The sequence below is a fragment of the Ziziphus jujuba genome, chromosome 2 (assembly GCF_031755915.1).
Source record: "Ziziphus jujuba cultivar Dongzao chromosome 2, ASM3175591v1".
NCBI lineage: Eukaryota > Viridiplantae > Streptophyta > Magnoliopsida > Rosales > Rhamnaceae > Ziziphus > Ziziphus jujuba.
In genome coordinates this window covers 33,419,913-33,562,963 of record NC_083380.1, presented here as the reverse complement: position 1 = coordinate 33,562,963, position 143,051 = coordinate 33,419,913, and the positions used below count along the sequence as shown (strand labels likewise).

Genomic DNA, 143,051 nt, shown 5'->3' with positions numbered 1-143,051 from the left:
TTTTTTTTTTTTGAAGAATAATAATAAGTAAATTAAGGATAAACCTTGAAGATGAGTGAGTGGCACAAGCCCTTGAAAAAAAAGGTAAAAAAATTGAAGCACTTAAATAATTGTCCCTCTAAAAGAATGCATAAATTTAGAAGCACCTGAATAATGAATAGTCCTAAAGATGAGAAAATAGTTTATTATTATTTTTATCATTACGACGATTATTCTTATTCTTATTATTATTGAGCAAGAAGAGAAAATAGTCGGTTCGGGAAAAAAAAAGGAGGTGACATGTGAATGGTATACAGCTACTTGTCCACCCACCAGGCCGGCTTAAGCCATATGCCAGTAAGGTCTATGGCTAGGGTCCCATTTTATTAGGGTTCCAAAAAATATTTTTTCTATATATTATATAATATATATAGGAGGATGTTATTGTGTGGACGGTTCACATGCGTATCAGAATCAAAATCGATACTTTTTAAAAAAGGCATCTGCTTTAGTGTATAGGCAGTGTACATATCAAAGTCGATATATTTTTTAAAAAGTATCTTTGATACTGATCTGTATATGGCCCATTCGCATTGTAAATATAATTATTAATTTATTTTGGAAACATAAAAAATTGATTTTACTTAGAATTTTAAATTATTTTTAATTGATCATTTATTACTATAATTATTTTTGACTATTGTTGTTTTTAAAAAAGAGTGCCAATCGAGTCTAATTGAGGAGAACCAGATGTTAAATACTCTTTTTGTTTATGCTTCAGTTTATGCATTTTTTCTGTTGCTCACTTTCTTTCTTCTTTTCTCATCCACTTATCTTTTATATTTGTTTAATCTTTGATACTTAACTTATATATTTTACAACTTTAACCTAGGGCGCTCCAAAATAAAAGGTAAACTGGTTTTTATTTGTTTCAATAAATTTACATTCATTCTCCTAATATGTATATATTATTTTATATATATTCATGATGTAGTTATTTACTAATTATTCTTATTATTCATATATATATATATACACCTCATGTTTCTCTAGTTTGTGTTTTTATTTTTCTTTATATCTTTTATTCAACTAAATTTATTAGATTTTAATCCTTACATGGTTTTTTTTTTTTTTTTTAATTTGGACCAATTATTCATCTAGACACTCATTCTAATTAATCTAAATAAAAGTTAATATTTGTTTATTCTTTTATCATATTTGTGCATATAATAGTGTTAAACTTTAAAGTATCATCAAATTGAAAATACTAGATATAGACCAGGTTTTATTATTTTTTTAATTTTAAGCACTTGTATTTTGATAAAATATTAGGAACCTATATTTTCTATAAAGTATTAGGGACCTATATTTTCTATTATTTGAGTATAAATATTTGCTAGAAAATATGATTTTGGATATGCAAAACTAATGCCAAAAAAAAAAAAAAAGAAAAAAAGAAAAATAGAAGAATTTATTCAATCCTATAAAGGTGTACTTGATAGATTTGTTACTAATACAAAAAATCAAAACTTAGAAAAACCAATTGAAAATTTAAATGAAAAAGCAATTGAATTTCGCTAGAAGATGATACTTTATTAGGACAAAAAGAAATCTGTCAAGAACTTTCTGGTGATCACAAATTCAATTCACCAAATATTAATATTATTGGAGAAGATAATAGTAATTTAGAAGAAGATGAATTAATTGATTAGGAAGATAAAAATTTAAATGATATTGATGAAACTATTGTTAAAAATATATATGATCCAACACAAGGGAAGAACATAAATACAAATTTAATAGATTTATTAGTTGAAAAATGTCCAATTAGCAATAGAGAAAAACATGATAGGAGATGGCTAGCATATTCAAAAGAATTAGATAAAATATTTTGCTTTTGTTGTAAAGTATTTAGTCAAAAATCAATTATAATTCAATTAGCAAATGAAGGATGTGGAGATTGGAAAAATTTTATGCTAAGCATAAAAGTCATGAAACAAGCAGTAAACATATTATAATATGAATATTTGGTTTGATGTTGAAATGAGATTACTTAAAAAATAAAACCCTTGATCAAAATTTACAAGATCATGAAACAAGAAGTAAGCATATTATAATATGAATATTTGGTTTGATGTTGAAATGAGATTACTTAAAAATAAAACCCTTGATCAAAATTTACAAGAAAAGATAACAACAAGGAAAAAGGGCATTGGAGGAATGGATTAATAAGATTTATTGTGGTAGTAAAAAATCTTGCAAAAAATAATATGGCATTTTGTGGTATAAATGAGAAGATATATCAACACAACAATGGAAATTTTTTTAGATTTCATTTAAATGATTGTAGAATTTGATCCTCTAATACAAGAATATCTTAAACATATTCAAAATGGTGAAATTCATAATCATTATCTTGGTCAAAATATACAAAATGAGTTAATAAATATATTAGGATTAGAAATAAAAAGTATTATAATTAAAAAAATAAATGAAGTTAAATACTTTTGCAGTTATATTTGATTGTACCCCACATAAAAATCATCAGAAACAAATGTCTCTTATATTAAAATGTGTAGATATTTTAACAAGTCCAATCAAAATAAGAAAAGTGTTTTATAGAATTTTTAAAAGTAGATGATACATCAAGGGAAAAATCTTTTTGGTATGCTTACTAGTACAATTAAAAAATTTGAACTTGGTATAAATGATATAAGATGACAAGGATATGATAATGGATCTAGTATGAAAGGTAAATAATGTAGCTTTTTATATACCATGTAGTTGTCATAGTCTTAATTTAGTACTTTGTGATATGGCTAATTCTTGTGCTGGTGTTATTAACATTTTCTGGTGTGACACAACACATATACTCATTATTTTCTTCTTCTACAAAAAGATGAAAATTTTGTAAGATCATGTTTCTAATTTAATTCTTAAGCCAATATTACAAACACATTGGGAAAGTTGTTTTGAAAGTGTTAAAGCAATAAAATATCAAGTTCTACAAATAAGAGATGCTTTATATCAGCTTGCAGAATCTAGTGATGATCCTAAAATAAAAAGTGAAGTAATTTCTTGAGCAATAGATGATATTGAAAATTTTAAATTTTTATTAGATATGATTATTTAGTATGATATATTGTTTGCAGTTAGTAAATTTTTACAACATAAAAATAGGGGCATTGCTGTTGATTTATAAAAGTCTTGTTTCCATTTTTAATGATTATAGAGAAAATGGATTTACATCAGCAATGATTTATGGTAAAGAAATTGCAAATGAAATGAATGTAGAATCAAAATTTCATAAAAGACATGCAATTAGAAGAAATGAGAATGAAACTAATAGGGTGAGACTTGCAGCCGATGAATCTTTTAAAATGAATTATTTCGATTATATAGTTGATATGCCATTTTTTCACTTCAAAATAGTTTTGAACAGTTTAAAATATATAAAGATGATTTCCGTTTTTTTATATTATGTAGAAAAATTAAAATTGCTTGATAATGATTTTCTAAAAGAAAAATGTTTGAATTAAATTTTTTTTTTTAAACGTGACATGTTAACTATTATTGGTGGTTTATATTTATTTTTAGAATTAAAAATTTAAAAAGAAATAGTAAATTCGGAATTAAAAACAGTATTTGAGATACTAAATTTTATAATTGATTTTTTTTTTCCAATATATAGATAGCTTATAGAATAATTGATAATGCCTGTTAGTATAGCTTCAGCACAAAAAAAAAATTTCAAAACTAAAATTAATAAAATCTTATTTATATTCAATAATATCTCAAAAAATATTAAATAATTCAATAATTTTAGCAATTGAAAAAATATATTATCAAAATTTAAATATAAAAATTTAATTAATAACCTTGCAACTCAGAAAGTCAAAAAGATTTTTTTAAACTAATATTTAATTTTTTTTAAAAAAAAATTAAGGTCTTAAATATTTTTTTGGGTTAAGATGGCTCTGCTGAAGCAAGTTTGAGGCTCAACCATGTTTTTAGGCACTAGACCCAAAAAAATATTTAAGGCCTTAATATATTTTGTTCAATCTCGAAAATGTGTACTTGATATATTTGTTACTAATATTAAAAATCAAAACTTAAAAAAACCAATTGAAAAGTTAAATTAAAAAGTAATTGAATTTTTGCTAGAAGATGATACTTTATTAGGACAAAAAGAAATCTGTCAAGAATTTTCTGATCACAAATTTAATTCACCAAATATTAATATTATTGAAAAGATAATAGTAATTTAGAAGAAGATGAATTAATTGATTAGGAAGATAAAAATTTCATGATATTGATGAAACTATTGTTAAAAATATATATGATCCAACACAAGGGAAAAACATAAATATAAATTTAATAGATTTATTAGTTAAAAAAGGTCCAATTTGAGAAACCACCTGATGTTTTCCAAATGACAAAAATTCTAAAATTTTTTCTACAGTTTATTAATTTGAAAATTAACACTAGAGAAAAACATGATAGGAGATGGCTAGCATATTCAAAAGAATTAGATAAAGTATTTTGCTTTTATTGTAAAGTATTTAGTCAAAAATCAATTACAATTCAATTAGCAAATGAAGGATGTAGAGATTGGAAAACCCTTAGTGCCAAGCTTAAAAGTCATGAAACAAGCAGTAAACATATTATAATATGAATATTTGGTTTGATGTTGAAATGAGATTACTTAAAAATAAAACCATTGATAAAAATTTACAAGAAAAGATAAACAAGGAAAAAGGGCATTGGAGGAACGGATTAATAAGATTTATTGTGGTAGTAAAAAATCTTGCAAAAAATAATTTGGCATTTTGTGGTATAAATGAGAAGATATATCAAGACAACAATGGAAATTTTTTAGATTTAATTTAAATGACTCTAGAATTTGATCCTATAATACAAGAACACCTTAAACATATTCAAAATGGTGAAATTCATAATCATTCTCTTAGCCATAATATACAAAATGAGTTAATAAATATATTAGTATTAGAAATAAAATGTATTATAATTAAAAAAATAAATGAAGTAAAATACTTTTGCAATTATATTTGATTGTACCCCAGATATAAGTCATCAAAAACAAATGTCTCTTATATTAAAATGTGTAGATATTTCAACAAGTCTAGTCAAAATAGAAAAGTATTTTATAGAATTTTTAAAAGTAGATGATACATCAAGGGAAAGATCTTTTTGGTATGCTTACTAGTACAATAAAAAATTTTGAACTTGATATAAATGATATAAAAGGACAAGGATATGATAATGGATCTAATATGAAAGGTAAATAATATAGCATACAGAAGAGATTGTTAGATATAAATTTTAGAGCTTTTTATATATCATGTAGTTGTCATAGTCTTAATTTAGTATTTTGTGATATGGCTAATTCTTGTGCTGGTGCTATTAACATTTTCTGGTGTGACACAACACATATTCTCATTATTTTCTTCTTTTACAAAAAGATGAAAATTTAAGATCATGATTCTAATTTAACTCTTAAGCCAATGTTACACACACATTAGGAAAGTTGTTTTGAAAGTGTTAAAACAATAAAATATCAAGTTCTACAAATAAAAGATGCTTTATATCAACTTGCAAAATCTAGTTATGATCCTAAAATAAAAAGTGAAGTAATTTCTTTAGCAATATATGATATTGAAAATTTTAAATTTTTATTAGATATGATTAATTAGTATGATATATTGTTTGTAGTTAGTTAATTTTTTACAACATAAAGATATGGGCATTGCTATTGATTTATGAAGGTCTTGTTTCTATATTTAATGACTATAGAGAAAACGGATTTACATGTGAAATAATTTCTGCTAAAGAGATTGCAAATGAAATGAATGTAGAATCAAAATTTCATAAAAGACATGCAATTAGACGAAACAAACAATTTGATGAGAATGAAACTAATAAGGTGAGACTTGCAGCTGATGAATTTTTTAAAATTAATTATTTCAATTATAGAGTTGATATGTCATTTTTTCATTTCAAAATAGTTTTGAACAGTTTAAGATATATAAAGATGATTTTGGATTTTTTTATATGATATAGAAAAATTAAAATTGCTTGATGATGATTTTCTAAAAGAAAAATGTTTGAATTTTAAAAAAATTTTAAAATATGACATGTTATCTGATAATGGTGGTTTAGATTTATTTTCAGAATAAAAAATTTTTAAAAAAATAATAAATTTGGAATGAAAAACAGTATTTGAGATATTAAATTTTGTAATTAATTTTTTTTCAATATATAGGTAGCTTATAGAATACTTGCTTGTTAGTATAGCTTCAGTAGAAAAAAAAATCCAAAACTAAAATGAACAAAATCTTATTTATACTCAATAATATCTTACAAAACATTAAATAATTCAATAATTTTAGCAATTTAAAAAATATATTATCAAAATTTAAATATAAAACTTTAATTAACAACTTGCAACACAAAAAGTCGTAAAGATTTTTTAAAACTAATATTTAATTTTTTTAAAAAAAATTAAGGTCTTAAATAGTTTTTTGGGTTAAGTCGGCTCTGCTGAAGCAGATTTGAGGCTCAACCATTTTTTTAGACTAGCCCAAAAAAGTATTTAGGACCTTAATATAGCTTTTAAAAGAGTTAAATAGTAAAAAAAAGGGGCCTAGGCCATACGCCATAGTGGCCTATGGCTTAAGCCGGCCCTGAGTGGCGGGGGAAGAGGAGGGGCCCATAGCTGTAGGAGTGGTAGTGCCATTGTTGTTGTCATTGGAGAGCTGAGGGAGTACTTCGACCTGCAGTTTCAGGCCCCTTCTACAATGATATTGCTTGCCGCATATGAAGAACCTGGGTCCTGGTTGAGTCAGTTTGATCACCGTCAATCCGTTGTCGTGTGTACTGATAGGGTGAGCGGCGTTACAGTTACGGTAATCCAAGAGGTGCACTTCCAATACATTGTGGACCGGCTTGTACTGGAACTCTGCCAAAATTGTACAACAGACAATCTTGTATATTATTATTATTATTATTGGTATATTGTAAATTTCAATGAACCGATTCGAGCAATTAATAGCCAATTTAATTCTTTCTTTCCAAGTAAATTGGTTATGCTAGCTGGAACAAAAATTTGATCATTCAAACGGTTATAATGAAATTGAAGTGAAGCCCGAGAGAAGGAAAGGGAATTCGATTTTACAAAACAAAAAGCCAATTCAGTCATTCCAAATTAGCAGAATGGCTGTAAGGAGGTTATGATGAATGAAAGTTAGTTCTCCATCCCGCTACTTCTCAACTTCTCTTTTCTACCTCTCAATCTCACTCTACTCTGTTTTGCTCTGTTTCTCACTATCCAAAACAGGCATTTATCATTTACTCAAATAGAGGCACACATCAATAACTAATTCCAACGCTCAAAGATTAATCAAAAGGACAATAAATAAGACGTAATTAGCTGAAAATACTCGGACCAAAAAAAAAAAAAAAAAAAAATACCGAGAAGGCTAGAGGGAAGATCGATTTGTAAAGAATTTGAGGAAGATGAATTGTTAAGAATGGAGTGCAAAAAAGCAGTCAATGAAAGAGTACCAAGGAAGTCCCCCACTGCGAAAATTGTTTCAGCAGTCCAGCCTTCGATATCGGAATTGAGATTCCAGCCTGACGGTCCACCAACAGGATGAGTCACAGCACACACACTTCCGAAGAACATCAATGTGGTCACCACGATCGGTTTCAATGCCACCATTTTTCCTCTTCTGAAATTCCTAAAACTAACAAATTCCTTCAGCATCGATCAAAAAGAACCAAATCAACGCAGAAAAATAAAAAGTAATAATAAAAAAAATTCCTCAAAGATCGAGTGGAATTGAAATTCTAGTACCGCAAGGAGATCTCCTTAGAGCTTTAGCAAGGTTTCTACTTCTTGATCTTGATTTTATGGAGTACAATCTGCAAGAAGTTTAATTGTTAGAAAGGGAGACGGAAGAAGATGGTGGAGATGGCTTCCTCCACAGCGTAGTAAACAGACTAGAAACGAAGTGATATGTTTGTAAGAGATGTGTTTCTGTGACATGGTTGTAGGAGACGGCAAGTTGGCGCAGAGACGTGACGAACTAGAAGACTTACAAGCTCGTTCCCATATGTTGAAAGTGGGTCACAGCTCACAAAAGAATGTTCATTTTTGCTATTTAAAAAAAAAAAGATGTTAAAAAAAAATATAAATATAATGAAATTCTATAAATAAATTCATTCTTCACCAGCAACTTAAAATGGCAAAGAGTGTTCACACACATCTCAATCACCTTAACTCTTACCATCGCTTCAGAGTTTAATTATCATGACATATATTTATTATATATTTTAAAAGTATGCTTTCAATAAACCAAAAGCATTTTTAGTATGACAATCCATGGCTTCTTCTTCTTCTTCTTTTTTTTTTTGCCCTCTCTTCCTCCCTAGCTATTTGTTTTTACTTCCGGGTGTTACTTGTTTACCCTCCGGAAAAGCTGCTGCCTCTTGAATACAAGGATCTTCTTTCATTTTGCTTCCCTGGAGGTCTAGAGGTTTGGTGTTTACTTGATGGGTTTTTTGCCAAGAATTTATCACTTAAACCTCAAAGAAATTTAAGTTTTAAATTTAATATCACAATCTAGTATTAAGATATTAAATATTAGGTTCTCAAGCTATTGAAAAGTATCCATTTTACTTCTTGCAGTCCTCCTATACCCTTCAAAATAATAATATATAACAATATTTATTAAATAAGATATGTAAAAACATTAATATAATTATATTATACGTCATAAAATATTATCTCAATATTATATAAATTTTTAAACAGTTGAAAATTATTGATCTTTTTCTCATTTTTATTTTAAGATATAAAATATAAAAAATAATTATTAAAAATTGTATATTTTTGATAATTTTACATGTAATTGATAATATGCTAACTGTATGAATATTGTATTAAAAGTGATTATCTTTATTGATAATTATTTTATGATATTGGTTGATTGTAAACAAATATTTTTTTTTTTTTTTTATGGTTGAGTTTGAAACAGTATCCAAAGGTTATTACGAAATGACATTTTATAAATTTATTTAACTACGTTAGTAGAGAATATATTTCTTATATGTCTTTATAATATTTATTTACTTTATAGTATTTATTATTTATTTCACATGCATTTTATATATCTGTCAATAATATAATTTATATAATTTTATAATATTTATATAAATATTAAATTTACTATGGTAAAAAAAAAAAAGATAAACAGTTAAACATCAATAATATTTATAAATTTTTGATAAAAATATAAAAAATAAATTTAATAGAAATTTTCATAGAAAATTCAAAAATTTCATAGAAATTTCATAAGCTTCTATGAAAATTATAGATTTTTTTGACAAAATTATAAAAAAAAAATATGAATATTTGATGAAAATTTCGATGAAAATTTTATTCATTTTCACTTGAGACCAAAATTTTTTATAAATTTTTTGAAAATATGAAAATTTTGACCAAATATGCACAAAAATTTTGATTTTTTAAACCTTCTATATAACATTCCTTTAAAACATCATATAAGCATGTTATATAATAAATGATAAAAAAAAAACATCTTTAAAATTTTGGAAAAAGAATTTAATATTTTTATAAGATTTAGTATCTCAAATGTTATTTTTAATTCTAAATTTATTATTTTTTTAAATTTTTAATAATAAAAATAAATCTAAACCAACAAATATCTGATAATATATCATATTTTAAAAATATTTGTAAGATTTAAACATTTTTACGTTAGAAAATCATCACCAAATAATTTTAATTAATATTAACTACATCACAAATATATAATTAAAAATTAAAACTATGAAAACTACGTTAAGGTAGTAGAATTGATTCCAACCCTTGTTGCTGACCTTGAAGGTCGTAGGATTGTGTCTTGTCCTATTGTATTGTACTAGTACTTGCAAAGGCTTCCGCGGCTACTTTTAGCTTGGTGACGAAAAGGCACTACACCGTTTGCTCTTGGTAACTAAAATATTTTTTTCACACCTCAAAAATTTTTACATTTTACATAAAATTGGTAATAATAATTCCTAAAAATATGTAATATAATTCTTAAATAAATTTTGTCCAAGGATATTTTGAACATTGCGGCTTCAGAGATGGTTAGCATCAGTCTGGCTATGTAATCCTCCTTTACCGGATGCTTTTGTATGTTTCGCAATGAATTAATTATTTACTTATCAAGAAAGAGACAGACCACACACCAAGGTCGATAAACACTTTATGAATAAAGTGTAAATAAAATATTTAAAACGTAATGAAAATATAATAAAATATATTAAAATTAAAATATATAGTTATAATAAAATATATATTTAAAAAAATACAATGTAACAATCCAAAGTTTTAAATACTAAATAAAAAATTTATAATAATATACACATAATAAAATTATATATTTATATTTATTTATTTAATAATTAAATAAATTAAAAAATTAAAAAAATTAATTAAATAAATATATAAATCGTATCGGATTTGGAATGGAGATTTTATTCTCCATCCCTGTTTCGATTCCGATTCTGGACATAAAATTTTGTTTTAAACCCATTCTATAATCCTAATTTATTGGAAAAAAAATTAATTTTTTTTAGACGGTGCACCGTAATTCTCAGATTATATAAGACAAATTACCATTCATATATATTTTCTTCCTATTACTGTAAGCTTTTTAATACATTGAATAAGAAAAGTCCAACATGTCAGTCTCAATTAGAATGGAGATGCATTACCCAAAAAAAGAAAGAAGAAAAAATCAGTTGGAGCTCAAGGCTCTTTCTCTGTCTCTCTGTCTCTCTCTCTCTCTCCACAAAGACAACGACTTTCCAACTTATAAAAGCACACATTTTTATGTAGCTACCAGTACCCCCCACCCATATTCTAAAATCCAGCAACTTTCCTAGATATCCCATTTTTTCTCCGTGAAAAGAGACGGGAAAAATTTATGATGGGTCAAGGCCAGAGGAGAATGAGGTGTAAACATCATTAAATTATAAAATATATATTTTTTTGCTTAAACATTAAATTATAAAATATTATTCACACATCTATAAGCATGTTATATATTTTATGATTTATTATAATCTATATTATTATAAAATCAGTTGCATTAAAAATATTCCAAAAAAGGTACCCAAAAAAAAAAAAAAAAAAGGGAATATATATGATAAGGTTGTCAAATGTTCAGTACCCTATGCCAAAACCTTGCCCTTCTTCATCGTCCCACTTCTACTCCTATATATATATATTTTATTTTTTTTAATATTTTTTTTCTTTCTTATTATACATGTTATTCTCTTTCCAAAACTTATTTTTTTTATTAAATAAATTGCATACTCTGGTAGTAAAAGACAGTTTTTATCAATTCCTCTAAGAACCGAATGGAGGAAAAGGAACTAGACAACTACATATGCTAATGGACTATTTTTTTATTTTTTATTTTAAAAGCTGAAACATATGTAATCAACTATGTATATTAGAAAATTGCTCATGTATATATATATATATATGTAAAGCACTACAACATGAAAAAAAAAAAAAAAATTCTTACATTAGAAATAGATATCAAATTCAAAATTATTATTTCAATAAATAATGGCAAAAGTCACTTTAGGGACAAAAAAGGCGAGCCAAATTAGTAAGGGGATTAATAACGTATATCTAATTCATAACCAACTCATTTTTTTTGGCTTGAAAATTCATAACCAACTCATGGTGATTTCTATACAATTATTTTCATATTTAAAATAAAAAAAATTTAAATGTCAGATTCTTGTTTGATAGCAATAACGTCATCCCTAAGTCACCACCGTTAATTATTTATTATATTATTAATATTTATTTGAAAATGTTCACATTGGATTTAATGGCTAAAAGCCAAACTACAGTTCAGAAGACTTACGAGATCCGAACGAATTAACAATCATCATTCCTTGTACTGTTAAAGACAGCCACAATTTATTAATTTATTTTGTGCCGTTTAATGCAAATATACTTACCAAAGCGAAAAAAAGAAGCCCCAATTTATTAGGTTTTTTCATTTTCTCTTTTTTTTTTTTTAAAAACATTATTAGTTAGTTATTTTTAATTATAAAATTTACAATCAAGTTGGATAGCAAAAATATATTTATATATATGTCATAAAATAACAAATGTACTCAAGCAAAATAAATAAATAAATAAACAACAAATGTAGACTAGCCCGAGATCCATTTCTGGAGGCAGAGTCCACATGAACCATCCATGAGCATTCGCAAGTCCAACCACCTTGTTTTAATTCATTTATGTAATTTTTTTTGGGTGATTTTACAATATTTTTAAAAATATATATATATATATATATATATTCGTATCAATGATAAACGAAGACATTAAATTAGAAAATCTAGTCAAGTCAACTGTATATATATATAGTCTTCAATAATAGATGGTATGTTTGACTTGATTTAGACATTAAATTTGCCATTGATAATCAAAATATTAGTTTGGATTCAGAGAAAATATAATGATTAAATTTGCCATTGATAATCAAAATATGTGTTTGGATTAAGAGAAAATATAATGCATGCGTAACAACTTTCTCCGAGCACCAAATTATATATTCCAATTTTACCAAACAAAAGCACTTATGCGAACATTGAACATCTTTGCAGATGACGTTGTGGACTGGTAGTGGTCTGCTGGCTTATATTTTAGTATATATATACTATATATAAAGTCTTTCTATGGTTGGGTCGGACCTAACCAATATGGTGTGATCCAAAAATATAGAAAAAAAAAAAAATTCAGCTATTAGATTTCAACTTATCATACGTACGATTTAAATTATTTTTTGTCACATGTGAGAAAAAAATTGCTTGACAAAAAATACTTTTTTAACCTTCCTGCTATTCATTTTTTTCTAGCTCGCACTATCATTCACACAAAAGGTTTCAAAATTTCCAAATCCACCATCTTCTGCCTGCACCACCGTTCCAGCCCACTGTGAGGACCGACTTTAGTATTTCAATGATACTTGTAAAAGTATAGAAAAAAATTACAAAAGATTTTAAAAAAATTATAAAAAAATAAAAAAAATACAAAAGCTAACGCTTTTGTTGTAAAGGCATTGGCTTTGGCCTCTTAATATTTTTTTTAAGTTAACTTTCAATTTTGTAATTTCCAATCACGTTTGTAAAAGTATTAAAAAAATTATAAAAGAATTTAAAAATCAACTTTGGCCCCCGATATATCTTTTTCGTTAATTTTCAATTTTGTAATTTTCAATGATGCTTGTAAAAATACACAAAAATTAGAAAAAAGAATTACAAAAGAATTTAAAAAATTACAAAAAAAAGAAACTAAAAAATTTACAAAAAATTAAAAAAAATAAAAAATGTACAAAAGCCGACGGTTTTGTTGTAAAAGCTTTGGCTTTGGCCCCCCCTCCCTTTTTTTAGTTAAATTTCAATTTTGTAATTTTCAATTATATTTGTAAAAGTACAAAAAAAAAATTAGAAAAAGAATTACAAAAGAATTACAAAAATTACAAAATTACAAAATTACAAAATGTTCAAAAGCCGATGCTTTTGTTGTAAAATCGTCATCTTTGACCCCCAGAATTTTTTTTTATTAAGTTTCAATTTTGTAATTTTCAATGCTACTTGTAAAAGTACAAAAAACGAAAAAATTAGAAGAAAGAATTAAAAAAATTACAAAAAAATTAAAAAATGTACAAAAGCCGACACTTTTGTTGTAAAAGCGTCAGTTTTGGCCCCCAATTTTTTTTGGTTAACTTTCAGTTTTGTAATTTTCAATTATTCTTGTAAAAGTAAAAAAAAAAAAAAAATCAAAAGAATTAAAAAAATTACAAAAAAGTAAAAAATAAAAAAATTTACAAAATGATAGGAAAAAACAAGTTCTTAGCGATGGTTTTTCAAAAAACCATGGCCAAAAGGAAAAAAAGTTGATGCTTTTTGTAAAAATGTCAGCTATTATAAACATTTTTAGCGATGCTTGTTTAAAAAAATATCGCGAAAAACCTATACAATGGTCTACGTTTTTTTGTAAAAGCGTTGCCTTTTCTCTCTTTTGACGATTATTTTTCAAAAATCAGTTGCTAAAAAACGTATTTTTTAATTTTTTATTTGTTGAACACTTACAATTCATCGGGTTAGACGATTTTTCATCATGCAACCTCGTCATTCAAAACTAGACCTTATATGTGGGTTCCATTTATTGATACGAGGAAGATGTCTATCTATGATTACCGACTAATTTTGTTCCCGTGGATATGTTAATGGTTCTCCAGAATTGCCCAACTGTCTATATCATCATCTCTTTTTTTCTTTTTAATTAAGAAAACATCTTGAGCTTAGCATGGGTTAGATTTTGTTTGGAAGTTTATCTAACTTAAGAAGTTGTGGTGGTTGATTTGGTTCAGATTTGGTAAGGACTTTGACATCACATCTCAAAGAATAGCAGCTTCAAACCCTCTGCTTAAGGATGCATTCATCAAAGCATTGTAGGAGTCAAAATGAGACAGATTCGACCAATATGTGAGAACTGGAAAGTATAATTTATTTTAATATATGATCTAGTTTTAGGTACCTTGTTCATGCTGAGAGGAATTCCGTGGTGTTCTTGCTGTTGGCTGTGAAGTTCTCTTTTTTTTTTTTTTTTTTTTTTGTTCTGGGGTTCTTGCTGCCAAAAGCAAGAAATGAACTTTACTGTTATATTATTATTATTATTATTATGATTATTATGATTATTATTATTATTATTATTTGTTCTTGTTGTTAAAAGTGCTTCAATTATTGCTGAGCTGAAGCTGTGGTGTCGAGCGGGAAGGGAATTTGGCAATTTTTTCTCACGTGAGAAAATTTTAAATATGAGCCATCCGTGTTTATGGTTTTGAATTCAATGACTACAATTTTTAACATGTTTTTGGACCATACTATTTTGATCAAGTCGGACCTGATAATAGAAGGACTTATTATATATATGTACTCTATGATCCAATCCCATAAAGCTTCTGGACCATTTCTATACATGTATATATTTACTTTTCTTGCTTGTTTTCAGCAACACCCATGTAGAATGATCGACATATACATCAATGGTTAACCATTTTATTATAGTCTTATTTCCAATAATGCTTACTTGATGAAAATTGACTTCCCCTACTCTATGGACTCAACTAAAAACTTATTTTTGTTTTTGGGTTTTTATCATCAGTGACCGTCTATAGGAGAGTGAATCCTTTTAAAAATTATAAAACAATCGTAAAAAAATGTTTAGAAATAATCTATAATAAAATTTATTTTATTAAATTAATACATAATATTTAGGGAGAAATAAGATTTGCAAAATTTGAATTTAAAATTATTAGATCACTACTAGAATCCTATTGATAAATGACATAATAAATACGTCGCATAAAATAAATAATGACGTATCATATGGCATCGCCCAACGTTCTGTCACTATATCCATAAGGCAACAAGCGACGCAGTATGAGAGTCGCCTATTTTTTAGTTTTTAGCGACGCATATTAACTTTTAGCGACGCATTTTATCAATCCACTTATAGCGACGTATTATTTAGCAACGCTTCATAATAATATTGCTAAAAATATATTAGCGACTGTTTCATATAGCGTTGCTAAATATATTAGTTGCTAATGAGTTTTCTATTTAGAATGAGTCTTCTATTTAGCGGCGCATTAATAGAGTTGACTATTTAACGACGCATTAATTCGCCTATTTAGCGATGCATTAATAGAGTCGCCTATTTAGCGACGCATTAATAGAGTCACCTATTTAGCGACGCATTGACACTTTTAGCGACGGATTATTTGTTAATGCGTCGCCCCTTCTTTTTTTTTTTTTTAAATTTTGTGAAAAGTGATTAAAATAGTAAAAATATAAAATAATTAAAATACAAAAAAATGAAAACTAGCTTTATCCAAAATAATTAGAATAGAAAAATTTAAAATAAATATTTTGTCATAACAAATTAATTATCAAATAAATTAAATATCATCTCATTGATATATTTTTACATAATTTGTAAGCTATTGTATTTTTCATAACAAATTTAATATTAATTAAACTTCCATGAATGCATACTCATTGAGATGGAAGTTGACGTCCTCTTGTTGATGATATTACACTCTCATACTGCATATGGAAAAATTAAAAAAGTTATTAACACTTATACAAAATAAATAAAATATTAATCATTATTAAATTTATAATTTAGTAAATGAAAATTTAAAGAATATTACCATTTTTTTTAAGATTTGACGAGGCACATTTCTCCCCTCACAGTCATTACAAACATAGTCACTCTCATATTCATCCTCATTATCATTTTCATCGATACGTGGCAATTATATGACAAATGGATTGTGAGCCATCATAGTATCTCCAAGAATATCTTTTTCAACAAAAGTACAATGTTATGGTGAAGTTAAAACAATAGACCATCTTGAATCAAGTTGATCTTCAACATAAAATACTTGTTGAACTTAGTAAAACAATGTCAAGCAATATCACAAACAAAATTTCTATAAAAACAAGATTAATAAAACCCAACAAACCTAACCTGCAGTTAAAATGAAAAAAAACCAACCCACCTCATGTCTCTGCCAACCACAAAGAAAAAAGAAACTAACCTAAATGATGGAGACAAAGAAAGAAGAAACCCAGAAAATCACGAGGGTGACACAGAGAAATCCAATTTCCCCGCCGACGACAGCGTAGGCAAATGAAAAATGAAACCCGAAATATCTCACTCTTCAAGTCTCCTTTAGATTGCTTCCAAATCTAATATCTATTAGGTAGTGTATTTGATATAGTTTTTTAAAAAAAAAAGGAAAAGGAGCGCGTAATAATTTTAAAACGCACAAAAAATTTTCAAAAAATAGCAAAAACGAGCCTTTTCTCCCAATTGCATTTTTTTTTGATTAATTTTTTATTTTTCATCTACAAATAAAAACTGAAAATATTTCTTAAAAATGCGAAGCAACATATCGAAGATTACTGTTTATTTTTCTGTTTTTCAAGTACACCTTTATTCTTTATAAAATTTGCATGTCTTTCAAAATTTTTGCTTTTTTTAATTGAGAGAATCGGCGATGCATTCTCTTCAAGAAGGGTCACCTGTTCGTGAATTTTGGGATCAAGCGACGCATTATGGTTAAAAAGCGTTGCCTGTTTCATTTTTTATATTTTCTTTATAATCTTTAAATAATATTTTAATTGTTCATCTACAAATATATTCATGTAGTAATCCAATGAACATAAATTCCATTGATCTAAAAATAGAAAATAGTTTTATCAGTGCTCTTCTCAGTTATTCATATATATGTGTATAGACGAGATACAAAATATTTCAAGACCTAATTTGAGATAGGGTACCGAATATAGAATTCTAATTCAATAAGCATTTATTGACCAATTTATCTACATAAGTATGTTAAATGAGCTTAACTTTCATGTGTTTGTGGTCAATGATAGTTTACATGTTTTTAAAAATTGAAAGTCTATTAAATTGCTTTTTAAAAAAAAATAAAAAAAAATTGAAAGGATAGGCGACGCAATTCCATTAAAACGCGTCACCTATTCCATGTTTTTTTTTTTTCAATCTTTAATTAGTTTTGTTGATTGCTCATCTACAAATTAAAAAAAAAAAGCATATTTGCAAAATTAAAAAATTACTAAAAACAACTTTCAAATTGAAAAAGAAGTTAAAAATTTGTTGGGTGAAACGGTGAGGCTGTTGTTAACAAATGCATCGCCTTTTTCGTCTATTTAGCAACTCTTTCTTAAAAGACTATGTTGCCTAAAACTATATTAGCTAGTTCTTGTTGTATTATTACATCCAAGTGATTTGGCCTCGTGGTGTGATGAATTTTTGAGAGTGTAGAAGGTCCTGGGTTTAATTTTTGTTATGATTCTATTTTTTTTTTTATGGGTTTCTAAATGTTTAAATAAAAAAATTGGAAAAAAGAAAAAGAAAAGGCGACGTATTTGTTGAAGAATGCGTCGTCTGTTCATCTATTTGGTGACGCATTGTTTAAATAATGCATCGCCTAATACTATATTAGATTGTTTTTATTGTACTATTACGTTCAAATCATTTGTTCTGGTGGTGTGGTGATTTCCTGAGTGTTCAGGAGGTCCTGGGTTCAATTTTTATCATGGTCCTATTTTGGTTTTATGTTTTTTTTATGGGTTTCAAAATGTTTAAACAAAAAAATTAAATCCTGGGTTCAATTTTTATCATGGTCCTATTTTGGTTTTATTTTTTTTATGGGTTTCATAATGTTTAAACAAAAAAATTAAAAAAAAAGGAAAAAAAAAAAAAAGGAGACACATTTGTTGAGTAATGTGTCGCCTTTTCATCGATTTGGCAACGCAGTCTTTAAATAATGCGTCGCTTAATACTATATTAGCTAGTTTTTATTGTATTAGTACATACAAGTCATTTAGCCTTGTGGTGTGATAATTTTTTTAGAGTGTAGGAGGTCCTGGGTTCAATTCTTATTATTACTCTATTTTGATTTTATTTTTTTCATGGGTTTCTAAATGTTTAAACAAAAAAATTGAAAAAAGAAAAGAAAAGGTGACTCATTTGTTGAAGAATGCATCGTTTGTTCATCTATTTGGCGACACATTCTTTAAATAATGCGTCCTCTAACACTATATTAGATAGTTTTTGTTGTATTATTACATCCAAATCATTTGGTCTGGTGGTGTGGTGATTTTTTAAGTGTGTAGTAGGTCCTAGGTTCAATTCTTGTCATGGTCCTATTTTGATTTTTTTTTTTATGGATTTCTAAATGTTTAAACAAAAAATTAGAAAAAAAAAAGACGACGCATTTGTTGAGTAATGCATCGCCTTTTCATTTATTTGGCTACACATTATTTAAATAATGCGTCGCCTAACACTATATTAGCTAGTTTTTGTTATATTAGTACATACAAGTCATTTGGCCTGGTGGTATCGTAATTTCTTGAGAGTGTAGGAGAGAACAGGGTGACGCAAATTCTAAATAGTGTGTCGCCTGTTAATTATATAAAAAAAAAAAGAACTAAAAAAAAAAGGTGAAGAGAGAACAGGGCGACACAAATTCTAAATAGTGTGTCGCCTATTAATTATATATAAAAAAAAAAGAACTAAAAAAGACAAAAAAAAAGAAGCTCAAGTTTGGCTCTCTAATATTTTTACTGGTTATTTGTTGTTGGAATAAAAAAAAAAGTGAGGAGAGAATAGTGAAAAAAAAGTGAGGAGAGAATAGGCGCCGCACAATCTAAATAGTGCGTTGCCTATTAACTATATAAAGAAAAAAAAAACTCAGTTTTGGCGCTCTAATATTTTTACTAGTTATTTGTTGTTGAAATAAAATTAAATTTATTAAAAGAACTAAAAAAAAAAAAAGATGAGGAAAGAACAGGCGACGCACAATCTAAATAGTGCATTGCCTGTTAACTATATATATATATATATATATAAAAGAGCTCAGTTTTAGCGCACTAATAATTTTATTAGTTATTTATTATTGAAATAAAGTTAGATTGATTAAAGATCTTAAAAAAAAAAATGAAGAGAGAACAGGTGACGCACAATTTTATTGGTGCATCGCCTGTTAACTATATATTAAAAAAAAAATAGCTCAATTTTGGTACACTAATATTTTTACTGGTTATTTATTATTGAAATAAAATTAGATTGATTAAAAGATCTAAAAAAAAAAAAAGTGAAGAGAGAACAGGCGACACACAATCTTATTGGTGCGTCGCCTGTTACACATATAACCAAAAAAAAAAAAAAAAAAAACAGCTCAGTTATGTTGCTCTAATATTTTTATGGGTTATTTGTTGTTGAATTAAAATTAGATTAATTAAAAGAACTAAAAAAAGAAAAGAAAAAAGAGAACAGGCGACACATAGTCTATATAGTGCGTCGCCTGTTAACTATCTATATATATATATATATATATAAAAGCTCATTTTTGTCGGTCTAATATTTTTACTGGTTATTTGTTATTGAAATAAAATTAGATTGTTCAAAAAAACTAAAAAAAATTAGAATGTAAAGGGAAGAGAACAGGTGTTGCGTAATCTACTTAGTGCGTCGCCTACAACATATATAATAAAAAAAAAAAACAGCTTGGTTATATTACTCTAATATTTTTACTGCTTATTTGTTATTGAAATAAAATTATATTAATTAAAAAAACTAAAAAAAAAAGGTAGGAGTGAACAGGTGACGCACAATCTAAATAGTGCATCGCCTGTTAACTATATATTAAAAAAAGAAATCTTAGTTTTGTTACTCTAATATTTTTACTGGTTATTTATTGTTGAAATAAGATTAGATTGTTTAAAAGAATTAAAAAAAAATTAAAAAAGTAAAAGCAAGGTAACAGGCGACACACAATCTAAATAGGGCGTCGCCTGTTACCTCTATTAAAAAAAAAAACAAAAAAAAAAAAACCAGCTCAGTTATGTTGCTTTAATATTTTTATTGGTTATTTGTAGTTGAAATAAAAGAATATTATTTAAGAGATTTGCAAGAATAAGCCATACAAGAAAAATTTTATAATTGAACAACAACCTTATGTAATTAAATTTTATTATTATGTAAACATAGATTAGTGGCTGGTATTAATTTTTCATGAGTAGCATTTAAACGTACAATACAATTCAGATAAAATATACACGCAGTATTAATGGCGACTCTGGTCAGCCCCACATCAGCTACCCGTAACGGATGTGTGGTGTGTTTTTTATTTTTAGCGACCTTTTGAGGTCGAGAGTTTTTGGATACGTCGTATATTTATTGAATTTTTACTGATGCATTAACTTCAAAGTTGCGGTTTTGTTTTTTCAGATGCGGTTGTTTCGTAGTATTGCTAAATGAGTGTCTCTAGATATCAATTTTCGCATAATGGGTTTAAGTAAACCTAATAATTGCCATAGTGGGTTTAAGTAAACCTAATAATTGCCAACACCAGGTAATTGAAAATCACCATCAAAGTAGACATACTACGGAGATAATGTAATCGTAACCATTCAATGTGAAAGAACCTTTCACTTTCCCTTTTTGGATGTATATACATACCACTAAACAAATGAAGTCCGATCCCGACATTCGGTTTTCTAAATAGGCTTGTTGTGACACATGAGATAGAATTTGATTTTCCATAATAGATAGCTTTCAGAATTTGATTTTCCATTAATAGATAGCTTTTCTTTAATTTTCTTTTTTCTACTTCATGAGCAAAGAGCACACAAGTATCAAGTTTTAGAGTCAAATTTATGTAAGTTATGTTCAATATGAAAAATCAAAGAAAATAACCAAAACATGTATATATCTATTCCCAACCAAAACTTCAAAATTCACCCAAAAAACTAACAAATTCCTTCAGCATCGATCAAAAAAGAACCAAATCAACGCAGAAAAATAAAAAATAATAAAGAAATTTCCTCACTTTGTCAAGAAAACAACAAAGAATTATCAGAAAGATCGAGTGGAATTGAAATTCTAGTACCTCAATGAGATCTCCTTAGAGCTTTAGCAAGGTTTCTACCCGTTCTTGATCTTGACTTTATGGAGTACTATCAGCAAGAAGTTTAATTGAGACTTTTTTTTTTTTTTTTCTTTTTCTTGAGTTGAGAAGAGAAAAAGGGAATAAAAAAGCGATATGGGTTTTAATTGTTAGTGGTTATCTGTACCTGCCTCCAACCTTTGTCATCATGGAATAAAAAAGCGACATGGTTTTTAAGCACTCAGATTTACATGAACGTGAGGAAAACGGTAGAGATGACGTCAACGACATGTAGAAAGTCAAAAAGATTATAATATGGACAAAAAGGGTCCAAATATGAGGCGGATAAGAGTAATGAGATACGGGAACATTCCGTTTTGCCATTAAAAGAAAAACGAAAAACAAACAGACACATGCCCTATTTTTGGGTGAATCTCAACCGCCAAATCATTGTTGCTATCACTGACTTTGACCGCACAAAGAGAGAGAGAGAGAGAGAGAGAGAGAGAGAGAGAGAGAGAGAGAGAGAGAGAGGTCTTTGTACCATGACATATATTTATTTTCTTCCTCTTTAAGCTTTTAATACATCCAATAAGAAATCAGTCTCAAATATATTTTAGAGCTTGTATCTTTCAAGGTCAATATTAGATAATCATTAGAATATCAAGTTTAGTTTTATATAATTGATTTAGAACAAAATTATAATTTATATATTATACTGTTTAATGCATGCACTATTTCATTCCTTTTAATAATTAATTAATTCGTCAATGTTGACATGGCAATCAATAATTGGTTACTTCAGATCCAACTTCTTAAATCTTAACGAAGGATAACCATCCTATGATTCCAACCAATCACTATTATTGAAAAATAATAATGCAAGACCTCTCTCCTATACTTTTCTTTGGTCCCACTTTGCGGGTTAAAATTTGTCAATACAGCTATCATTTTTTATTTTTCTCCAGGCAGTCCAACTACTTAATTTTTCTATCTATATTAAATTTTTTTAATATAATATAATTTAATTATATTTTATTATTATTATTAATTTTTTTTTTCTACAAACACATTTTTAATTTATAAGATAATTTATTTATGAAATTTAAATTAAAAAATATTTATCTATTTATTTTTTTCATTTATAAAATTTAAATTTAAATTGAAATGTAATTATATAATTTAATTCGAATTTAAATACATTTATATAATAGTTTCTATCTATAAAATTCAAATTTAAATGTATTATTTGATTCATTGCAAATAATAATTTTTTTATATTAAATCTTTATAATATAATATAATTATTGTTTATTGTTATTATTGTTATTATTATAACTTAATTAACAATAATTTTTTAAAAAAACTATATATATATATATATATATATACAATTTCACTACTATATATGTCGATCTGTACATTATAATATAAATTGGTATCAAACTATATATAATTTATTTCAAGATTATATATAATTTGATTATAATCTACATTTAATTTGCATATCAATGTTTATTATAGCAAAATTTTCAATATATATGACTTTCCAACTTACTAAAACACCCATTTTTATTTAGCTACCAATACTTCCCAACCCATATTCTAAAATCCAGCAACTTTCCCAGATATCCCATTTTTTCTCTGTGAAAAGAGGCGAAAAAAATTTATAAAGGGTCAAGACCAGAGGGAGAAAGAGGTGGGAAATGGTTGAAAATCTTGAAAATTTTATGAATACTGATGTTAATTGATGCGAATTTTGAAAATTTTTTCTATGTTGATGCGAATTTTCAAAGATATAACTTTCCAACTTACACCCATTTTTATTTAGCTACCGATACTCCCCAACCCATATTCTAAAATCCAGCAACTTTCCCCGATGTCCCTTTTTTCTCTGTGAAAAGAGGCGGAAAAAATTTATAAAGGGTCAAGATCAGAGGGAGTAGCAGGTGGGAAATGGTTGAAAATCTTGAAAATTTTATGAATATTGATGTTAATTAATGCGAATTTTCAGACATATACAGAATTTGCTTTGGGAGAATGATTATTAGAAAATAAAATCATCCAAAATATTCAACAAAAACAATTGAGTTTAATTGCTATATGTACTAAAATGTCTATCAAATTTATTTACAAATAATATCTATTAAAATATTATTAATTAATACATTCATATAATTTAAATAATAAAAAAAATAAAATTTTAAATAGATAAATATATTAAAAAATCCAATTAAATACTATCACATGTATAAAATTTGATAAACATTTAAATAAACCTGGCATTATTGTTAATGGCCAACATCAGGTAACTGGAAAACCCGATCAAAGTCAAAGAAATTTAGAGATAAGGTAACCGTGAGCATTTAATAAATGTGAAAGAATCTTATATAATATATATTAAAAAGAACCTTATATTTCAAAGTATGTCTATTTTATCGTACGTCACTTTCCCTTTCTGGATGCATACATACTACCAAACAAATGAAGTCCGATCCAGACGTTCTGTCTTGTAAACAAGACTGCCGTGGATCAAACACCTGTTAAACCATGTAGCATTCTGATATACATAGAAACCACTAGATGGTCTTTCTAATGAAATTACAGTAACCATGATCATTGGGAAATTAATTTGGAGATTTTATAAGAGAAAAACTATTACTTAAATAAAAAGAACAAGTATAGATCTAATTAAAATTATCAAGTACTTTCAACCTTTGAATAAGGATTGAGCCAAAAATTAAAAAAATAAAAAAGGTTGGAAGAGAGATTGGTTGGATCAAATTCGATCATAAGTTACCAACCACCCACATGACATAACGATGGATTAGCAACAATCCAAAACAGGGGTCCAGGTCTATTAACATACCACATATGAATAGGGTGACTTAAAAAGGGCTTTGCAACCCTTTTCGTCTAACTTATACAGTCCAAATTTCTTAAGTCGGTTGCTTACCGATCCACAAGTATTCATCCTGGATGTATATTGAATTTTCTAGTCATTTTAAAGAATTTTGAACCCAAAACAACACTGTTGATCCCGTTTTGGTTAAAAGGGGAATTCGATCTCCCAAATTCTATACATTTTCCAACTTTTCCCCTTGTATACATAAACATGTTTCGGTCTATCGGGTTTGCTATCGTCAAAAGCTTTAATCACAGGTAAAACGTCCTCCAATGATTCCACCAAGTAGTAATCATCTGGTTTTCTATTTTCAGGAATTTTTTTTTATTTTTTTAATATGATCCTTGTATTTAAGGAAGCAACTTTAATAGGAAAAGTTGTATTTTCAAATTCCCAAACTTCAATTGAGCCTTCATTGGACAATGCATAGAGCTTAACATTATGCCATAATATACTCTTGCACAATGCTAGATAGCCAAATTCAGTCCATTTAGTACTAGTATACTAGTGTTTCCATGCTTGCAGATTGCAAAACTACTTGAGCATGTATTAGAAACTACAACACTCCAGCTTGCTGTACGAGAAGGATCGGACTAGAGGAAGGCTTCACAATAACAAATTGGGTATTTTTATCTGCAGGGACAAAATTTTTGACGGAAGGGAGTAAAAATTCAACTTTTTAACAAGGGTTGAAGAGAATTAGGTTGAATCTAATTCGATCAAAAGTTACCAACCTACCACATGACGATATTTTGACGATACAATTAATAGCCAGCTCATTTTCAAAGCATTTTAGGAGCCAGGAAATAAATTATGTGATCCTGGTTCCTCCCTTACCATTTATAATTAACTCTTATCTGAACCTATATGTGAGATCTAAAGATGCGGCTCAAAAGACAGAAATGCACCCCACTTGACCATGTGCAGGAATCCAACCCAAAAGAGGTACAACCCATACATTGAGGTCCAAAGATGAAGGAAGTTGTTAAAAGTATATAAACTATCATTTTCTAGCTTTCTACTACTAGCTTGAACATTTAGGAATGGTGGTTTTTTAGCAGAAATTTTAGCATGCACCCATCAAAAGTGCAGACTGAATACCAAACATACCGCAAAGATAGTAGAAGCATTAAAAGTGCATCTAAGACCTATGAGTTAGGAAAGGACATTGAAAAAGTAGCAGTACCAGTTTCAGAAAAAATTTAATCTACTCACAGAATGAGGAAAATGTTATCACCTGAGTATTGTGACTTTTTAAACCCACAACTGGAGCTACTATACCCTGAGAACTTTGGGCATCAACAGTGGCAGTTCTAGGAACCAAATGACCAAATGAATCGTATGTCAAAAATGCTGCCCAGAAGTTACCCTCCGATATCCTATAAATAGGATACCATGCCACTGCATGCCTGAAAATAAGACTGCCTCAAAAATTAGTACTACAAATTAAATTAACTGAATTTACTAAGGAAAATTGCTCTGAGAGACATATGGAATAATACTCTTGATTTATGGGGTAAAACATGTACTCTTGATTTTTGGGGTAAAACATGTACTTCATTTAAAGATTCTGAAATATGTGTCTACTAACCAGGATCTAGGGTGCAGATCATTTTGTTTTGTGTAGTCTCGATTAATTGGATCTCCATAGACGTTAGAGTCTGACGGTTCTTCACCTCTTACCAGCTCCTTTATCCTGAGAAAAATAAAGATCAATATTATGGCCCACCCAATGAAAGAGCAAAACAATAAGTTACCATCATCCAACAATGGGAAAGAAAGCAGCCATTAAGCAGCATGAATTCAATAAAATATACCAACCACATAAATACTTGTAACAAAAACTAAAACAAAACAAACAAAAAATAGAAAAAAGAAAAATAAAACTTAGGACTGATTGCTTTCTGGAAGTGCATATCCCCTCTTTTAGAAGTTGTATATTATAGGATTTTATTTTTATTTTTATTTTTATTTTTCCATATGTGCAAATATGGAAAGACACACATTATCTGTCATCAACCACATATAGAAATGAGTAATTGCAACTTGCAATGTTCTGGGGCTAAAAAAAAAAACAAAGAAAAAAGAAAAAAAAAAAAAAGCCATACTTCTCAAATAAAAGTCGTCTAAGCTGAGGTTGTTCAGATTCAAAATATTCAAAAATCAGTTCTACATGGCGACCAATGCTTGTTGTTCCAATAGGTTGAAGTTCTGGAGAAGCTGAAGAAAGGTCTGAATTACACACTTCATCTATAAGAGGTGGAGTGCTTTCCACTTACAAGGTTGAGGAAAAAGTAACAAAAATATAGGAAGGCGGCCAGCAGTAGGTGATTTGCCAGATTTCTCACCTAACATCTCAGAAGGATAAACCTTGTTACTCGTATATACAATATGATTCTTTCAGTTCCTGAAAAGCTGAACCGCTGACAGAAAAGGGACAAAGTAAGGACAATATAAGGAGCAACTGGCACCCAATCTTTTGAATTAACATGATCCTCTGTCTTTATTTCCTTCGCATAGTTACCAAGCTTCTCATACCACTGCCACACTTCTCTTAAAGAAATATCAGGTGTCTCATGTCTACACAATGACACACCACAGACATGGTCCTCCGAGCAAGAATGACAACTTATTAAACTTCGAGAGCTGCAAATAACAGGAGATGTATGATGAGGTAATTAGAAACTTCAAATAATAAAGCAGCAGTGATGAGGAAGAGAATGTCTCATCCTACAAACAACCAATCTGAATTGTAAATCTGAAATTCTTTTAAATGAAAATGGAATATAGAACCTTCCTTTAAGAAACAAATACCCAACAGCTGAAATCCTAATCATCAACTGACAAGGACATTAGCCATAGAGTGAAAAGATTCATCCACGGAAGCTGACATTGTGGTAAATTTGCATGAGAAACCATGTTGCAAGCCCAAAGTTAAATGGTCATTTCACAATAAATCCTTTGGCCAATGAAATCAAACGCATGCACTTATTTAGAATGAGGCTGTACAATCACTTAAAATATTTTTTTTTAACCATGGGCATCTAACGCCTGTGATTAAGAAGTTGTTCTTGAATGCACTCTTCATTACCATGTGAGACAATAATGCTACGCAGATATAGATAACCATAATCCTTTCCCATATGCAGTCAAGATATACTTAATACAAATTGTTTTCCTTTACTCATGGGAATATTAGTTTAATATTGTCATAGACTAAACCACATAGTTGGCCATATGATTACCTGACACCAGGTACGATCTTTGAGATATTTACTTACGTGCGTCATTTACTACCCTGTATTCCATACCGGAAGAGTCACATTATTACTAATAAGAAGCTGGCACTATCCCCAAGCACAAAGCATAAGTTGTATCATTTTCCATTCATCATCCCATTTAAGAGCTATATATATTATCAACTGTTTTTCAGATCTAAACCATTACACAAAGTCACAGAAAGCTTTTGCAAAGGCATAGTTAAATTTTTCAGATGTATTTTGAATTAATAATAGAGGAGAGGCTACTTGATCTCTTAATAATGCAAAAGAAAAGGTAACTTACCTTCTCAATCACTCTTCATTCATGCAAATCCTTCAAGTGCAGATAACAATCGACTATTTTCTACTTCAATCCAACAGGATCCTGGCATTTTTTGTACATCTCTAATCTCGATCAGTTCTCTCAGCATTCCTGCACCATCCCAATTACTAATACCAGCATGCATATTTCATAAAAAACGTATGTTGATGGGTCCTTTCGATCTAGTTCTAATGCATGCTCTGCCGCATGTTTCCCAGTTTCTGTAACCCCATGAACCTGACAAGCACCAAGTAAAGTTTGTCAAACCAACATACCCAGTTGAAAAGGCATTTTCAAGATTAATTCCTCTGTTTCTTTTGTACGTCCAGCTTAACCTAGAAGATTTACCATGCATGCATAATGATCTTCTCCGGGAGACATTCCATTGTTACAAGTCATGGAAGAGAAATATTTCCATCCTTCATCAACAAACCCTCCTTGGCTACATGCATAAAGTACACAAGTCAAGGTGATGTCATTTGGTTCAACTCCTTCCATCCTCATCCTCTCAAAAATCTCAAGAGCTTCTCTAGCTTGGCCATTCTGTGCACACCCCATGATCATCGTCATCCAAGAGATGACAGAACGATAATTCATTGATCGAAAATCATCCCATGCATCCACATTTTGCATACATATCTATCAGTGCATTATCAACACAAACATCAACCGTTTGTATGCGGACTTCGAGCCTTATTGCATTTGGCATAGGAAGGAAGATACTGACACTCTTGATGTTCATGTAAATGGTAAACTTTTCTACATAATATATATATATATAGAGAAATTCCACGATGCGGATGGTGCATATGCAGATCGTATCTAAAACTGACACTTCTTTAATGCAAGTGTTGGCTTTGATGTGTACAGTAAATAGCAAAGCCGATGCTTGCATCCAAAAAACATCGGCTTTGGATGCATCCACATATGGACCGTCTGCATGGTAAAAAGACTTATTCAATTCCTATTATTTTAAAAGTTCGCCAGTTGTAACTTAATTTATATATATATATATATATCATATTCAATTCCTATTATTTTAAAAGTTCGCCAATTGTAACTTAATTTATATATATATAGCCTTTTATCTAGGATTTTTAAAATTTATTAATATTCAAGATTATAATATTAACTATTAAATTTCATCAACAGTCAAGATCTGATCATGTTTTAAAATATCACATGAAGTTTGTTTTAAAGAAAAGATGGAAAAGGGTTAAGGTGGAGTGAGAGGAAGGAAAACAAACCCCATGGGATATTTTAAAATCCAATCAAATCTTAACCATTGATGAAATCCAACTATCAATATTATAACTTTGAATGTTAACAAAATTCAAAAATTCTAGATAAGAACTTCTCGGCATGTATATATATATAGATTGGATCCCAGACTGACAGTGGAACGATAGGTAGGTGACACGCCAATTTTTCATCGACTCGTTCTTTATTTGCAAGTTTTTAATTTGCACATAGACGTCATACTAAATAAGAAATGTTAGCCTCATGAAAAAAAAAAGCCTCAACATAAGGAAGACTAGTCAGACGAAAAACAAAAGCTACTTCACCGAGTTTAATACTAATCTGCTCCTTTTCTTTTTCTTTTTCTTTCGGTTTTTGCTACTCAGAATCTTTCAACTCCCTTTTGTGAAAGAACCAAATTATGGATCTAGCAGTTGTGGGTGGACCTATTATTTCAACATTCCTTTAGGTGTTCTTTGATAGGATTACTTCACGGAAGTTCACTAGCTACTTCACAATAAAGGAGCTTGATGCTGAGCAGTTCAAGGAGATGAAGATGAAGTACTTGTTAGATGATCTAGTTCTCAATGATGCTGAACAGAAGCAATTCAGCGACCTTAGGGTGAAGAAGTGGCTTGATGACCTCCACGAAGTGATCTATGATTCATAGGACTTGATGGATCAGATCGACCTATATATTGCATAGAACTCAATGGGTAAGATCAACCTCCAATTCAAAGGTAGATCTGCATCACAACTTAATGAGGTAACTGACTAACTTCTCTACTCTCTCTACCATGTCTCCTGTTATATTATATGTTGGAAGATGGTAAATTTATGATCACCTTTCCTCAAACAATGATAACAATATTTAACTAATCCTAACTTAGTAGCCCAAAATCATATTATGTATTTCAAATAAAACAAATAAATAAGCATATATCATTAATATAAATATTATTTATATATATGTACTAATAGCCTAATACCATAGCCTAACATTACAGGAGATAAGGAAGATCCTCATCAAATTAGAGCATATTGTTAACTAAAAAATTATCTTCATTTGAAAGATGGTGTTCGAAACACAAGACTGCTTGCAACTTCATTGGTAGAAGAATCTAATGTTTATGGCAAGGATGCTGACAAAGAAGCCATTATCGAGTTGTTGCTGTCACATTAAATGAGTGGCAACGAGCTGTCTTTTATTCCCATTATAGGTATGGGTGGGATTAGGAAGACCACTCTCGCTCAACTTATTTACAATGATAGTGTCATGGAGCTACATTTTGACTTTAAAGTATGGGTTTGTGTTACAAATGACTTTGACATTTTCAATGTAACAAAAACAATTGCTAAGAAAGTGATCACTTCCCAAAGATTTGACAATGATGACTTGAAGAGAGACTTCACTTCCTTGACATTTGACAATGAAGACTTGGATTTTCTTCAAGTTAAATTGAAGGAGGCTTTGAAAGGAAGAAAGCTTTTGCTTGTGTTGGATGATATTTGGATTGAAAATTATTCTCTTTAGAGTGGGTTAAAGAAGCCTTTTGACCATGGAGAATGTGAAAGTAAAGATCATTGTGACAACGCAAAATCAAAAAGTTGCTTATTATGATGTGTAATCTTCCATCTTATCACTTAAAGACTATGCTTGACGATTATTGATGGAAATTATTTGAAAAACATGCCTTCAACAGTTCAAATATACCAAATGCCCCTTCAAAGCTAGAAAAAATTGGCAAAGAAATTGTTAGAAAGTGCAAAGGCTTTCCTTTGGCAATAAAGTTGTTCGGTACAATCAACTAAATTCCACGGAATGGGAGAGCATTCTAGATAGTGAAATATGGTTTTCCAAAATGAAAGGCAATATTATCCATAGTTTATTGTTGAGTTTTCATTATTTACCTTCACATCTTAAGTGGTGTTTTGCTTACTGCTCAATATTTCCAAAAAATCGTCAAATTGATAAAGAAGATTTAATCAAGCTTTGGATGGCTGAAGACCTTTTGCAACCCCAAAATATGAAGAGGATAGAAGAAGTTGGAAAAGAGTACTTTGAGAACTTATTATCAAGGTCGCTATTTAAACACTCAATAAGTACGAATAAATCATTTACGATGCATGACCTTGTAAATGATTTAGCTAGTTATATAATTGGAGGCTTTTGTTTGAGGTCGGATTGCAGCAGCTTGATTAAGTACTCTTCAAGCAAGATTCGTTATTGGTCACATCTTGAAGGTTGAGATAACAGTTTGGAGAAGTTGGAGGGTTTGGTGGAAGCTAAGCATTTATGAACTTCACTTTTCGCATCGAGAAATTATTCAAGTCAAATTTGTAGTTGAAGAAGTTTGCAAAGCTATTGCCATCCTTAACATGCTTAAGAGTGTTATCTTTATATGGCTCTTCTATCTTAGAGTTGCTTGATTCAGTTGGGGATTTGAAGCTTCTAAAATACCTAAATTTATCTAAAACTAATATAAGAAAAATTCCCAATGCAGTTTGTACATTATACAATTTGCAGACGTTACTTTTGTAATTATGTACAGAGCTTGAGTCTTTACTTGATGACATGAATAACCTAATAACCTGCGGCATCTAGATATTAAAAACACACGTACAGAAAAAATGCCAACAAAAATGGGTAGTTTGAAAGATTTGCAAACATTATCTGTTTTTGTCCTGGGCAAAGATAATGCTGGATCCACTGTTAAGGAGTTGCAAAATCTTCAAGATTTAGGTGGAAGTCTTCATATTTTGGGGTTTGAAAATGTGGTGAACGTAGAAGATGTCCTGGCAGCCAAGCTAAGGAATATGAAGTATCTTACTGAGTTGGAGTTTAGTTGGGGCTTCAAGTCTGATTGTCCTAAAAAACATTAAGAGATACTTTTTGGGCTGCAACCTCACTCGTATATCAAGTTTCTCAGGATCAATCTATGGGAGGTGAAAACCAATTGGATTGGAGATCATAAGTTCAGTAATTTAGAATAGATTCATATTAGAGTTGGTGATCCAAATTCTTATTGACCCGACCCGAAAAGCTCCCAATGCGATCTGTTTGGTGAAATATATTTTGAGGGAAAAAATGGAGGTCTGTGGTGGTAGCGGTCCATTACAATCGGGATTGGTTTTCAACATATGAAATTGTATCTAGGGTGCTGTGTTGATGGGAAATAATGCATCTTGTAAGATCGCAGGTGTTGGAACAGTCAGGATTAAGATGTTTAATGGAGTTTTCAGGACACTGGGGGCTGTGAAACACATCCCAGATTTGAAAAGGAATCTCATCTCATTGAGTACTCTTGACTCAAAAGGGTACAAGTATACTGGTGAAGGTGGAGTTCTAAAGGTTAGCAAAGGTGCTCTCATTGTAATGAAACGGCAAAGAAAATATGCCAAGTTATATCTCTTGTAGGGCTCTACTATTAAAGGTGATGCAGCTGTTGCTATGCGCTCTTTGTCAGATTCTGATGTCAGTAGACTTTGGCATATGAGTCTTGGTCAGATGAGTGGGAGTGGTATGGCTGAGTTGAGCAGAAGAGGACTTCTTGGCACTCAGAGTATTAGTAAATTAGAGTTTTGTGAGCACTGTGTCTTTGGGAAGTAGAAGAGAGTCAGATTCACAAAAGGCATGCACAACACCAACGGGATACTTGATTATATACATTCTGATCCATGGGGACCATCTAGAGTGCTTTTTAAAAGAAGTGCTAGTTATATATTGACCATTATTGATGATTTCTCTAAGAGACTTTGGGTGTTCTTTTTGAAATAAAAGAGTGAAGTCTTTGCTACATTTAAGGATTGAAAGACATGATAGAGAAGCAAATAGGGAAGTAGATAAAACATCTGTGCACTGACCATGGCTTGGAGTTTTGTTCTAACGAGTATAATGCACTATACAAGTCATAAGGAATTATGAGACACCATACGGTTCGTAAAACTCCACAACAAAATGGCATAGCAGAGTGGATGAATCGGACTATAGTGGAGAAAGTACGATGTATGCTTTCTAATGCTGGTTTACCAAAGTCGTTTTGGGCTAAAGTAGCTTCTATAGCTTGTTTTCTCATTAATCGCTCTCCTTCAACTGCTATTGACAAAAAGACTCCTCTAGAGGTATGGTATGGTACTCCTGTTGATTATTCTAATTTGAAGATTTTTGGATGTCCTGCATATGCTCATGGTCTGGTGCTCCTGTTGATTATTCTAATTTGAAGATTTTTGGATGTCTTGTGTATGCTCATGTTGATAATGGAAAACTAGAACCCAAATATGTTAAGTGTGTCTTTTTAGATTATAAGTCTGGTGTTAATGGATATAAATTGTGGTGTTTTGAAACTGGTAAGATCATAATTAGTAGAGATGTTGTTTTTGATGAAAGTGCTATGCTGCTAGATTTGCCTTCTAGTGTTTTTTCTGATACAAGTCAGCAGAAATCAAGTACACAGGTTAAGTTTCAGATTGGGTCAGGATCTACATCAGAGTTGACACCTCAGCCTAGTCAGAGACACATGGTGGTGCTATCTCAACACCACCACCTTCAGCACCACAGTATTCGATCACTAAGGATAGGCTTAGAAGAGATGTTAGACCTCCATAGAGGTATGCTGAGGCTGATTTGGTTGCCTATGCCCTGAATATAGCAAAGAGTATTGATTCAAGTGAAGAACCTTCTACTTATTCAGAGGCAATTAGTTGTGATGATTCTGGCAGGTGGATGATTGCTATGCAGGAAGAGATAGAGTCTTTACATAAGAATAGCACATGGGAGTTGGTAAGATTGCCCAAGGGTAAGAAAGCTGTTCATTGCAAATGGGTGTTCAAAAGAAAGGAAGGGATACTTGGAGTTGAGGAAGACAGATATAAGACAAGACTAGTTACAAAAGGTTATAGTTAAGTTCCAGGTGTTGACTTTACAGATGTGTTTTCACAAGTTGTAAAGCATAGTTCAATTATAGTTTTGCTAGGTATTGTGGCTTTGCATGATTTTGAGCTTGAGCAGTTAGATGTGAAGACAACATTTTTACATGGTGAACTTGAGGAGGACATCTACATACAACAACCAAAGGGCTTTGTAGTTTCAGGTAAAGAGAACTATGTGTGCCTGTTGAAAATGTCCCTTTATGGTTTGAAATAGTCTCCCAGGCTATGGTACAAGAGGTTTGATTCATTTATGATCTCTAATGGTTTTAAGAGATGCATTTATGATAGTTGTGTTTATTTCAAGAGGAGTAATGATGGGTTGTTTGTTTACTTACTCTTGTATGTGGATGACATGTTGATAGCAGCCAAGGATAAGAGAGAGATAAAAAATGTTAAAACCCAACTTAGTATAGAGTTTGAGATGAAAGATTTAGGAGTTGCGAAGAAGATTCTTGGAATGGAGATTCTTAGAGATAGACAGGCAGGTAAATTTTATTTAAGTCAGAAAGGCTATATTCAGAAAGTTCTTAGTAGGTTCAATATGCAGAATGCCAAACCTGTTAGTACACCATTAGCAGCTCATTTCAAGCTTTCATCTGCTTTATCTCCACAATTAGATGATGATGTTGACTATTTGTCTCTAGTTCCATATTCTAGTGCAGTGGGATCTCTCATGTATGCTATGGTTTGTTCACGTCCAGATTTGGGATATGCAGTTTGTGCAGTTTGTAGATACATGGCAAACCCTGGTAAAGAACATTGGAAAGCAATTCAGTGGATTTTCAGATACTTGCGTGGCTCTTTTGATGTTTGTTTGTAGTTTAGGAGGACTAGAGATGGAGTCATTGGGTATGTAGATTCTGATTTTGCTAGAGACTTGGATAAAAGAAGATCTCTCACTAGGTATGTGTTTACTATTGGTGGCTGTGCTATTAGTTGGAAAGCTACTTTGAAGAATACAATTGCGTTCTCAACTACTGAGGCAGAGTATATGGCTACTATTGAGGCTTGTAAGGAAGCTATTTGGTTGAAAGGATTATTTAGTGAGCTTAGTGATGATTTACAGATTACCACAGTCTTTTGCGATTGTCAGAGTGCAATCTTTCTCATGAAAGGTCAGATGTTTCATGAGAGGACAAAGCATATAGATGTTCGGTATCATTTTGTGTGTGATGTTATTGCTTGTGGTGATATTGTTGTTAGCAAGGTGAGTACTCATGATAATCCTGCTAACATGATGACGAAGACACTTCCAGTAGCCAAGGTTAAGCATTGCTTGGACTTGGTTGGTGTTCGTAGCTAAGTTTTGGCTTTTTCGGAAAAGGATGGAAACTTTTATCGAAGATTGGAGTTTTGTGTCTTTTATTCCTTGTATGGAATTCGTGTCAAGGTGGAGATTGTTAGAGTTGGTGACCCGAATTCTTATTGAGAGAAAAAATTAGGCTCAATGATGGGGCTACGGTCTCGGCCGGCGGGTACGAGGGCAGCGCCCCCACGGTATGGACCTTTTCAATTTTTAAGTTTATTTCGTCCATACAATATATATATATATATATTTGGGGTTTTTTTTGGATGTATTGAATTTTTTGCCACTCTATTTGCTCATCTTTTATACCAATCTTGATCAATAAAAGTTTGCCTTTCTTTGCCCATGGTTTTTTTTCTGTCAAGGATTTTCTACGTAAATCTGTGTGTTCTGATTTTATTCTTCTATTGCTATTGTTTTGTTATTGGGATGTAAGAATTGTAGCTCGTTACCACCACTTGCGTAGCTTCCATTTCTCAAACACCTTGTAATTTGGCAATTTAACAGGGTGTTGAAAATAGGTGATGAGTTTTATTATGGTGGTTATTCAGAGGCTATGCCCTTTAGATGCTTGGATCACCTACAAATTTCTCATACGCCAGAGTGCCAAGAGTGGTCATTTGTTAGAGGAGATTTCAGACATTCATTCCCTCAACTTACGTAAGTTGTTTTCAAAGCTTGTCCAAAAATTAACTGGAGAACTCTGCTTACCTAAGACCATGGAAACTATAGAAATTATTGGATGCCAAAAATTAGATTTGAAGTTCGTAGAAAGCCATCCGTATAAATCACTTACAAAGTTGCATATATTTGGTAGCTGCAGTTCTATGAAATGCATTTGCTTAGACTACTTCCTGAAGCTTAATGAACTTCATCTGGAATGTGAGAATTTGGAGTCGTTTGTCTATTCAGAGCAATATTACCCTACTCTTCCCTTTTTGAGGTACCTCAAGCTGACAAAATGACCAAAACTTGAAAGGTTTCCCTGAGGAGGATTGCATGCCACCAACTTGGAAGATTTTCACATCCACTCTTGCAACAACTTGAAGTTACTACCTGAACAGTTTGCCTCTCTTATTTCATCTTTACAAACTCTGTTTATATATGAATGTCCTTAAATGGAGTCATTTTCAGACCAAGGATTGCCCTCAATGTTAAAAAAGCTTTCAATTAGTTGCTGCAAGATGCTCTTTGCAAGCCGCTTGCTGTGGAATCTTCAAGGACTTATCTCTCTGACAAACTTATGCATCTCCAACATAGATGAAAATTTGGATTCATTTCCAGAGGAAGGGCTACTTCTGACAACTCTCATTGTTCTCCGCATTGAATGGTTTTCTAAACTTAGTGCACTAAATGGCAATGCCTCTCAAGTCCTCACCTCCCTTGAAACTCTGTTAGTTCTTACTGTCGTAGACTGCAATCCTTACTCGATGAAAGGCTGCCTGACTCTCTTGAAAAGTTGGATATTCCTATATCTAAAAAGCTAGAAAAATGATGCCAGAGTGACATAGGGGAAGATTGGCATAAGGTTTCTCACATCCAAAGCCTAGTAATGAATCCGCTATTGTAGTTGCCATTATGAGAACTGATCTGTGCCAAAAAATTTCTCATTTCTCTATACTTCTCCTTGAATTTTCACTTAGTATTGGTAATTGTTATTTCTCTGCACTATTTCATGTCCTTACTTTTCCATTTTCGACTGTGTATTTTAGTTTATTTGTGTTTTTCTTGATCAGTTTGAGAAATGGCCTCGCAAACATACAACTAGCATGGAAAGTGGTGAGGAGCAGAGTAGATTCCGGATATATTTATTTGTGCTTGAAGTTTCTATGCCTACAGAGCTGCAGTTTCCTTTTGGCTGAGTTCTTATACAAACTGTTAAAGAACTAAGGAAATTTAATAAAATCTGTCATGTAGAGAAGACTTATTATGCACTACTCATGTTTGAAAAAGATTGAGCAGAACATATCGCTTGGATATGCATAGTGATATCCATGAAATTTAGTTTGTATTTCATATATTATATATCTTCTTGTTTTTCATTCATGTCCAACTTGCTTGGGAAAATTAATCTTCATAGATTTGGTTGTTGCATAAAGACCCACATTATTTGAAACAAGTTAAATAATTATCATCTTTAATTGAATTGAGCCCTTTTTAATTTGCATTTGCATGTTCCAATAGTTACACCTCTTCATGAGTTTGAAGGTCTCTGGTTGATCATTTGCCTCAAAAAATTTGGCTATGGTTGAAGCATCTTGATTTTGCCAACTGAGTTATTTTTAAGCTTGCCTTAGTTACTTAATTATATTTTTTGCTGTTTCAGTTGAATTTTACTCATGCATGTGACTTCTTTCAATAATTTTATCCCTATTGACAGTGCAGATTGGGGTTTCATGGTGTCACTGTAGATAAACATAGATCATTTGGATGAGTTATTTAGATTGAAGAAGGAAAAAATTACAGGAAAATATTTAGTAAAAGAATCGAAGTTAGCGTTGGACAAAACTTCTAAATCAAACTTTTCATACAAGGTTTTGAATATGAGAGAACAGAGAGTTACCAAGCATTAAATCTTACCAAAATTACTCTCTCATAAAAAAATTTCAATTAAGCTTTATATTTAATTTATAAGATGAAATATTAAGGAGAAGAATTTTAATATCCATATCATAATGTTTGTAAAGCAACAGTTTCTTTCCACGCATTCCTTAAAAGAAACAGTTTCTTTCCATATATGTAATGTAGGCCTTCGAGTAGTAAATTGTTTACTTTCTCATAATTTTTTCCATGTATCACCTTTTTCATTTTTGGGATTAGGGGTAGGGAAATTCAAACTTGGATCATTGCTCGAGGAAGTAGTGGCTATTATTTTAAATAATGGAAATAATATTGAACTAAAATGTCAGTCCAATGAGAATTCTTTATCATGCTCCTCTTTTTTCTCCGTTTTATGCTATACATATGTAATTATCTATGTTTGCAATGTTGCAAAACTTTCTCACTATCTTCATCACTAATGGAAGAGAGCTAGAGAAGGAAAATTGCAAGGAATTAAGTGGAAGTTAGTCATATGGTCTGTTAAATTTTTTAGGTGGAAGTCACCTTTACTTGTGATTTGATGCCAGATGTTTATGTATATTTTGATGTTAGATGTTTATGTATATGGTATAGGTGTAGTTGGGATGGATGAGAAGGGGGATAACATGTTCTATGCTGGGATATTTTGATATACTTGCTCTGGATTTTTGTGAAAGTCTGACATATTTCTCTTTGTAAATAAAGTTATTAAGCTGCAATTGATTGTACATAAGGGTATCATCCAAGCATGTGCTATAATTGTTGAACTCCATGTATAAAGGTTGGAGATGACGTTGTAAACAAAGATGTTTTTCAAAAATCCTATTGTTCTATATACATGTTACTTAAAGTGCATAATTCACACCTATTAGGGCAGATATTAATCACTGGTGAAAAATAGAAACTCACACTTTTTGCAAGTTGTTGCTAAATAGATGAGAGCCATGGTGAGAAATTTTCTGTGATTCGAATAGTGGGCATGGTTGGGATTGGAAAGCCACTCTTGCTCAACTTGTTTACAATGATGAAGGGTGAAGAGTTGTTTTGGTTTCAAAGCTTGGGTTTCTATGTCAAATAAATTTGACATTTTCAAAATAACCAAAATAATAAGAGAGAGATTAACTTCCCAAGCATTTAATAATAGTCATGACATAGACTTACTTAAAGTGAGACTCCAGGAGGCTTTGGAAGGCAAAAAGTTTCTTCCTATTTTGGACGATATTTGGAGCAAGGATTACTCTTAACAGGAAGAACTCAAAGAAGCCTTTTGAAAGTGGAGTATGTGGACGTAAAGCTATTGAGACAACATAGAATGAAAGTGTTGCATCAGTGATACATCATAATATCACATCTTATCAGATACGAACAATGTATGATGAGAATTGCGGGAAATTATTTGTAAAGCATGCTTAAAAAATGTTGATCCATGTTGCCATCCAAAACTAGAAGAAATTGGACAACAAATTGTCTAAAAATGCAAAGGTCTTCCATTAGTAGTAAAATCACTTGGTAGCATTTCAAGATATCAGCTAAATTTGGAGGAATGGGAGACTATACTAAAAATGACATGTGGGCCTTTCCCAAAAAGAAAAACAACATTCTTTCAGCTTTATGGTTGAGTTATCACTATCTTCCTTCATATCTCAAACGATGCTTTGCTTATTGTTTTGTGTTCCCAAAAAATTATGAAATCAATATAGATGATTTAATCAAGTTATGCACAAGATCATTTGGAACCCCAAAACAACAAGAGGAAAGAAAAAGGTTGGGGAAGAGTACATTGATGAATTATTGTCAAGACCATTATTTCAAAAATCAAGAAAATGGTTGGGTGTTTCTTATACCATGCATGATCTTGTCCACAACTTGGCCATATTTGTGGCAAGTGATTTTCACTTATGCTTGAATGACAATAACTTGGATAAACTTCTAAGCAAGGTTCGTCATCTTTCACACTTTGAAGAACAAATACACGGTTTGGAGAAGTATGAGGATCTATTTAAAGCTAAATGTCTATGGTAAGATACAAATGCAATTGACAAACTTAGAAGCAATGTAAGTTGTGGTCAAAACTAACTTGCTTAAGAAGTCTATCTTTGTTGGTGTTCTAATGTAAAGTTGTCTCCTTCAATTGGGAATTTGAAACTTCTAAGTTATTTAAATTTATTGGAGACTATGGTTACTGAGATGAATAATAGAGTTTGTAGTTTGTTCAATTTGTAAACACTGATTTTGTCTCATTGTTTTAAACTTAAGCTGTTGCCAACTAAAATTGGAAGACTTATCAACTTGCACCATCTTGACATAGCATCCACAGATTTAGAAAAGATGCCACTAGAGATGTGCAATTTGAAAGATTTACAAATGCTGCCTTATTTTGTTGCAGGTAAATATAGCGGGTATACCATTCGGTTGCTAAAAGATATTAATCATTTGCATGGAAAACTTAGTTTTAGAGGACCAGAAAATGTTGTGAAAGTTCAAGATGTTTTGGAGGCCAATTTGAAGGAAAAGAAGTACCTTACAGAAATAGAGTACTATTGGAGGTCCAATGATTACGGTACACGTAATGTTTGCAACTTTTTATTATTATTTTATTTTGAATGATTTTCCATAATGGACTTTAATGGGCATTTATGAGCTTTATATGTGACCTTTTAACTTTCCAAACGTGGGTTTTGATTTATGGATGGATTTTTAACAAAAAATGAGTTTTGAAAAAAGAATTCCATACCGTGAGCATCAATTGGAAAAAGAAAAAGAAAAATATATTTTTTTTTCTGCATATTTCGCATTATGAGTGTGGTAAAGTTTAGGTGCACTGAATTTTAAAATGGAAAGCTTCGGAGGTCCTGTGTCCGAGAGTTTTCGAATCCATTGTATCCTGAAAGACAACTGTCGAAAAAACATCTGCATCGGTGGGACAGAAATTGTCTTAAGATTGTAATAAAAATATTATGGGAATATAATATATGTGTATATACATGTGGATCTACAAATGTAAATAACCATTTACATAATTAATAAAATAAAATTGAGAACTTAAATGTCGTTAGCTTTAATCTGCTGGTTGAAAAAATGGTTCGAGGCCTGTGTGGTACCACAGTTTCTGCACACATGTGGCGGGTTGCCTCTGTATCTATATCCACCACTCTCTTGGGTTAGAACCCACTAGGTTCACCTCGTAGACAACATAGGCAACATAGGCAAATGGGGAGAAGTTTTTCATGGGTAACTCTGCCTATTCAGAAATCCAAGGGGAGAGCAAGATTGTCCTGAAGATGATCTCTGGGAAGGATCTGACTCTTAATAATGTACTGTATGTTCCCGATATTAGTAAAAATTTGATGTTTGGATCATTGCTAAGCAAATATGGTTTTTACTTAGTGTTTGAGTCAGACATGGTTATTTTGTCCAGGTATGGGATGTTTGTGGGAAGGGGCTATGTAGTCAATGGTATATTCAAATTGAATGTAATGATTGTAATGCCAAAGAATATTAATAATAAAGCTAGTACTTCTTCCGTTTACTTGCTTGAGTCTTCCATTATGTGGTATGGTAGACTAGGTTATGTTAATTATAATTCTTTGTGGAGGTTAATTAACTTGAATCATATTCCCACGTTTGATATTGATACCAAACATAAGTGTGAAACTTGTATAGAAGTAAAATTAACGAGGTTATCAAATCAAACAATTGAAAGAAATAATGAACCATTGGATTTAATATATAGAGATGTATGTGATTTAAAGTTCGCAAAGTATTTATCACTTTTATTGACGATAGCACGAAATATTGCTATGTATACTTGCTAAAGAGCAAGGATGAAGCTATAGAGAAATTTATTTTCTATAAAACGGAAGTTGAGAATCAACTCACCCGAAAAATTAAAGTGATCAGAAGTGATCGTGGTGGAGAGTATATGACTCCATTTGGAGAGTATTGTGCTCAACATGGCATAATACATGAAGTTACTCCACCATATTCACCGCAATCGAATGGTGTGGCTGAACAGAAAAATAAAACATTAAAAGAAATGATGAATGCAATGTTGATAAGTACTGGAGTATCGCAGAACTTGTGGGGGGAATCTGTTTTGTTGGCGAACGATTTTTTAAATAAGGTGCCCCGAAATGACCAAGTAAAGACACCCTATGAATTATGGAAATATAGACAACCTTCCTATAATTACTTAAGAGTGTGGGATTGTTTAGCCAAAGTTGTGGTACCAAATCCAAAGAGAGTGAAGATAGATCCTAAAACTGTTGATTGCATCTTCATAGGATATGCACAAAATAGTAGTGCATATCGGTTTCTCGTGTATAGGTAAAAAATCTTAATATACATAAGAATATGACAATAAAATCGAGAAATGCATCATTTTTCAAACATATTTTTCTGTATAAAGTGGAAGAAGGACCGAGTTTGTCTAAACGAACTTATGATACTATCAGTGAAGATAATCATGATAGTGATCAAGAACAAGAAACTGATGCTGAGACTGAGGTTGAGCTTAGACGTAGCAAGAGACTAAGAACGAAAAAATCCTATGGTCCGGATTTTCTTACGTATATGCTAGAAAGTGAACCTTAAAGCTTCCAAGAGGCTATAAATTCTCCTGAAGGGAATTTATAGAAAGAAGCTGTGAAAAGTGATATAGATTCTATCTTGCAGAATCACACTTGGGAGTTAGTATATCTTCCTTCAGGTTGTAAACCTTTAGCTTGCTAATGGATTTTTAAAAGGAAAATGAAAGTATATGGAGTTATAGACAAATATAAGACAAGGCTTTTAATTAAAAGATACAAGCAACAAGAAGACCTTGGTTATTTTGATACTTATTCTCCGGTGATGGGAATAAATTCCATGAGAATAGTACTGGTGATCTCTGCATTGCGGGATCTTGAGGTACATCAAATGGATGTGAAAATAGCCTTTCTTAATGGAGATCTCGATGAAGAGATCTACATGGAGTAACCCGAGGGTTTTTCGGCTCCAGGATAAGAAAAGAAAGTCTGTAGATTGGTGAAGTCCTTGTATGGACTGAAACAAGCTCTGAAGTAATGGCATCAAAAATTTAATAGTGCCATGCTTAGTGATGGATTTAAAATAAATGAGTATGACAAATGTATCTACATAAAAGATACAAAGAATGGATATGTCATTCTTTGTTTGTATGTAGATGACATATTCATAGTAGGTAGTGACGACAATATGATCCGAACTATGAAAGTAATGTTGAAATCCAAATTTGATATGAAAGATATGACGCTTGCTGATATGATTTTAGGAATGAAAATCACAAGGACTTCGAATGGAATCATTCTTAGTCAAACGCACTATGGGGATAAAATATTGGCTAATTTTAGTAAAGATGATACTAATACAACCAGAACACCTATAGATGTAAGTTTACATTTATCCAAGAATAAAGGAGAGTGTGTATCTCAAGTAGAATACGCAAGTGTGATTGGAAGTCTGATGTACCTAATGAATTGTACAAGACCAGACTTAGCCTACGATATAAGTAGATTTAGTAGATACACGAGTAATCCGAATGATGATCATTGAAAAGTAATCGTGAGAGTATTAAGATACTTATGATATACTCATGAATATGGACTGCACTAAATGAGATATTCAGCTGTATTAGAAGGATATAGTGATGCTAACTGGATATCGAATATCAAGAATTCAAAATCCATTAGTGGCTATGTATTTACATTAGCGGATGAAGTCGTGACATGAAAGTCCTCAAAACAAATAGTAATAGCTCGATCCATGATGGAATCTGAGTTTATCGAATTAGATAAATGCGGTGAAGATGCTGAATGGCTACGCCAATTTTTGGAGGACATTCCGAGGTGGCTTAAGCCTGTGCTAGCAATAAGTATACATTGTGATAGTCAATTTGCGATTGGCAGGGCACAGAATGTTATGTATAATGGAAAGTCTAGACATATACGTCAAAGACACAATTCTATTAGACAACTAATCTCAACTGGAGTTATCTTGATAGACTATGTAAAGTCAAAAGATAACGTTGCGGATCCGCTAACCAAATGGTGAAATAGAGAATTAGTTAAGAAATCATCAAGAGGAATGGGATTAAAGCCCATGTGTAAAGTCGATACCATGGAAACCCAACCTAGTTGACTAAAGATCCCAAGATCTAGGTTCAATGGGACAACGTAATTGTAAAAACTGGAATGGATCACTGTGGGGGTTAATTTTTTGCCCATTCCTATAATGAAACAGTGATAGAAAGAGGTTAAGCATAAAGTATGCTCTTCATGATTCCTATAAGTGTGTGGCTAGTAATCTTTGCATAATGATGTTGATTACATTGGAAAAAGGAATCACCTATGTGAGAGAGAAGAGTGGCTGCTTCAAGGAGAATTGTTAACGGTGCAATTCTTTATAAACTCTCGCAGCACCAGGTAGGTATTCAAGGCCAAAATGAACACAACAGTGAGAATTGAAGTGTACTAGGAAGGAATCTGTGTGAACTATGTTATCATTTACACAAACGATGAAATGGTTCAAAGATATTGCTTCTACCATTAGTCAGTAAAGAAGATGTAGTCTCATAAAGAGAGGTTCAAAGAGTAACATCTACCTATCCTATGCAAGTTCCAACTGCAGAGCATTACCACCGGAGTCTAGCATAGTCCCTAGTAGTCAAACCATTCATGTGGGGGATTGTAACGTTTGCAACGTTATTTTTTATTTTATTTTGAATGGTTTTCCATAATGGACTTTAATGGGCCTTTATGAGCTTTATTTGTGGCCTTTTAACTTTCCAAACGTGGGTTTTGATTATGGATGGATTTTTAGTAAAAAAACAAAGTTTTGAAAAAAGAATTACCTACCGTGAGCATCAATTGGAAAAAGAAAAAGAAAAATAAAAGAATTCCCTACCATGAGCATCAATTGGAAAAAGAAAAAGAAAAATATAGTTTTTTTTGCATATTTTGCATTATGAGTGTGGTAAAGTTCAGGTGCACTGAAAGTTTGAAGGGAAAGCTTCGGAGTGCTGTGTCCGAGAGTTTTCGAATCCATCGTATTTTGGGAGACAATCGTCGAAAAAACATCTGTACCGGTGGAACGGAAATTTTCTTAAGGAAACTGTGGTACCACATAGGTCTCGAACCATTTTTTCAACCGGCGGATTAAAGCTAAGGACATTCAGGTTCTCAATTTTAATTTACATTTGTAGATCCACATGTATATACAGATATAGTATATTCCCATAATATTTTTATTACAGTACACTGATATATAAAGAGGTACTTAGTGGGTTGGAACCTCACACATGCTTAAGGATCTCATTATAAAAAGGTATGGAGGTGAACATTTTCCAAAGTAGGTAGGACATCCTTATTTTTGTAATTTAGAAAATATACATCTTCAAAGATGTAGGGAGTGTACGATGTTGTTGCCACTTGGCCTGCTACCATTTCTGAAGAAGCTTACAATTTCAGGATTTGATGAAGTGGTGAAAGTAAGCAATGAGTTTTATTGTGATGGTTGTTCAGTGCCGACTAGGCCATTTAGATGTTTAGAATCGTTATATATTTATGGTATGAAGGAGTGTGAGGAGTGGTCCTTTTTTAAAGAGGATGGAGAGTATTTTGTTTGGTCAAGTAACTTGGAGCGCATGAGCTGAAAAGGACAGGATGGTGAAAATAAGTACTAAAATTCCAGCATTATTATTTTTAAGTATATTGAATTGATATTTACTGCTCATAATGTTTTCCCGAAGATACAAAGTAGAAACATGAATAGCCTATAAGTTCTAACAGCCAGACTTCCAGTAAGCTTAAAGTAGAAATGTTAAGCAGAATGAGGCAGAGGATTAGTATCTATTTTCTGCAAACTACTTTCCATAAATGTTTATAAATTATTCACCTTCCATTCCACTTGCTTTCAAACTACTATCGTGTTTGCTATGTCACTTGTTAAACTACAAACAATACATGACATTAAATTAAAAGTAAAATAATAAAATAATTAAAAGTAAAATAATAAAATAGTGCAAGAAATAGAAGGTACCCTAAACAAATTGGAGAACTAACAAGAATAGGAAACATCGTGATGCTGAGTATTCATCATATGGCTTCACTGTGGGTGAATATGCAAAGAATGTTAGCTATCTTGGGCTAATCTTCTCCTCTGTCTCTCCCTCCCTCTCTCTATCTCAAGCATCATTCTTTCAACGAAAGACAGTACTTAATTGGCGAATGAATTAGAGATCTGTTAGAGTTTGTGACCCGAATTCTTGTTGACCCGACCCGAAAAGCTCGCGGTGCGACCTATTTGGTGAAACTAAATTTTGGAGAAAATTTTGGGGCTCTGTGGTGGAAGCGGAGGTCTCGGGCTGATAGGCCCGAGACCGTAGCCCACCACTAAGCCCGACGGGGGTGTGGGGGCAGCGCCCCCGCGGTATGGACCTGTTCAATTTTAGGGTTTCTTCTGTACTATATATATATCTGTATTTTTGTTCGGCCGTCATTGGGGTTTTCTAGGGTATCTCGAAATTTGGCTCACCTTGTACAAATCTTTCGATATTGGATTTGCTTCTCCCTGTCTGTGGTTTTTCCCGTCAAGGGTTTCCACGTTAATTGTTGTGTTTGTTCTTCGATTTCTTTGTTTCCGTTGCCATTTGTTTTTCTCCCAATTTCGTAACAAGATCCAATCAAACATCCAAAATATAACACCACTACCCGGTAATAACATTTATGAGAAAAATCCAAAGCAAACATCAAAAGCCAAGCTTTTAACTTCTCCATCTCATCCATCCAAATGAACCATCCAAGAATTAAGCACATTAAACCAATCAATCTGTAACACAGCTAGAACGATGAAATACCATGGAAATATCCAAAATCCCTTCTCAAAACAAGTATGCAAACCAGTCAATCTGCAATGTTACAATGATGAAATTAATCACAAGAACTCAAAAGAGTAAAATTCGACTGACATAGATTAATACTACTCATACAATGAATAGCAAACAATCTTAGAATAAACCAGACAGCTTGGCATCACAACAAATTCTTAAGCAAAAGATCAAGCAGATAACTTATATCATCATACTCATGAAGTTGATGAACATGATTTTCAAATGATGTGGGCATTAGAAATTCCAAGCACACAGCCACGAACATGAGAGCATAGAATAATGTTGTTATATTATAAGTACATAACATAAAGCATATAGTTTAAGTATTTTGTTGGGTCAAGTTACTTGGAGCGCATGAGCTGAAAAGGATAGGATGGTGAAAATAAATACTAAAATTCCAGCAGTACTATTTTTAAGTATATTGGATCGATATTTACTGCTCATAATGTTTCCCTGAAGATACAAAGTTGAAATATGAATAGTGTGTAAGTTCTAACAGCCAGACTTCCAGTAACCTTAAAGAAGAAACATTATGCAGAATTAAGCAGAGGATTAATATAAACTAGTTGGATTAGTTAAAAAAGGAATAGATTTGTACTTGATAAGGTCCCTTGTCTAAAAGCAGTTACATAACAAAATGAAATTGAAAATATGAGTAAAATAATGTAACAGTGCATAAATATGAAAGGAACTTACCCATGCAAAGAGAAAATTTGAGAAGTAAAAGAGAAGTGGACACATGAAGATGCAGCTTAGTGCTTCTCATATGTCCTGCAAGTCGATTTTTATGCTAGGGATGTGGGCAATCTTGGGCCGGTCTTCTTCTGTTTGTCTTTGGCACCTCTGTTTTAGCAAAGGACATAGATATCCAACTCAAAAAGAAAGGCAGTGCCCTTCATTTGGCAAGCACTGCAGCTCATCACAGAATGAAATCTCCAATTGTTCAAGTAAGGAGAGGTGTCGCAAGGCCCTGCCATTGAGGGCTGTAAGGTGTGGAAGCGAGAAGATGGAGAGATTAATGAGAGTGGTGGGCAGCAGCCCATCCTCTGGAAATGAATCCAACACTAGTTCATCTATGCTTTGATTGAAAGAGAAGTGAGTTTTTGTACATCCCAATGCCTGCGGCTTGCCAACAACTTATCACATTCGTAAATTTGAAGTTCTTTTAAATTAGAGGGCACTGGGCATTCTGGAAATGACTCTACTTCTGGACATCTTTCTATATACAATATATGCAGAGATGGAAGAAGGGTTTGCATGTTCTCAGGTAGTGATTTCAACTTGTGGCAACCTGAAATCTCTAACTCCTCCAGGGTTGGGGCATGTAATCCTCTCCAACTTTGTGCAATCTCTTAGATACAACCTTTTCAGAGAAAGGCCGCAGAAGGTTGCTGCAAATATCTGAGGAACTTCAAATTCTCACAATCTTCCAGACTAAAACTTGTAAATATTGTGACGTAGTCTAATGCAATACAATCTATGAACTCACATCTTTGGATATTCAATCCTCCAAAATTTCTTGGATGATAGTACTGCTGCTGCTACTTTCGGACAACTCAAATTTTCTATGTCCATCTATTCCGACTTTTCTATCATAATGGGAAAGCAAAAAAATGCCATTGGGATCTTCTAAGTGCTTGTAGCCATTGAGGTGTTTGTATCAAAATATGCCATTATGTAAAGGGTACAGAATGAATGCTGTTACTTTTTTGGCAGCTCTAGGTACTTGTAGCCATTAAAAGACTGGTGATATGGAGAAATGAATGACACATTCTGAAATTATGGTTTCTAAGTATGGCTTTTTTGCCTAAGGTTGAACATTATGGATATCTAATTCATCCTTTTCCGTTGAGCAGGACTTTTGAGGAAGCCTATGAACTTATGGAAAGCTTGCGACGAAAGGCAATGCAGTTATGCAACTGCATAATTGCATTGCTTGCAGCTTGCAGGGTGTATGGATATGTTGCAATAATGCAGTAATTTGTAAAGAGAGCTTGAGTTCAACACCAATTCAATTCTTCTATTAAGTACCTATGTCATTGCCTTAAGGTTGTTTTAGATCATACAAGAAAGCAGGAAATGGAAGAAAAAGAAGAAGAAGAAAAATAATAATTCTAAAGGAAGCTGGATGTAGCACAATTGAGATGGATTATACTTTTTTAAAAGCAAAAAATAAACTAAGAAATAGAAGTATACAAAAGGTTTACGTTTCTCAATCAGAAAGGATTTTCTTAGGAACCTCTAAGCCTGGCTTGGAATCAAGCTATGAAAACCAAGTGTACAATGGATTTCATTAAATTTATATCTAAGGAAAACTAGTAATAGTATTAGTCTAACCTCCATTTAATATATCATAAAAGTATTTTAAAATGCTTTGAGTTTGGGATTGGGAAGCTTTACATTTAAAAAAAAACAAATATATACATTAAGAAGCTGGTCATTCAAAATAATGCCGTACTATGTTTTCCTTCTTTTTTTTTGAGTTTTTTTATTTTCTTTTCCCCGAGTCATCTTTCAAACCCATCTATTTGGACCACATTGAATACATTAATTATTCTTTCTTCAAAGAGATACCATTTCTTTTTTTAACATTAAGGTAAGAAGTGATGCCGTTTCTTTTTTTAAAATTAAGGTAAGATCATTTGACTATCTATAAAAATGTCTTACCAAATGTCTTAAAATATTACCCTAATTCTGAAAAATTGATAAATTGGTGCTTTTAAAAAATATCCGAGAAATTGGTGAATATTCAATAAAGTATTATCCCATGAAAAAAATTAACCCAGACCGTCTTTTTTTCAACTTTAGTCGTGTATTTGAATAAGATTTTTTTTTTTTTTTACTTAAAACTGTAATCTCTTAATTTCGAAAAATATATAGTTATATATCTATATATATATATATATATGCTAACATCTTTAATGTTTTACAAATTTTATAGATTTACCTTCTTAAAAATTTACAAAGATAACTATGCAAATTTCAATCTTCAATGCAATCTCAATTTTTTTGGTACACTCTTTTCCTTTCTTTTTCATTTTTTTTTTCCAATTTCCAAATGTTTTTATTTTGTCACACCTTAAATGTGAAAAATTTCCCCCAAAAAAAAATCATAAATGCAATTTGTAAGAAATAAAAATTAAAAAGAGATATTTATCTAACTCTCAAAAACAAGTATAAATAACTGCAAAAGTTGCAAAATAAAAGGAATCTTAATTGTACTTTTCTAAAAATAAAAATTAAAAAAAAGAAAAAAAGAAAAATTAATGAGGGAAAGGTAAAAAAATAAATAAATATAAAAATTATGAGATTTTTTTTTTTGTCTTTTTTGTTTTATTTATGATTAAGAGAATTGACTATTGAGTCCTCGTCTTAGTCACAACCCTCACGTCTTAATTCAATTCTCTCTCTCTCTCTCTCTCTCTCTCTCTCTCTCTCCTAACATTGGCCGCTACCTTCGCCTAATCACTTCAACGCCATTGGTTCAAATTTTCTCATTATTTTATTTTTTTTATTAATTTTATTTTAGAATTCAATTCTCTCTCTCTCTCTCTCTCTCTCTCTCTCTCTAAAATCTCATCCTACTCTCTTTCTGGTCTTCGTTGTTTCATTTCCATTTAAATCGCAAAAATTTTCTCTCCTTTCTAATTTTTTTTTTTTTTTTTCCTCCAAATCCTCCCAAAATTTTCGTCTGGTCTATCAGAAAAAAACGACATGTCGTCCTCTGGCGGCAGCTTAGGGGGTGCAGGAGTAGCCGGTACGGCCGGCGCAGGAGCGCCTCAGCTGTACTTTTGCCACGTGTGTGATCGCACCGTCACTCTAACCCCTTCACCTACCTCTGATCTCCTTTGTCCAGTCTGCAATGGTGGTTTCGTCGAAGAGCTCGGAACCCCTCCAAACCCTAACCCTAATACCTTCCTCCCCTTCTCTCATGAATCCCCTTCGTTGGGCGCCGCCGGATTCCCGTTCCTCTTCTCGACAGCTGCTTCCTCAGGGCCCACCAGTGGTCCCGCCACCGTCGTTGATGATCTCTCGGCCCTTTTCGGCGCCGGACCGACTCGAAACCAACATTTGACGTTCCAGGACCCTGACGCGTTCAACCCCTTTTTGTTCCTTCAGAACTATTTGCAAACCCTAAGGGCTAATGGTGCGAACGTTCAGTTCGTGATCGATAGCGGCGGCTCTGGTGACCCTGCTGGGTTCCGTGTGCCTTCGAATCTTAATCTGGGTGATTACTTTTTCGGTCCGGGGCTCGAGCAATTGATTCAGCAGCTGGCTGAGAATGATCCCAATAGGTATGGTACTCCGCCGGCGTCGAAATCTGCAATTCAGGGGCTTCCGGTGGTGAAGATTTCCGAGGAGCTTTTGGCTTCGGATTCTTCGCAGTGTGCGGTTTGCAAGGACACGTTCGAGCTTGGCGAAGAGGCTAAACAGATGCCTTGTAAGCACATTTACCATTCGGATTGTATTGTTCCATGGTTGGAGTTGCACAATTCTTGCCCTGTGTGTCGGTATGAGCTGCCAACTGATGATCCTGATTACGAGCAGAGGACTCGTGAGGGCTCTGGGGTTGGAAATCAAAGTCGAACTGGTGGTGGGTTCAATGCTTCTTCTGGTGGCAATGATGGTGGAACTGGAACTGGGGCAGCTTCTGGAGAAAATCCTCCCACACCACGGAGTTTTCGGGTCTCCTTGCCGCGGTTGTTTAGGGTATTTGGTTCACCTGCTGAGACTAGCAACAGTGGAAGTGGCAACAATGATGGAGCAACAAACACGGGAAATAGGGGAAATCCAAACAGTGGACCAGAGCCTAGACAAGAAGATCTTGATTAAAGAACCATTGGTATTGCAATTGTAACCATAGAAAATTTGCTTTATTTATTCTTCATAAGATTTTATTCTATCTCATTTGATTAGCTTGAATAATATTTATATGTTTCTTAATGTCACTTTGTGATATTAAATGCCGTCTATCATAATTCCTAGAATTGTATACAACCATTTTTTTTTTATAACGTTCATCCTTGCATCAATAAAATTTTCAGTTATATAAGAAATGCCTGTCTAATGTCATGCTAGATTATGAACCAAAAGCAATAGAGAATTTGACTTTGGTGCAATTTTAGAGTGCACTAGCAGCTAACATTTTGTAGACATTGTTTTGTTCAGTTTGGTAAAAAGACATATGGTGGCCTTCTTAGTTTTTTTTTTTTCCCCCTTTTTTAATAGTTCTTTGGAAGTTAATGAATTACTTGCAACAAGTTGGAACCTTTCAAGAATGAATAAGAAACAAAAGAAAGAAAAAAAGAAAGGAAAGCACATTTGAGTTCTTAGCAGCATTTAGAAGTAATTAGATGATTGAATTGTTTTAAATTAACTCTTAAAGTCCCGTGGAATTGTCTCTTTTTGCTTTTTGCGTTTTTCTTTTTATTGGGCCTAAACCATTAATAGTTGTGCTTAGTAGTTAAAAGATGGTCTATGCTTGAGTCCTAGAAGAAGTTCCCTCCTCTTCGCTGCCTTGTTTAGTATGTTGCTAAATAAGTGAATTTTTTTCTTTATCTTGTATTCTGGTTTTATTTTTGGATAACACAAAAACTTTGGCTGAAAACAAAAGTGGGTACAGAAGGAACTCAACTAGAGCTTAGATTGATAGATACGCCCTGTAGTGTGTTCCCAATCACTTTACAGATTATATAGATGAAAAGACCATTCTTCTGTTAAAACCCAAGAACAAGGAAAAAAAGGAAGAATCTCCTTTTACCCAAACGGAGAGAAAATTTAGGAATTCATGCTTCAAAGTCTGAATGGACACCTAAATGGCCCTCAGAGATAATAAACCATATATGGTTCAATCAATGAACTCTTGATGATGATAAAAGTGGTGGCAGAACATCTCCAGTCACCATAAAATGGAGAAAATTAACTAACTCTCCATCTTCCTCGCATGCATAAGATAAGTTAATAGTGAAAATGTGCCATATTTGTGTCAGGTAAAGCCTTAATTCTGAGGCTCAAACTAAAAGAGTGTTTGTTTTAATAAATTAAATGGCTTTGCAAGTGAAGGACACCTCAAACGAGTTCTATAAGTTCCTACAATTGTTTACAACTCCATGTGCTTCTCTTACAGAACATGAAATACAGGTTTTTTGAGTCGGCCTTATTGTTTGTTTGTAGAGTAGCTTTGACAAGATAATCAAACATTTCAATTCTCAATCATGGAGATCTAAACTGTATATCTCAAGGAAACCCCATTCAGCATGTGAAAGAGTAAATGACTATAGTGTTTCTCTGTGAAGTTTTTCTGTAAAAATCTAAAAAGCTTCGATGAGAAGATTATTCCAATATAAAAGCTCTGAAAATAGCACTAACTCCCTTTTCTTTCCCTCCTGGAATTTTGCATTATTTGAGAAAGGATCTCAGCCTTTTTAAATATCTTTCTAAGCTCGAAGCCAAAAGAGCCACTTATTTCTCTAGTCAATAGTATCATCACCTTCTGTCTCACTCAAACTTCCTTTCATGCATCCCTTTCTGGAATTCCAAACAAACCTTTGCATCCATTTGCCTGTCAGAGCTTGGTTGAAATCCCCAACACCTTATCTGCTAGACCTTCCTTTGCAATTGGTCTATACCCAAGCCTTGTGACTTTGTGGTTGATGTTGCTTTTTCTCTTTTCCCCGCTACACATACATTTTTATGTCCCTGTTTATGTTGTGCGTATGATTATGCTTTTCCTTGAATGTATATTGTGCCTTAGCAGGAGGTATGATAACTAGCTTTGTGAATTGAAATAACTCTGCATACTGTCATAGAAGTTACTCCAAATTAAATATGGAATGGGTGAATATGTTGTTAATATTATTATTTTACTGTGAGACATTAAGATTTTGTTGTCTGTCAAAACTGTACCCAATAACCTTCCCTTATTGCTTTCTTTCCGTGCATGGAAGCCTTGCAAAAACAAGAGAAGGTGAACTTTTAAATACTCGCTTCAGCTTGCAGTCTGATTATCTGTGCTTTAGATTGTTGTTGGTTATACACTTAGATTCTTATATCTTGATCTTGTAAAATTAGATTCTTGTATCTTGATCTTTTGAATTCTTCACTTGACAAATTTAATAACTGTCATCTATTTCTTCTTTTCAACTGGGGCAAATTCATGAATCACACAAGTATACTTTTGCAGATGTTCATGCCCTCACTAAGTGACAAAACTTGATGGGTTAAGTCTATAAGCAGGAAGAACGTTCAGTGCACCCCTTTACTCATTTGTTGTGCTTTAATATTCATTCTCCCTTTTTCCATGCCTGTTTAAGCATTCCTTTCATAAATTCTAGTACAACAATGTTGTTAAAACACAGCTATTTTGTGATTGATCTAGGCCCTCCATCTAAAAGTTTGTGGCTTTAGTCAAATGTTTTAAATTTTTGTTGGGTTTAAAATATATTCCTTGCACCACCTTAGTGCCAATGCCAGTTGGTGGGAAGGTTGAAATTGTTGCTGGAAGGTTTACAACTTCCATTGATGCATATCCATTTTACTTTCTTTCACTATGGAACAAATTCTCGTTGGCCTATTATTTTTATTGGATTCTTTGTTCTTTAAATTTATGATCATTGTGCTTCTCCACTCACATTTCCAGCTAGATTAATATCTTTTTGTTGAAATAAATTTCCTGTACAACCCGATTTGGCATATGTAATTGACATGTTGTCTTCCTTTGACAGAAACATGGAGAGTTCTCGCAAGAGGACCTAGATTTAATTTTCTTGGTTTGTGCATCAGAAAACACAAAGTGTGTGAATTCTACTAGGAGAACAAAGAAAATGCTGAAATTAGATTTTGGCAGTTCCTAGGTGGAGGCTTGTTGTCTATACTCCAGTAAAAGATTTGTCTTCTAATTTCTCTTCAGAGTGCCATTGAACACCCTTTCAGGATGCTTTATTTGCCCCAAAAAAAAAAAAAAAAAAATTTCTATCTTCTACTCTCTCATGTTTCGACTCTTTGTAGATATAACAGAGGATCATGTCAATTTTTTTTTTCCTTTTACATATCCATATACTGTTGCTGTAAGAATTCTTAGCTTCAGTGACTTTTGACTCATTTCCAATGTCATTCCAACGGACACCGTGGAAACTTATTTGTGGTATGCGTTTTATTTACATTTTTATTCTAAAATATCGTATTTCTATAATATGGTACTGTAATAGATTTGTTAATCTTTTTATTTGAAGTTTTGTTATAATTGGGCTTTTTATGGTGAATTATTTTAATTGGTCACCGCAAATATAAAGGTAACAGTATCAAATTTTGGTGTAACACTTCTATTCTAAGTTCTATATGGGGACCATATTTAACCTAAAATTATAAATTGTCTTGATCCCGTGCGAACGTTCTCTCTTTTTTTTTTTTTTTTTTTTTTTTTTGAAATGTTAGAAATTAGAAACAAATTAATGAAGTGTTTGGTGGATGTTCTAATGGAGCTGTTACTCTGTTTTATTTTGCCCCTTGGATTTTTTGAGCAATTTTACCTTGGAATTATAACACAATATATGTTGAAATTATTTTAAGAAAACAAAATTGAAAAGTAAAATGAAAAGGAATACGGGGAAAAATTACTGTAATGGCCCTAAAGGGGATATTGATTTGCTTTAATGTCATAGTTTAAAGATGAAATTATTTAAAAGGAAGCCTAAGAGACAGACTAAAATACAAGTAAAAAAATCCAAAAGATTTAAAAATTGAAAAAGAAAAATGGCGGTAATAATAATGTGGAGCAACTGTAGCAATTTTGTCATTTTTATAAAATTGATATGCAATAACAATTTATTTGAAGCTCTTCGGTCTCCAAAATTTAAATAGAAAAAGACATGAAGTTGTTGAATATCACTTGTATTGTAAGTTTTCTTCATCAAAATTTAAATAAATAGAAAATGATGCGAATATTTGTTATATGTGCTTTATATTTTTGTTTGATTTGCAAAGTATTTGCAGTCTATAATTTAGTTAACAACTAAAATATTAATTATAAAAAAAACAACAGTGTTATATATATTAAAATGTTAAATAAATTAATTTATAAATGATATATATTAAAAAATTATTAATTTATACATTTAGAAAACTACATCATTTGTCAAATTATCTATATCATTCGATAAAGATTATTGCACAAAAATTTTAATTTTTCAAGAGATAAAATAGTACTTAAATTTAAATTTAAGGATTTTGTGTACGTTGTTGTGTCTTTGAATTTTTAGCATTTTTGTCCTCAAATTATTTATTGTATTTTCTGTCACTTTTGATTTGAGTTAGAAATATTTAGTGGTAAGAAAAACTAAACGTCATTATTCATGAGAATCATGCATATGAAAAAATAATAATAATAAATAAGTGACAAAAAACTATTTTTGTAATTTACATAAAGTTGGGGTTTTAAATATAGAAATACAATAATAAAAGGACTAAAAGGCAACAAGAAAGAAAATTGAAAGGGTATTAAAGCAAAAAAAAAAAAAATCTTAAAATTCAATAAATCAATTCCATCTTCATGGTATTTCCAACAAAGTAAAAAATAGGGAAATGTAGATTGAAAACTAAAAGAAGAGAAAGAAAGGGAGGGAGAGAGGGAAATAGGGCAGTAATATATAAAAGAAAAAAAGATTGAAAATATATTTTATATAATCCAAAAGCATATACGAACCCCTGAACCCCCACCCTGGTCCACCAGCTTCGTTCATGAGACCGCGACCCTAAAGCCTACACACAGAACTCTCATACACACAACCCAGCAAACCCACCACTCTCAAAACACCCTACAAGAACAAAAATAAAAGGTCTTTCTCTTTCTTTTTCCCACTTCCTCTTCTTTTTATTTATTTATTAATTTTTTTTGTGTTTTGGTTTATTATCGTTCTTTTTCATCATTTTTTTTTTATTGTATTTGAAAAACCCATGTTTTTGCTTTAGTTTATGACCCACGAATTAATTTTAAAAAAAAAAAATACTGATTTTTGAACGAAAAATTTTGGATCTTGATTTTGTTCGGCATTGAAAGGAAGTGACTTTTGATTCTTGAGGGCATGGAAGCTTGGTTTTTTTGAAATCACACTTCCGGAACCCTTGAATCCATTGGGATTCGGGAGGGTTTTCTGATTTTTTTTTTTTTTTTTTTTTGACGTGGTTTCTTTCAGTTTGTGCGTTTGGGATTTTTATAATCTGGATTTTGATGCTGGATCGGCGTTGAGGATATCACATTTTTCGGGCGAGAGCTTGGCCGGCATCTTTTTGTGAGGGATTTTGTAATGTGGGTTTGGAAGTTTTTGGGGGAAAAAAGTTAACGATTTTTGCTGCTTGGTTGCTCAGAAAAGCTTAGGAAAATTGTAAGAGAATTATTTTAGGTTTCTGAATCATAAATTTTCCCATTGTTCAGGGAAGTAGAAGACAGAATGTGGCAACTCGGTTGAGCCTAATACCAGGTATGATTTTCGTATAATACTTTCAAAATTTACTTTTTTTTTTTTTTTTTCCTTCTCTCTAGTTGTTCTTCCTGGTCGACATTCTTTACGTAACGAAGCAATAAATGGCAGTTTGTATTTTTGTCTAGGATGTTTCATTGGTGATTTTCTTAGGTGTGGTGATTGCTTCTTTGTAAAATTGACTTTGGTTGCAGGTTTTAGTGATTGAAAATGGCGGAGGCAAACTCAGTTGATGTGATTCTGGACTTTCTGAGGCGTAACCGGTTCACCAGAGCTGAGGCGGCCTTGCGCAGTGAGATTAACAATCGCCCTGATTTGAATGGTTTCCTTCAGAAGCTTACACTTGAAGAGAAGGATTCAGGTATTCTGAAGGAAGGAGAAAATGGGGACAAGCCCATTGTCGATAATCAAGGATTGGGTTCTTGTAATAGTGATGAAGTTTCTAAGGAACTTATAGTGAAGGAGATACAGTGTGGAACTGGTAGAAACGGGTCTGAGAGTAAATGGAAGAATGCTGCTTCTACTGGGGAGCGGAATAAACCTGATGAAGCCCCTAGGACAAGTGACAAGCCCTTTACTTTCTCTAAAGGACCAGAGGACACTGTGCTCGATTTGTACTCATGGAAGTTCAATCCTAGCAATGGTAGTGCTAATCCATATCAAGGTGATGGTGCTAGTGGGACCACAGATCGTTCGGAGCATGAAATTTCTGAGAAAACAAAACACAGGGCAGGTGACATTTCTGCTGATACTGGTAAAGCCACTGTGAAAGCTGGAGAAGATATTAGTTTTTCTGGTGAAAAGAAAACTTCATGGCTTGGAAGTACTAGTAAAGCCAATCTAGAATCCAAATATGAGAAAACCCAGACAAGTGAACCTAAAGAACTTGATCAGCAATTTAAGACTAGTGGTTCATATTTCAAAGAGAATTTCACTGATAATCTATGGTCAAGGAGTGAGGAGTCTGCAAATTCATCTTCAGAATTGTGGAAAGATTGCTCTGTCAAAACTGTTTTTCCTTCCTCCAAGGTTCAGGTGTCAACTAGTTATGATAGTGTTTCAGGTACCGACAAGAAAGAAGGAAAGAGAAACACAGAGGTAACTGATATCAGGGCTGCAATAAAAGAGCAGGTGGATGAGGTGGGAAGAGCTTTGTACTTCAACAAATCACAAGGAATTTCTGAGCAGAAGACCATTAACAGCTTAGTTTTTCCTCTTGTGTCTGAGAATCAGAAGGAAGAGTTCCCTAGGCTGCCACCTGTTAAACTTAAGTCAGAAGACAAGCCGCTAAACATCAAGTGGGAGGAAAAGTTTGAGCGAGATGGACCTGTCACAAAACTGAGTGGTGTTGATAGTACCCTCTTTATAGGGACCTATCTGGATGTACCTGTTGGACAAGAAATCAACCCTGGAGGTTAGTTCATATGATGGACTTGATATAGTGTCTTTTTCTCACACATCCTCCGTTTTTACACTAATATCAGTGCAGTAGATGGTTAATTTTTTCTTGGGTTCCAGCTTTCCAGACCATCTTTTCATTGCATACACATATTCTGAGACTATCTTTTCATCTTTTCATTTCTATGTAAGCAGTTAATCTGCTGATTTCTCTATTTATTTTGTGCTTCTATTGTGATATCTGCTTGGCCCCCTTGTGCTACTGTGTAGGTCGTTGATCGCAGCTCCACTTTCTGAACAAAAAATTTTTACATGCATAAGAAAAGTTCCAAAAATGGCATTTTTCATCTAAACATAGGTTGAAATGAAGCCTTTTGTGACAAGACTCCTGTACTCTATCACCTAATCTAACTATATCACTCAAGCCAATTCCAGAAATTCTCATCTCATTGCAATTGCCACTACCTTCCAAGAACTGTCACTTAGGAGACAATTATGGCAGCCACCACCAATACTAATACCAGCACCAGCATCCTAATCATTGATTTTTTGCTAATAGAAACTGGCATCATTTATCTATTAGTTGCCTCTTTTAATTCCTTGTTGATGTCTAGTAAATTTGAATTGGTGAATAGGCTTTATTTAAAGATTAGCAGATATTACCAGGTAATTTTCTAATGTTTTGAGGCGTTATTATGCTTTTGAAATATTTGCATTTCTCTTGCTGAGCAAGCTAATATCAAATGGACCTAAGAGCATCCCCAAGGGACACTTTATTCTTTATAAATTCTTATTTTGAAGAGTCAATCTCTAAAAATAAGCTCCATCCCATTTTGTATTTTGACTTTTTAAAATAAAGAGTGGGTTTTGGAGAGCCAGACACACTCTTTATATATAATATTATTTAATACTTATCAAATTCCAAAGCCATTATATTATATTAGTATATTTTAATTACTATTTATTGTTAAAAAGCAAAAAACAAAAAGGAAGGAAATATACATAACAATAAATATTCATTGATAAAATAAAAATAAAGTGTGATATAAAGAGCATTGTTGGAGAAGTTTTAAAAGTTTTACTCTTTATTTTTAAAGATGCTCTTTATTATATGAAAGATGTTTTTTATTCTTAAAGAGTCCCTTGGGGATGCTCTAACAACTTGCTGGTAGGTTATAAGTTATAACACATTTTGATTGCCACTTCATTGCCATTTCACAACTAACTTCCTCATCTTCTGTTTTTTTCTTTCAGCCATTGAAGATGCTAATGCATATCTGTTAAGATACACGGTCCTGGTCTCTAACATTGTTGTAATTACTTATTGATACTTTTTTCTATTAACTTGTAATCTCACAACAATAGAAGTGTCCTTGGTTTACCTATTTGAGTTGTATGAAATTTATATTGAATAGGCTTCAACACTCACTTTTGAAGTACTTTATGCTCAAACTCAATTATCAATTGTCTGGTTTATTATATATTTTATATGATTATAGAGTTCCAAATGTCTCCTGTGGATGGTTATCTGTGTCAATTTTAAGGATTAAGCTGCTATTTTGAAATAATGGTTCAGGTGGAAAAAGGACTGCTGGAAGCAGTTGGCTTTCTGTAAGTCAGGGAATTGCTGAAGATACATCTGATCTGGTTTCAGGTTTTGCTACTGTTGGCGATGGATTGAGTGAATCTGTTGACTACCCGAATGATTACTGGGACTCTGATGAGTATGATGATGATGATGACGTGGGATATATGAGACAACCTATTGAGGATGAGGCCTGGTTTCTGGCTCATGAAATTGATTACCCCAGTGACAATGAAAAAGGAACTGGGCATGCAAGTGTTCCAGATCCGCAGGAAAGAGGTCCAACCAAAGATGAGGATGATGATCAATCTTTTGCTGAGGAGGATTCTTACTTTTCTGGTGAGCAGTACTTTCAAGCAAAAAATGTTGAACCAGTTACTGCTTCTGATGATCCTATAGGACTCTCAGTGACGGAACTATATGGAAGAACTGATGACAATGATTTAATAGCTCAATATGATGGGCATTTGATGGACGAAGAAGAATTAAATTTGATGCGTGCAGAACCTGTTTGGCAAGGCTTTGTCACTCAGACAAATGAACTCATAATGTTAGGGGGTGGAAAAGCTCTAAACGACCCTGGAAGGCCACATATAGATGATATTTGTGTGGATGATGATCAGCATGGTTCAGTAAGATCTATTGGTGTAGGAATTAACAGTGATGCTGCAGACATTGGCAGTGAAGTACGTGAAAGTTTGGTTGGAGGCAGCAGTGAAGGGGACTTAGAATACTTTCGAGACCATGATGTTGGAATTGGTGGGTCCAGACAATATCATCATGATTCAGACAAGAAACATATCGATATGCCTAACAAGGATAGAAAGAAAACTAGTAAACTAGAGTCAAACAAATATGTAGTTGGAAATAACTTGGGTGCATCTACGCAGATGAAAAGTGCAGATGGAGGATTTTCATTTCCTCCACCATTGAGAGATGGACAGTCAGTTCATGCTAGCTCTAGTAAATCTTTGTGGATAACCAACAGCAATGCTGTTGCTAGTGATGATGCTGAAGGCTGCTTAAATGCTGTAATGGGGCCTGATGACATGCTTGCTTCATGGAGACGGAAAAGCAATGATTCTTCACCTGTCAAGAGTTCTAAGGATGAAAGTAATGCAAATGTAATTAGGTCTGCTACTTCTTCTCCCTCAACTCTCTCAAATTATGCTTATGCTGAAAGAGAGCGTGCTGGACAAGAAGAGGATGAAAAAGCTGGTCTTGCAAGGGAAGAAGATACGGGGGCATCACTTGAGGACGAAGAGGCAGCTGCTGTCCAAGAGCAAGTAAGGCAAATCAAGGCCCAAGAAGAGGAATTTGAGACATTCAACCTTAAGATTGTTCATAGAAAGAACAGGCATGTCTTCAACCATGTATTCATTTGAAACATGTTTGAGTAATACAAACTTTAGTTTTATGTGCAAATGGTTATTTATGCAACACATCTGCTTACATTATGGTCTTTCAAGCCTATTAATTCTTTGTTGAATACTTTGTGATTCTGCCAAAGCAAGTTGTATAGTTTCCTATGATGACCATCTGAATTCTTTGTTTTCTGTTGCTCAGAACTGGATTTGAGGAGGATAAGAATTTTCATGTCGTCTTAAATTCGGTGATAGCTGGTCGATATCATGTTACTGAGTATCTTGGATCAGCTGCATTCAGTAAAGCTATACAAGCACATGACCTGCATACTGGCATGGATGTTTGTGTAAAGATCATAAAGAACAACAAGGATTTTTTTGATCAAAGCCTTGATGAGATTAAGCTTCTCAAGTATGTCAATAAGCACGATCCTGCTGACAAGTACCACATTCTTCGCTTGTATGATTACTTCTACTATCGAGTAAGTGAATGCTTCTCGACTTTCCTATTAAATAAAAAGTGAGTGCTAATTGACTTGTAACTTCTGGTATTGTTTTACATTTGCCTCTTGTAACTGATGATAATTGTTTGGGATGTGGTAATATACAAAGTATTCCATGTTTGTTCTAGAATAAGGACATTGCACTATGGTGTTTTGGTAACAATTGTCTGACTAGAATCAAATTTGACTTTTGAAAATGGCCAAAACACAGTTTTAGTCTTAAAGTTGAATTTGAAGAGTTTAGAAAATAAATAAAGGTTTTTAAACATAAAACCAAACAGAGCCTAAAACTTTTTCAGGATTGCCACCATCAGTGTCTTCCGTGCTCTATGTAAAATGTTATGAGTAGTTTTCTCTATGTAAAGCTCAATATGTAAGTTCTCATTCTTTAACCTGTCTTATGTTCTATTGAAGTTATCTTATAACTAATGCACATTTTGCAGGAACATTTGCTAATAGTATGTGAACTTCTTAAGGCAAACTTATATGAGTTTCATAAATTTAATAGAGAATCAGGAGGGGAAGTGTACTTCACAATGCCAAGATTGCAGGTTTGTTGAGTCCCTTTCTTCTTGAGAGAGTTTACAAGTTTGGTTTCTGATGTCTAAATTCTTTAGAATTATTTGTGCAGTCAATTACCATTCAGTGTTTGGAGGCTCTCCAATTTCTGCATGGACTTGGCCTAATACATTGTGATTTGAAGCCTGAGAACATACTGGTGAAAAGCTACAGCAGATGTGAGGTGAAGGTCATTGATCTTGGGAGTAGTTGTTTTGAAACAGATCACCTCTGTTCCTATGTCCAGTCCAGGTCCTATCGAGCCCCAGAGGTTATCTTAGGACTTCCATATGATAAAAAGATAGATGTATGGTCACTTGGCTGCATTTTGTCAGAACTATGCACTGGCAATGTAAGTCTCATCTGAATATTAAATGAATAAATCTTCTTTTCGAGGTTTTGAATAGTCTTAATTGATAATGTCCACCATTACCATGTTTTGGATTTTATAGACAATTATCAATATGCATTTTAAGCATTCATAATCCCAGTTCTTGATGGCTGACTATGAACTTGGTTTGTTATAGGTGCTATTCCAAAATGATTCTCCTGCAACATTACTTGCAAGGGTGATAGGAATCATAGGCCCCATTGAACAAGGCATGCTAGCCAAAGGACGGGATACTTATAAATATTTTACCAAAAATCATATGCTTTATGAACGGAATCAGGTAACAGTTAATAGTGTTGAGTTATTTTATTTCTTGAACAAGTTAGCATTCACTAGTTTCTGGTTTGGATAGGATAACGAACAGCATTACCAAAGCCTGAATGGCAGTCAAGATTTATGGCAGTAAGGAGTCTGTTTTGAATGTTAAAAGGGCAAAACTTAAAACTGAAAAGCCTACTTACATGCTTATATTCTTTTGATAAATTTGTTCATAAGTAAGACCTCTACATTATGATTGGCAATAAATCATCTTTAAATTTCTGTTCAAAGTTGATGCTTTATTACAGTGTTCTGTCCTTTTTCCTTACCTTGAACTTGTGTCGGACGGATATCTGAAACATCTTATGTGTACTCGCTGCCTACTTCCATGGATATTGGTGTTTATGATTATCCTGTAATTTGTTTTCTCTTTAAGCATCCAAATAAATTTTGCTTAAATTCATTCTAGAAGATTTCTGTTTCTAGGCTCTACTTTATCTCTGTTCTTTTGACCTTTCATTACTGGATTTAAATGCCTTGAAGGCAAAGGCAATTTCTGGATATTCTACATGTATGAGGATATTTTGGTAGGTATTTCATGTCATTGTTGTACTTTTGAAGGGAATTTAGAAAATTTACAAGTAATGAAATTTTCTTTGAGTTACTTTGGAAGGAACCGGTGGTTTTGTGTTACAATTGGATGCTTCTCTTTGCCAAGTTTCATTTATATGCAGGAAGTTTGACCGATTCTTTACCAAAGTAAATAGGAAAAAGGAAAAAAAAAAAAAATGGGAAAAGGGAAAGACGATTACTAACAAAATTTTTTACCATCATAAGGGCTCTTCTGAGTCATATACCTGGCAGCCATTAAGCGTTGCATGTGCATTTTTGGTTCTATGATGTATGTTTATCATTTCTATCCCCATCAATTAAACTCATAAGTTTTGTTTCTGTTGTTTCTTTAGAATTTATCCTTTTACATATTAGCTTGGAAGGTGTTTATGTATGGTACTTGGTATGAAAAGTGGTGCTGTTTCCCTGTATTCTTCAGGAGACCAGCCGGCTGGAATACTTGATACCAAAGAAGACATCGTTGAGGCACCGACTTCCAATGGGTGACCAAGGCTTCATTGACTTTGTTGCTCATCTTCTAGAGGTAAATCCGAAGAAGCGTCCATCTGCAGCTGAGGCCCTGAAGCACCCTTGGCTGTCGTACCCTTATGAACCCATATCCTCATGAAAAGTTATTTCCTGAAGATTCTCTTGATGGGAGAGATACATGGCAGGTGCCCTTTTGTTTTGGTTTGGGTGTCTTATTAAGAGGGAAGGAGCCACCATTTGATTCCCGACAAGAAACCGGGCTATCTTTTTTTCTTTTAAAAAAAATGATCTTTGAAGTGAGTTTGCCCCATCAAATTCCTGCAGCAATGCAGGGAAAGGTGTGTTTGGATTTGTGGTGATACCTTTCTTTTCCTTCCCCTTTGCCAAGTTGTATTCCAGATTAACATAATCAAGAATGTAATTTTGCACGTGGTGTATTGCTAATACTAGGGTCTTCTTTTCTTTGTTTTCGTTTGATTTAGTATTGGAGGGGGAAATCTTAAAAATCTTTGTTGTACATGATTTGTGATGATTCTTTTAGGTTCTTTAGTAATTATGTAGTGAAATATCTAATTATCCAATTGTGGCTGGTCTCCTGTCGATCTGTGCCGCTCAATTTTATTTCCAGGGACCATCATCAATTTTTTTTCTTTTTTTGATTTTTTCTTTGGGTGTAATGTAAATTTTGTTCTTTTATTTTCCATTTGGTCAGAGCCTGCGATATTCTAGTTTTGAAAGTGTCATTGAATTTGTACATTACAGAAGTGGCAGGGATAGTGAGTCAAAGTAGTTTCATTGAATGAGAGGTTGGGACTCTAAATGCTTCTACTAAAAAATGAGAATGAGACAAAAGAGCAAGTTTTTAATTATTTAATTAAAAATCAACAGGTAGCTAGAAACGTTAAGCAAAAGGAATGCAGAAACCCAAATTACACTCCCTAGTCTCCAACTGCTTAAAAGTAAGGTTGTTAAGTCATATTTTCTCAACCTGTAAGGTACAAAACCCAGCCATATTTGATTTTTTTTATGAATAAATAATCTATTCGGAAGCACTCTCTTCAAGGAAACTATAAAGGAAGAAAATGGGCATCATCAAATGAAAATGCAAACACTGAAACAAGCTGAATTCTACATTCATGGAGGATTACAAAATTTTCACTTGGAGCAAACAATAACCATCTATGTCAAGAGATGTTTCGACAAACATCATCAGTGATCAAAACCAATTCCCAAAATTTGAACTCGGGCAGCCTTTTGAAAATTTCCTCAACTCTTATATCCTAGAGCTTGATTCTGAAGATTTTGGTTATCTTCTAGCAGACGATCATACTCGAGTAGTAGATCCGCCGCTTGTTTCTGAAGGGCAGCGACATGGGCTTCAGCAGTTTCAACTTTCCTATCTTTCTCGTCGGACTCCGACTTCACCTTTTTAAAACTTTCTGACAAGGTAGAAATTTCTTCTTTCAGCTGCTTCAATTCCTTTGAAGATTTCTCTTCTTTCTCTTTAAGTTGAGTCTTCTCCTTCAGAAGCATTTCGACTTCTTCTTTAGATGCTCGCATGTTACTTCTCAGTTCAACTAGCGTTTGAAGGTAATGATGTGTTCGATCAATTATGAATCCAAGCAAAAGGGTAAAACCTGTAAGATAAAGTTCAGTCCTTGAGAAATAGACAAGTATAAGCGAAGGGTTACTATGGTGATGGAAAATCAATTACTCGTGTTTACTGGAACAAAAAGAGCAATGGTTATGCATCATTAACATATACACGAACTGCTTTAGATTTACTCCTAGTTTGTAATATTTCTCACCTTACCAGTGGGATAACCAAGGCACATTTTATAGTCTAGGAAGTAGGAGGAAGTCAGCACCTGCTTTTTTTCATCAGTTTGATCAAGCGCTTGGCTTAGAACTCCAACGTCTTTTAATTATTACAAAATTTGCTTTTATGGTAGTAACTAATAAAATAATTTTGATATCAAAACATAATCAAATGATCAAAATCTAGTAACAAACCACAGCTGTACTGTTCCTTGAAATTCTTTCTAACAACTAAGAAGGATTTCATTTTCTCACCCGTGATAACCTATCAAAGTATAAAACAATAATCGGATGCAGCGAAAACTTTCAACTGCAATTTTCATGAACTTTTAAGACGGCTAACACAGATTAGATGTAATGCCCAGCATAAAAACCCACTCCTCCGATTCTTCCTCATGAAATTTTGTTCCACCTAGTAGCTCATGGTCATACTATTTTCTGGTTTTCATACTTTTCTAGTTATATCTTTTTGTTTTTCTATTAATAAAATTATTATGTCCTTTATTTTTATATTATCCACCTGATCACCTCTATTCCAAATATGTATAAGCATATTTATAAAAGGCAGACAACCACCTGACCCCTTCTTCTACCTCTCCAAACTCCTCCCCTCTCTCAACCCAAAATAATAGAGAACTCAATACGTTCCTTTGATATAGTAGTAGTCCATCTAATATTTAGTTTACACTCAAATGGCAAAACGTTCATAGATGGTCCTAAAACGGGCATTATCAAATTTATTGCAAATCCTTAGTTTATTCATTAAGTTCACATATTTATATACTCGTAATTATTAACAAAACCTACTGATTCCATGTTAGGATACCAAAGTTTCCCTTTTAAATTTAGGCGAATATTGATTGGAAATAGTCACCGCCGTCCAAGATATGGAAAAAAAGTTCATAGGAGAAGCCAATTCCAAAATTTGAGAAATAACATTATGAAAATAATCCAAGAAAAAGAGCAGAAACATACCCATAAGTGAAGCCTCAAGCAAATGAGTCCTCCATAAAACCTGATCCATGGGTGACATGGTACCAAGCTTTGCACCTTTATTCTGGACTTTAAATATACTCATAAGACTTGATAGGAAAATCACAAACATAGTCCCAGCAATGGTTTTCACAGTAGCTGGACCCTTACCCGTTTTTAGCTGATCTAGACTCTTTATCACAAGCTCCCTCAATGGCCCAAATTCCATCAATAGAATGACTGCCACCACACCCTCAATAATCAAAACAAAGAACAGTAACTGAATCATTTTCAGCTTGCTACAAAATCAATACCACCTTTACTTCAACTCTAAAAAAAGTCTTGATCTTTCCTCAATTCTTAGGAAGATACCAAAAACCCACTTCACAAAACCACTTCCACTACTAAGAAATCAACTCCATAGATCCACAGATTCATCCACAGTAAAAAAGGAAAAAGAAGTTTTTTTTACAGACCCATTTGCTCTTTTCCACGAACAAAGAAGAACACCTCACTTAAACAAAAGATTACACTCCAAAAAACTCCACTTTTACAAATGGGCATCAATTATACACTATAATCAGACAAATCCACCTGCCAAAAAGCAGGCTTTACCAAAAAATAATAAGCATTAAGAAGGTAGATCTGCTCCTTTAGCCCCAACTAGATATATTAAAAACAAAAAAAAGAAAAAGAAAAATGGCAGCTTAGAGAGAAAAAAAAGTGAAAAATTACAGAAAAAAAAGTAGGGCGTAAAGACCGGAATGAACAAGCTATGGCAACGGGGGTATGTGATCTTGATTCTTTAATGAGTTTGTCAATGGTGATTCAAAGTGGACTAATTTCGGCAATGAAGGAACTACTTAGTTTGGAAAGTGTTTACTGGGTTATGAGGAGCTCATTTTTTGTTGTGAACTCGAGGTTCAGTTCAGTGAGTGGGTTGCCAGTGGAAGCGACGAGTACAACCAATGGAAGAAGAGAAAGGAACAGGATAAGATTAGAATTAAATGAAAACTTCAAGGGTATTATAGGGCGTTTAATTTAATTTTGTGAAAAGGGTCACCGCTGTCAACCTATAGCCGCTGAGTTTTGCTGCTTTTTGATGGTTTTTTATTTTCTTCTTATTTTTTTTTCCCCCTTAGCACGATAACTATAAAGAAACTTTTCTTAGAGAGCAAGTCTCTTAATAACTTTCTCAGCTATAAATCATCATATTTTCCTCTAATTAATAAAGCCACCTAATTAATAAAGCCGCCTATGACTGCATTGTGAAGACTTATACGTGGAACTTTTTGCTGCAACAATTGGGGACGTGAAAGATTTATTAAGGACACTAGAAATATATATATATATATATATATATACATATATATTTTTAGTTCGACTTTTGTAAATTCTGTTGGATTCCTAGATCTACTAATTTTGTAGCTCATAAACTTTGCAAATTGGGTTTATAGGATAATCGTAATAAAAGAAGTATTTCCTATTTTAATTTCCCTTCTAGCTTATGTGAAACTATTTACAATGAAAGGTGTATTTTATCAAGGAAAATTGGTAATTCTAATCAATGAAAATTCTTATTCATCCAAAAAACGGAAGATACTCTGTTCTTGGAAGAAAAAAAAAAAAAAAAAATCGGAAGATACTTTCTTCTCTTGGAGTGGGGATGTTTTTGCAGCAAAATCAAAAAGAAAAACATATACAAGTGGGCTGCATAAACCATATCCCGTATGTTGCAAGAAATCTTCAGAAATTAATCAATATACATATACATATATATATATATATATATATATACATATATTTGTTAAGGTCAGTGTTAGGAAAATATCATGCCAAAATCTGAAGCAATTCCCTGCTTCCTAATCTCTGCTTCTGATCAATTCTCCAACTCATTAACATAATAACATCTGTTATTACATTCCTCAGAGGGGACTCAAAAGTCTGAAGCCACTTCTATACACTGCCGCAAATTAAACCTAAAAAATGTATTTTTCAGCTGCCAATACTCTGGACATTATGTACAGGGTCATTTCAAATGCGCTCTTTCTTACCAGTTATCACTGTGCATACATTGCGACAGTCACCATGCCAAGAGTTTTTCGACTTGCTTCCTGTCATTATGAGCAAGGTGTCTTGTAAAACATTGTCATAAATGTCAGTGCAGTTAACAGGCAACACCATTTTCATCATACAACCAGCTCATCTTGCAAAAGAATCTCATAAATGTCTGTCCTCAGATTCAGTTCTTTATCCCGCATAACTTCTTGGAGATCTGATAGCTCTTTAGCACATAGGATAGGATTTAGTTTGAGAAAACCATCTAGCCATAACTTTTTCGACCTGAAAATGTGGAAAGGGAAAATATTTGGCCAATGATAAAAGGCAAAACAATAAAATGAAGCAGATTGAGTAGTTACGAGTGCATGCTTTTCATCGTATCATCTGATGGAATGTACTTAAGGAAGTTTCAACCGATATTGCAACGACACTAGAAATCTTAGTTGTGTTTGCGGAAGAAAATAGAGATTAAACAAAGTTGAGGGGGAAAAATGAAATAAAGATGCTTCTTCGATTGTTAAATACACAAAATGGGGGCTCTCAGACAGCAAGCAACATGAAAATCCTTTCTCATAAGCAGATTAACAAGCCATATAGACAGCACATATCAAAGCATCCAACAGCACATATCTAAGCATCCAACTGGAATCTTCAACTAATTGAATATAAAAATCTATAAATTATGTAAAGGAATATAATCTAGCTGTCTCAGATAATTGAATTCAATATATAAAAGCAGAAAAGATCAGTCATGACATCACCAAGGAAGCAAAGCTCTTACCATGGACATGCATGGATTGCTCGGAAAAAAATTCGTCTAGCAGCAGAGAGATTGCATACTATATTAACCTCATAAGCAATGTAGCACCGCCAAAGTAAAACTGAATTACGTGTCCTATCACTTGTCAGTGCCCTTTCAAACAATCCATGGATTCTATGCTGGGAGGCACCTCTACTTATCTCATACGCCAATGCATACAGCCACACAATCGCAGATTGTTTCCTGAAAATATTACCAGTAGAAGTTAAACAATGCTCAAATATGGGCACATATGGAAGAGCTTAGAACAAAACAACAAATTATCTTCCATTATGTAAATAATTAAGACTAATGCAACATAATAGTAGACCTAGAAATTGCAGCATGCATAGAGTAAACTAACAATACATGATTCATTTCCATAAGAAATAATGCTTTATCTAATGATAAAAGAAATATACGATGAAGGACAGTCGGGCTACCAGTCTAAAGATACAAACTGAGCATTCAACAAGTAGGCTTATTCGAATGTCATTTCTACAAGAGGAATTTACCATCAAGTAATGTTTCTAACAGGTGAAAAATGATAAAGAGGTTAAATAAGGTATTGACGCCCCACCATCCCAGAAGCAATCAAACTTATGTGAGAGCATCTCTCTCTCCCTCCTCATTCCATTCCATTCTGCAGTACAATTTCATTTTGCAAGAGATTTAACATTCAAAAGAAAGAGCTATGGCAGTTGAAAGGCGGACAAAAAGAAACTTTTTTTCCCCCCTCACTTCTTCTTCTTCTTCTTCTTCTTCCTTCAATCTAAGCAGTTAGGGGAAAGAAAACTAATTTTTGGAATGCTGAAAACTTTTATGAACGGAAGATGACTCTTTACCCCATACAAAACCTATCAAATAAAATATACATTCTAAAATTGCCAAATAAAATAACATGAAAAGACATAAAAACTTAATTCAAGACAAATTACTGTCATTGACAGCCCTAAAAAATCTAGGGTTCACCATGTTGCTTCTATCTCTTATGCGGTATATACACTAACAGTCATTAACAAAATAAGTAAATATAGATTCAAAGGAAACACAAAAGATGAATATCATACTTGTGACAGTGGTCATCAAACATCAACCGCAGTTTATTAGATGTAGTGAAGAGATGGCCGATCTCCACTAGAGAACTTGAAAGTTCGAGGCTGAAAGGAAATATTTGCAGCCCCTGGGAGATAAATTCCCAGCATTTTGATAAATCATGATGTCTATGAAGCATCTTCACATAAAAGTGGAACAAAAACTCAATTTGATGACTGTGGCTTCTTCTTTCTGCAGGTCATAAAAAGGAAGTCATAGTAAAGAACAAGAAAAATGATAATTAACTTAAATAGAAATAATAAGCTCAAGATCCTCTAAGAAAGATTAAAGAGGTCAAATGGAAACATGTACATATAGAAGACAAATACCTGGAAGCACCATTGCCAAAGCCTGATCCAGAACTTCAATACCAGCAGCCCATCCAGAGGTTAATTCTTCAAATAAAGCTGCTGAACATATGAGAGCAACAGATTGATCATCTACCACACCACGCACCCATGCTGATCTAACTGTTCTCATTATTTCTTTGAAGCCTTGGTGAGCCCTCAGTAATTGAACACTTGATGGTTTACTCTTAAATGGGCCATATGCTACACCACTTCCTAAGCATGATAAAATATGCATTGCACGAGAAGATGATTCAGAACTATTTCCAGAACTATTGGAAAGCTCAACCTCAGCATACCAGAAGTACAGAAGAGGAACCTTGGACTTTAATTCCTGCTTGATCATCACAATAAGTTAAATATAGATTATAAACCTAAAAAGACATGGCCCACAAACACAAAAACTACAGTATTGAAATCCATCATGGATACGACAAGCCAAAGCTCAAAATTGTTTATGCCAAACCATATATAAAGAGACTATCCGAACAATAAGAGATATCAAATTGAATTAGCCTTTGATTTATATTGTAAAACAAACATTTTAGACCCAAAATCCTTTTTGGAGGTTGTACCATTTGTAGTTTTAGCCTTTTAAAGTTCCAAAACTTAGTTATTCCAAGTAGTCGGGTGCTTTGTATCATCAGTACAGAACAAATCAACAACTGTATGCACCAAGTTTTACAAAAAAAAATTAAGCAGCCATTAAACCATCATTGTAGGCAATTATTAGGTTAAACCTAAAACCAACATATAGAAAAATCAACCTCGTGCCCTTCTAGTTTCTGTGACATTAGCAACACATTAGGACCTACAGTTTGTTCATTTTCCAGCACAAGCAAAATTAGCAACAGAAATTAAAAATAATACTAGCAGAGGCATTTTCAAGATGGTATATAGACCTTACCATAGGAAGCCCTTCGATAGATAATAATGCCATGTCAAACACTCTTCTTGCATAATCAAGGTTGCCATAGAAAGCCTCCCGTTGTGCATAAACACCACATAACAATACATCCTATGACAAGAAAGCACCCAAATAGACAATATCAAGAAATGTATCAAGCACATTTACGCAAACAGTAACCAAGCATTAAAACCATATATGTCTGCAAAGTCCACACGACACACTAATAAAACTCACTTTTAAAGCATGTGAAAATCTCATTCCTTAATTTCCTTTTATAGCTAACTTATTGATCTTTATTGCATTCCAATGAAAGAAAAAAAAAAAAAAAAAAAAAAAAAAAAAGGAAGCAGATATCCCAACTGATATTCATAGCTAGGGTTGTTGAGGTATCTTTGTCATAAAAATAAAATGGTCCTTAGGTTATCCTCTAATGTTGCTGTGCTTTTTTATTTGGTAAGAGACACATATTGAAACGAAAAAGGAATAAAAAGTATTGAAGAGGATGAGAAATCCTTAAAAGTACAAAACATAAATACGCCTTCTATGGAGGTTAACAAAAAAAAAAAAAAAAAAAAAAAAAGAATCAACTCAAATTCAACATATAAAATCGTAAATCATTAAACTCTTTTTCTGTAGACTCAAACTGAAGTCAATGCCATTGTGCTTTGACTACATCATCATGAATCTATCAAAGAAAATCAAACAATTCATCAACTATAGCATATAGCTGTTCTTTTTAGTATCTATGTATCTACTCCTCCAAAACAATGATTAAGACCCACTTCAAATAAAGATAACAAATATACCAAAAAGGACAAAAAGAATTGTCTTGCACTATTACATTGTAATATTAAGGGAAGCTCATACTTTTGCCTCCCATCTCACAGTTACATGCTGCAAAAGTGGGGATAAGCATGGATAAGCACTCATTCATACAACCACGTAGCCATAAGATCATTGTGTTCCCACTTTTTTTTAAAAAAAAAAAAAAAAAAAAAAGTCATATCTGAAAGATACAATATGTGCACTGTAATCAACAAAATAAACACATTAACTACCTGACGGTCATTTTTCAAGAGAGACTTTGCCAGAGCTCGGCATGGGGTAACAGAACAGCTACAAGAATTCATTTTTGTGACAGATAGCTCTTCAGCAACTAAAGCAGCTTCTTCTAAGATGTAATTATGTGGAAAAGCAGTCAAACAAAGCAAGATAGCATTACGAAGAAACTTCGTCATGTCAGTCCTCCTGGCAATGTCATTCGTGCTTCCCAAAAGAAATTCCAAACTGGAAGACTGTGGACTGCTTTGTGATTTACCTAAGACATCGTGAACCCTTCTCAAATTGTTTAACATAGAATCTGGTAATTCTTCCAGGCTAAGGATTTTTTCAATCCAACTTGAACTGTTGCTAGACATCCTGGTAAGGTAGGATGGAAATGTTACAGATTTACACATGTACAGATAAAGAGTTTTTTTGCATAAGCTGAAAAATATATCTACAACTAAGTTCTTTGTACAACTTACTAAAAAAGTGTGTTGCCAGCATTCAACTTTTAAGTACAAGCATGAGATAAACAAGAAATAGGAAGTTCCCGCTAAAGCCATTATGGAATTATGATTATTTAAGTAAACTAATACTTTACATTTTAAATATTTAACCGTAAACTACACAAAATGAATTGCAACTTTCTTATCCATACAATTTGAACTGAAGATTTATTTCAACTCCACTTTATCCTTTACTGCCTACCAAGACACTAGGGCTAAAAGATATTGGGAATCACATAAGTTCTTACATATAGTGTGCATGTGTGTATGTGTATAGAAAGAACGAAGAAAGAGAAACTTGACTTGAACAAGCTTTGTTAATTTGGCAAGAGAAACAAATAGTATGAAACACAAAAACAAACTTGCACATACTCACAAATGCAAATTTGTAACATTATCAATAATTATATGTACAGAATTAAAGGTCAATATATGTTTATTTAGGAAGAAAATTTTTGTGTCAAGAAAGAATAAAAGAGAGAGAGAGAGAGAGAGAGAGAGAGAGAGAGAGAGAGAGAGAGAGAGAGAGAGGAACATAAATGATACAACTGCATTCAGTATTCAAGGAAACTCTTACCACTGGGATATTTTGCCACCAAAGAAATCAATGAATTGGGATAGTAGAGACAAACGGGCCTCATACGAACTCAAGGAAAATAGGTATTCATTAACATCTTCATACATTATTACTCTCAAGATCTGTTCATCTGCTTCTGTACCAAGTGTTCCATCAGAATGTGAAGCTCCAACTGTTTCATGGTCAAACTCAACTTAGTACCTATTTGAGGATAGATAAAAAGCAGACACATTTAACTATTAATATGTAAACTGAAAAGTGAAGCTTCATTACAACTACACTAAAAAAATAAAATAAAATAAAATAACTCAACTGCAGGAGATAGGAAAAGAACAAAAAAAGACAAGATGACAAAAAGCACATGCTGTTGACTGAGCATGCCCTTCAAACACAAAGGAGAGAAAGTGAGAGATAACCTCCAGATTTTGCACGAACAGGCATCCATTGATTACTATCTCTCGATAACTCTTCTTCTGACCATTTGGACCAGGTTGAGGTATCTTTAACCTCAAAATTAGAACCAGCATCAACATCAATGCCTAGCTCCTTTAGCAAAGCTTCAGTATCATCTTCCTGCTTGATATCTTCATTTTCTGATTCTTCTTGAACCTCCTCAACTTCCATGTTGTTATTGGTTTCGTTTTCTGGATTTCTACCACTTTCCTTAGTTCTGGCAAATGGTTCTGACCAACCTGTCCAACCACCTTCAGCATCAGAAGATGTCTCCTCTTTGATAACCCTTTGTCTACTTTCTTCTTCTTTCTCCAACCATGTGGACCAACCCTGGGCGCCTTCTTCTCCAAGTCTTGCACCATTACTATTCCAGAAGTGCTCAAAGAGTCTATGTTTACTCTGCTCATTGAGAAATAAAGGAGGACTAAACAAACTGTACTCAATTTCAGCTTGAAACAATGCAGTGGCCAATTCTTGATAGCCAGCTTGCCACTCAAACCTACAAAGATTCAGAAAAATATCAACTAGACCAAGTTCTAGTTGAACAATACTAGAATCTGAAGAAGCTTTTTCTTCTCGATTAACCTGCATCAAACAGAGAACATTTTACAACCTAAACTTTTAAGTGTTATAAAGATTTGTCAAGCATAATGACTAATGGTAGAAGGTTTTAATTCGCTCTTTCAAGGTGAACCATATGATGGACTGTGTAATACACAGTAACACATTTTAAACCTCTAATATTCAAATGGACAAACTTCATTAGGAGAAACGGGTCACATGCATGTCACACTATATAAGCAAAACTCAGGCTAGTTTTCTTAAAAAATAATATCAAACATACAGGAGAAATTTCGCTTCACTTAGATAATTGAACACTAGTTTAACAAGCTAATTGGAAAATATAACAACCTGCCTAAAATGCTTACTGCATGCAGCGGAGAGAGCTTGAATTGCATTTGCATACATCTTCCGCATCTCGGAAACCTTAAACATTGAGAACTCTCCTTGAATAACACACAAGAACTCTCTCCATAGCTTATAGCTTCCCGAATTATGCACCAGTATCTTTTCCCATCTACCAATCAACACATCGATGCTGTCTCTGCTTTGATAAGCCTTAAGAAGACAAATTAATAGCTCTTCGTTATCCGGGTTAAGTTCAGCTGCCTTCTCCAATATGCTAATCTTCTTCTCAAGAGTCTGCAGGCGGGCACCTTTCTGGGGTTGCATACTAGCAACCTTGTCTTGGAACTTTGCAAAGTCCAACCAAACCTTTTCATCATGGGGTCTCTCTCTTGTCAGTTTGTTAAACTCCCGTGTCTTGCGTAGCACTTCATCTTCCCAAGATTCTTCTTCAACCATTGAAGTAGTTTGACTATCTAACAACGGAATGAAATCATCTTCAACTGATTCTGAAACCTTTCCAGTAGCAACAATACGAGCACGCTTTAATTCCTTATGGGATTCAAATGCCACATACTTCGAAGACCAATAGCGACCACCAGACTTCAGTTTACTGTCTAGTGAATCAATATCACCATCTCTATCAAATCCCAAACTCCTCTTAGTGAACCAATAATTTCTGGGCCCTGATAATTCCGGAGGAGTATAAGCTTTGTAGCGAGGAACATCCATTCTGCATCATTCAAAGCCAGCTTATAATATGATTTATCAAGCTTTTGCAGAAAACCAATCTCTCTCTTAAGCAGAAAGCCAATGTCCCTCTTAAACAATTTTTTTATTTTTATTTTTATTTTTAATTTTTAACTACATCTACGATTTTCAGCAAGAAATTTTGCTTCTTTCATTCTATAACTATCTAAAGGTTAAGAATTAAGCTTTCCAAGATCATTCATTTTGAAATATTACTGAGCTTTCTGGGCAATCAAACAGGTAAGCTAAAAAGCAAAGTAAAATTCATTAAAAGAGAAAGCACAAAACCAGTACTTGTAAAGGCAGCCGAAGACCAAATTATCAGGGTCGCGTTGAGAATCAAAGTAATAGTCTTTGGAGGATTTGGTTCCGGAACTGCCCCAAACCCGAGAATCCGACCTTCTCGACCCGAAATCACCGCCAATTTCACCGCCTCTCTCATTGGACCTCTGTCTCTTCCTCTTCTTCTTACTTTTCTTCTTCTTCTTCCTTTCCAAATTTCCCTCCGACTCAGAAGACTCCAGCTGTTCATACACACGCGAGGAGGCCTCCGGCAATGTCTGTACGTCACTGGGACCCTCTTCTTCTTCTTGTTGTTCTCTATCATCTTCTTCTTCTTTTCCCGGTTGCGAATTGAACTGAGATGAAACGGCGTCGTTGATGACGGAAAGGTCGATGGTGAAGCTGGAGTTGCAGAGCCAGTGAGGGAGAGGAGAAGAAGAAGAAGATGAAGTGATGTCTTTGGAGGGATTGGAATCGCTGATTGAAAACAGAGGAAAGAGGGACGCTTTGGGTTCTTCTTCCACAGTTTTCTTCTCCTCCATTTTTTTTTTTTTTTTGGTTTTTCTTTTCTCTATGAATTTCAGAAGGAGGAAGAAAACGACGATGACCAAAAACAATACAAGGAAATTGCAGCGGGGATTTAAATTACGAAAATAGCCCTGCAGTTTCAAATTTTTTCATATATAACCATTTGCGCCAAAACGACAGTCCGTTTCGCAACTAGGGCTTGCACTTGGCGGCTGGCTGTGTTAACTTTTTTTTTTTTTTCCCCGCTCATTTTATAGACATACAAGAAAGACGGAGGATTTTTCCCGCCAAAAAGAACCATTCAGAGGGCCGAAAACAGTGACCTCAGAGAGAGAGAGAGAGAGAGAGAGAGGGAGATGAGCAGCTCGACGAGGAAGAAGGTGCAGAGGAAATGCAAGATCAGAGGGTACACCCTCAAGGTAGACGCTCTCGACGACATTCTCTCCTTCGTCGCTCGATTCAATGACTCCGATTCAGACGAAGCCATCGATCTGCTACTCGACCAGCTCGAGCATCAATCCTGTAATCCATTTACCTTCTAATTTACTGAATTTCTTTTTTTTTTTTTAATTTTTTTTAATTTTTAATTTTTGGGGTTGGCAGTGAAATCGACGATCATAGATAAGGAGGCGGTGAACGGCGTTATCAGTCTTCTGCTAGAGGCTGAAGCTGCAGTCGACGACGAAACCTCAGACAACCCTGCCACCACTGCCACGTCAGCCATTCGCGTAATCGATGCTTTCTTGGTCCCCAAGTTCCGTTACGATTCCATCAAGAAGCTTTTCTATGAGTATGTCTAATTTTTCTCCCGTCTGTTTGCTTTCTCGGAAATGTTTTGAGAAAATTATTACTGGTTTCTTTATTTTTGATTTGTTAGATTTATAACATTTCAATTTGTTGGGTTCTGTGGGTGCCTAGTTGGGGGAACTGGAGCTGTATTTACTGTATCTATTCTGACAAACAAAATTTCCTTTTTTATAAATTTTCCCAGCAACCAAACAGAAAACGCCTTCCAAGTCATATAAGTCCTCTTTTTGCAAATTGAGGATATGGGTTCCTGACTATTCACCTTGGTTGTGCTAAATCTGACTTTGATGCAAGGGCTAAAACTGTATGGTTTATTGAATTTAGGGTTGATGTAGTTGAAATTTCAAATTGAGATGGGGACTTGATTTTTACCTTGCAATTGGAAGTTTTTTTGATTTTATCATATTGAAGGTTTGGGTATTTGTTGAACTTTGGGTTCTAGGCATACTGGGAGCTTGCCCATTCATGGTGATGCTTCTGCAAAAGCAGCTTTATACAGGGATAGGTTTTTCTTGCTGTTCCAGAGGCTTTCTCGTGATCAACATTTTTCCAAACCTGCCTTTAGTTCTGAACTGTCACATTTTGGAAGCTGTGAGGTGCTCTCTCTGACCTTCACTACCCACTCTATCATAGAAATAAATTGTTGCCAAAGATACTCTTAGGTTACACGTTCCAAAATCTGTAAAATGTTAGTTTTTATTAATTACACAATATTTCAGTAATAACAGACAGTGTACTTATTTTTATATGCTATATTGCACAGATATCTCCAATTCAGTCTCTGGTTGGGCAAACGGGGAGAAGATGGGTCATGGGTGTGATATCTCAATTGGAGGATGGTCACTTTTACTTGGAAGACCTTACCGCTTCAGTAGAGATTAATTTAGCTAACACAATATCCTTTACACGATGTTATTGTCATTTAAAGTTCATCTTAGTCTCCTATATATACTTTTGGTCTAATTCATGTTTAAAGTTCATCTTAATATATTAAGGTAGATATAAAGGGATTCCTGATTGAGAAAGTGGCTTAGGAATGCTTTACATTTCTTAGCTAAATATGGATTCTTAAAATGCTTACAATTGGAAGTTTACATTGTGTAGTTGGAGATAAAATATTGTAATTTTCTTTGACAAGCAACACAAGATAACTACAGGATTTCTTTCAGAGAACACCATAGTAGTTGCAGAAGGTGAAATGCTTGTAGAGGGTATATTTCAGGTTAGCATTATATTTATTCTAAAAGCTACTGAACATTTATTTGATATTGTTATATCTGCAAATTTGTATCTATGTTTCTTTTAGATAAAATTTGGCAATATCAATAATTTATGTCTTCTATTGCGTGATCAGTATTTACGATATCATTGTACTCAAAATCTCATGAGAAAATTGAGAGTAAAAGATGATTAGGAAGTATCTCTGCCGCAAGCTTGTTGAGTGCTTGGGTACTTTTCTACAGTCTCTAATCATTTGCAGATCAAGCTTGTACTTTTGTACAGTCTCTAATCGTGCTTGAGTACTTTTCTACAGTCTAATCATTTGCAGATATCTGCAAATGATTAGAGACTGTAGAAAATCTGCAAATGATTAGAGACTGTAGAAAAGTACTCAAGCACTCAACAAGCTTGCAGCACAGAACTTGATCGATCTAATCCCATTCTGTACTGATCGCAAATGATTAGAGACTGTAGAAAATCTGCAAATGATTAGACTGTAGAAAAGTACTCAAGCACTCAACAAGCTTGCAGCACAGAACTTGATCGATCTAATCCCATTCTGTACCGATAGGGAGATCAATCTTTGTCCTGGTGCCACCAGGATAAATCTATTCACTCAAACACTGAACAAGCTTGCAGGACAGAACTTGATCAATCTAATCCCATTCTGTACTGATAGGTAGATCAATCTCCATCCTGGTGCCACCAGGATAGATCTCTTTTTGTCACTTCAGTCTTCATTTTGTACTGATATGTTTGGTTGTATATTCTCTTTCTATCCGAATCTTGGTTGATGCTGATGACTGAAAGGGAACCTGATAATCTTTAACTTTTCTGTTGGTCTAGCTTTAGAAACCACGTGTAATAGATTTTGGTGTGTAGCATATTTATTTACGTGTTTAAACTATAGTTCAAATTGAAAACCTCTTCTTCATTAAATTTTCTTTTCGGTGCCATAATTCTTCTTATTATTTCAATTTATTAGGATATGTAAAAGGATAAAGCTCTTTTCCCTTGTACCTTCTTTCTCCTTTACCCAGGCATACTTACCAACTCCTCTAACTATTGGGCTATAATATAACACCCCCTATAAACTTCTATATTTAATTTTACCCACAAGTATATATTCTATATTGGGTTGCCAACTCCTCCAACACCACAGTGATGAAAAGTAAAAGTTATTCAGAATATATCTACAAAATAATTGAAATGATATAAGGTTGAGTTTTTAAGACATGCTATGCTTCTTTTATAATGAAGGTTATTACCTGTGGATTTCCTCCACTGGAGGACAGAGAGAAGTCACTCAAGGTGCTTGCAGGACATGACTTTTTTGGTGGTGGTATACTAACGAAAGAGGAGACTGTATCCTATCAATTATTTGCTGATATTCATCACAGTTAAAACATAAGTAATTCATTTTCTGGAGATACTTGAACCGGTTAAATACTATTGCTGATGGTTCCTATACACTTATAAATAGCTTAGACTTGCAGATTTGGAGAAAAAAGCAGTTAATGATATGTTTGTCATAATCTCTGATGTGTGGCTAGACAACGAAGAGGTGATTCATTTCAGATTCCTTCTATCTTCCAGTAATTTTTTGCGTGAGTAGTCCTGCTGCCTGCATAACTCAGATATTGTTCTTTCTGTAGAGAAGGCTATGGGAAAGCTAGGAACTGTCCTTGATGTTTTTGAGAATGAGGAGGTGGTTCCTTCCTTGTTTGTGTTCATGGGGAATTTTTGTTCCCACCCATGCAACCTTTCATTTCACTCTTTTTCAAGTCTCAGGTGGGCAAGACATTGAATGTCTCTAGCTTGTTTTTAATTGTGTAAATGATATTTTGTTTCTTTCATGCGCAAAAACAATAATGATCAACCTGGATGTGCAGATCACAATTTGGCAAGCTTGGGCAAATGATTGGAAACCATCCGCGGCTGAAAGAGCATAGTCGGTTTCTGTTTATCCCAGGCCCTGATGATGCAGGTATAGTGCAAGCAGTGCAACAACTAACAACTTTTGAAATTTGCATATTAGTATTGCATGCCTTACGACTTTATGTTTGACAATGTCAGGTCCATCAACAGTTCTACCCAGATGTACTTTACCAAAGTATTTAACTGAAGAGCTTCAGAATCACATTCCAAATGCTATATTTTCAAGTAATCCATGCAGGTTATTACTATATCATTCACTTGGCAGCTGCAACATACATAAATCAGGAATTCAATATTTGAAATGATAATCTATGTTTACCTATCCATTTCAATATGTAAAACTAATATTATATAACCTCCAAGGACCATTTGGAAAAAATAAAAATAAAAAAGAAGAAAAATATATATACGGCTTTTTGGTCACTTTAAGAGGCAGGGACACTGTTTCTTGATGTTTCTTCTATTGTCATAATGGATAAGTTTGTTACATATTGCAGAGTCAAGTTCTACACCCAGGAAATTGTATTTTTTCGTCAAGATCTGCTGTATAGAATGCGCCGTTCGTGTTTGGTGCCCCCTTCCACAGAAGAAACCGATGATCATTTTGAGCATGTGACTATTTCTTCCATTTTTCCTCAAACTTATATATATCTTGTTGACCAATCTTATAGCTTAAGCATGGTAGTCTATGAAGCTAATGACTTTCAATTTTCTGTTGCAGCTTGTTGCTACAATAACCCATCAAAGTCATCTTTGCCCACTTCCTCTCTCAGTGCAGCCCATTATCTGGAACTATGATCACTCTCTCTATCTTTATCCAACACCTCATACGGTATTACTGATGTTTATTTTCTTAGTTTATATTCTCTTTTAGGCATTGTCCTGAATGCAATATTTTCACCATTGAGACAAACCCTTCTTTTCAGTAGCTAATAGTATAATGCTCTTCCTTGACTTGGAATAAGCTAAAATGTGATTCAACAAGATACTATATTTACCATTTGCTGAGCTAGAGGATAGATTCCACCATAGTTGCATTTGATAGAAATGACCTAGAGATTGGTTTAATACTGCCTTCGTGTGCAGATAGTTTTGGGGGACAGAAGCAAGCAGAAGGCATTTAAATACACAGGAATAACATGTTTCAATCCTGGTTCCTTCTCAAGCGAGAGTACCTTTGTGGCATATCGTCCTTGCAATCAGGAAGTTGAATTGTCCGCATTATAAGGATCAGAGAGTGAGTTTACGCAGCTAAAATGATATTCTCATCGTTCTTTGCCTACAGTAACATCCTTGACAGCATAAGCTGCTAGAATGATTTTCCGCACTATTGTTTAGCAGGCTCCTATAGTCCTGTGCATGAAGCTGATAAGGGTCTTGGGCTCACCTTATTACTGATGATGGTAGAATTTCCCGGACCCAGAGCTCTATTTTATTGACTTTTGACGTAAAGCTGGATTTCACCCTGCCAGGAAGTACAAATTTCTTTTGTACAGTATAGCAGTAGGCTTTTAATGATTTGCATAGAAGTATGCTTATGTTATCTTAGGTTTTATATTCAAGAAACGCAATATTATGTATGATAAAAGATGGTTCCTAGTATTTCATTCTTATCCTTCATTTATTTAAATGTCGCATACTGTGTTTGTTTGCTCTATTAATAATTGGACTATTTTTTTATTTCTTGAATCTGTTTGCGGCACCTGATTTAGAATGAGTATTGAATATAATTAGTAAAAGTCAGTCATCGTCATCATGATCATCATTGACGAACATGCACAATATTGCATAATATGTGTCTTAAAGTATTGAACAATGTTTTATACGAATTTCAGTTGTGTAGTATTAAAGTATTAGACGTTATTGTTAGCAATAAGTAATTTATTCTCAGGGCTAATATTTTTGTCCGCCACTTGTATACTTGAGTAGTTTTGTACGGCATCGCTACTAAGATTATTCCTTAGATTCTTTCATTATCTTCTTGCTTTAAAAGAAATCTTTGTTTTTGTTACAAGTTAACGAAATTCATCGAAAATGTTAACGAAAACCCCTCTTCAATAATTCCATAAATTTTGCTGCTGTAGGATGCTTTGATAGCACTAAAAACGGTTGAAAAAAAGTGGCAGAACTCTATGGCTACAAGTGATATACGGTGGAATAAAAGAATAAAAAAATCAACTAACATTAGAAGGAATCATTGATCGATGGAAAACAAAGTTGTGTTTTTGGAAAATCGGTAGTTGCTGGCTAGTACTTGAACCTATAGTTATAATGGGGAATGATATAAACATTTGAGTAATAGCAAGAACCTTCTGATTTTAGTGGCAACATTCCATTTTGCACTTGGCATCATAACTGTTTGACTCTTAAAACATCAAAATCAGAGATATATCAAGAACAGTAGGATTCTTAGTCTTCTTCTGCAACAGATAGATATGTATATTTTTATATGAACAAATGTGAACTTTGTGGATTACACATTGGCATTGAATAATTCGGCAAATAAGATTCATAACTTGAGAAATAATACCCTTATAATTGGACAGATGATGAGTGTGGCATGATTTTAATGGCTTAATTATTTTTCAGCGAATGTTCCCACAAAAAACTTTGAGTAATGTTGAAGGAAATCCTGGTGGACTTTTTCTGTAGGATTCTTGAAGATTGGGGTTGTTACATATATATACATATATATAACTATATTTATATTTAAATAACTTTCCATCAGTCAAATTTGGAAATGACAAAATGTTGCAATCAGGGCTTGGACTTGTGAGCTTTTATCGCATCAAATCAACACTTGAGGCGAAAGAAATGGTTTTCAAGTGCATTTGTTCTTCCTGTTATTGATAGAATTCCATACTTAAATACTATAAAGCTAAGAGCTTTCTTCAACTACACGTCCGAATTCCTTAGTGGAAGAAACCCTAATTTTTCGCTGCATAAAACAAAAATAGAAAAAAAAAAAAGTAATACAAATATTTATTTTATAGTGACTCTGATGGGTGGCTGGAATTAGCTCATGCTTAATTTGTAGATGTCAACATCAACTGCACTTTTTTAGTTTTTTTTTTTTTTTTTTTTTGTTTTTTAGTTTCATGTTCATTTAAAACGCTTATTAACTGTATGCTAATACAGTTTTTTTCTGAAGATATTATTGCTAATTTAAAAGTATACAGTTATGAAAGACTATATATAAGATAAGTTTAAGTTGTTTTGCTTTCTGATTAAATAGTCAAATTGATGTTTAGGTACAGTTTGGTCATTTGAGGGTGTATATATTATTATATTTGTACATTGCAAAGAAGTCGGCATAAAAAGTTTTCAATAAGAAAATGTAAAGGTGTTAAATTTACATCAAGGTTAGTATATAAATGCATTCAAAGTAATGTATGCAAGCCCAACAATGACATTTTACATATCCTTGTCTTGTACCTAATACCCTCTAACTTTAAAGTGAGTTGCACTCAAACAAGCGTTTCATACCATTTCCCTCGTGATATATATATATATATATATATATATATATATATACATATTAGCGCAATAGGTTTTAAAAATTATTATATAGATATATATAATATTATCCTAAGTAAAACTTGTCTCCTAGACTATACTGCATTTCATACTTTGCATGTCCTATGAAATTGCTACTAATTTTAACATTATAATCTACCATATTATTAGTTTTGGTCACTAGGTTTGGTATGCATTTTAATGTAATTAATTTTGATTCTCAGAACAAAAAAATTAAAATTAATTTTTATTCTTAGTTTTTAATATGGGTTTGTTTTTCTGAAATCGTTAAGTAATTAATGCTACATCATCTTATTTGTAAGTATTAACTCCAGGTAAAGGCAGTGTCCTCAATCAATGGCCGCGTGATCCAAGAGTTAATCATCCACAAGATTGTTACTGAATTTACAGTAGAAAATATTAAAACCATATATCTAAAAAAAAGTGTTATAATATTTTCTGTAAAACCGTGCTATACTAATGATACGAAATTATACCTTCAATGTCAAATTAATTTAACAAGAATATAGATAAAAACTGCATCAAGTATATATATATATATATATATTTTTTTTTAATATAAAAAAAAAGTACAGATAAAAACTCTATACAGTATGTATATATATATATATATATATAGAGAAAGGCTACAATGCAGTCCATGTGGATTCAAATCAAAGCTAACATTTAAAAAAAAAAAAAAACATCGATTATAGTACGGATCCACATATAAACGGACCACATCATAGTCTTTTCCCATATATATATATATATATATATATATATATATATATATATATATATATATATATATATGCACATTTTCAATGTCAAATATAAATATAATTTTTTGGTTCCCAAACTTACTTTTTTGGCATAGTATAATTATTTTTTTAGTGTAGCGTTGGTCTTACATGATTGATTCTTTTATTTTTTTCGTATGTATTTCTCATTTTCCACCGTAAATTAAGTTACCCAATCTTGCAATTGCTTCCACGGGTCAAATTTTTATCTTTTCGTTTCTACTTGTTGTGAAATTAATTTGTCCACGAAGCAAATGACTGGTTGGGACATTTGGTCAATATTGGGGGTTTATTAAATTAGCTTGAAGGCTTGCCTCATGCTCTAGTTGGTCTTACCTCACCATGGTATATATGATTGTCTGTTTGTTTTATTTTGGGCCAAAACAAAGCAAGGCATTGAAAAATTTTATAGCTTGATAGGTGCAATATTAAATACATTGGTAGTTGTATTTTAGAAACATAGGTTTGAATTTAGAAGCTTATATTTCTATATGAATATCTAACATTTTCAATAGTAAATGATGATTACTTTATATATGACATAATTCTATATATAATATAAAAATTGATACTGTTTAATAGCATATATGTACACTCAATTATAAAATTATTTTTCAATGAAAATATGCATAAATAAATAGCTATTAATCAATTAAATTGTTATTTTTTAAAAAATAATTAACTTTTTAGAGAAAATTTAATTTTTAAAAAAATTTAGAATGTTTAATAAACTCTCCAAAATTAGAGGGATATCTTGAAGGAATCTATAATTTTTTTTTAATCATATCAACTTAATAGGTGTTTAAATAAATCCATTGGAATTTTTTTTTTCTAGTAGCTATCTATTTTTCTAATATGACAAAAAAAATTAACAATAGATAAAGCCACTTAGTTCATGAAATGATATAAAAATTAAATAAAACCACATGTCTCTAGAATTTATTTTAATTTTTTATTTAGTTTTTTTTGCTTTTGACAAGGACAAAATTTGTTTTCCACCAGAAGGAGATATGTTCACAGGAATCTGAATTGTTAAACCAACTTCATAGATTAAAATAAATTTGAGAACAATATATACTGGTGACATGAGGATTAGAATATATAGCGTAATTTATCCTAAATATTATCTATGCACACACCCTCACCCTTAAAGACAATAAATAAAATAAATCTCTTATCCGGTGTACCTAATAATGTTATGCTAAAGTTTTTAGAAAGAATTAGAGTTGAAACCTTTTGCTTCATAAATTTGGAACCATTGAACTTATAATGAATTACATAACAATGAAATACTATATGGTCTCCATCCACCTCTTGTAGATGTTCGTTATTCAATAATTGACAATTGTCCTATTAAACCTAACACTAGCAAAAAAAAAAAAAAGACAGACTTAGGCAAAGAAAAGAATACTACAGGTGTATGAGCAATAAACATATATATACAGGTTTTAATATTTTAAACATGTTATGTATGAGCAATAAACATATATATACAGGTTTTAATATTTTAATCTGTTATGAACATGTTCTTACCTTATGTTAAATATTGAAAGCTGATATATATATATATATATATATATATATATATATATATATATATATATATATATATATATATATATATATATATATATATATATATATATATATATATTATTGTGAATAATATTGAGTTGATATGGACACGTTACAATGGTGATGCCTTAATTAATATTTTAAAAATAATAAAAAACATAAAAATAAAATGACAACTTTTACCACTTGCCATTTTAGTTAAAAACATATTTCTGATATATCAAAATTATATATATTATGTATTTACGATGGAATGCTTTGTACACGAGATCTCTTATGAAAGTTAAACGAGGAAGTATAATTTTAGTTATTAGCCTTTAAAATGGGTTTTTATAGATGAAGGCTTCTGATTTAGAATATCTAATCATGTAACTTATATGAGAAAATAACCTCACATAAGAATATTCTATATATCTATATTAATACATTATATATTATTTATTATTTATTAGCCAAGTTCAAATAATGTCTTTAATACAAGGATTAATATGAAATCTTCATTTTTCAACCATTGGATCCCATTAAAAGCTGAGAATTCGAAATTATATTTGTTAATTACCAAGTTTCAATATGTTTCATTTTCTTTAACTAGGGTTTTAGTATGTGATCAAAGTCATATTTAATTACTTTTTAAATTTTAAATTTAATTTTTGATGTAATTTAATAATTATCAATAATGATTTTAATTTAATAAAGTAAAATTAACTTTACTTAAAACTGACTGATTATTTATATATGTTGATATATATATATATATATATATATATATAATATGTATGTATGTATGGTTACATATGTGTGGTTAGTTTGGTAGGTAGGTGTTCTCCTTGGCAGGTCCAAGTCCAACACAAGAAATTAACAAAAGTTTCATAGAAATGGCTTTCGGCAGTTGGGTTGTTGGACAGAATTGTAATTTACTATTTTAAACAGCAACCACACAACCAGTAGAAGGAGACTCGGATGTTTGACTAAAAAACTATAAGTAGTTATTTAATAATTATGAATGTGGAAAGGAGTATGTCTGAGTCTCCACGTGTTCGCAAGTTTTTCTAAACTCTAAATCTATTTGTAATTAGTTAATTAGGTCCCAAAAGTTGATCATTAACACTCATACATACCTCATGTATCATAAAGTCTAACAACAAAACCAAACACACCCTTTTTCTATATATGTACACATATACATAAAATTCTATAATTATAAAATTGTCATTTAATTAATTGCACCAAAACAATAGAAAGAAAAAATTAGGTCCACGTTTATTTATAGAAATCAAATTGTAATAAAGTTTTGAGTTATTTTGGAATAAGTACATGTATCTTGAGTGGAATTGAATTTAATTAAGATATCATCCTAAAGTAATGAATATATCTTTGTTTTTCACATCTAATTTTGTACTTGATTAGCAGATAATTTTAATTTCTTATTTTTACAAGGGAAGTTGGTTATTTAATTACTTATACTATTAACGTGAAGATGAAATAAATAAATAAAATAAAATAAAATAACAAAGGGTAAGATGAAATTATCTGAATTTAAAATGTTATTTAACATATTGAAAAAAGATTTTTTGTTAGGAAATTATGAATATAATAGAAATAAGTACATATATATATATATATATATATATATGAATTGGCTGCTAGGTGGGTTATAAGTAGACGTTGTAGGTTAGAAACTTAGAAAGATGTTGAAAGCAGAACCATATATTTCACACCACCAAGCAACCCTTTTTATCTCTTTCTCTCATACATATTCCTTAATTAAATAATTATATATATATATATATATATAAGATAAAATAAAATAATAATATTGGCAACAAAAGGGCGTTTTAATAGTTAGCCAAGACGTTGGCATCAATCGCAGGTGCAAAAGGTCTATCCAAACCCTTCCAACTCTTAACGGAAAACACTTCCCCCATCTCTCCCCCTTTATATTCTCCAAGGATCCTCCCCCTTCTCTCCCTGTCTTGGTTGTTATTTTGCTTCTTTTTCACAATCAAGACTCTCTCTCTCTCTCTCTCTCTCTCTCTCTCTCTCTCTCTTTCTCTCTCTCTCTCTTTGGCTTAATTAGTTTCTTATTTTCATTTTTTTTCTCTTTTTTTAACTTTTAATTTCTCGGATTTCTCTTCCGATAGTTCATCAACTATATAGCTATAGAAGAAGAGGATTAATCAATTAATCCTCTTCTCTTAATTAGTTTGTGTTGTATTCTGATTAAGTTATTCAGTAAAGAAAGAGAATATGTGCACTAGAGGCCACTGGAGGCCTGCAGAAGATGAGAAGCTCAAGGAGTTGGTGGAACGATATGGACCTCATAACTGGAACGCCATAGCCGAAAAGCTCCAAGGAAGATCAGGTATGATTATTAAGACCAAGAACAAAAATCATATCTATCTTCTTCTAATGATTGACCACTATAATTTTATTATTATTATTATTATTATTATTTTTTTTTTTCACTAGTAAAATTTGTTCATGTTATCATTAGATGGCTAGGGTTAGCTCGAAGGGTAATAACTAGAAAGCCAAAACAATTTTTAAAAATTTATATTTATATATATAATTTTGTTATAATATATATGTATGTCGAAATTAAAATGGATATATCTGATCAATTACATAAATTAATATTTATATCCAATGAATTATATGTAATTAGATTATATAATCTATGATAGTGTTAGTTATCTATAATTGATCGGGGATTGTTGATTTTAATTTGGATTTGTTCATGTATAACATTAATATAACTAATATATAAAATTTTATTGGAGTGGGGTAGTTTATACTGAGCGTTTGCTTGATTACATGTAATCGAACATGAGAAGACTACTAGAAAATTACTATATACACCCTATGAACAACTTTATATATATATTGAGCTAACAAAACAATGAATATGAATCTACAGGGAAGAGTTGTAGGTTGAGATGGTTCAATCAGTTGGACCCGAGGATCAATAGAAATCCATTCACAGAAGAGGAAGAAGAGCGGCTTCTTGCTTCGCACAGAATCCATGGGAATAGGTGGGCTATTATTGCCCGGCTATTTCCTGGTCGAACCGATAATGCAGTGAAGAACCATTGGCATGTCATCATGGCTCGAAGATGCAGAGAAAGATCCAGACTTTATGCCAAAAGGGCTTCCCAGAAATTGGGAAGCACTAATGAAAGGAAGTCTTGTTTGAAACAAGCAGAGGATGTTCAGATGGTTAGCAATTGTGAGATTAAGAGCAGCTTTGCTTCTTTCATTGAGAACTACAGGGAAAGATGCAAGTATCCCTTTCATAGTACTTTCCCACTTCCAAAACAGTCCAACCTTCTAAATTCGAGTCCCTGTTTCACAATTCATGAAGGTACCTGCACCACGCATGCATATGCATATATATCTATATATATATATATATATGTATATAAATTATCAAGTCAGGATATCCCAACTTAAATAAAAATTGAATGCCACACGGGATGGTCAATCTCTTAGCAGAAAGATACTGATATATTATAAACATATCCACTTTATTAAAATTAGTATATCTTAATATAATTAGGATGCAAATATATATATATATATATATATGTATATATATGTTTCCTAGTTATAAGAATAGCTAATATATAATGTCTGATACATGGATTGATATCTTGCAGAGAACTCTCAGCCAAAGGAGTTTTATGATTTTCTGCAAGTAAACACAGAATCCAATGGAAGTGAAGTGATAGACAACAATTCAAGGAAAGATGATGAGCAGGAGGAGGTTAATCAGAAGGAAGTTATGGAGCAGCAGAGCAAAGCTTGTGTTCCATTTATAGATTTCTTGTCTGTTGGAAGTTCTTAGCTATCGTGATCAAGGATGAAATTAATTAATTAATTAATTAATTTCAGTCTAAAACAGTTAATCATCATCACTTACATATACATGTAAAGCTAACTAAGCAATTAGCTAGTGATCAACAAAATGCATCTGATATGAAGCTCTAGAGGCATGATTATTTTGTAGCATTTAATTAGCTGATCAGCTTGAAAAGCAGAATTAGTATTTCTCTATACAAAAAAAGTTAGTCATGCATGAAAAACCACGTATTGGTGAAATATATTATTAATTCTCGCCAAATGTTTGGATATATCTATGAATCAATCTCCTATGAAATGTCTGATATTAAGTGTTTTTTTTGGTAGAAATGTTTGATATTAAGTTGATCTAATGAAATAGATGTCTTTAATGCTGTTGTTCTTCTTGCAACAGGTTTTAGTTATTATTACTTTATTCTTTATGTATTTTATTTATTTATTTATGTATTTTTCGCATATAAAGAAATGACAACCCTAATATGTAATGGATGTATATATTACATAATATATAATTATGCAATATATTATTTTTTTAATGTGGGTGCCCACTATGTGGTGCGGACGATCGTTTAACTATATTGGATTACATATAGTTACATTTTGATTATACATAACTATATGGATCGGACAATTATAAATATTTGTTGCGTATTTCTTGATCAGTGACGTCTCATAACTTAGCATTTTTTATGTAATATATATATATATATATATATACAAAAAAAAAATTAGCCCTGGTAGACGGTTAAGCGTGGATCATAAGTTGTCCAACATATGAGCTCAGGTATAATATATTGTTGGCTCTAAATATTATAATATAATCTATTAAAATACGCACAAATATCAATAATGGATTATCCTAATTGACATGACCATCTTATGAGCTTCTATGTAATGAATGGAATTGGACGTACAAACTCATGAACATATGCATATGATAATATAAATATAACTTGGATAATACACAATATTATTTATTTAATAAGTTTACTAGTAATTTTTATTCTGAAGCAAAGATATTCAAAGAATAGTTCATCCGAATAGTGCTATAAAACATACACATATTTATTGTTGAGACATATATTTGGTAGGTAGGTGTACTCTTTGCAGGTCCGACGTTGGCTTTCGGCAGTTTTACAGTTGAGAAGTTCAAATTACTTCTGGACCCAGAAACCTCTCCTTTATAAACAATTAGGTGATTAAAGTGTCAAAATCATGTTAAACATATATATGGAACAAGGGATTGCTAATTATTAAACTGAAGTGTGCTTATTCAGATTTTGTCCACAGTTAAAGCTGATTTTATACATCTAGTCAAAGATAATTTTATACAAATAAATTGTCTCATATATATATTGTATCGTTTTTGTAGGATCGATTTCAAACTTAACTTGATCATGCAGGAAATACAAAAAAACAGAGAAAAAGATACAAGGCTGATTACAGTTCAAAGCAGGTTAACTATATATATATATATATATATATGTGTGTGTGTGTGTGTGTGTGTAATATGCTTAATCAAAGTCCTTAGTCCCGAGTTTTGTTCTTTGTTGGAAACTATCTTCGAATATATTGAAACACATGTTAGCATAACTGTTATATATATATATGTGTGTGTGTGTGTGTGCATAAACGGCACTTCAATTAATTAATGATTTAAAAACTAAAAATATAGTTTTGCAAGTGACAACTTCAGCACATGGATAATAATATCGCCATTATAAACTGAGTTATGTTTCCTTAGAGATCAAATCTTAATATATATATATATATATATATATATGTGCATATAAACATTGATATTTAATCGTTCTTCTATTAGGACTGTTTTGATGGAATTAAAATTATTGATCTCTTATTATTAGTTCTTGTATTGTTTATGTATTTGAAGTTTGTAAGTCTAGCAATATACTACGATACTCTAAAAGAAGGCAAAGTGACCCATTAAAATAATCAAAATACTGATAAGAAAAATCCTGCATTATGACAATCTTGATGTGGAAATTTCGATAATATATATATTGTTAAGATGTGAGAGTTTTCATCCGGAATATATCATATTGCTTATTATCAATAATAGGGCAATGAAAAGTGCCTAATATTATTGATAGTCAGATGAATTTGAACAAAAATTTATTCAGGATTCCTATATATATCTATATATATAGAAAAACTCCAACAAAATTCAATTTATTTTATCAAGCTAAAATTCACTTTTTTAATTAATATTGGATTCTCAATTAAAAAAATAAAATCCCATCGATTGATAGAATTCAATGATTATCAATAGTAAATCTTAATTTGATAAAAGATGTAATTTCATACTCAATAATATATTTTTTTGAATGGCATATTTATCCTTGCAAATCTACAAAGCTAGATGATGATCCAAATGATGATATTGATCATATGATCCTTTCTTATCAACCGGATTCATTACATATAGACGATCATGATCATTTTTCATTGAGTTTCTTGCCAACTTAAGAAGTATAGCTAGTAAAAATAAATATCAGGGTTTGAAATGTCGACTATTAGATTGTAAAAGGATTTCGACCAGAAGCAAATCAAACTTCGTGAATGTTGATTGTCTTCAGTTGAATAATTAAAAAGAAAAAAGGCCTTTAGTGGGAGTAATGAAACATCCAATAAATATTATTCAATAACAATAATATATATTGTTTCGGCCGTAAGTTAAGATGCAAAGTGTAAAGAAGAAGAAGAAGTTCCGGTATAGAAGGTAGCTAAGATAGCTAGACGAAGTCTTTCGAAAATTCATGGAATGAGATGTTGATATAAATTGATGACGGCGGTCAAGAAAAAAGGTAGGTGAAAACAGGTAAACAGTCAAATAGGAAACCCTATACACCTAGCAGCCGTTAGGATTGTCAGTACGAAATTATTTTTTATATTTGTATATATGGTCTCTAATTTTCCTTTTTTCTTTTTTCTTTTTTTAAAACAAAAAGAGAAATCACGTATTAATATTAAAATTGTGAATAAAGTTAAACTAACATTTCGGAATCATTACAAAATTGACATTAATTTGTATTTTCCGCATGCATATTTCAATTTAATTGGAGTCATATGAATACTTTCTTTAAGTAACAAGTCTTTCTTACATCAGAAAAGTAAAAGAAAAAGAAAATAAATAATGTTTTTCTTAAATATTAATTATGACATAAAAATCATCAAATAAATTCTTATATTAATTATGACATAAAAATCATCAAATAAATTCTTCTGTTAACGGAGCACTATCTAAATTAAAAATGTTTTTTTTTCCGAAAACAACAATAAAAATAAAAATGGGATATTTGTTTGTAAAGATATTCATAAATTATATGGTGCTGTTTTCAGACACACACAGAGAGAGAGAGAGAGAGAGAGAGAGAGAGAGAGAGAGCAAATGTGACAGTAACTTACCAGTTTCCAAAATGTAAAGCTCGTGGGCAAAAGGCTTGACAAATGGTGGGTGAAGAAGCGGAAGATGGATTTGGATGGTTTACTCACTTTTTTTACAAGCAATTTCTGCTACTTGGGGGAAATGGTAGGCCAACAGTCAAAAGAAACATTACATGCGTCCATCAATATCTATTACAAAAAGTTTTCTTCATTATTATGCAATTTTTTGAGTGGTGGGCTCTAGACCGCAGCATATATATAGTAATTCACATGCAAATATCGAGAATTGGCCTTTGCATTACTATATATTCTTAATTTTTTTAGTATATTTTTATGTAAATTTTTTTTATTAACGTACGTTAAAAAAAAAATAAAACTATTCTATAAATAGCTTTTAAAAATTGCACATTAATGAACCCAATCGATAATTGATCACATTAATTAATTTATACCATTTGGAGAGAGCTAGAGAGAGAGAGAGAGAGGGACTGGTTTAAACAATTTGATCCAAGATCTTAAAAAAGTAGTTAATTATTTGATAATGAATGAAGGGTAGATTCGAGTCTCCACGTGCAGTTGTGTGGTTAATTTCTAAGCTAAAATTGTTAGTTAATTAGGTTTCCAAAGTTGATCAAAACCTTTAACGTTCTTAGCCAGAAAAGAACCTAATAAATAATAATTAAGTACACCTATACGTACATCATCTCTCAAAGTCTATAACAAGATCACCAAACCCGACTCTATAATTTGAATGAGCAAGCTTACAATTTGAGATTTGGGTTCTCATGATCATCTAGTTAATTTAATGATCAGCTTACTTTTAAAGGCAAAGGGTTTGTGAATATCTAATTATTTGGTTAATAATAATAATAATAATAATAATAATAATAATAATAATAATTTTCATACTAAAATCATCTAATGCATTTTCATTAGGATCAAATATTATTAATCATTTAATTATTTAAAGGATGAGATTTAAAAATGCATTTTAATTTATATAATTAACGAAAAATTAATTTTCTCCTTATAAAGTTTTAATATTTATATAAATTTTTAAATATATTTTTAAATTTTAATTTTTAAAATAATTCAAAAGCATAAAAAATTCCATGGACATGGAAACTGACTGGTATATATACTAATTATTAATATTCAAGTTAAGAAAAAAATTAGTTATGGATTTAATTTTTTTCTCAATTATTATTATTTTTTTGCAATAAATGTTATTTCAATAATGTTTAATTTAAGAAAATTTGTAAGAATTATGAAATTAATAAAAAATTAAAAAAAAAAGAAAAAAAAAAAGCAAAAGCTGGAGAGTCTAGGTGGACCGGTCATGAGTAGACGTTGTAGGTTAGAAACTTGAAAAGATGTTGAAAGCAGAACTATATTTCACCCCCACCAAAGCAACCCTTTTCTTCTCTCTGTTGCCTTTGTTATTATAAATTCGTGTTGGTGTGTTTTAATAGTTAGCCAAAATGTTTGCATCAACCGCAGGAGTAAAGTCTGCCCTAAAACCACTTCTTTCTCTCTCTCTCTAACGAACCCAAAAAAAAAAAAAAAAAAAAAAAAAGTCACTTTCCCATCTCCTTCCTCCTAATTCCTTTACTTCCATTTATTCTCTTTTAAACCGATCATCTTCATTTTCTCCTTTTGTCTTCATTATTAATTCTTTTCCTTTTCCACCGATCATACCTCTCTTTCTGTGACCCATACGTGAGGATCCAAAGTCGATTTACCGTCTGTGATTTTAGGCTTTTCTACTTTTTTTTTCCTTTCTTTTTTTTGGTTAAACTTGAGCTTAGCTTATTAGAAAGAAAGAAATACATATTATTCCTAATAAGATGTGCACTAGAGGCCATTGGAGGCCTGCTGAGGATGAGAAGCTTAAGGAGTTGGTGAAACGTTATGGACCTCATAACTGGAACGCCATAGCCGAAAAGCTCCAAGGAAGATCAGGTATGATATAATCACCAACAATCATATCTTCTTCTTCTTCTTTCTTTTTTTATTTGTTTATGTTGCTAGCAAGGGTTGGGTGTGTGTGTGTGTGTGTGTGTGTGCGCGCCTATATATATATATATATATATCAACTAGCTATAAGTAATTAATATATCAAACAATTTTTGGAGTAGAGATATAAAATTTTAGGCTGTTGCTTAAAAACGCTCAACATATATATAGGTAATTTCTCTTCGAAAATAAAACTAATTGATTTCATATAAATTATATGTAATTAGATGCTAATCAAATAATATAAATTGTTGAAAAATTATTCCTAAACAACTTGGTTAATTAATAAAACTTTGTATATGTGAATTTGAATATGCAGGGAAGAGCTGTAGGTTGAGATGGTTCAATCAGTTGGACCCTAGAATCAATAGAAGTCCTTTCACAGAAGAGGAAGAAGAGCGGCTTCTTGCTTCTCATAGAATCCATGGAAACAGATGGGCTATTATTGCCAGGCTTTTTCCGGGTCGAACCGATAATGCTGTCAAGAACCATTGGCATGTAATCATGGCAAGAAGGTACAGAGAAAGATCCAGGCAGCTTCATGCCAAAAGGAGTTCGCAGAAATCGGCGATCGGCGAAAGAAAATCTTTTACAGAACAAGAAGATGATGATCAGATGGTCAGAAATTCGTGTCAAATGAGGAACAGATTCACTTCCTTCATAGACAACTACAGTGGTAGATATTTCAAGTATCCCTTCACAGTTCATAACACTTTCCCACTTCCCAAACAGTACTCTTACAATCAATTACACTACTCAAGTCCTTGTATCACAAAGCATGAAGGTACAACTGCACCATCAATCTTTAAAGCTATATATTCATTTACACCATGCAAATATATATTAGTTTTTTTTTTTTTTTTCCTTTGTAAAAAAAAAAAAAATTATATATATATATATATATATATATATTAATATTAAACCCCTTTGCATGTGATTGATTTTGTTGCAGAGAAATCTGAGCCAGTGGAGTTTTATGATTTTCTGCAAGTAAATACAGAATCCAATGGATCAAGTGAAGTGATAGACAATTCAAGAAAAGATGATGAGGAGGTCAACCAGGAAGCTAGGGAACTCATGCAGAGCAAAACTTTTATAGATTTCCTGTCGGTTGGAAGTTCTTAAACATATACATGAGAAGCTAACTAGCTAACCTTGTAATCATATACCAGTTACCATACCAAAAGTCAAAATATATGTATATATATATATATATATATATAAATTTGTAGTTGAACAAAATAAATATAAGAGAAGGTTGATTAGTCATGCAAAAACCATGTACTAGTGAACAACAAGAGAATGTTAAAATATTAATGGATTTCCTAGAAGTCTTTTGCCTTTTTTTTTAAGTCCAAAGGTTTCACATATATATAAATAGAATTTTGATTTCCTGGAAACATAATTTCCATCTATGTTGGAACCTGTTGATGTGATAAGTTGGTTTTCTAGAAGCATGTTTAACTAGAATTTTAGTATTAAACTATTTGTTGAGGTATTATCCTTTTCACTTAATATATCTTCTCAAATATATTTCCAACATTTCATATATATATATATATATATATATATATATATTATATGTGTTTCCATTTTTGATTGAATAAATTTATGAGGGTCTCAATTGTATACTTAGAAATTGAAAATTTTTAGACTGTAGAGCACTAGTTAAAGTATATTTAACCCAAAAGGAACACTAGATTTTGTGATGATATATAATATAAAATTCCCCTAATTTTAAAGAATATATGTTTTTTTTTTTTCTCTTTTTATTAGCTATTATACATAAAAGCTTTTCTCTATATATGAATGATTTTTGGCCAGGCCATTTTTGGCTGTGATATTGCTTTTATGTATATACCATTTTTAATAAAGTAACTTAATGAACAAATCATGATAATGATATATGATTTTTTTTAAAAAAATTTATCTGTTGGTTGTTAAACTTAACCTCCCACGAGATTCAATGAATTGAAGATACTTTATACAGAGTTTGATGTATTTTTTTTTTTTTTTTCTTTTGACAAATTAAGACATGATCTTGACAGGACTTATAACTACCAATTATATATGCGTCTCTAGATTAGTTTAAGGCACTAATCTAACACATAATTCATTTTACTCTTTATAGGTTCGCTTATTTATGCTCATCGTGCAGTATTGTTGAAGCTACTTAATTATTTGATGTGACATTGTTAATGGGTTTAACTATTATATAATTGTGACAAGCTTTTTTCTTTTTTCTTTTTTTTTTTTGGGGAAATAAATTGTGACATGCTCTGTATTTTGATAATTTATTAAATTCCTTATTATACGAACTCCGTCAATTTGATAATATATCCAGGAGATATCGAGTATCCTGGTAAAGACTTTTTTTATTTATTTAGTTTTTCTTTTTTATGTTTTATCATGTCATATTCATTAATTTATAATCCTTTTACAAACGATAAAGCAAAGATATTTTTGGACTTTTTTTTATTTGTTTATGTAACTTCAAATATATATAGGCAGGTACCATAAATGTGTTTTAGGCCTCATGTCAATTTGGTCTATAAGCTTTTTGTTAGTATTGTTGTACATGAACTCTAATGTAATGTTAAATTAGTTCATTTATTATATATTTTTTAAATCAACTATTTAGTATCTAATAAAACAAAAAAATCAACTATTTAGTTTTTCAAATAAAATTAATGGGTAGAACACGCTTAAATTGGAGATTACTTTGAATGGAATTGATAAAAAATAAAAAAAAAATAAAAGAAATTATGAGCTATAAATTACTTAACTTTTTTAAGAATCAATAATGTCCAATCCGTTTTTTCACATTCAAGTATATATTATTTATGTAGACGATTTCTACTATTTAGAAACCTAATAAAAAATTGATTTGACAGTGTATAATATATGATAATTTACCCTATAAAAATACGAGTAATAAATTTTACTACTTAGACTTAAATCATAATAATTAAAGATATGAGATGGCATTTAAAAAAAAAAAATTGAATCCTTTTTATTGATTATTATTTTACAAGTTTAGTGCAAGTAACCTTTCAAAACTAATAAAAAATTAATAAAAATTTAAAGGTATCAACCATATTAAAGAACCTTTTTTTATTTTATTTTTATTTTTTTTTATAGAAAATTATATTAATAAAATGATAATATTGTGTAATTGTTTGATTATTATTATTATTATTATGATTATCGTCATCGTCATTATTTTCTCCCTCGCTCCTTCTCTGTCTCGCGCACTGTATTTATCTACCTCTCTTTCCCCTTCTCTCTGTTGCTTTGCTTCCACTATTTTTCTGCTGAGCCCTTCTCGTTTGGCTCTTGTCCACCGAATGAAGCTCAACCAATACACACATCCCCTTAACGCCTGGTAATCCTATTTTCTCTCTTACTTTATCTATTACTTGTTCTTTAATCGAGGTCACTTAATTCTTGGCTTGTTTAAATACCGACTTTTGCGAAATGGGTCTTCTACATTTGAACAATACGATGCGCCGAAATCTCGCATCTTCAAATCCTTTGAATTTGATAGACTTATTTCTTAAGAACACCTCCCCTTTTAGGTTTGGTTTCTTCTCGCTATATAGCGCTAAAGACCCAATCTTTACATGTTTGAGCCCACCTATACTCGAACCCACTTATCATTTTCCCATATTTTTATCAAATTCGTGGTTGGTTAGTCAGAAATTGCTGTTTATGGGGACCCCTTGTTTGAATTCAGTTCAATGGGTGCATTCCTTGAATGGAATTATCGCATCCAGGGCCACTGGGCGCCGGTTTTCATCTGGGATTGTTGGATTGGATGAGAATTCTGATTGTGATATTGGGATTGATTATGATAAGAATGGTAAAGAAAGTGATTTGGATATGATGTACAAGACCATTATGGATAATTCGCATGCTTATTCTAATATGGAGAAAGCTCTTGACCAAGTTGGTGTTCCATTGACTACTGACTTGGTTGTTGAGGTCCTCCACCGGCTTCGTTATGAGGAAAAACTAGCATTTAGATTTTTCACTTGGGCAGGCCACCAAGAAAATTATGATCACGAATTTCGGGTATATAATGATATGATTGATATTCTGTCTAGTACAAAATACAAGGTGAAGCAGTTTAGAATTGTTTGTGACCTACTGGATTACATGAAGAGGCACGAGAAGAAAACTGTTCCACTCGAAGTTCTTTTGACAGTTTTGAGGCAATATACTGAAAAGCATCTAACCCATCTGCACAAGTTCGTCAAGAAGAAGAAAATAAGAGTGAAGACACAGCCGGAGATCAATGCCTTTAACCTGCTATTGGACGCTCTCTGCAAGTGCAGTCTGGTTGAGGATGCTGAAGGGATGTTTAAGAGGGTGAGGAAAAAGATTAAGCCTGATGCTACTACATTCAACATTTTGTTTTGTGGGTGGTGTAGAGTTAGAAACCCAACTAGAGGGATGAAGATACTAGAAGAAATGATCCAATTGGGTCATACGCCTGATAATTTTACTTACAATACTGCCATTGATACCTTCTGTAAAGCAGGGATGGTTACTGAAGCAGTTGAACTTTTTGAGTTCATGAGAACAAAAGGTTCCACCATGTCTTCTCCCACCGCTAAAACTTATGCAATCATGATTGTGGCTCTCATTGAGAATGATAGAATTGACGAGAGTTTCAAATTTCTTGGATATATGATTAGCAGTGGTTGCCTTCCTGATGTTTCAACATACAAGGAACTAATTGAGGGGATGTGTTTACCTGGCAAGGTTGAAGCAGCCTACAAATTCCTTGAAATGATGGGAAATAAAGGTTATCCTCCTGATATCGTTACTTATAATTGTTTTCTCAAGGTTCTTTGTGATAATAAACAGAGTGATGAAGCATTTAGGCTTTATGGAGGGATGATTGATGCAGGTTGTATGCCCAGTGTGCAGACATATAATATGCTGATATCCATGTTTTTTGAGATAGGTGACCTTGATGGGGTTTTTAATACTTGGCATGAGATGGACAAGAAGCGGTGCACACGGGATTCTGATACTTACTGCGTGATGATTGAAGGGCTTTTTAGTTGCAATAAAGTAGAAGAGGCATGTTCTCTTTTGGAAGATGTTGTAAACAAGGGTATTAAATTGCCATATAGAAAGTTTGACTCCTTTCTAATGCAACTTTCTGAGAATGGTGATCTCCGGTCCATCCATAGGCTTTCTGACCATATGAGAAAGTTCTACAATCCTGCCATGGAAAGGCGTTTTGCATTGAGCCAGAAACGTAAAAGTATTCGTTTGAGAGAAAAGTAATAAGATAGAGTGGCATGTGAAATTCTTTGTTGATCTAATTTAACCATGCCAATGCTGTTTCTAGGGAACTTGAATTCAGAAGCATCATCAAATCCCATCAACTGAGTCACTATAATGGATTTTGGAGAATATGGCATGTATCCTGTCAAATTGCCTCCAATAGCCTTAACCTTGATGCTAAGTGGTATCATGGAGTTACTGTTTTGGTCTGGAGTGTTTATCTTGAAAGGATAGCTATAGGTGTTGTTTTTTCAACTGATATAGGAGGTCATATTCCAGAGAAGAAGAAAGAGCCAAATGTGTGTTTCTGCTTTTCAACGTTGCTTCTTTAGTGGAAGCTGATCTTGAAAAGCTTAATCTTCATTGTTAACGAAGAGAAATCAATGGTTAGTCTACATGTTTACGAACACTATATGGTTTTTGCTATTATGAGTTTGACGACCCGTGATTTCCTTCTTGATGGTATTGCATAATTGGACTTAGGGAGGAGTTAGTTGGTGCCATCATTGCTTTTAATTTCTAGTTCTATTATGTTTATTTCACAATGGTTCATCCTTAATCCCAAACTTCTAAATACGGAGAGATGATAACATGTATGGAGGTGGCTTCGAACTGAAATCCAATTTGTTTTGACCAAAATACATCTCCTGCATTTTTTTTACCATTCTATATGGCCTAGGTGTAAGACTGTTGTGGTGATATATATTAGATTTAGGAGCATAATGTCACAAAGTTATTTTATTTAGGTGACTGGTGTGATTTTGGTTGTTGGTTATGTTCAACTAATTATTTTGAGTTATTTGTGCACTTTTATGTTTGTAATCTTTTTAACCATTTTCTGTGTCTTTCTTCAATTTACATTGACATTACTCTAGTTTTTCTGAAACATGGTTTGGCAATACACTGGTTTAATATGCAGCTGACAGAAAAAAGCACAGTGACTGCAAGTTCCTTTGCAAATGCTCATCTAGCACTTTCATGGGTTCAGGTGAGCTGATTTTCCATCCTGAGTAATGGAAACTCAGATTTTTTTGTAAGTGGATCTCCACTGAAAGTTGACAAGATTTTCAATAGCCATGATATTGCAAAGATATTGATGACACATCTGCAACTTTGATCTAAACTTGCAAGTTAAAAAAAAAAAAAGCTTCAGAAAGGTTATCGTGTTATTCTCATTTTAGAGCCAGAAACAAATGAAATGCCTGTATATAAAGCCAGAATTCGTCCTTCAGAAGATCTCAACCGAGATATAATCAGTAATGTTGCTGGATCTCTACTTAGTTATGTGCAGAAATACAGCAGATTCTCAATTTTAATGTTTCTGAATTCAGAAAACTTTTTATTAGGTTCCTTATTCTAGTGAGATGAGGACATTGTATGGTGCTATAATTCTGTAACTTCTGTTTCTCTGTGCTTCACTGTGTCAGACTTTTAAGTCCTTGGCTGCTAGAAATTGTTTTGCCATGAATACTTATTTTCCTTATTATTTTTTATTTATAGAGGATGTTAAACAGCACAAATAAATAAAGAAGTCTGATGGCTTATCATACTCGGTCCTTTATGTTTGTGTGCTCTTCTTCATTTGTTGAGGAATAGAATGTTGAAAGTCGAATTATATTCTATCTACTTTGCTGCAGGGATTGAATTCGAAGAAGGAAATGGCGATAGCCATGCAAACTTCCCATGTGACGATCATGGGGTGCAGTGTGGAAAACTGGATCACAACTAAAACCACGCCGTTGTCCATCAAGTTGATATCTAGTATTCAGGCCAAACTATAGTAGTCAAATGCTCATTCTGGAGGGGTGGAAACATGCAGCTACTGAGAGATCTCTTGTGAATTATTACCTATGTTTACTACTACCTCCCTGTTACGTTCATAATTAAGTAATCTATAAGTATATATTGTATGTCATCGGATTTTGTATTTGGGTTTGTTACCAAGGAACAGCTTAGGTGATGACCAACGTTGGATATGATTCAAGATTTGTCTTTAAAATAATTTTACTTAATTTTAGAGAGAAGATATTATCAACTAATGGTGTGATACAACATGCTTTATATATATTTTAGTTGTTGTTGTTGTTTCTTTTTCCCCTTTTTTCTGGATTGTCCAGTCTTCCTAATATATATAGAGTTTATTGCATAGAATTTGTGAAAATTCACATATCATAATGTTTATTTAAACTAAAAGGGAAAAAGCTATAACAGTCATTAAAAAAAGGAAACTAGAAATCTTGTTACCAAATCAAAAAATTATCTTTGTATGTAATATTATTTCATAATCCTCTCTGAAACGATTAACTTGAAAAGGAGGTCAAGCAAAATATAGGGTTTTACTTTTTGTTATATGTTTTTCAAAAATATCATTTTTGCTGGCAAAAATAAATAGCCTAATCTATATGATGCTATGGCCGGGCCTAGTAACGTCAAGCAATGATGTGGCTGGCTGTGTTGGGCTTTTCTGTGGTCTCCAAATTGGGCTTTTCTTTTTAGCCCAGAGTCCTCATGGCAGCCCATTCACCGCGGAGATAAAAAACAAAAGAAGAAGAATAGCTTGATTTTTTTAATTTTTTATTTATTTAATATAAGGTATATTTAATGTTTAGATGTTAATAAAAAGTGATACAAACCCAATGCTACTTGTACTAGAAAACAATTGTAATTCCCCCTAGAAAATAAAATTATTGACATGAGAAGGAACATATTTACTAGTTAAATCATTTGCAATTGCATGAATCTCAAGCCAATCTTCCAACTATGGATGGTAAACTGAGTCGATCCCCTAAGAGCCATAAATGAGAACTTTTAGACATTTCCACACCTATATATATATCTATATATATATATATATATATATATGTATATATATATATATATATATCTGGCAAAATATTATTGACAGAAAATAAATGTACTTTTTTTTTTTGGTCAGGGTTACAGTAATTATTTGAAACATAGAAAGTTGTTATAGGCGAATCTCAAAGAGATTATTCCTAATATACTAATAAGCATAGGAATTAAAAGATTTTTAAATTTTAAATTTAAATTTTACAACTAAAAAATATGATATTAATTGGGCAGTTTTCATTTTGGTTTTAATGTGTCCAATTAATATTTTGTAGAATTATAAATTTGTAAACCTATATAAAAGGTTACATCTTCTAGCATTTCATACACACAAAATATTTTAGCTTTAAAAGCAATTATCTACTTTCAAATTATATAGTTTTTTTGTTTTGTTTTGTTTTTTTTTGTTTTTTTGGTTTTTAAACATTAAAAAGGTACCCTGAAGCTGTCAGGGTAACTCATCTGTCCTCTACGTGGTTAAAAAGTTGCTGATTTGTTCTCCCCTGTGGATGATTAAATAGCTTTCATTGCAATTGCAAACTTGAAATAGATTTCCAATCGATGTGCCAAATCCACTATTGTTTTGTTCCAATATTTTTCCACTTAGATCAGCATTCTTTTATATATGTTAGAATCTGCACGACGATATGTAAGAGTGACCATTGGCCATTTTATTATATGTTAAAAAAAATTTCAGTGTGTTTTGCGTACTTGGTTATGTATGACCCAACTATAGTCTATAGTGAGGTCTATTCATTGCCATAGTTTGCTAAAACACTTCTCTATATGATTTTGATTTTCCCATACCGAATTTTGCTGGATTGTTGATTTGTTCAGATAACTAATGAAAAAGTACATTTGGGTTATTATTGTTTTGCATATTGAGGGAAATTTTAGTACTGGTTATATCTTATAATTAATTAGCTAAGGATGACAGTTCACCTTATCTATGATCTATGGTTATTGATATTTCTTATGCTCTTGTCTATTTAGTCTTGGATGTTACTTAAAATCTTTGAGACAGATTGCCTTTTGATTATCAAACGGTCTCAATTGTTGTTGGAGTAGCTTGCCTTCTCAAGACCGAGTATCTATATTAGCAATCCTCAGTGAAATGGTCTTCATTTAATGTATAAAGTAACATAGGTTCAGCATTTGATTTATCTCAGAATCCCATTGACATTAGTACAACTTTAAGATAGTATGAGCTTGATTTTGTGGGATTGAAGATGATAGAAGAAGAGAATCCTTAATTCTTCTCCAATTTACATATTGTCATCGCAGTGTCAAATCTCATTTGACTTCCTCCATGCCCTTGTTTGTGATGGGTATATTTCAAATGAAATGCACTGTACCCTCCACCTCATTAGTCCCGTAGAATTGAGTTTGCACTACCATTAAAGTTTGTAAAAATGTCAATGGGATTCTGGGATGGATCAAATACTAAACCTATGTTACTCCCTATATTACGTGTAGTCCATTCCACTCATTCATTCCTTGATCAAAGGATTGCAAATATAAATGAGATCGCTACAAGATGCTAAGTCCACATAGGTCCCAGTCATTCTAATATATAGAGTTTAATGATAGAATCTATGAAAGTTCGCATATCATAAAGTTCAATTAAACTTAAAAACAAAATGCTATTAAAATCATTTAAAAAAAAAAAAAAAAACTGGAAATCTTCGTTACCAAAACGAAAAGTTATCTTTTTATGTAATATTATTTCATAATCCTCTGAAAAGATAAATCGAAAAGGAGCCCAAGCTAAGGGAAAGATGTAATGATATGAAAACTGGCCATTAATCTCTTGCATGGAAGTTGAAACTTTTATAACACCTTCTAGAGAACCATTAATTGCTTCCAACTCTTAATTAATATTTTGGCTTAACCTTCAAAATCAAAATTTGTTGAGTTCATCTATGAACTTTTCATAAAATCTTCCCATAAAAAGCAAGTTAATTTCTCAATGAGATTCAAATTCACTTAATTAGAAAAACTTGAAATAGTACTCCAACTTAAATTGCAATACATCACAAAACATATGATGTCAATGGATGGAAAGAAAAGGTAATATTGCAAGATCATACCGGAAAGTAAAACAGACAGACACTCTAAAACATAACCAACATTAGCATATGGAATTAGAATCCATCTTACCAGCAGCAAGTAAACTAGTTATGGAAGCCTAGCAGACTCCAGTTTTCTTTCCATTGACAAACCGCTTCCACTTGTTGACCATCTCTGATTGAGTTTCGGTTACTGATCTTTTCCTTTTCTTAACTTGTTTTTGGTTTTCATCGACAGCTGTCACATGGGCTGCGTCTAACTCAGCCAAAACTCTCTCAATGTCTGAGATAAGTCGTACGGCCAAGTTCCGGCTGAAATCTTCTCGAACCACCACCCGAAGGACAGCAATGTTTTCGGCGTTTGCTGGCATGGTATAGGCAGGAACAATCCATTGGTAATTTCTCAAACTCTCTGATACATCAAACACAGTGTATTTGCTGGTGTCTTTCAGCGAGCAGGCCACTACGGGTACACCTATGTCCTTGGAGATTATGTTAAACCGCTCTGTTTTGTCTAAGCCTTCTTTCAATGCTTTTGCAGTGTCCATACAGTTTTGCATGATGTCCTTGTAACCCTATGTAGGAAAATCAGTACAGAATTATTTAAAATATACATAGTCGAGAAACATTGTCAACTATTTTATTGAATTCTAGTCATTCCAGTGAAATTAAGTAGCCTAAAATGGAAACTAGACAGAGGATGCAGGTAAATGCCGAACACCATAACTAAAAACTAATGTCAATCTTCGGATGACACGATATACATGGGTTGTTGACAAAACTTTATATACATAATAAACCGAATAGCTTAAATTTTTGGGTTCAGGTATTAGAGTTAAAAAATCCTAAACACCTAAGTTCGAGTCGCACCAATTTAACACTGGTTATGTCCTATCATCCTATGTGTTTCTGTCTTAAATTTAACATATAAATGTAAATAAAGCAACTCAAGAGTTTACGTACTAAGGAGTTCATAAGCATAATCCCACACAAGAAACATTTTTCAGAATTCAAGATTCTGATTGAAGAGATTCTGCAGTCAGATTGCCTTAATTCTCATCTACATTCATATTTCCATTCCTAAAAAGGAATCTCTTTGTTTTAGCATACCAACCACTTAAAAGATTTTAGGATAAGAATAACACATGTCCTGTAAGAATATATACAGACTAGTGAACAAGTTACAACTAACAACTCCAAGCTACATCAATAAAAGAACAAAAGTGTGTATTTCTGGGGTTCTGTATATAACATGATTGTAAAAATTACCTCAAAACCCAGTCGGATAAGTTGATAATATTGAGCAATTATTTGACTAGAGCCTGCAAAATAAGTTTTCCCAAAAATTAAAAAGAAAGAAAACAAGAAAGGATTACTAGCTAATACATCAAACTATCAATGCTAATAGGAAAGCAGAGAGTACGTAGTAATGAAAGATTCAAGTTGACAATCTAGCATGTTTTCCAACGTCAACTATAGAAGAATAGCTAATTCATTGAAAACATGTAAGCACCTAATGTAATACCTTTTGAGAAGTTGAGGGTGAAAGTAGGTTGATCAGATCCAAGGTAATTGATATTAAAGATAAGCTCATCTGGCAAGTCCTCTTTACTCCTCCATATAACCCAGCCAACACCAGGGTATACAAGGCCATATTTATGACCACTTACATTGATGCTCTTGACTAGAGGCAAACGGAAATCCCACTCAAGATCAGGATAGAGGAATGGAGCTACAAATCCTCCACTGGCAGCATCAACATGAATGGGAGTGTCGAACCCCGTCTCCTTATTCTTTTTGGTAAGAAGTTCATTGAGGAGCTTCACATCCTCAAACTCTCCATTCATTGTTGATCCTAGAATGGCTGCTACACATATAGTGTTCTCATCCACCAACTCAACTGCCTGCAGAGGGTCCATTACATAATACCCTTCTGAAAGCTTTACCTCTTTCAGCTCTACCTCAAAGTAATTTGCAAACTTCTCCCAGCAAACCTGTACAAGTTCAACGACTCTTTCCTCAAGATCACTAGAGCATGTATCAAAACTAAGATTTCAATAATTATATGCATATGTGCAGGGTGTGACTACAAAAGGGCATAGATTGATTTTCAAACAAAACATCAATGTTGTAAGGACTTTATTAAAAGTAGGTTGTATGTGTAAAATCAAGAAGAATTCTCACCTGCACATTAGCTCCTGTGACTATATTTGGCTTATCATAAGGTTTACCCTCTGCTTTTCTCTTATTCTGCCACTTTCTTTTGAAAGCGAGACCGGCCAGCATTATTGCCTCTGACGACCCCACAGTTCCCACACCAACAGCAGCTTCTTCATCTCCAACAGGAGCATTGAACAGGTGGGCAATTATATTCACACACCGATTCTACAAAATTGTAAGTAAGATGAAAACTGTCAATGGTGGTTAACCGGAACTAATATGTATATCAACAAGAAATCTTTATCCATTTGGAATTATCAAATGATGATTGCTTTTTAGTCCACGAGCAATGAACTTGGCATTAATTGAGAGCATTTACATTCATGCAAAATTATGTTGGTGGCGTAGTCGGTAGAAGGATATTCTACATTCTATTTCCAACTCATATATATTCAATTATGGATTTATTTTATTTTATTTTAATAAACAAACTTTTCTGAAGATTTTGTTCAATCTAACATCAATATAATGTGTGTCATGCAACTATTTCCTTTTTCTCTCTCTTCTTTTTTTTTTTCTTTCCTTTTTTTTGGGGTTAGAATTTGATTTGAATTAGTTCTACCTAAGAGGCTATAACAATGTAACAATGTAATGAAAACTTGACTATGTTAGACCATTGTAATTTCTAAGCACAATAGTCTGCATGTTTTTGTACAAAATTCTTATCCCATAAAAAGCAAATCCAAACTTTAGGGGATGGATAATGGTCAAGAAACACAAAAGTAGGTTTTGCAGAGAAAATAAAAAAGAAAATAAGAAAGGCTGAGAGAGAGAGAGAGAGAGAGAGAAATAAGAACTATGATTCTGTATTTTCTATAAAATGAAACTTGCTTACAAAAAGACAGCAATTGCCAATTAATTACATTTAGCATATATGGACAATTGTAGCCGACATGACACAAAGGAATAATTAGCACAAATAGATAACTGACACGTTGCAACAATACTGAAGTAACTGGATTTGGTTAAGAGACAAACAATCATCGTAAGCTAACTAAAAAGACACGTGTAAGAAGTTAAAACGCTAGCAGACAAATGAGAGCAGATTTAATGAAAACACGACAGTAGCACATGTCTAAACAGATGGTAATTAAAAGAGAGAGAGAGAAAAAAAAAAAACAAAAAAAAAAAACATTTAATCTATGAACTCCAGTAATCCCATTGGAAGGCTCTGCCTTTTTTTTTTTTTTTTTTCTGCAAAAAAAATAATAATAATAAAATAAATAAATAAAGAAGAAAGTATTTTCTTGATAAGGGGGGAGCAGACCTGGAGCTCAGTGGTGACAGGGTACTCATCCATGTCGACGTAGTTCTTGTTGACGGAGGTCATCATAAGCTTGTTGCACTCAGGTTCCATCCACGTCGTCACGAACGACGCCAGATTCAGCCTCGGCCTCCCATCCAGCAGCAGCTCGTCGTGTATGATCTGGTACGCTGCTTCCTTCGGAATCGGCTTCTCCGGCAACTTGAACCTGAATTAACAAAACACAACCAAAAAAATGCAAAATGCTGACTAATCAAATTACTCAAAACGACCACAAATGGTCGATGAAAAATAATTGAAGAAGAAGATGATGAAGATTTGTAAGGGACCTTGGGAGAGGAGTACGAACGTATCTGGAAGCGAAAGTGGAGTCCAAGTACTCTTCATTGTCTCCGGTAGTCTTGCTGATCACCATTTTCTGTTTTTTTCAGAGAGAAACTAACAAGAACTGAGAAAAACTAAGTCTGTGAGAGAGAGAGAGAGAGAGAGAGATTAAAATGTTTTGGTCTTTTTCTCTTTTTATTTTATAGAAATGAAAGAAAACAATTTTTCTTCCTTTTTTTTTTTTTTAAAAAAAAAATTATTTGATGGAACGTGTGGTATAACATAAAGATAAGGTTCGTACAAAAAAATGAAAACCACGAAGATAAGGTGGTCCAAATATTTTGTGTCCTTCACATACTTTAATTTAATGTTTTAGAGAGAATAATGTATCAACTAATGGTGTCATAAAAGAAGTTTAGTATATTTGAGGTTTTTTTTTCTTTTTTTTTTTTTTTAGGGGGTTTTGGCTGAAAGTTTTGCATCTCATAATGTTAAGAGTAAATTTTTTTTTTAATTTAAAAAAAAAGAAATTAAAAAAAAAAAAAGAAGAACTAGAAACCTCTGTTCCCAAAACGAAAAATTTCAGAATCCTCTATAAAAGGATTGCTTGGAATTGCTTGGAAGGAAAAGAGCCTAAGCAAAACATGCTGTAAACTTTTGTGTTATATAATTTTCTAAAATATCATATTTGGCATTTGCGTGAAAATAAATCTAATCTAGATCATGCCATGCCATGGGGACTATCATTTTTTATATTTTATATTTTCTCTATCTATTTTTAATGTTTTAATATTTAATATTTTAAATAATAATGGAGAATAATAATGAAGCTTATAATAGGAGCTTTTTAATATATGTCCACAGTACATTGGAAGTGGTACCAGTTCCGATGCACTAGAGATTTTCTCCATGCCATGGACCAACAACTTTGAGCATTGAAGTAGGGGTTGGCTATGTTGGGCTTTTCTGTGGAATCCAAAATTAAGAATCCCCTTCAGCCCAGAGTCAGCATGGCTGTCCTCCACTATCAAGGGAAGCAAACTATATAAAAAAACAAAGATACACATTAGAACTTTACAAATTCCCATACATTTGATAATGCATTTGACAAAAATATTAATGACAAAACAAATGTATTCTTATATTATTATTAGAAGAATATTCACAAATATTATTTGAATCATAGAAAGTTGTTATCGGCAAAATGTTGGAAGAGAAGGCTATTCCTAATATATTAATAATTCCTAAGAGTAGTATAATACTAAGATTCTTTTCTTTTTATATACTCTTGCAGGGTTCTGTAAAATATCAAAAATTTGTGATACTTGGCTTATTACTTCTGATTTAAGAGTATGAATTTATTGCTTTCTTGTTGATGGTATTGAAATAAAAGATCATAGAAGTTTCACGAGGAAATATATATAGAAATATGTCCAACTTTTTATGTAAAAATTAATTGTAATATTTAAAAAGTACGCGCATGATGAACTTGGATATAGACTGGATTATAATTAACTCTTAATGTCAAGTTTGTTAGTATATTGAGTTTTTCTTAAATAATTTAGGGAAAAAAAAGAAGAACACTTAAAACTATATTCATGTTGAAAACCAAGGCGTTGGATTTCCAGCAACCTAGTAGTAATGAAGTTCCAAATGACATGAACTTACTCTGATGGAAGAGTATCCCATGTCACTTTGGGCATGAAAATGCATTCTTGTTTCTTTCTTTTGTGTAAATTTTGTAGATCATAATTTTTTATTAGGAAAATGGCATAAAGTATAGAAATATATTTAGAATATTCTAATAGAAAGGGAATGATCGCATTACTGACGCGAAAGCAATACTACATGTAGTTTACTATTTGCCAATTTTCACCATCAGACTTTATAAACGTCAAAAGTAATTGTAATATTTAAAAGATATTTTTGTACATGATAAACTTCCAGGAACGATCATAAAGTAAATCCACAACGTGTAGTGGTTTAAAGAACCATTGCTTCTAACTCTTAACAAATATTTTGGGCTTAATCTTAAAATCAAAATCTCTCGAGATCTTGTATGAACTTTTTCATAAAATCTTCTCATAAAAGCAAGTTTTTCGGTGAGATGCAAATTCACCAATCAAACGTGATATAGGACTACTTTATATTGCATATACGTAACAAAATATGATATGTCAGAAGGAAAGAAAAGTGATACTGCAAGATCATACCGGAAGTAAAACAGACACTCTAACATACCCAGGAATAGCATGTGAAATTAAAATCCATCATATACCAGCAGTAGACAAGTTTTGAAAGCCTAGCACACTCCAGTTCTCTTTCCATCGACAAGCCGCTTCCAATAGTTGATTACCCTTGCTTGAATTTCGGTTTCACTTTTCTGAACATGCTTCTCCTTCACTTCACGGTTTTGGCTTTCATCAGCAGCTGTTACATGGGCGGATATGGTTGAGACCTGGCTTGGACGTGCGTCTATTTCAGCCAAAACTCTCTCAATGTCCGAGACAAGTCTTTCGGCCAAGCTCCTGCTGAAATCCTCTCGAATCACCACCCTAAGGACAGCAACGTGTTCGGCATTTGCTGGCATGGTATAGGCAGGAACAATCCATCCAAACCTTCTCAAACTCTCCGACACCTCAAAGACAGTGTGTTTGCTGCTGTCTTTTAGGGAGCAGGCCACTAAGGGTACCCCAATATCCTTGGAGATGATGTTAAACCGCCCTGTTTTCTCTAAGCCTTCTTTCAATACTTTTGCATTCTCCGTGCAGTTTTGCATGATATTCTTGTAACCCTATGCAGGAAATCAGCACAGAATTATTTAACATATATATTTGAGAAGCGTTGCAACTATTTGATTCATTCTAGCGAGTCATTCTAGTGAAATTAAGCGGCCTAAATGGAAACTAGACAGGGGATGTAGGTGATTCTCCGTGCAGTTTTGCACGATATTCTTGTAACTCTATGCAGGAAATCAGCACATAATTATTTGACATATGTATTTGAGAAACATTGTCATTCTAGTAAAATTAAGTGGCCTAAAATGGAAACTAGACAGAGGGTGTAGGTGCTGAACACCAGAACTTGATATGAATGTCAATCTTTGGATTACACAAAATGCAAGGGTTTCATTCTCCCCATTCTTATCTGTTAATGTATTAAACTAGCAGTATTAAAGGACGATAAAGCAATTAAAACTTTATGCCCTGGGAAGTTCATTAGCAAAATTTCACACATGAAACATTTTTCAGAATTCAAGAATCTGTTCAGAGAAAATCTGCAATCAGATTGCCTTCCCATCTTCATTCACATTTCTATTCCTAAAGTCCATATAAACAGGAAGCTCTGTTTTTGCATGCTAACCAAGGTTTTAGGATAAGAATAATAAAGATCCCACAAGAAGAATATATATACTGACTAATAAACAAGTAACAACTCCAAACTAAATCACTTAAAGAAAAAACTTATTTCTGGGGTTGTGTACGTAAAATGGTTGCAAAAGTTACCTCAAAACCCAGTCGGATAAGTTGATAATATTGAGCAATTATTTGACTGGAGCCTGCAAAAGAATTTTTCCCAAGAAAAGACCCAAATAAAAAAATGATTGCTAGCTAATACATCAAAGTATCAATGCAAATAGGAAAGCAGAGAGTACAGAATAATGAAAGTATCTGGGATGTCTTCCAAACTCAACTATAATGCTGCTAAAGATTGGTATATCAAAATAAATAGAAGAATAGCTTCCCTGAAAACATGTAAGCACCTATATAATATACCTTTTGAGAAGTTGAGGGTGAAAGTAGGTTGATCAGACCCAAGGTAATTGATATGAAAGATAAGATCGTCTGGCAAGTCCTCTTTACTCCTCCAAACAACCCACCCAACACCAGGGTATACAAGGCCATATTTGTGACCGCTCACATTGATGCTTTTGACTAGAGGCAAACGGAAATCCCACTCAAGATCAGGATAAAGGAATGGAGCTATAAATCCTCCACTGGCAGCATCAACATGAATGGGAGTGTCGAATCCCATCACCTTATTCTTTTCGGTAAGGAGTTCATTAAGGAGCTTCACATCCTCAAACTCTCCATTCAATGTTGATCCTAGAATCGCTGCTACACAGATGGTGTTCTCATCTACCAACTCAACTGCTTTTACAGGATCCATCACATAATACCCTTCTGAAAGCTTTACCTCCTTCAGCTCAACCTCAAAGTACCTTGCAAACTTCTCCCAGCAAACCTATGTTGAACACTCTTCAAGATCACTATAGCAAGTATCAAACTAAAACTTGAAAATATAAAATGACATGTTAATTAAAATTTATACCATTTTTCTCTCAAATAGAATTTTCATGATGTTTAATAATATCCACATACAAGTTATTGGCGCATAAGGCATAGATTGATTTTCAAACAAAACAATGTCATAAGCACTTTATTAGAAGTAAGTTTAATCTGTAAAATCATAAAGAATTCTCACCTGCACATTAGCTCCAGTGACTATATTTGGCTTATCATAAGGTTTACCCTCTAATTTTCTCTTATTCTGCCACTTTCTCTTAAAAGCTAGACCTGCCAGCATTATTGCCTCTGATGACCCAACAGTTCCCACACCAACAGCAGCTTCATTCTCTCCAACCGGAGCATTGAACAGTTGGGCTATCATATTCACACACCGATTCTACAAAATCAAATGATCAAAAATAGTAAATGTCGATTCAGGCATGTCACCGAGAAATTTTTGTCAATTTGGTTATGAAATGATGATCGCTTTTTATTCCATAAGCAATGAACTTTGAATTAATTGAGAGCATTTACATTCATGCAAAATCACGTGGTGACATAATCATAGAAGGACGTTGTACATTTTCTTAATTCCAACTCCTTCATACTCAATTATGGAATTTTTTTTTTTTTTGTGATTTTAATAAATAAACATTTCTGAAGTTTTTGATAAATCTAACATATTTATGAGATGTGTCACACAATTGTTTTCTTTTTCTCTTTCTTTTTGTTAAAATTTGAATTTACTTAGTCCTACCTAAGAAAATTTGATTTTGTATTACCTGTGATGCTAAGACCATGTAGCAATGCAGTGAAAACTTTTAACATGTCAAATACTAGTAATTCCTCGGAACAATAGTAACCATATTTAATACGAAATTCTTATCCTATAAAAGGCTATCCAAACCAAAGGATGGATGATAAACAGCAGAAATAGCGAGTAATTAAAAGTTAGTGAAACTTTTCATTTTTGTTTTACAAAAGTTTTAGTAAAACTATGTGCTTTCAAATATAACCGACGACCGAATCTGCTCTTTAAAGGCAGTGACGGTGGCAAATGCGCTGTGCAAGGATTATCCGTCCATTCATTATTAGAGATTACATGTGGGCCCACATCGTTAGTTAACATTTTAATTTAGCGACCGGTAGCTGGCTGCCATTTATAGTCTGCAATCATCCGTCGATTTATTATAGATAGATCACATGTGGGGTCCACATCATTAGTTAACATTTTAATTTAGTAACAGCTAAGCTACCCACGATTTCTTTTTTTTAATCTGCAATTATCTGAGATATCAGCATCCCAAGCAATTAAAAGATAACTATGGAAAGAAAAGGAAATGAGAACAAATGTCAATGTGCTGCCATTAACTTTTTTTGAATTTGAAATTAATCTATTAAAAACAATAAGAATAAGTAATTAACCACATTTTTTAATGGCATTTTTAATTCTTGTTTAAACTAGTTGGCATAGAAAAGATTGTTTTAGTAATTTAAAAAACAATTATATAAATGGAATTGAAAAGTTGTCGAACTGATAACTACCGCAATATCTAGAAACCAAAAACTTTTAAAAGTTTAAAATAATAAAAGATAAATATTTTAAAGTAGAGAGAATAAGCAAAAAGAAAATCAATAAAATAATCTAACATCGTCCTAGTAAAAAAAATTAAAAAATTAAAATTAAAAATTAAAAATTAAAAAAAAAAAAAAGGGAAAGCCAAAAAAGATCTTCAATATTTAATCCGACGAACTGATTAGAAAAATGGAACTTTAAAATAATCAATATTCGACTTGCTCTTTTGGTGGACAGGCCAGTCTCGTGCCACGTTTGGGCTGTTTGCCATAAACTAATCACAGTCGGTGACTATTACTTTTTTTTTTTTTCCGTCTACAGTCAAAAGCAAAAACTCGCTCGCTCGTAAGCAAGCAAGCACTGAATTGCAGCAGCACATTGGAATCCAAGCCAGAATTGAAACAGAGACGAAATAATCAAAGGAAAAAGAAGAAGAAGGAGATCGATGATCGAAGATCGAAGAGGGAGCGAACCTGAAGCTCGGTGGTGACGGGGTATTCATCCATGTCGACGTAGTTCTTGTTGATCGACTCCATGATCAGCTTATCGCACTCCGGCTCCATCCACGTCGTCACGAACGAAGCCAAATTCAGCCTCGGCCTGCCGTCTAGCATCAGCTCGTCGTTTATGATCTGGTACGCCGCTTCTTTCGGAATCGGCTTCTCCGGCATCGTGAACCTGAAATAACAGCCCTAATTCCACCGCCATTAACATATATTCACAGACTAAAAAGAAACCAAATAAAACCGAAATTCAGAGAAGAAGAAGGATTGTGAGGACCTTGGGAGAGGAGTACGAACGTATCTGGAAGCGAAAGTGGAGTGCAAGTGCTCTCCACTGTCTTCAATCGTCTTGCTGAGAACCATTTTTTTTTTTGTTTTTTTGTTTTCAGAGATGAACTAAGAAACTGTGAGAGAGAGAGAAACCGCGCGCGAGAATGCGAAAGAGAGATATTAGAATATTTGCTTTTAAAGAAATGAAGAGTAATTAAGAAGCCAAAGCAAAAAAAGAGAAGCAAATAAATGATATTTGACGGAACGTGGTGATATAGTATAAAGATAAGATGGCGTGGAATTTGGACACGTACGACAAAAAGTTGTTACCGCATTACTAATGGTAAATTGCATTTATTTTTATTTATTTTTCTAGAAAGGGCTTGCCTTGCCGACTATATTTTATTTTTATTTTTTAAGAAATGTGTACCAAATAAAATGTTTGCTATTTTGGTTGAGGAGCGTACAATTTTGTAAAACAAAGAGTTTTAAAAATATTAATTTTACTTTTTTTTTAATTCATAAAAGCTAGAGGGGAATTTCTTTTGTACAATGGTTTTCTTTTTTAAAAAAAATTTGGAAGGCTAAAAAGTAACATATACTTAATAATTACAACGAATGAATTAAAGAAAAAGAAAAGCATTTTGCTTTCATTATTAACGGCGAAGGTGTAAATGCGATCTACAATCTATAATTTCCATTATGAAATGATTAATTTTTGTTGGAGACCAACCCATCACATTAATGATCATCATCAACTTTACTTTGATGTTACGATTAGCTGCATGACCCACAAAACAAAAACACCTTACCGATAAAGCTAAGTTACACTCCTTGAAATTTGTGGTGATTTACGATTTGTGTCCTAATTTTGCATTTGTCATCTATACTATGCATTTGACATCTATGCCCTCCGAATTTGTGTGCTGATTAATTTACAATTTGCCTCTTGAACTACTGAAATGTGCACTTATATATGCTCTCTAATTTTTGCAAAAATTCACACTTATGCCCTCATATATAGGACTTTAGCTGCAAAGTTTATAATAGTTTGTAAATTGTAGATGACAAATAAGTTTATGTGGCAAATTGCAAATCAGTACAAATTTATGGTACATAGATGCAGAAAGCCGTAAAACTAATTATAGTTAAAACCAATTCAAAAGAAATTCAGAATTATATATTTCCAGCAAAAGATAAAAAATCAAAGTAATAAAATTGAAAAAAAAAAAAGAAAATTATTTATTTATTTATTTTTATTTTAAGAATACAACGTGGAGAGTGGCAACAAAAAGCCCGTCTAGGTCAATTATTATGTGAGAAAAAAGAAAAAAAAAAAAAATATATATATATATATATATTTTTTTTTTTACAAACTTATTAAAGAGTTTTAGTTGTCATTAATATCAAAACCTATAAATTCTAGAAATTGAATGAAATTTGGGGGTTGGTTCTCTTTCTCAAGCCCAGGAGTCAAACCAATCAGTCAACCTTCAGTCTCAAATTACTTCTTTAATTCCTGGCAAAATTTTCAGGTGCATATAATATAATATCATGAAAAGATCAATAATAATAATAATAAAATAAAGGAAAAAAGAATAGAAACAGGTCCAGCAAAGACAAGGGCAAAAAAATCTATTGTGCTCCTGGAAGCACTAGAAATGAGCTCCACAATATCACAAGGGATTTATGTAAAAATAAATTTTATATAAAAATATCAAAAAGAAATTTTTAGAACTACAGCCTAAAGCACTTTTTTTTTTTTTTTTTTTGGTTTTGGCTTTGAAAAGCATAAACCATGTTGTGGATTTAAGCAACAAGCTTTTTATAAAATGCAAATTTTAAAAAGGGATTAAACAAATTTAATATCATAAATATTATATGGTTTATTTAGTTATCTTAATAATTCATTATGTCCTATAAATATGCGAGGATTGAGTACGTTTTAGCCCAGAAATAATCTAAGTATGATCAAAATATATTTTTGACTAGCTAATTCTCTATCTTATGAGCTTAAAACAAAATGAGGATGCATGCTCTCTTATTGTCATCCATATATATTATATATATATATATATAGGCCAAAAGGGCAATATACATATTGTAATACTAAATAACAGGTTCTTTTGGGCATAAAGAAAGGTGCATTATTATTACTGACATTATCCCTAAGGAAAGTCAAAATCTGACATAAGATGTCCAACTAGCATATGCGCTTCAAATTTATTAAATCGAAGGGCATACAAAGCTTCTACAATTCACTTCACCTTTTTTCTGAATTCTCAACCTCTTTCGGTAATGTGAACAACCTCTGATTAATCTTCAAAGCATGTGAAGCTTGCTTGGCAGTAACACTATTCGCCACACGTAAACATCGGACTCAAATTAAAGGGATTATTTGATAGGAAGGTCTTTGCTACCATATTAGCATAGGTTTAAAGGATAATTATATATCAATTCATCACGTATAGCATGCCATTTTCTTGAATTTAAAATAATTGAATCAATTCACCATATATAACATGTCATTTTTTTGAATTTAAAATAATTGAACTCCAAAACGATAACTCATTAGTTTGTAAACAAATAAATTATTTTATGGTATAAACTTCGTTAATTATAGTTTGTCAAATTTTCACCGAATGTGAAAGACCTATGGGAGTCATCCCCAGGAAAACAAGAGGAATTGCTTGATTTTCTTCTTTTGTTTTATTTAAATCTCTTATGATTTTTAATTAATGAAAATAAAAATGTACGTATATGGGAAAGTAAATGCACAGCATTTTCTCAATTCAATTACCATGCCAACCCCCGAAGGCAGAAACATACAGAAGGAATCTCCATCAGTTTTAAGGTTATGGTCCACACAGCTAACTGTTTTTATTTTTTATTTTTTGAGGACCTCTATAACTAATTAATTAATAACAATTATACATGTATGATGTAATATATACGTGCATGTATATATATATATATATATATATATATTTTAATTTATATATACATAAATCATTTTTAGCTCCAATATATATGGTGGGATAAATACATAGAATTTTTATAGTCCCTTTAATATTTCAGTCGGGTCATAATTTGTGTAGTCTTTTTGTTAGTATAGTAATTCATTTTGTTTTTCCTTTTTGATTGTCTTGTTGATAGGGATCTACGAGGAGTACAGTTACACAGCCTTGAAATGCTCGCTATACCATCACCAATTTTGTGACACCAAATAATTTTTAAATAAAATTTATAAAAATATTCTATATCTTACAAATCCAAACACATTACTTATACTTCAAAAGACATGCATCGAGACGAATAATAAAATGAAATTCATATTTATTTTGTTATATTCTTTCTCACCGACAGCCCAATCCTTTGGCTAGGGGGTCAGAACGTGTCCCAACAATATTTGGGTTATATATATAATCTTTTGGCAAGGTGATCATCGTGTGTTCCACCAATACTTTAGTTATCTATATATATATATATATATATGAATTTGGCTCTAGAATAATTTATAAAGACACTATGTTTCAGAGATATATCACATGTAGAAGAATCCAGTACTAGCAATTTACCGGTGGCTTCCACCATATTAATAAAGAATTATCATTGTAGGCTATGTGGAACGATGTGTATATATTATCTGTATATGAGTTTGGTTCAGCAATAAAAATACAAAATACTACTATGGATTCTGAAAATAGTACCCTAATTCTTCAATTGTAAGAAAAAAATATAGTAATGCTTTGTATCTGTATTGCTTGGTGTGGATTGAGACCTCTCTGTTTCGGAGCTTAAAAGACTAGTTTCCTCAGATGCATTTCTAATTGTTATTTTCTTTTAACACCTAACTAATTAAATATTTGGTAGGCCAAAATCTTTCATCATTTCATTGCCTTTATCCCATTGTCTTTCTTCCAATCACGCAGCTGATACTCTGCAGCAATAAATATATGGCAAACCTCATTTGATATATATGAAAAGGAGGAACAAAGTTCAAACTGCGATATATCCCTCATTGGCTTCTTTAGGACGTGACAATATTGCAATCTAAGCTTGAAATATCTATATATAATCACAAAACCAAAACAGAGTGTCTCTGTTTTAAGAAGAAGGAGAAGATTGATTATTGACCTTTATGCACATGTACTATACAAGTAGAGCTCCAAATGCAACAACTTAGCAAGCCAACCTTCATGGATGGTTAATTTTCCTTTGGCATCTTTGCAATTATTCAATATACAGTCCTCTTGATCTCTTGGGCCTGTTTGGCTGCTTGCTTTCAAAACGGTATATCTAGAATTTGTAAATCCTAAGAATTCATTATGTTCATTATGTTCTGTAAATATGCAAGGACTGAATGTTCTTTCCCAATTCCCAAAGCTAAACCATACTAAAATCAAATGCTTGACCAGCTACTCTATGAGCTAACAAAATGAGGTTTATCATATACTTTGTTATTGGTATGTTAAAGTGCATATATACTGTATTAATTTACAAACAGAAACAAAATGAAAGCTGTATGAATACTAATATACCTTGATAGTCCTAATGGTATGACCTTGAAAGATGTCCAACCAGCATGAAGCTCTATTTTCTTCAAATATGTTAAGTTGAAGGTCATAAACAGAGCTTCTCCAATTCAATCCATACTGATTTTCCCAATTCTTAACAAATAGGGAAGCAAAAGATTCAAATTTTTTCAGATACATCAGGGGCAAGAAATCCATGCATTATCAGTAGCGTGACTGATGAACTATGCCCCTGATTCATCTTCAAAGTATATGTAATCAACTCATATTCAGAACTCGAACTTTTGAAGATCATGTGGATGTCCTTATAATAATGCACATGAAAAGCTTGCTTGCCAATATTGAAACAGTTTAAAAAGCATAGTGAAAGGAATTCGAATTATAATATGATAAAAGATTAAGGTATTGCTTATAGGATTGCTTGCTAAGATAACAGTTTAGACTCTTCAAAATCATAATTGACTAGGAAGTCTATATGGATAAACATCAAACTCAATAGAAGAGCAGAGGAATACCTCTGAAACTTCTAAGACTGAATTTTATCAATACAACAAAGCATATAAGCTTTCAGAAACCAGAAATTGCAGCAAGAAAAGTAAACATCTTTGAGAAGAAGATTTTTATTATGGAAAGCTTAGAGAAAATAAAATGCATCGTTTTGAACCACTGTTCTCGTACAAAAATAAAACTAACTGTTACTTAATAAACCAGACGAAGCATAGTTTAAATGGGACACCATCAGTAGAACACAAATTACTGAGTAATGGTAACATGTAAACAGCTAGCATCGTCTTCAAGCTCTAGGCTTCCTTGTTTCTTCACTACATCAATAATATAAACCACAAGAAAAAAGGTAGACACGTCAAATTTTCTTCAAATAAGAATAAAATATTCATATTCAGAATTTTTATCACTTACTTTAGCTACTTTAACTTGAAGTGCTTTCAACTGTTGGCTCCTCTTAGTCTCCTCGGTGGGATCACACGAAAAATCTTGAACACCAAGTATGGGCTCCTTGAGGTGATGATATATCCGAGTATCAATCCAATTATGAGTCCGCATCCATATCCTATCGCAACAGCTTTCCAACCAAAACCAGAAAATATAGAATCACCTGATTCCTCACTGTAAGGAGAAGGTGGCACAGGAGACGTTTCACACTTTTTCGACGATGGAGGACCACATAATCCACAATTTCCCTCAAAAGAAGAATTTGAAAACGTCCCAATTTGTCTGGATTGTGGTATTGGACCCGTAAGTTGATTGTTTGACAAGTTCAAATATCCAAGAAACGTCAGACCAGTAAGCTGCTGAGGGATTTCACCTGAAAGTTCATTGTTTGAGAGATCCAACGATTCAAGTTCAATCAGGTTCCCTAAAGAAGAAGGGATACGTCCTGCAACATTGTTACTTGACAAGTTCAGCACAATTAAATTTCGAGCATCCCCTACTGAACTTGGAATTTCTCCATAAAATTTGTTGTTGGTGAAATCAATGCTCATGAAGAAAATTAAAATTCTAACATAATGGATAGCTAGCCCTTTATTTATCATGGTCACCGAGTAGGGCTTATCAAAGCGATTACCAATGAATTTTGATTGTGACTTATTGTATGAAGCTTTCATTGAAGTCCAACTTCGAAAATAATCTGAAGGCAAACTTCCAGTAAAATCATTGAAAGATAGATCAATGATACTTAAGTTTGCAAAGCCAAAAAAGTTATGTGGATGCCATATTGGACCATAAAATTTATTGGAAGATAAAATGAGAATTTGAAGCTTTGGCAAACTCTGTAGCATAAAAGGAAATGTGTCAGTCATCTGATTGTGGCCTAGATTTAGAACTTGCAGCGCTTTGCATTTAATTAGGGACTTTGGAATCTCTCCATTTAAATTGTTGTAGCTCAAGTCCAATGTTTGTAATTGGTTTCTGTCCCCACATGTCCTAGGCATATTGCCATTCAAGTTGTTTCTTCTTAGATTTAGAACCCCGAGAGAGCTACTGAAGTTAGCCAGACATTGAGGAATAGTACCGCTCAACTTGTTACTTGACAAATCAAGATATTCAAGTTCCCCCAATTTACAGAACAGTGGATCAATTCTTCCAACCAAACTATTTTCTGAGATGGAAAAAGTAAAAGGTGGACATTGGTGGAACAACAAGTGATCCATGCAACATGTTGGAATGTAGGTCAAGTGTACGCATTGACTTCCACGGAAGAATTAACGGTACTTTTTCCCAACCGCGAATGAAGTTGTGAGAAAGGTCCAAGGTCATCAAGGACTCTATCCCAATGTTCAATAACCATTTGGGAATTGGATCGCTTATATTATTATTGGAAAGATCTAATACCTCCAATTCACCTTGCGTTTTCAAGAATATGGGGAACTCTCTGATGTTGCAAGAGGATAAATATATTCCCTGAAATTTATTGGAGGGAGTGGATGCCGTACTTAAATTTGTTATAAATAAGCCACTATTATTTGAAAGATCAAGAAAAGAAAGCGAACTCATCTCTGAGAAGAGGCCAAAATCGAGGCTGCCACTTAAATCATTTGAACCAAGCTCCAAAGAATATAATGGGGATAAATTAGAGACGTTTTGGATATTGAAGCCTGTAAACTGATTGTTTTCCAAAGATAAGTCCGTCAAAGAAGGCAGTTTAAATAAAGAAGCAGGAATGACTTCAGTGAATGAATTATCTGACAGTTCAAGCTGCTCAAGGAACGTCAAGTTAGAAATAACGGATGGGATTGAACCTGTCAGATCGTTGTCATCAAATTTGATATATTTGACACGATGTGGGAGTGATATTGGGAGTTTGCCACTGAAAGAATTACTTGAAAGACTCAAATGTTCCAACTGTGTGAGGTTTCCAAGTGAATATGGAATTTGACCGCTAAATCCATTTCCCAGAAGGATAAGATCTATAAGCTCAGTAAGATTCCCAATCGTAGAAGGAATAATCCCGGAAAAACTACAGAAATGGAGAAACAAGCTATTCAAGGGTTTAAGGTTGCCAATCGAATTTGGTATTTTTCCTGAAAAGTTTGTACCAATAAGATTCAATAACCTGAGCATACTGCCAGAACGAAATTCAGGAAAAGAACCGGAAAGATTGTCATTCTCAGACAGCTGGATGAACTGCAAGTTAGGCAAATTGAATATATCATTTGGAAACTCACCATGCAAAGTGCAATCTTCAAGAGAGAGATGTGTCAAGGAAGATAAATTTGCAAAGTGAATAGGTACAGGTGAATCAATTTGCACCCAATCAAGGTAAAGTTGTCTTAAATTGGTCATGTTTTGGGTAAGCCTTCCCACCTCTCCTTCTTTCATATACAAAGCACTCGGAAAAGTATAAGCGTTTAATGTATAGAAATTGTCAGAAAGATCAAGTGAATTCAAATTTCTAAGCCTTGAAATTTCAGATATTGGAATATGCCCATAAAACATAGAATTAGAGAGGTTGAGATGGGTTAACCTTGAAAGTTGGCCAAACTCCGAAGGAATCGGGCAAGAAGTGAAGTTGTTGAAGGCAAGGTTGAGCTTTCGAAGATGAAGCAAGCTGAAAAGGCTGCTGTTAGAACGCAGAGACCCATGAAGCCAACTCTGGCTGAGGTCAAGGCTTATTACATAACCAGTTGCCATATCGCATGAGACACCATCCCAAGAAGAACAGCAGTCACTGCCAGCCTTCCAAGATTTCATCTTTGGATAGCTGTTAATCAGAAAATCAGAGTATACACGCCTCTGAAATGTAAACTCAGACTTAAGTTGGAGTAAAATAGAGCTTTGTCGAGGGAGGCAACTAGAGAAAGAAAGCAGAGAATGTGAATCGAATAGACATGGATATAAGAGGATCACCAGGACAAACAAGAGGAACTGATCGATCATATCCCTCTTCATTTTTTATCAGAGATTATGAGTGTAAAAGCAAAGTGAGTAAAGTATTCCAGTTGGTTTTTTGTTAAGTATTTTTTCCTTTATTTTTCAGTACTATTTATAATTGGGAAACATTTTTTTTTTTTTTTGGCTGATATTAATGAAAGGTCTTTGTGGTCCACCACCATATTTAAGGGTTTTTTATTTTTTATTTTTTTTAATTTATATCTTTTACGCGTATTGTTGGTCAACCATGCAAAGTCTTTGTATTTTTTTTAATGTGTTTGGTTCTAATCTTTGACTCTTTGCAATATGGGGATGGTCTACGAAAACTTCAATAAAGCATTATCTCCGGGTACCTATATACAATATAGTGTTTTGCCCCCTTTGATGGGATATTGAATTATTTTGAGGTGGATTGGATATTTTTAACTGAATATTATAGACAAGGATTAGCGGAGTATATTTTGAGGCAATCAGATATAATGAAATTGAAGAAACATTGGTATAAGAACAGAGAACTTGGAAGTAAAGCAGAGTATTTTGATTCGACTACAGTCCTCTTAATCTCTAGGGTATGTCAATTGCAAGCAAATTGGGATTTTATTGTTTTAGTGTAAAGAAATAATGAATGAACAAGTTGTGTTACCCGCTGCCCAAATTTGGAACGTTCCTATAATGCATATAAGAAAAGCATGCTTGCCAAATTTTTCATACTTAAATATTTTTTGAGTGTATGTAAAGATAATTATTTTCTTTTTTAATTCTTTTTTAGTGCTACTTGATTATTTAGTGTTGAGAATGGTGAAAACAAATATAGCTAATAAAAGACTGTTTACCTAACAATGATACATGTACAATGTAAGATTTATATATTTATACATATATCTACATAAACCAATTTTGTAGTCCATTGACAATGGTATTGTAGTTGGGACTTTGTGGTATTCTTTGTGTTATTAAATAACGACGGCTTATTAGATTTACTATATTATTGTAGTTGGGTCTTTGGGGGGCGTTTGGTACGCAGGATAGGTCCGGATCGGACGGGATCGGACAGGATAGGTTCGGATCGGACAGGATCGGATAGGATCGAATAGTACAGTACTGTGTTTGGTATAGTTCTGGACTGAATGATGGACTAGTTGTCCTATGTTTGGTGCAGGATTGGACTGGATTGGACTATTTTGTAGTTGATGCATTATTCACCCTCAACATTTGGTCTCTTCAAAATCTTATTGGACTCATCTCAAACATCAAAGGAAAGATGTCAACATTTTCGTAATCATCATTAACCAAAAAAAAAAAAAAATCAAAACTAAATAAAAAAAATTATTTTTTCGGATGTCAATAATCTTCTAATTGAACAAAGAAATCACATATATTGTGGCTTTATAGATGGACAGCCACATTAACAGAATTCTAATTGATGTTTTGTCTAAGAGAACTATTTATGTTATGCATATTTATGAAACAATTTATGTATCTAGTACTGTTATTACTGATTTTAACCTTTTGTGTGGTGTCCATTAGCTTGTTAGCTTGATGCTCATTATAACTCCGAGGGTTGAGACAGAGAAACATGTCAGAATCCACAATTAATTTGTTTTCATAAACATTTTCCCTCTTTTTTTTATTTAAGAAATTTTTTTTAAAGTACATGGTTAAACAAGAGATGAGATTTGTGACTTTGATACTGGTGGTGACACCAATTCTTTATTCCTTTCACTATCGGCTATCGATGATTCCATTGCAATTGTTGATAATGAGGAGGATTGGTTTTATTTTTCAAAACCATTAATATAAATAAATCTCAATTGTCTGAAACATCGATTGGCTAACTTTTCAGGGCTATCGAATTGTTTGCATATAACGAAAGCACCAGTATTTGAAGCATTATCTCCATTAAGTGGCCTTCTGACATCGCAATATTGATCAAGTATGAGCTATCAGATAAATAATATGAACATGGCCACTGTGTCAATTTCTCTACAGGGAAACATGGCACAACTTGCGTGATGAAAGAGCTGAAAAATGTTGCAGGAGTTCACAGAGTTACCCATTCGTTTTCCAAATGAGGTACAACCTCTCCCAAACTATCAACTTAAAAATGATGTCAAGCGTGAATCTGTATGATATGGAAGTCCAGTTCTAGCTCCAAAACCTCTACAGCAGCCACCAGCCTGCAACAAGTATCACATAATTTTTTTTTAAAAATTATTATATATATATATATATATATATATATATAATTTTAAAAAAAAAAAAACCATGTTAAGTGCAGTGTTAAATTGCCGTAATATCTGAACTTACCACTTGAGCAGCAAATGGTAACATTTTCTCAGCTGACATGTTGGTGCAAATAGCTACAACTTAGAAAAGGAGGAAAAATAAATATATAAATTTAAGAAATGAGTCAAAGAAGCAATTAAAGAAGGTTAGAAGAAAAAAAAAATGGAAGAAGGTAGAAAAGGCAGTAGAAATGAGGTTTGCACTGATCTGACTTCTACCTGGAATAATGATAAGTAATTGTAAGAAACAAGCTTTTTCTTTTTGTTATTTTCAAAATTTCATCAAAATGAATTAACAGATAAAAAAAACATCTTTGTTAAAGTTTGAATAATTTAAAATACCATAAAGAACTGCTCCAATAAATGCATCACCAGCACCAGTTGTATCAAGGAGCTCTAAAGGTGGTATTTTCTCAGCCGTTCCAACAATCAACCTCCCATGGACTATCCCAAATTTGTTAGCTCTTAGTTTTGCTACTGGCTGTACAGATTCAATGAAAAATAATATTGTGAAAGTATTCACTCTTATTCATATATGACTAATAGCAATTGCAGAGTACCACTTTAACCTACATAGACAATGCAAAACAGAAAGAATATCTGGGTTTCAATAAAGCAACTTACCGATGGGACAAATGTTGGGAAGGTTATGCTATCATCTGTTTTCTGCATCAGCAACTCTAATAAGCTTCTATATCAATTTCTTCTGTCGGAGGATCCTCTGCCGGAAACAGAGTTTAATGAAAATCTATCCATTTTGTTTAAAGACTTCAAAGAAAACAGAATACATCTAGTAATTCAGAGCAACAACTAAGGCACCCTATAAAAGAATACTGTATTTTTCCGCAATCAAAGAGTTCGAACTATTCACTAACCATTTACACTTCTTTCAAGCATTATGCATCCTTCTTGACCTAGAGTCACAACTGCAAATTTGATATTTGGCAATCTCAAAAGCATGGAAACAAGTGCACTTGGAATAGATGGTGCTTCAGTCCATGCCTATCAAAAGAGCATACATAAACAGTAAAATTGGCTACTTGGCTTGTTATGAGCTAAAATACTGCAGAGAAATATAGCTAATCAAACATTGTCCACAAAACGGCTCATTTGAAGAATTGGAAAAAGAAAAAGAAAGAAATTGATCATATAGTATGAACTGACTGGAAAAATATATAATAATTAAAACAATGCTTCATATAAATTTGATATCTGTACTTATTGAAAATTGGTTGATGAGAAAAATTCACTAGTCACAACTCACAAGTTCCTCATTATTAAATCAGGTACCTGTGGAAATTTTGTTAAGCACACAACATAATCAGCCAATTTTAGAAGATCACCCAACCATTTGCTTTTGTGATCTGCATCAACTAAAATAGGTATGCTTCTGCAAGAAGCCTGCATCAAAAGAATCCAATTGACACTGTTTTATTCAAGCAAGTTAACAATAATTTGACTTGAAAAACAAAAGGAAGCAGGAGGAGGGGGAAAGAAAGCAGAGCGGATGCAATTATAACACATGGTGCTTTAAATCATACATACGGGTAATTTTCCACATTCCACATTCCTCACGAATCCAAGCCAGCAATCATCAAATAGATCAAAACAACCCAGCAATCATCAAAATCAAAAGAGAAAAAGGCAAACCCAGATTAACCCATTAAACATCAAAATCAAAGAAACCCAATACAAGAACAAAGAAAGATTTTTAGCCTTCCTGAGAAAAACGCTTAAAAGCCTCAAGAGAGGAGAATAGGAATAACCCCAGCTTCCCACTATATGCTCCTGTCTCTCTCTCTCTCTCTCTCTATCTATTTCTCTCTTTTATGTTGTAATCCCAGGTACATATATAAAGAGGGTGTGTGAGTCACTGCAATGTGCGTGTGCGTGAGAGTGGTCTTTTGTGTTGTGTGTGCCAGTCTGTGGCAATTCAAGGACAAGGAGGACATAGATGAAGGGAAAAGAGGAGGGAATTGTGGGCGTCTTCATACATGGTGCAGGTGATTGAATACAAGCCCTAATTTCGGTAAATCAAAATACAGACATTGGAGAGAACACGAAGAAGAAGAAATCATACTAATCGGCTGTGTTTCTTCCTCAGAGGGATGCAGAGGTCTCGAGAGGCCATGGACGTTCACCGGGGAAGAGCTGCTTCGATTGTTGAGACGATCTGGTGGACCTGCTTTGGCGAGAGATACCAGCGAGAGACACCAGCGAGAGAGAGGAGAATGGGACGTGAGTTTGGGACAAAACTGACCCAGGTGGAAAACGGGTCAGTTTAATCCTGCGGAAGTGGGACTCTTTCACTGTACAGGTCAAGTTGTCCCATTCTCTAAATGTTGCTTCCAAACACCGGACTGGGATACAGTCCTGTCCTGACCTGCCCAATCCGGTGAAACAAACACGCCCTTGTGGTACTCTTTGTGCTATTAAATAATAATGCCTTATTAGGCTTACTATATTTAAAAAAAAAAAAAAAAGACTTACTAGGCTTTTTTCTTCTTTTTGAAACAGTGATACGAAAACTCCATTTTCAATATCCAAACCTTATTTTAAAAACAAAAAATTATTTATTTGAATAGTGATTTATAACACCTTCAATTCCTTTGAATACAATTATTAAACTCTTTTAAAACTCTAAAATTAAAACTTACATTAAAAAATTATTAGAAGTCAAAATGACTATTAATATTGATATTTCAACAATCATATAAGCAAGTCCTACCCAAGAATAATTTGGTAACAAACAAATTCCACAAAAATATATTTATTTCTATGAAAAAATTGGAGAAACAGAAGCATAAAAACAGAGAACTATAGCAAAGGCAAAGGAAACATATGCTTTTACTATGCACTTGGATACGTTTCAATCTAATAAGAGATTTATCAACCGATAAAACATATGCTTTATTATAGTTATTTCAGCAATACTATTTGTAAAGACGTTTTGACGTTTTTGTAGTGTTATTTATTAGTGGAAAGCAATACTTTTTCGAACATGATTAGTTTTTAAAGTTTCTATTTATTATTATTATTTTTTTTATTTATTGATTTGTGTAATTTACTTATATCATGTGTTTTGGTAATCATAGTTATTGACTTTTTTTTTTTTTTTTTTGGTTGAAAAGAAAAAAAAAAATTTATTGATTAAGCAGCAATCTTACAAAAGTCATCTTCTACCAAAGAAACAAGACATTCTGGACCTGATTCCATCCAACAGTTAAAACCAGAACAAGAAAGAGCCTTTCGAGCAATTGAATGAGCAACTCGGTTTACAACTCTTGGAACGTAACCACACAAACAGTATCCCTACCTCTAAGAATTTACTTAATCTCCTCAACAATAAAAACATCAACACCTAAAAAATCTGTAACATTATGCAAAAGATGAATAGCCTGTAATGGATCACTTTCTAATTCAATCTGAAAAGGTCCAGATTGAAAACTAAAGAACAAACCTCATCAAATAGCGAAGACTCAGCCGAATAATTCCATGTTGCAGCAGCCATTAGAAATCCAGCGTATACTATCAAGTTGTAAACTTAAACAACTATAAACTGGAAAGAAAGGAAAAAATAAAAAATAAAAACCAAGACAATGTAAAGTTGGATTCAACTTTTTTTCCATTAACTTCATAGTTAGTTTAGATGCCTAATAAATTTTAATTATTACTAATACACACTTCAAGTAAATAATTACGTAAATTTAAGTATAATAAAATAAAATACAAAAACTAAAAACCAATTATATTACCAAATGACATCTTATTTATTTATTTTTATTGTTATTGGAACTTTGAAAGGTCTTTTTGTGGTTCACCCACATAATTAAATAACAAGACTTGTGTATGGCTTACGGTCTTTTGTCTTCTTCTTTTTGTATAGTCTTTGTATCATTAATGTGTCTAGAAATTTTTTTTCTTCTTAGTCATTGTGATAGGAATGGTCTACGAGGAGGGAGAAAAGAGAAGCCACCACTTATTGGGGAGGAAAAATACCAGGTCATACATGTGCTATACGACTCTAAACAATTATTTAACACAAATACAAATTAAAATGGGGCCCAAGATACAACACAAGGCCTCTTGGTTTCCAATACTCTGATAGCATATTAATCCCCAAAAATGATAGCAAATAGGGAGTGGATCCAACAATGGCACATTGAGCCAACGCATATTTCAACATCCACAATCTTTTAATGGGATATTGATCTTGAAGGTGGATTGGCCATTTTGATCAGAACACAGATTTTACCATTAGACTCCAGGAAATAGCATAAATACACAAGAAATATAGGAGTTCCAGATCAACAAATTATATACATGAAGGATATCAACTTTCAATTATTAACAACCACCAAAAATAAAAAAAATCCAATTACTTCCCATATTTAAGTAATAAATGGATCAAGGATAAATTGCATCCTATTTTCCTCCCATTTTATCTTTTGCATATGACAAATATTTAAATTAATTCCATATTTGGTCAGCTGTTACTTTTTATAAATGCTTAGAATAGTCATTATTTTTTTAGAGATGACAGAATTATTTTCCATTAGACTTTGAAAAAATCTACATTGGCAACCTTAACAAATCTTGCATTAGCCTCTTTCATTTTGCAACTATTAGTAGACTAAGGATTTGTAGTCTAATAATATGTGTTGGGTTATATTTGAAATAATTTTGAGGAGTGGTTGAATATATTTGGAAGCAATCGGATATAATGAAATTGAAGAAACAGAGGCATAAAAGCAGAGAATTGAAGCCAAGGCAAAGGAAATATATGCTTTACTATGCACTGGGATACATTACAATCTAATAAGAGACTATGCATATTTATAGTCATCTGGTGACGGTAATTTGTAAGGAGGGTTATTAAGATTTCTTCCACATGAAGTACCCAATCAAAATACTTTCTTCTAAATGAAGTCGCTGGCTATGAGTGAAATATTACAAATTATGTATTTTTTAACAATAGGTACAAAAGTATATGACATGACTTATTTTGAGCTTTCCTAGCCTTCAGAGCATTGTGAAAACCCAGTGCTTAGCAATTTCCCTTGCGTAATGTATGCCTTCAGACTAAAGTTCTCTAACAATGCACTGCCTTTAGCTCTTTTTCTTTCTTCCAATCATGGCAGCAAATCCTATGCCGCAATAGCTATATGCAAAACTTCATTTGATATGAGATTCAAATTTAAATGTATCAATCATTAGGTCTTTCAGGATAAAATAATATTGCAGGACTCAGAGCTTGAAAATGTGTTACATTGTCATAAAACCAAAACAGAGTGGCTCTGTTTTAAGAAGTATTAAAAGATTGATTATATGCAGCTGTAAAAGAAGAGTTCGAAGTGCAGCATGCTACCAAGCCAACCTTGACGGAGAGTTAGCTTACTGCAGCAATAAATACAAGGAAAGCTTTCATGAGAAGGAGGGACAACGTTCAAACCAAGATTTACAGTCACAAACCAAAACAGAGTGGCTCTGTTTTAAAAGCAACAAAAATATTGATAATTTGACTTCTATGTGCCTATACAAATAGATCTTCAAGAGCAACTCTATCCAAGCAAGCCAATCTTTAAGGATGGTTAATTAACTTGACGGACATAAAGAGGTCCTCCAATTGAATCCATACTGATTAATTATCAAAATTCTCAACAGAAAGGGAACAAAAATGTGTAACTTTTATCAGATGCATCAGGGGTAAGAAGTCCACATACTGTCAGTAATTTGACAGAAGAACTATATTACTCTCAACTCAAATTTGGAATTCGAACTTTAGAAGATGGTATAAATAATAATTATTCAATTTTTCCTCTGCCAAGCTGCCAGAAAAGTCTGAGCCACAGTGAGCAAGATGACAGAAATGGCACCGCATAATGCAAGAAGCGTCCAAGGGCTTGTGAAATGGGTGTTGTAACATTCTGCCATCCATTGCTGGAACTTGCTATTGCAATACTTTTGAATTCCACGCTTAGCTTCGGCATACATATGAGGGTCTGGGACCATATTGCTTGCTATTTTCGCAAATAGATGTGCTACTTCTTCGTCGGTTCTGAAGCAACTAACAATGACGTTCTGGGATCTTAGGATCATCACATCTTCAGCATCGTCAATAAGTGATTCCATGAAGCACAAATAAGAGGCGACAACCTGTGTGTACTCCAAGTTTGTATAGCTTAATTCGAAAGCCAACATGTTGAGCAGCAGGGATTCGGTGTAGTCATCTATGAGTATCGGAGGAAGTGTGAGCACTCTCCCGATGAACATTTGAGATTCAAACTTGATATCGCTAAATCTACCTGTTTTGTTTGGTCTGAACCGGATTCCCACAGACTTGAGCACCCTGGCTGAATGATAGGAGTACCAATCACTGGTAGCACTTGGGGTGGACCTGATTCCCATACAATGGCGCACAACGTCTAGTATCCTATCCCACACGTGACGATGTCGAGAAGGCAAGGTAGCACTTTGTTTCACAAATCTTGTCCTCGTCATGTCGAGAAGATGAAGAGGAGATTTAAATTTATGTTTTTGTGGTGACCAGAAGAAGTAATTCCTAACACCAGACATCCATGGTTTGACTGCAGGAGGAAGTCTTCGACACATATTGATGAAATTTTTAATCCCCTTCTTCCATTCATATAAGTCATATTCTTCATTGCCCTTCATTAACGCCTCGAGAACAATGTAAGGGAGTTGGTTCTCTAACAAGAACAAGTCTCGCTTGACTTTAGATATGTCTTTTTTAATTATCGCTATATCATAATACTCTTTTACCCCCTGCAACAACATGATAAACTCTAGAATGAAGCAACCGTCAAGAAACATCATTTTTGTGAATGCCTCATCATCAATATCATTCAATCCTTCCATATCATAGAATTCCCTTGCTTCTCTAGCAACCTTTTCGACTCTCTCATATAAATCAACAAGCCCAGCAGTTTTACAATATTTCCATGCCAGTTTAGTCTTGAGTTCCTCAAATTTTTTGAGGCGAAGATACCCATGGTGATAAGGACCGATGGAAACCACAAGAGGATAAAAGCAATTTCTTTCATAAAAAACCATCTTGGGAAGCTTTGGTATCTTGTGCCTTTCTGGTTGTTGGTTGCTTCTTGGAGTTGATAATTCAGCCTGATTAAGCATGAAATGAAGCTTAGGAGGGAGATCAAGAGGTCCTTCATTTTTCTTGCTGATAGGTGCTGGTCCTTCGTTTTTATCTGGAACCTCTGGTATCTTGGGCCTCTCTTCTTGTATTTCTTGGTTACTTCTTGGAGTTGATGACTCATCAACAAGATCCTCATAAGGTCCTTCAGTATTTTCCATGTTGATTACTACTTCCTTTGCTGCTTCAGATTGCTCCTCCATTTTTGATGCAGAAAGAAGTTCCTCTCCTGGTATGTCTTGATGTGAATTATATATATATATATATATATATATATATGGGTAATTAAGAAGAAAAAGCAGAAAGAAAATGACCTTATTAAGAAAATTTGAGAGAGTGTTTGTTATCTCTGAAAAAACCTCAGTACGTACCTCATTCATTCATTAATCTGTATTTAATTATACAAGAGAAGATTAGTCGTCTAACTGCCTAGCCTAACTCAATCACGTGCTCTTTTAATAGCTTTTAGCTAACTTTGCACAAGTACTAATATACAGCTCATCAGCAATAGCTGATGTGGCAGTCACACTTATTAATCCCCCTCAAACTTACTGAGTATAGCTTATAAGCAAAACTTGAGTTTGCAAACAGAAATAAAATTCCCCCTTAAACCAAAGCGCACATGACCCTTAACTTGTCTACCATCTAATTGCAGCCTTGAATATACAAATGCTTGAAGTGAGACAAGATGTTGGGTACCAGGGAACAAAGCTTTTTAATTTCTAGCACTTCCTAACCCTCTGGCTCTTGAGACAGCTCATGATCTATTTTTTAGTATAAATGATATTATTTCCTCTTCATTTTTGTACCTGACATTATTGGTGAGAAAACATATACGAATTCCAGTTGGGTCTTTGTAAGTGTACGTTCTTGTGCATTGCACTCACCCTAGAATAAGCAGCCATCGTTGCACTCCAAGAAATAGCATTCCTGTCGGGCATTTCCTCAAACAGTTGTCTTGCATTCTGAACATCCCCCATTTTCCCATACCCATCAACCATCACCGTCGACACAACCACATCCTTCTGCGGACTTCTGTCAAACAAAAGACGCGCAGTTTCCATGTCATGAACCAAAGAGTAAAACTCAATGAGCGCACTAATGGTAAATGGGTCTTCGAGATACCCAAATTTAACAACATGGGCATGAACTAAACGACCGGTTAGCCTCGAATTTACAAACACAGCAGTCCCACCTTACTAAATCAGTAGCATGAACTAATCAAATTCGAAGAAGTTCATGGCTAATCAAAAGAGCAAGGTCCCTTTATGAAGATTAACTAAGAAAAAGTCAAAAAGAGTACCTATTCTCAATCAACATACAATTGGAATTTTTTCTTCCCACCTTCTGCAAATTCTCAATCACTTATATATATATATATATATATACGTATATATATGTATAATCAATACATATTTTCTTTCTCATACTCTTGCTTTGATTATTCTAACAGATACAAGCACATATCTAAGACCACTACAGATTACAACCCATTATTATTATATATATTTCAAGTCATTACAATAATGGAACATCGTCTCCACTTCAATCACGTAGCGAAAAAATTTACAAAAAAAAAACAAAAAACAACGAAAGAAAAAAGAATAGAGCAATCTCTACAAATTCAAGAAGAGGAAGCTGAGAAAAGGGGAAATAATAGCTTACACTGATCTGTGCAGATGAGAAGAGAAGATTGGTCTTCTCTGAGAAAGGGTTGGACAAGAAGGGAACGCAGATCAATTGAAAAGAAACTTTATAGACAACAAATCTGACCATTGGTAAATAAGAAAAGAAACAATTAAAATAAGAATGGTAAACGAAGACTTAAAAACCTTATTAGTTGGTCATTACAGTGAGATATTGAATTTTGAAAGGGATTGATTGTTGAGAACAGTGGAATCACCACACTGAAGAGAAATACTAATAAATTAAAACAGAAAATTGCAAATCATAGTGCTCCACTGCCAACTTTCCCCTAAGTTTTCACACGAACATTATTCAAAAATCATCGTATTATTATAGCATAGCTATCTAATAATTAGTCTTTGCATTAGTCATTATTTACTTTTTTTTCTTTTTCCTCCCTCTCGTGTCCTAATAATTAGTCTTTGCATTAGTCATTATCTAATAAGGGCCAGTTTTATATACCAAAGTAGTAAACAAAGATTTTTGACAAATACCATTTTAGTCATTGAATAAATAGATCCAAATGGTGCATAAATTATGACCATAACTCTCACAACTTTTATGCTATCCATTCAAAGGCCAAGATGATTTGTTAGAAAGTCAATTATCCAATATCTAAGGGGTTCAGTTGTTAGTTGAACATACTGCCAAGACCGGTCTGAGCATTATAATGTATTGTTATCAATTTTTTTTTTTTTTTTTTTTGGAAGATAGAATTATAATGTATTATTATATATATAATTCACATATTGGAGAGTGAAAATTGATGTGGTTCCTAAGTGCCTCAAGATGATCTACGCCACACTTATTTTTCCATATTAAATTAACAAATAACTTACACACCTATTTTAATCTGAATATAGATCTTACCATTAGATTTTCCCTTATATATACATGTATTTATATATTTGTCTAGTAACAAAATTAACAAAATGGTTTTGTTCATTAATCTGACAGTGTATCTAATTCAAATTCTGTTTGAAGTTCAATGTCATGAATAAGAACAGATCATCACTCTCTCTATTGTTGGTGAATCAAATATTGCTTAATGTATATCAACATGGCAAGATAACAAGAAACTGAATTAGAATGCTTTAGTGATTAACACACTTAACAGACTGACATAATTAATATTAAAGTCATTGGATTTGCAGCAAATAGTGTAACCCCTATGTTATCACTCCAAAATGATAGGATTGGGAAAAGAATGCTGCAACTCTTGAGCCAACTTTTTTTGTGCCAACACTATTAAGTAGTCGTATGTGCTAAAAACTATATACTACCTAGCCTGACTCAATCACATGCTTCTTTTAATAGCTTTTACAAGCAGAAGCTAACTTTGCACGAGGTACTAATGTACAGCTTAGCAATAGCTGATGTGGCGGTCACATTTATTCTAAGATTCCTATACTCAAACTTAAGTTTAGCTTACCAAAACTCCAGTTTGCGATCGGATCAAAATGAAAATTCCCCCCTAAATCGCAGCACACATGACTTCAACTTTGGAAAGTTATTGATTGTGGAAGAAGAACCTTATAGTTTTTAGACATGTCAACCATCTAATTGCAATCTTGAATATACAAATGCTGAAGTGAGACAAGATGTTGAGTACCAGGGAATAAAGCTTCAATACTTTTTGGCACTTCTTAATCCTCTGGCTTTTGAAAGAATCCATGATGATTTATTTTAATAGATATGATATTTTAATATGTAAGATATTTTTACCCATTTATGTACATAAACCAATTTTGTCGTCCATTGACAATGGTACTGTAGTTGGGTCTTTGTGGTACTCTGTGTTATTAAATAACAATGACTTATTAGGCTTGCTACATTAAAAAAAAAAAAAAAAAAAAGAAATAAAATAAAAAAACTTACTGGGCTTTTTTCATTCTTTTTTCCTCAACGATGCAAAGTCTTTGTATAATTAGCGTGCTTGTCTGATGATCTTTTGACTTTTTGGTCTTTGCGATAAGGACAGAAGATGGAGAAAATTTAAACCAATAACTCATAATTTAAAGTTTTAATGAAATGTAACTCTATTTTTGAAAATAACCATGTTGAACTCTTTTATGAGTGTAAAAATACCAAAACACCCTTTTCATAGAAAATAATTAAAACACACCAATTTCCTATTTCTCCAAAGTTTTGACTCTATCATTCTTCTTCTTTCCCATTTTAACTGCTTAGTCATTATTCAAAAAAATAAAAAATAAAAAAAATAAAAAACTGCTTCTTCATCAACTACGTTTCTTTCCAATTTACCAAATATCTATATATATATATATATATATATATATATATATTCGTAAGTGGTTTTGCACTTTGTGTCAAGCCAAAAAATATCAAATTTAAATAAAAAGAGAAAAGAAGGAAAAATGACTACAGATTGTGGTAAAGTAAAATTGTGAAAAATTTGCATATTATTAATCAATTATAGTTAAGGTATCTATTATGGGCTCTCCCAAATAATGTCAATATATATATATATATATATATATATAGAGAGAGAGAGAGAGAGAGACCGTTATATAGACATAAATATTTTCTTGTGTCAATAAAACTAATAAAGATGCTAACCAACCAATTGTAGACTATTTGATCAATTTAGAACTAAGCAGATGATAGAAAAAAACAACAATAATGTGGGTAAATCTTTTTCTTGATGAATATGTGCACAAGTAATTACATCGCATAAAATTGGAACAAACATAGTGATAGTCTGTCACTGTGTGGCATGCCGGAAACCAATTTTATGAAACAATTGTTAGGATTTTGCAACAATGGCAACGATTTTTCTTTTCTTCCGCTAAGAACAAGGAGGACAACATAGAAAATATAAATAACAATTTTATCAAATCATGATACGAAATTTAGTCATATCTACAACACATAATATATGAATTAGAACACAATTTCTTCCCCAAAAAAAAAAATATTAAATACATAACAAAAATCTAATACTTGAAAAATTACAATTTACACAATTAGAGTATAACACTACTATAGCAAAGTAATACTGGAAGTAGAGGACCACTCTACAATAGTATATTACTCTTGTAACACCCTTTATCTGAAAAAATGCCCCAAGTTTGACTTTTTGATCAAGATTGATTGAAGTTAGCCAAGTGGGCTCCATGGTTGATTTTTTACTATGGAAGGAGTTTCATATTGACCAAGGTACCATAACAAAATATTCGTTGGCATGAGTTCATAGACTGTATGCCAAAATCAGAGCTAACAATAGAAAATTATGGTCAAAACAAGATGCGATATGATCTAATCAATAGTCTAGAGTCGGCTTTTTATTTAGAGAGATTTTGATATTGACTCATGTGTCATGTAAAAGTGCTCGTTAATACGAGTTCATAGACTGGCGCCAATCTTAATTTGGACCTATAGGTGAAAAGTTACGAGTTTATAAAATCGTGCTTAATTTTTCTGAGACTGATTTTACTGAGTAGTGAAATATTTAAAAGAATCCTTGATGGGTGACATGTGGCACCCAGTAAGGCAACATGTTACTAACCAATGGTGTCACGTGTCACCATAAATTAATAATAAAATATTAATAAAAATCTCTCTCTCTCTCTCTCCCCCCCCCTCCCCCCCCCCTTTTCTTTTTCTCTTTCCTTTTTCCTTTTCGTTTTTTCCCCTCTCCCCTTCTCTTTCTTTCCTCCTCCTTCAAAGGGGAAAATAATTTCTCTCTCTTCCATCTTTCTCTCTTTCTCTTTCTTCCTTTCTCTCCATTCACTGGTCGATTAGCCATGCCTTGGTTATTGGACGATGACATGCATTGGCGGGCATGGGAGCCCATGGCCAGGCAATGCCTGTGGCCTAGTTTCTGGCCATTTGGCCGGTGGACGAGTCGGAATCGACCGTCCAAAGTTGACGGTCAATGTTCTCCCATTCACCTATTTTTTGGTAGTTTTCGGCCACGATCTTGGTCCTTTCCCCCAATTTTTGACCCTCTAATCTAAAAAATAACCTACATTTGTTCAAATTCTAAGCCGTTTGTGAGATACATGGAAAGAGAGTTTATCCAAAAGTTCTCAACCATTTTCTGACCAATATCAATGGTGTTGAACCGAATGGAGATTAGTAACGTGTTCCTCATCTCATTAGCTTTCCATTGATACCTTGTTTATGAATTATGAATGTGTATTTGAAAAGTTGCCATTTTTTAGTATATGTTGTATTTAACATGGTAATTGTATTAAATTGTATAGGTATGTACATAATATATTTGTAATGCGTATTCCTCTATATATATGTGTAAGTATGTGCGGGTACTTCCTTGACGTAGATGTTTATATGAGCATATATATATATATATATATATATATTTGAGGTTGTGAATGTATATATATATATATACACACACACTTGAGTACCTATGCATGCGTGTGAATATATGTGTGTATATTTGTATTTGATAAAATATGCTCGTTAAAGATTTGTATGTATATATTTAGATGTATAAATAAATATATATATATGTGTATATACATATGAAATATATGTGTTAATATATATATATATATGTGTGTGTATATACATATGAATGTGTACATACTTGCTAAAAGATCGTACATGTGTGTGTGTGTGAATGTATATTTTGAGTTATTCAACATTTTAAAAAGTATTATGTACATTTTAAAAACTAAAGAAATTGTTATTTAATTTTATTATGCTATTTTGCGTGATTTAAATATATCTTTCATATGGTTTTGGAGAAATTAATTGTGTTTATTTATTGTTGACTTCAATGTTATATTTATTTTGTATGATAAAATGTATTTATGTGAAATTAAATTATAGGTGAATTTTATGTGATTTAATATAATTTTTGCATAAATAAATTTTAAGGATTTAAGAAAGATATTAATCTTTAGTATATAAAAATATATGGTGTATTTAGAAATTGTGAAATTGAGATTATTGTAGAAGTAATTAATTTTATAAAATCATTGGATTTATATGATAGTTTATAAGGAAATATGGAATTTTATGGATTTATTAAAAATGTACAAACTCGATTGTATTTTATCAAATTTCGATATTTATAATATTATAAAATTTTATAGTTTTTATATGTACTATACAATACTAATGTTCTGTACTATGTTGTTGTTAGTGCACAAGTATGTATGGTCATGCTGTGGGATGTCATAGACCTAAGGGCGCAAGTATGTATGGTCATGCTATGGGATGTCATGGACCTAAGGGTTGGCATGTATTATACAGTAAGCATCATCCATCCCCCTCCATGGCCAAGATGATTGTTATAAGCATCGGTGCCATTGGGATGCCAAGGTGACTGTAACCTTTTCGTCAGAGTGGTACTTGGAATGCTAGGTATCACTTAGCACCATTGATATATAATGTAGTGCGTCAAGTTGTTATAGTTTTAGATGCACCGCACAATACTGATGATTTGTATTGTATCTGTTGCTAATCAGCAAGTATATAGGGTCATCTTGTGGGATGTCATAGATCTGAGAGTTAGTAAATATTATACAATGAGCATCAGTTGCTCCCTTCCATCACCAGGATGATTGTTATAAGCATCGATGCCGTTGGGATGCCATGGTGACTATTTGCAAGTTTCTCCTTTTAACCTCCCCGTCAGGTAATACTTAGGATGCAAGGTACTGTTTGGCACTACTAGTGTATCGTATGGTGCATCAAGTATTTTTTTCATATATATATATATATATATACGTATATATATATATATATTATATTATGTTTGTATGTATTACACCGTATAGAGACAACGATTCGATTTGGTCCATGAATAGCTTAGCCTTATAACTCTATTGTCTATGTGTCTAGGAGATCAGATGACCATTTTAGGCAACCATCATGGGCTATAAATGTAGTAGGGTACTGGCAACAACTGATATCATGGATCGCATAGCCTGTTATATGGTATCGTATGTATCTCTGATACGAGTG

The 143,051-nt window shown here is 32.5% G+C and overlaps 13 protein-coding genes, 2 long non-coding RNA genes and 1 pseudogene across 35 annotated transcripts in view; 8 read left to right on the top strand and 8 right to left on the bottom strand.

Annotated features, from left to right (window-relative positions):
* LOC107419707 (uncharacterized) overlaps positions 1-7,079 on the top strand; it is a 13,140-nt gene extending 6,061 nt beyond the window's left edge. For 6 of the 7 annotated variants that reach the window (XR_009635896.1, XR_009635895.1, XR_009635897.1 and 3 more), the window contains one exon: positions 1-7,079. This exon is cut by the window's left edge. This is a non-coding gene — a long non-coding RNA (uncharacterized LOC107419707). The other variant, XR_009635898.1, reaches the window with a different exon arrangement.
* On the bottom strand, positions 6,321-8,126 carry LOC107419716 (uncharacterized). Of its 3 annotated transcripts, none has more exons than XR_007240623.2 (3): positions 7,856-8,126; positions 7,564-7,756; positions 6,321-6,958 (listed from the first exon to the last, which is right to left on the bottom strand). It is a non-coding gene; the product is annotated as an uncharacterized LOC107419716 (long non-coding RNA). The 3 variants fall into 3 exon arrangements; XR_009635900.1 differs by having other exon boundaries at positions 7,564-7,745; positions 7,856-8,125; XR_007240622.2 differs by having other exon boundaries at positions 7,564-7,739; positions 7,856-8,119.
* Positions 8,127-30,538: 22,412 nt separating this feature from the next.
* On the top strand, positions 30,539-30,850 carry LOC107419697 (putative disease resistance RPP13-like protein 1). The gene has a single exon (XM_016028470.1). The coding sequence runs from the start codon at positions 30,539-30,541 to the stop codon at positions 30,848-30,850; it is 312 nt and encodes a 103-aa protein (XP_015883956.1).
* Positions 30,851-50,596: 19,746 nt separating this feature from the next.
* Positions 50,597-55,182, top strand: LOC107419658 (E3 ubiquitin-protein ligase RING1). 2 transcript variants are annotated; one of them, XM_016028427.4, is made up of 2 exons: positions 50,597-51,879; positions 54,220-54,649. In XM_016028427.4, the coding sequence occupies exon 1, from the start codon at positions 50,751-50,753 to the stop codon at positions 51,867-51,869; it is 1,119 nt and encodes a 372-aa protein (XP_015883913.2). In that variant the 5' UTR covers positions 50,597-50,750; the 3' UTR covers positions 51,870-51,879; positions 54,220-54,649. The 2 variants fall into 2 exon arrangements, with proteins under 2 accessions (XP_015883913.2, XP_015883912.2); XM_016028426.4 differs by lacking the exon at positions 54,220-54,649 and adding an exon at positions 54,761-55,182 and having other exon boundaries at positions 50,598-51,879.
* Positions 55,183-56,618: 1,436 nt separating this feature from the next.
* On the top strand, positions 56,619-65,250 carry LOC107419656 (uncharacterized). Of its 3 annotated transcripts, XM_048473508.2 has the most exons (10): positions 56,619-56,869; positions 57,227-57,339; positions 57,466-57,511; positions 57,706-58,925; positions 60,486-61,851; positions 62,061-62,340; positions 62,805-62,912; positions 62,993-63,271; positions 63,447-63,590; positions 64,620-65,250. In XM_048473508.2, exons 4-10 carry the CDS (start codon positions 57,722-57,724, stop codon positions 64,806-64,808), a joined length of 3,570 nt encoding a protein of 1,189 aa, XP_048329465.2. In that variant the 5' UTR covers positions 56,619-56,869; positions 57,227-57,339; positions 57,466-57,511; positions 57,706-57,721; the 3' UTR covers positions 64,809-65,250. The 3 variants fall into 3 exon arrangements, with proteins under 3 accessions (XP_048329465.2, XP_048329464.2, XP_048329466.2); XM_048473507.2 differs by lacking the exon at positions 57,227-57,339 and having other exon boundaries at positions 56,620-56,869; XM_048473509.2 differs by having other exon boundaries at positions 56,620-56,869; positions 57,227-57,511; positions 60,564-61,851.
* Positions 65,251-65,766: 516 nt separating this feature from the next.
* LOC107419719 (uncharacterized) lies at positions 65,767-68,580 on the bottom strand. The gene is made up of 2 exons (XM_016028494.4): positions 67,463-68,580; positions 65,767-66,306 (listed from the first exon to the last, which is right to left on the bottom strand). The coding sequence occupies exons 1-2, from the start codon at positions 67,746-67,748 to the stop codon at positions 65,936-65,938; spliced, it is 657 nt and encodes a 218-aa protein (XP_015883980.2). The 5' UTR covers positions 67,749-68,580; the 3' UTR covers positions 65,767-65,935.
* Positions 68,581-69,204: 624 nt separating this feature from the next.
* On the bottom strand, positions 69,205-77,868 carry LOC107419660 (uncharacterized). The gene is made up of 10 exons (XM_048473510.2): positions 77,202-77,868; positions 76,164-76,890; positions 75,215-75,836; positions 74,799-74,970; positions 73,730-74,090; positions 72,669-72,779; positions 71,744-72,095; positions 71,390-71,606; positions 70,302-70,523; positions 69,205-69,802 (listed from the first exon to the last, which is right to left on the bottom strand). The coding sequence occupies exons 1-10, from the start codon at positions 77,729-77,731 to the stop codon at positions 69,649-69,651; spliced, it is 3,468 nt and encodes a 1,155-aa protein (XP_048329467.2). The 5' UTR covers positions 77,732-77,868; the 3' UTR covers positions 69,205-69,648.
* Positions 77,869-77,934: 66 nt separating this feature from the next.
* LOC107419650 (DNA polymerase epsilon subunit B) lies at positions 77,935-83,359 on the top strand. 2 transcript variants are annotated; one of them, XM_060814339.1, is made up of 14 exons: positions 77,935-78,239; positions 78,321-78,507; positions 78,967-79,120; positions 79,288-79,420; positions 79,670-79,746; positions 81,006-81,110; positions 81,229-81,309; positions 81,406-81,536; positions 81,638-81,732; positions 81,822-81,921; positions 82,181-82,295; positions 82,405-82,515; positions 82,770-82,920; positions 83,025-83,359. In XM_060814339.1, the coding sequence occupies exons 1-13, from the start codon at positions 78,074-78,076 to the stop codon at positions 82,908-82,910; spliced, it is 1,596 nt and encodes a 531-aa protein (XP_060670322.1). In that variant the 5' UTR covers positions 77,935-78,073; the 3' UTR covers positions 82,911-82,920; positions 83,025-83,359. The 2 variants fall into 2 exon arrangements, with proteins under 2 accessions (XP_060670322.1, XP_060670321.1); XM_060814338.1 differs by having other exon boundaries at positions 82,770-83,359.
* A 6,114-nt stretch (positions 83,360-89,473) lies between these two features.
* Positions 89,474-91,697, top strand: LOC107419653 (transcription factor MYB52). Its single transcript, XM_016028420.4, has 3 exons — positions 89,474-89,939; positions 90,495-90,938; positions 91,234-91,697. Exons 1-3 carry the CDS (start codon positions 89,825-89,827, stop codon positions 91,419-91,421), a joined length of 747 nt encoding a protein of 248 aa, XP_015883906.3. The 5' UTR covers positions 89,474-89,824; the 3' UTR covers positions 91,422-91,697.
* A 4,639-nt stretch (positions 91,698-96,336) lies between these two features.
* Positions 96,337-98,198, top strand: LOC107419647 (transcription factor MYB52). Its single transcript, XM_048474364.2, has 3 exons — positions 96,337-96,802; positions 97,176-97,640; positions 97,809-98,198. The coding sequence occupies exons 1-3, from the start codon at positions 96,688-96,690 to the stop codon at positions 97,979-97,981; spliced, it is 753 nt and encodes a 250-aa protein (XP_048330321.2). The 5' UTR covers positions 96,337-96,687; the 3' UTR covers positions 97,982-98,198.
* A 1,855-nt stretch (positions 98,199-100,053) lies between these two features.
* LOC107419644 (pentatricopeptide repeat-containing protein At1g73400, mitochondrial) lies at positions 100,054-104,246 on the top strand. Of its 5 annotated transcripts, XM_060814606.1 has the most exons (4): positions 100,054-100,241; positions 100,593-102,543; positions 103,077-103,145; positions 103,795-104,246. In XM_060814606.1, exon 2 carries the CDS (start codon positions 100,739-100,741, stop codon positions 102,155-102,157), a length of 1,419 nt encoding a protein of 472 aa, XP_060670589.1. In that variant the 5' UTR covers positions 100,054-100,241; positions 100,593-100,738; the 3' UTR covers positions 102,158-102,543; positions 103,077-103,145; positions 103,795-104,246. The 5 variants fall into 5 exon arrangements, 4 of the variants coding, with proteins under 4 accessions (XP_060670589.1, XP_015883894.3, XP_024929745.3 ...); XM_016028408.4 differs by having other exon boundaries at positions 100,054-102,543; XM_025073977.3 differs by having other exon boundaries at positions 100,054-102,543; positions 103,033-103,145.
* A 2,719-nt stretch (positions 104,247-106,965) lies between these two features.
* LOC107419655 (glutamate decarboxylase-like) lies at positions 106,966-111,074 on the bottom strand. Its single transcript, XM_016028422.4, has 6 exons — positions 110,890-111,074; positions 110,564-110,768; positions 109,261-109,461; positions 108,602-109,070; positions 108,346-108,398; positions 106,966-107,651 (listed from the first exon to the last, which is right to left on the bottom strand). Exons 1-6 carry the CDS (start codon positions 110,973-110,975, stop codon positions 107,196-107,198), a joined length of 1,470 nt encoding a protein of 489 aa, XP_015883908.3. The 5' UTR covers positions 110,976-111,074; the 3' UTR covers positions 106,966-107,195.
* A 1,841-nt stretch (positions 111,075-112,915) lies between these two features.
* LOC107419654 (glutamate decarboxylase-like) lies at positions 112,916-117,727 on the bottom strand. The gene is made up of 6 exons (XM_016028421.4): positions 117,530-117,727; positions 117,223-117,427; positions 115,370-115,570; positions 114,661-115,129; positions 114,391-114,443; positions 112,916-113,678 (listed from the first exon to the last, which is right to left on the bottom strand). The coding sequence occupies exons 1-6, from the start codon at positions 117,613-117,615 to the stop codon at positions 113,187-113,189; spliced, it is 1,506 nt and encodes a 501-aa protein (XP_015883907.3). The 5' UTR covers positions 117,616-117,727; the 3' UTR covers positions 112,916-113,186.
* Positions 117,728-122,970: 5,243 nt separating this feature from the next.
* LOC107419651 (putative receptor like protein 25) lies at positions 122,971-126,409 on the bottom strand. The gene is made up of 2 exons (XM_060814156.1): positions 125,542-126,409; positions 122,971-123,453 (listed from the first exon to the last, which is right to left on the bottom strand). Exons 1-2 carry the CDS (start codon positions 125,657-125,659, stop codon positions 123,002-123,004), a joined length of 570 nt encoding a protein of 189 aa, XP_060670139.1. The 5' UTR covers positions 125,660-126,409; the 3' UTR covers positions 122,971-123,001.
* Positions 126,410-127,891: 1,482 nt separating this feature from the next.
* Positions 127,892-130,580, bottom strand: LOC112493421 (uncharacterized; annotated as a pseudogene).
* Positions 130,581-133,533: 2,953 nt separating this feature from the next.
* On the bottom strand, positions 133,534-137,387 carry LOC132800585 (UPF0481 protein At3g47200-like). 5 transcript variants are annotated; one of them, XM_060814641.1, is made up of 4 exons: positions 137,070-137,387; positions 136,214-136,439; positions 135,719-135,792; positions 133,534-135,633 (listed from the first exon to the last, which is right to left on the bottom strand). In XM_060814641.1, the coding sequence occupies exon 4, from the start codon at positions 135,605-135,607 to the stop codon at positions 134,042-134,044; it is 1,566 nt and encodes a 521-aa protein (XP_060670624.1). In that variant the 5' UTR covers positions 135,608-135,633; positions 135,719-135,792; positions 136,214-136,439; positions 137,070-137,387; the 3' UTR covers positions 133,534-134,041. The 5 variants fall into 5 exon arrangements, with proteins under 5 accessions (XP_060670624.1, XP_060670621.1, XP_060670623.1 ...); XM_060814638.1 differs by lacking the exon at positions 135,719-135,792 and having other exon boundaries at positions 137,070-137,386; XM_060814640.1 differs by lacking the exon at positions 135,719-135,792 and having other exon boundaries at positions 136,292-136,439; positions 137,070-137,386.
* Positions 137,388-143,051: the final 5,664 nt, after the last annotated feature.

What these genes read in the sequence shown, in the direction of transcription:
- LOC107419658 (XM_016028426.4), top strand. Translation starts at nt 50,751, where the DNA reads ATGTCGTCCTCTGGCGGCAGCTTAGGGGGTGCAGGAGTAGCCGGTACG.
- LOC107419650 (XM_060814339.1), top strand. Translation starts at nt 78,074, where the DNA reads ATGAGCAGCTCGACGAGGAAGAAGGTGCAGAGGAAATGCAAGATCAGA. An exon ending in TTTTCAAGTAATCCATGCAG is followed by an intron (nt 81,922 to 82,180) that starts GTTATTACTATA and finishes TACATATTGCAG; the next exon opens with AGTCAAGTTCTACACCCAGG. An exon ending in TTTATCCAACACCTCATACG is followed by an intron (nt 82,516 to 82,769) that starts GTATTACTGATG and finishes CTTCGTGTGCAG; the next exon opens with ATAGTTTTGGGGGACAGAAG.
- LOC107419644 (XM_016028409.4), top strand. Translation starts at nt 100,334, where the DNA reads ATGGGTCTTCTACATTTGAACAATACGATGCGCCGAAATCTCGCATCT.
- LOC107419697 (XM_016028470.1), top strand. Translation starts at nt 30,539, where the DNA reads ATGGGTGGGATTAGGAAGACCACTCTCGCTCAACTTATTTACAATGAT.
- LOC107419651 (XM_060814156.1), bottom strand. Translation starts at nt 125,659, where the DNA reads ATGGGTCTCTGCGTTCTAACAGCAGCCTTTTCAGCTTGCTTCATCTTC. An exon ending in GAGTTTGGCCAACTTTCAAG is followed by an intron (nt 123,454 to 125,541) that starts GTTAACCCATCT and finishes ACAATGTTGCAG; the next exon opens with GACGTATCCCTTCTTCTTTA.
- LOC107419654 (XM_016028421.4), bottom strand. Translation starts at nt 117,615, where the DNA reads ATGGTTCTCAGCAAGACGATTGAAGACAGTGGAGAGCACTTGCACTCC. An exon ending in GTTCGTACTCCTCTCCCAAG is followed by an intron (nt 117,428 to 117,529) that starts GTCCTCACAATC and finishes CTGTTATTTCAG; the next exon opens with GTTCACGATGCCGGAGAAGC. An exon ending in TTATCCGACTGGGTTTTGAG is followed by an intron (nt 113,679 to 114,390) that starts GTAACTTTTGCA and finishes TTTCCTGCATAG; the next exon opens with GGTTACAAGAATATCATGCA.
- LOC107419656 (XM_048473508.2), top strand. Translation starts at nt 57,722, where the DNA reads ATGGCGGAGGCAAACTCAGTTGATGTGATTCTGGACTTTCTGAGGCGT. An exon ending in ACAAGAAATCAACCCTGGAG is followed by an intron (nt 58,926 to 60,485) that starts GTTAGTTCATAT and finishes ATAATGGTTCAG; the next exon opens with GTGGAAAAAGGACTGCTGGA. An exon ending in ATGATTACTTCTACTATCGA is followed by an intron (nt 62,341 to 62,804) that starts GTAAGTGAATGC and finishes CACATTTTGCAG; the next exon opens with GAACATTTGCTAATAGTATG.
- LOC107419655 (XM_016028422.4), bottom strand. Translation starts at nt 110,975, where the DNA reads ATGGTGATCAGCAAGACTACCGGAGACAATGAAGAGTACTTGGACTCC. An exon ending in CTGTCACCACTGAGCTCCAG is followed by an intron (nt 109,462 to 110,563) that starts GTCTGCTCCCCC and finishes ACAATTTTGTAG; the next exon opens with AATCGGTGTGTGAATATAAT. An exon ending in TCACAGGAGCTAATGTGCAG is followed by an intron (nt 109,071 to 109,260) that starts GTGAGAATTCTT and finishes GAACTTGTACAG; the next exon opens with GTTTGCTGGGAGAAGTTTGC.
- LOC107419653 (XM_016028420.4), top strand. Translation starts at nt 89,825, where the DNA reads ATGTGCACTAGAGGCCACTGGAGGCCTGCAGAAGATGAGAAGCTCAAG. An exon ending in AAAGCTCCAAGGAAGATCAG is followed by an intron (nt 89,940 to 90,494) that starts GTATGATTATTA and finishes ATGAATCTACAG; the next exon opens with GGAAGAGTTGTAGGTTGAGA. An exon ending in CTGTTTCACAATTCATGAAG is followed by an intron (nt 90,939 to 91,233) that starts GTACCTGCACCA and finishes GATATCTTGCAG; the next exon opens with AGAACTCTCAGCCAAAGGAG.
- LOC107419647 (XM_048474364.2), top strand. Translation starts at nt 96,688, where the DNA reads ATGTGCACTAGAGGCCATTGGAGGCCTGCTGAGGATGAGAAGCTTAAG. An exon ending in AAAGCTCCAAGGAAGATCAG is followed by an intron (nt 96,803 to 97,175) that starts GTATGATATAAT and finishes TTGAATATGCAG; the next exon opens with GGAAGAGCTGTAGGTTGAGA. An exon ending in TTGTATCACAAAGCATGAAG is followed by an intron (nt 97,641 to 97,808) that starts GTACAACTGCAC and finishes ATTTTGTTGCAG; the next exon opens with AGAAATCTGAGCCAGTGGAG.
- LOC107419660 (XM_048473510.2), bottom strand. Translation starts at nt 77,731, where the DNA reads ATGGAGGAGAAGAAAACTGTGGAAGAAGAACCCAAAGCGTCCCTCTTT. An exon ending in TGTTCGTGCAAAATCTGGAG is followed by an intron (nt 74,971 to 75,214) that starts GTTATCTCTCAC and finishes ACCATGAAACAG; the next exon opens with TTGGAGCTTCACATTCTGAT. An exon ending in TTTGGCAATGGTGCTTCCAG is followed by an intron (nt 71,607 to 71,743) that starts GTATTTGTCTTC and finishes TATGACCTGCAG; the next exon opens with AAAGAAGAAGCCACAGTCAT.
- LOC107419719 (XM_016028494.4), bottom strand. Translation starts at nt 67,748, where the DNA reads ATGATTCAGTTACTGTTCTTTGTTTTGATTATTGAGGGTGTGGTGGCA. An exon ending in GCTTGAGGCTTCACTTATGG is followed by an intron (nt 66,307 to 67,462) that starts GTATGTTTCTGC and finishes TTTATCTTACAG; the next exon opens with GTTTTACCCTTTTGCTTGGA.